This window comes from Lissotriton helveticus (genome assembly GCF_964261635.1).
Source record: "Lissotriton helveticus chromosome 1_1 unlocalized genomic scaffold, aLisHel1.1 SUPER_1_unloc_13, whole genome shotgun sequence".
Taxonomy (NCBI): Eukaryota; Metazoa; Chordata; class Amphibia; order Caudata; family Salamandridae; genus Lissotriton; species Lissotriton helveticus.
The window spans coordinates 4194174-4338352 of record NW_027611652.1 but is presented as its reverse complement, the minus strand read 5'-3'; the positions used below and the strand labels follow the sequence as shown (position 1 = coordinate 4338352).

General features: G+C 45.5%; 1 protein-coding gene across 1 annotated transcript; it reads left to right on the top strand.

The window, feature by feature from the left end:
* Window positions 1–33621: 33621 nt before the first annotated feature.
* Window positions 33622–97676, top strand: LOC144805528 (uncharacterized). The gene is made up of 2 exons (XM_078672064.1): window positions 33622–35951; window positions 93429–97676. The coding sequence occupies exons 1-2, from the start codon at window positions 34339–34341 to the stop codon at window positions 95167–95169; spliced, it is 3354 nt and encodes a 1117-aa protein (XP_078528190.1). The 5' UTR covers window positions 33622–34338; the 3' UTR covers window positions 95170–97676.
* Window positions 97677–144179: the final 46503 nt, after the last annotated feature.

The following is a 144179-nucleotide window of genomic DNA, read 5'->3' as shown; positions in this document are numbered from 1 at the left end:
TGGCACAAATTTCCCACCACCCAGCGTACTACTCAGTTTCCTGATAAAAATGATACTTCAATTGCGTGGGCGCCCAAAACAGAGAACCTAAAAACTTATAAAATGAAACACTGAGGGGGACCAAAGAGGGTCCAAAAGGGCAGTTTTTTTTATATAAGTTATTAGGCTGACTCTGCTTTGGGCACCCACACAAGTGAGGGAACCATTTTTATCAGGAGACTGAGGAGACAATGGGTGGTGGGAAATGTGTGCCGGGCAGTGATCTCACAAACTTGGCACACAGAAATGTGAGGAAAATGTGACCTTTTAGCTAAATTTGAGCTGTGCGGCGGATTCTGGATAAGAAAACTTTGGGAGATCCATGCAAGCCACACATCCCTGGATTCCTCCAGGTGTCTAGTTTTCAGAAATGTCTATGTTTAGTAGGTTTCCATTGATGACTGCAAGCCAGGACCAAAAACGCAGGTGCTCCCAATCTATCACAAAACAACCTATTTTTGCGAAGGGAGTTTTTTTCCAAGCACTCACACATTTCCTACCACCCAAAGTTCTCCCAGCTCTCCTGATAAAAATGCTACCTCACTTGTGTGGGAAGGCTAAGGGCCTGCGACAGGGAGGGTCCCAAAACACATTGTGAAGACATCAAAATTATTTATCACAAAATTACCTTGTTTTGCAATGTGGGCAAGTGCATTTTTGGTCCCTGGCTCAGTGGCCATCTAGGTGAACCTACCAAACTCAGACATTTCTGAAAACTAGACACCCGGGGAGTCCAAGGATGTGTGGTTTGCATGGGTTCCACAATGTTGTCTTACCCAGAATCCCCTGCAAATCTCAAATTTAGTTCAACAATTACATTTTTCTCACAGTTCTGTGTGGGCACACCATGCTGGCACAAATTTCCTACCACCCGGCATTCCTCTCGGTCTCCCAATAAAAATGATGCTTCACTTGTTTGGGTGGCCAAGGGTCTGCGACTGGGAAAGGCTAAAAACGTAGAGACTGAGGAAATAGCACAGCAAGCTCTAAGCACCCTATTTTTTTGAATTTTTTTTAGGCGATTCTGCATTGGACACCCAAACAAGTGAGGTGTCATTTTTATTTTTTAAGGGGCACTCTGGGTGGTAGGAAATTTGTGCCGGCATGGTGACCTCATAAAAGAAATGTGAAGATAATATAATTTTGATTAGCAAAATTTGAGGTTTGTAGGGGATTCTTGGTAAGAAAACATTGGGAAATCCACGCAAGCCACACCTCCCTGGACTCTCCCAGGTGTCTATTTTTTAGAAATGTCTGGGTTTGGTAGGTTTCTCTAGATGGCTGCCAAGCCTGTGACCAAAAGCACAGGTGACTCCCTCGCAAAACCATATCTTTTTGTGATCAATAATTTTGAAGTCTCCACAGTACGTTTTGGGCAATTTCCTGTTGCTATGTTTCCCTTCGTGCCGGCTGAACTAGGGTCTAAAATCCACAGGTAGGCACGTTGCGAAAGAAGGGTCTGTTTGCCTTGCAAAAAATTATGTGACCACATTTCTTTTATTTTGGACCGTTTCCTGTTGCGGGCTCTAAACCTACCCACAGAAGTGGGTACCAATTTTATCGAGACACTTGGTGGAATGCAGGGAGGTTTGAAGTTTGTGGCTCCCCACAGATTCCAGAACTTTCCATCACAGAAATGTGAGGGAAATGTTTTTTTTTTTACAAAGTTTGAGGTTTGCAAGGGATTCTGGGTAACAGAACCTGGCGATAGCCTCACAAGTGCCTCCATCCTGGATTCCCCTGGGTGTCTAGTTTTAAAAAAATATCCATGTTGCATTTTGACCCATTTCCTGTCACAGGCTTTAGGCCTACTCACACAAGTGAGGTACCGTTTTTATCAGTAGACTTAGGGGAACCCAGAATAGTAGAACAAGTGTTATTAGCAGCTGTTTTTCTAGGAATTTCTGCCTTCGAAAATATAACACAGTGGGTAAAAAAAGACATTTTGAAAAATGCCCCTTAATTCACATGCTGGCATTGCTACCCACAAATTCAGAGATGTGCAAATAACCACTGCTTCTAAACTCCTTATCTTGTTCCCAATATGAGAAATATCTACGTTTCTTTGATACCTATTTTTCTCTTATTATATTTTACCAAATGAATTGCTGTATACCCGGTACCCAATGAATAACCATTGCAAGGTGCAGCTCAGTTATTGGCTATGGGTATCTCGGGTTCTTAGTGGACCTTCAAGCCTGATATATCCCCTTATATATATATATATATATATATATATATATATACATGCACCAACTCACAAAACAATCCCGATATATCTCTGCAACCAGAAGGGTCCTGCAAACATAACGGTATATTGCTTTAAAAAATCTAGCATAGTTAGAAGAAGTTACAGGTGAAAATGTAGGCACAAATGACTGTTGTTTTGAACTCAAATTCAATATTTTTTTTAATTCAACTGTTACTTTCTATAGGAAAACCTTGAAGGATCTACACAATTTGACCCCTTGCTAACATCAGAATTATGTCTTTTTTCATAAATCTATTGCTTTCCGGGATCCATTATTGGTTTTACACCCATTCCTACCACTAACTGGAAGGAGGTTGAAAGCACCAAAAATAGGAAAATAGCTTATTTCCTAGTAAAATGCCAAAACCTTGTAGAAAATGTTGGTTTTCTGACAAATGTCTGCCTGTCCCTGAAAGCTGGGAAGATGGTGATTTTAACCAAAAAAGGGAGTGGCACAGAGGGACAAAAGGCCTGGCAGCGAGGGGGCTAAGGTAAAGGGTGATCACAGGGCAAGGAGGATGGTGAGGACTATGAAACAGGCCAATCCTAATAGCAGACAGTGCGTCAATAAAACAATACATTATAAGGAAGTAGGATGTAAGGAGGAGGCTGCCGGGAACACTTAAGTGCAGATCAACATAATGTCTAATCCAGGCAATCTGCCGATGCGGCTTCTGGCCCCACTGTCCACAGGGGAACAGAGATCACATGAACAGGAGGATATACATCATACTTGGGTACAATTGTACATGCACCAACTCACACAGGCTGCAGTGGCATGCCTGTAGTCAGAGTTAGGAGGGACCCTTATGGGTGGCATAACACATGGTGCAGCCTATGGGGGTCCCCTGGAGTACCTAGGCCCTAGGTACCTAGTACCATATACTATGGACGTACAAGGGTACCCCAGCAGCCAATTAGGAATGCACCAAGGTTCTCACCCATAGCCAATATAGGGAGGAAGCCCAGTGACTGGGGTCCTGATTAGCAGGATCTCAGTCAGACTCATCAGAAAAACAGTATGACACCAGGAAAAAGTGGGGGTAACCATGAAAGCAGATCCTACTTTTCCACCACCCCCCCACCCCATCTCCCCACTCCTCTAGAGAGTAGCATGTGTAGTGTTTTGTCCTCTGCTCATGCACAGTGCAGGGGAGTATTCAGCCACCTCTTAGTGTCCGGCACAGAGGCCGCTTTCCAAGACATTGCTATTGTCACTTGAAAACTATGTATGCAAGGTCTATGAACCTGTGTAAGTGTTTGCCCCCTCTTTGCTTTAGGGTGAAGACCTAGCAGGCAGGATTCAGGAGTAGGTGGTCGTGTATGGTCTGTGAGTTCCGCTATGGTGGCTGTAACCTCAAGCCATGACACCTGTAGTGGTGGGCACTCCCACACCATATGTTAGAAGCCAGCGTCAGCCAGTTTACAGCACGGAGACTCTGGTGTCGAATCAGGAAACACGCTCTTGATACGGTGGGGGGAGAGTTAACTGTAATGTGTGTAGTTAAATTGAGTGAATTGGAATCGAGGGTTCCAGGACACTTGGCTAACATGTTGTAGCGCCTGTATGCATGACTTGAGCGGTTGCGGGAGCACAGCGTTCATCTAGCCAATGCAGTCCGCCGTGTGCAGCTGGTGAAAGGGTGATGGTCGGCATTTAAAACACCTTCCTGTTGCTCTGTTCTTCAAACAATCGTTAAAGATTGGCTGAGGTGGAGTGCTCGGTGCTGTGTTATTGGAAGCCAGCATCCTACTTTCCACTACTATATCTCTGAATATTACTGAGCTATAAATGTTTTATTTCTGTCCGATCTTGGCCTGCACCCGCTCTACATGTCATAGAGGGAAAGCTGCTGAGGAATTAGCACACATGCTGCTAGTTTCAGGCTCTTCGATCACAATGCAGTAACAATCCACTATCCAGCCGCCTCACCTATCACTCGTTGACTCTGTGCCTGCCTTGGACCTGATAGGGAGCTCTGTTTCTTTTTGGTTAGGTTTGTGCTGTACAAATACCACATGCATAGCACCTTTTTCAAAGGAAGAACACTTTGGTGACAGCAAACGTTGCTGCTGTAGAACGCAGTTGAGATAGTAAAGAACCTTGGTGGCATGCTGCACATGTTGGATCATTTGGCGGTGCATTTCACACTGTGCAATACTTTGATTTTACATTGTTGAGCTGTGCCTATGGCATTTTGTGTGTATTTGAAAATCAATGATAAGCACCTGGCCCTTTGTAAAAGCTGTGTAGGGGCTGTGTCATTGCCAGGCATGTGTGAGAGTCGCAAAGGGCACTTTATCTTTATCTTATGTGCAGGCTGAACGGGAGGGGAGGTGGGGTTGGGGTAATTTATAAAGATACCTTGAAGACGGGGACTATTGATATTGATGTGGTTACTGGACTGGAACTATTCGTCATGACCATTAAAAATGATTCTGGTCTTATTTCGATGGGGATTATCTGTTACAGACCCCCCGGGGCTTTTAGTGTTCAGCAGCAGCAATCACTGTTGGACACCCTCACTAATATGGCAGCCACGCATCAAAGATTAGTAATTTTGGGTGATTTTAATTTGTGGTTAAATGGCTCTCTCGACTCTGGTTTGTATAATGTACTTCGCTCATGTGAAGGTCTTGGCCTCTTGCAGCAGGTCTCCAAGGCCACTCATAAAGCTGGGCATCTTCTTGATTTCATTTTCTCCGAAGCCCGTCTTCTGCACCGTGGCGAAATTCTGCCTATGGAATGGACGGATCACTTTCTGATTAAATTCTTTGTTAACTTTAATACCCTTAATACTCAGGTATCTCACTCCACAATAGAATATATCAGTAGAGATTGGAAGGCTCTCACAGGGATGAGGGGTTCTGATATTGTGTTCAAGGTCAGGGATTGTTTCTCATTAGACAAGCCAGTTGAGGAGAATTATGCCTCTCTGTGTCTGAGATCACCTCGGCCTTGGACTCTTGTGCCCCCCTGAAAAAACATAGAAGTAGGGGCAGGGCCTCGTGGTTTAACGATACTTTGAAAGACCTGTAATTAGCGTGCAAACAGGCTGAGAGGAGATGGAGGAGAGGCTACAAGGAGATGGACAAGCTCCTGTGGAAACTCGAAATTATGGATTATAAGAAGGAGATCAGAAGGTCTAAGGCTGACTATTTCTCTTCCTTAATCTGCAATGCCTCTAACAGCTCTAGAAACATTTTTCACATCCTGAGCAGTCTTACTAGCCCTGACTATTCTAAGAATGTGATACCCCCCTCTCAAGAACTCTGTGAGAACCTGGCCAGGTTCTTCCAGGAGAAAATCCAACTGATCATTGATGATCTGGAGGGTGGCCGTCAGGCAGCAGGGAGTGTAGTCTCTGAGGCTACGAGCGTTGACGCTCCTGTGGTGAGTGACTCTGAAGGTGTGGATATTAGCACCGCTTGTCAGGCCGCTAAATATCTATCTGAGTTTGTGCTTCTGGCGGCGGAGGATTTCAGTAGGGTGGCACGGGGTATTTCCTCCGGTTCTCCCTTGGACCCAGTATCACACAAGATTTGGAAGGAGTTTGAGGAAGAACTGTTTCCAACTCTCCGCTTGATCTGTAATCAGTCTTTAGCCAGTGGTGTGGTCCCTCCCCAATGGAAGCAAGCTCTGGTGACACCTCTGCTGAAGAAGTCTTCTCTTGATCCAGAGTGTTGTAAGAACTATAGGCCTATTTCCTTGTTGCCGTTCCCGGCCAAGATTGTGGAACGTGTGGTCAGTAACACTCTTTCTAGGCACCTGTAGCAACATAACTTGCTGGAGGAGGTGCAGTTCGGATTTCGGCCAGTCCACGGTACCGAGACGGCCTTGGTGACCGTTATGGATGACCTTCAGAGGTGGGCAGACAGGGGTCAGGCAGCAGTGCTGATCCTGCTCAACCTGTCTGTCGCCTTTGATACGGTCAACCATGAGATCCTGCTAAGAAGATTGAGCGAGGTTGGGGTGAGGGGCTGTGCCTTACGATGGTTTCGGTCTTTTCTACAGGATAGACAGCAGGTGGTGTCCCTCCCTCCTTTTCAATCTGCCTTCTCCAACGTGTCGCATGGTGTGCCACAGGGTTCAGCAATTAGCCCTATTTTATTTAATATTTATTTGAAACCCCTGATTGCGGTCATCAAAGCAAACAATATTGACATCGTAAACTATGCTGACGACACGCCGCTGATTCTCTCCTTTGAGGGAGAGGACTTGACGTCAGTGGTTGTGTTTCACAACTGTCTGCGGGACTCAGCCCGTTGGCTTAAGGACAATTCATTACAATGTAATGCAGGGAAGACTGAGGTGATTTCCTGCTCAGTGAGCAGGATTCCTCATGTCCTTCCTTGCAATTTTTGGCCCTCTGGTAATTCAACCGCAGTTCGGCCTGTATAATCGGTCCGTAACCTGGGCATTATGTTTGACAGCAAACTTACTATGGAAGCTCAGGTTACAAAAACGACAGCTTGCTGTTTTGTGATCATTAGATCCCTGCGGAAAATCTTCCCTTTGCTACCTTCTCAGGCGCGTGCGCTAGTGGTAAGGTGAACGATTCTCAGTAGGTTAGACTACTGTAATGCCCTATTGCTTGACTCCCCGAAGTTCCTTTTCGACAGACTATAGAGGATCCAGTCAGCAGCAGCCAAGCTAGTTCTAGGGCTGCCTAGAAGGTCCTCTACACCTGCAGCCTTGGAAGAACTGCACTGGCTTCCTCTGAGACAATGAGTTTATTTATTTTATTTTTAGAGTTGGTGAATTCTGGCTTCAAATCGTAGCCAGTTTAGAGATTTAAGGTCAGGGGAGATGTGGGCCCTTCTCTTTAAGCCAGTGATGAGTCTTGCTGCCGCATTAGTAGATGCTCTTAGGGGAGCTCTAGTAGCTGTGGGGAGACCGCCTAGCGAGACACTTCCGTAGTCTAGCCGAGAGAGACATAGAGCTTGAACCAGTTCTATTTCAATCTCTCTGCCTTGTCATTAAAGCCCTTATTAGGATGGGTCCTGCGCTCATGCCCAAAACAATGTGATCGGTATATCCCTACAAGAAGGCTCCGCTCCTCATCAGCGAGACTGATGAAGGTACCGAGGTTTAGGAAAGTCAGGTCGGGGGGTAGATCCTTTGGGGTGACAGCGGCCAAACTGTGGAACGAGCTCCCGAGGGAGATCAGACAAATTAGGGAGCTCTTCCCTTTTAGAAGAAGTTTGAAAACCTGGCTGTTCCCCAAGACTTAGTTGTCTGGACATGTATCCGACACACCTGTACTCTGAGTTGCTTAGCGCCAGGATGCCTGCAAGGTGACAGTGCGCTTTATAAGCTGAATAAATAAAAATAAATAATAAACAGTGTGTGCTGTTCTGGGGCATTCTCCCTCTTGTGGAAAGAATGAGCGCACCTCAGTATTGTTCCATTAAATGTGGCCACAGCGGTTTGTACAGGTGATGTTGAAAAGCTTGAGTAGGACGAGAGACCCATGAAAGGTCATGGGAATGACATGGTTGTAAAATCTTGTTCGCAGGTTTTGTGCTGGAAAAGGAATGTTGAAAGCAGGTCTATGCATGTGAGGTGCAGGTGAATACATTTAAGAACAGGCCCTTCCTTGTATGGAGGGCAGCAGAGGTGCAGGGTATATGGACAGAGCAGTTTGACTTAAGAGATGTTTTAACCCCTTCGCTGCTAGGCCTTTTCCCCTCCTGTGCTAAGCCTTTTTTTGGCGTTTTGGAGTAGTGCGCGCTTAGGCCCTTGTAACTTTTTGACCACATAAGGGATCCGCGCCAAATTTGCGTCCTTTTCTTCCAACATCATGGGGATTCTAAAGGCACCCAGGGTTTGTGGATTCCCTTGGAGGGGTCCCAGAAATTAACCAAAATATAGTGATTTTTTTGTTTTTTTCAGAAAAATTGGAAAAACGGGCTGGAAATGAAAGCCTCTGGGTTTTTCCCTGAAAATGGTATCACAAAAGGGTTTGTGGGGCTGAAATCTCCATTTTCTCAGCTTTCAGGGAATGACAGACTTTTGTCAGAGAACCGAAATTTTTCACTCAGTTTTGGCATTTTTCTGGGACATAGCCTATTTTTGCTATTTTTAGAGCTTTCCACCTCCTTCCAGTTAATGGTAGAAATGAGTTTGAAAGCAATAATGGATCCTGGAAAGCTTTACATTTTCGAAAAGTAGACAAAATTCTGAATTCAGAAAGGGGTCATTTGTCTAAATCCATGAAGGTTTCGTTATAGAAACTAACAGTTAGATATTGGAATATTTGAAATTTTGTTGAAAAAACAGCCTTTTGTCTCAACGTTTTCACCTATAACTTTTTCTAATTTTGACAGCTCTTGGAAAGCAATATACCGTTACATTTGTTAGACCTTCCTGGTTGTGGGGATATATAGGACTTGTAGTTTCACCAAGAACCCGACGAACCCAGATCCAAAAACTGAGCAGCAACTTGCAATGGTATTTTTTCATTTACTGGGTATAGTGCACTTTGTCTTGGAAAATGTATACATGGAATAATCTGTATGAAAGACACCTATGTATTTCTGAATTCGGTACAAATTATAGAGTTCAGAAACAGTATATAATTGTACATTTTCAAAGTTGGGAATACTCATACTAGCATGAGAATTATTGGTCATTTTTCATAAAGATTTTTTTTTTACACAATGTCTTTCATTGAAAGGGAGAAATGCATGAAAGCTCAATTGGTAATAACAGTTGATTTACAAATCTGAATTACCCCAAGTGTCCCGATAAAAACGGAACCTCACTTGTGTGGGTCGGCCTTGTGCCTGCGACAGGAAACGGCGCAAAATGCAACGTGGTCACACCAAAATTTAGCAGTTACAAATTGACCCTTTTTTGGCAAAGTGCCTACCTGTAGTTTTAGCACCCTAGCTCTGCCGGCACCTAGGGAAACCTAGCAAACCTATACATTTTTGAAAAGTAGACACCCAGGGGAATTCAGGATGGGGTGACTCGACTGCCTACCACCAGGTTTTGTTACCCAGAATCCCTTGCAAAGCTAAGATTTTGACAAAATAAACACATTTTCCTCACATTTCTGTGGTGGAAAGTTCTGGAATCTGCATGGATCAACAAATTTCCACCCACCCAGCGTTCCCCCAGGTCTCCCGATAAAAACAGTACCTCACTTGTGTGGGTCGGCCTTGTGCCTACGACAGGAAACGGCACAAAATGCAACGTGGTCGCACCTCAATTTCCCAGTGAAATTTTACGTTCTTTGGACAAAGAGACTACCTTTTGTTTTTGAGCCGTAGCTCTGCCAGCACCTAGGAAACCTAGAAAACCTATACATTTTTGAAAACTAGACACCCAGGGGAATTCAGGATGGGGTGACTCGTCTGCCTACCCCCAGGTTTTGTTACCCAGAATCCCTTGCAAACATAAAAATTTGACCAAAAAAACACATTTTCCTCACATTTCTGTGGTGGAAAGTTCTGAATCTGCGTGGATCAACAAATTTCCACCCACCCAGCGTGCCCCCAGGTCTACCGAAAAAAATGGTACCTCACTTGCGTGGGTAGGCATAGTGGCTGCGACATGAAACAGCGCAAAACGCAGCATGGTCGAACCTCAATTTCCCAGTGAAATTTTACGTTCTTTGGACAAAGAGACTACCTTTTGTTTGTGAGCCGTAGCTCTGCCAGCACCTAGGAAACCTAGCAAACCTATACATTTTTGAAAACTAGACACCCAGGGGAATTCAGGATGGGGTGACTCGTCTGCCTACCCCCAGGTTTTGTTACCCAGAATCCCTTGCAAACATAAAAATTTGACCAAAAAAACACATTTTCCTCACATTTCTGTGGTGGAAAGTTCTGAATCTGCGTGGATCAACAAATTTTCACCCACCCAGCGTGCCCCCAGGTCTCCCGAAAAAAATGGTACCTCACTTGTGTGGGTAGGCATAGTGGCTGCGACATGAAACAGCGCAAAACGCAGCATGGTCGCACCTCAATTTCCCAGTGAAATTTAGCACGATTCGGACAAAAAGACTACCTTTTGTTTTTGCGCCGTAGCTCTGCCAGCACCTAGGGAAACCTAGCAAACCTATACATTTTTAAAAACTAGACACCCAGGGGAATTCAGGATGGGGTGACTCGTCTGCCTACCCCCAGGTTTTGTTACCCAGAATCCCTTGAAAACATAAAAATCTGACCAAAAAAACACATTTTCGTCACATTTCTGTGGTGGAAAGTTCTGGAATCTGCGTGGATCAACAAATTTCCACTCACCCAGCGTGCCCCCAGGTCTCCCGAAAAAAATGGTACCTCACTTGCGTGGGTAGGCATAGTGGCTGCGACATGAAACAGCGCAAAACGCAGCATGGTCGTACCTCAATTTCCCAGTGAAATTTAGCACGATTCGGACAAAAAGACTACCTTTTGTTTTTGCGCCGTAGCTCTGCCAGCACCTAGGGAAACCTAGCAAACCTATACATTTTTTAAAACTAGACACCCAGGGGAATTCAGGATGGGGTGACTCGTCTGCCTACCCCCAGGTTTTGTTACCCAGAATCCCTTGAAAACATAAAAATTTGACCAAAAAAACACATTTTCCTCACATTTCTGTGGTGGAAAGTTCTGGAATCTGCGTGGATCAACAAATTTCCACTCACCCAGCATGCCCCCAGGTCTCCCGAAAAAAATGGTACCTCACTTGCGTGGGTAGGCATAGTGGCTGCGACATGAAACAGCGCAAAACGCAGCATGGTCGCACCTCAATTTCCCAGTGAAATTTAGCACGATTCGGACAAAAAGACTACTTTTTGTTTTTGCGCCGTAGCTCTGCCAGCACCTAGGGAAACCTAGCAAACCTATACATTTTTTAAAACTAGACACCCAGGGGAATTCAGGATGGGGTGACTCGTCTGCCTACCCCCAGGTTTTGTTACCCAGAATCCCTTGAAAACATAAAAATTTGACCAAAAAAACACATTTTCCTCACATTTCTGTGGTGGAAAGTTCTGGAATCTGCGTGGATCAAAAAATTTCCACTCACCCAGCGTGCCCCCAGGTCTCCCCAAAAAAATGGTACCTCACTTGCGTGGGTAGGCATAGTGGCTGCGACATGAAACAGCGCAAAACGCAGCATGGTCGCACCTCAATTTCCCAGTGAAATTTAGCACGATTCGGACAAAAAGACTACCTTTTGTTTTTGCGCCGTAGCTCTGCCAGCACCTAGGGAAACCTAGCAAACCTATACATTTTTGAAAACTAGACACCCAGGGGAATTCAGGATGGGGTGACTCGTCTGCCTACCCCCAGGTTTTGTTACCCAGAATCCCTTGAAAACATAAAAATTTGACCAAAAAAACACATTTTCCTCACATTTCTGTGGTGGAAAGTTCTGGAATCTGCGTGGATCAACAAATTTCTACTCAACCAGCGTGCCCCCAGGTCTACCGAAAAAAATGGTACCTCACTTGCGTGGGTAGGCATAGTGGCTGCGACATGAAACATCGCAAAACGCAGCATGGTCGCACCTCAATTTCCCAGTGAAATTTAGCACGATTCGGACAAAAAGACTACCTTTTGTTTTTGCGCCATAGCTCTGCCAGCACCTAGGGAAACCTAGCAAACCTATACATTTTTGAAAACTAGACACCCAGGGAAATTCAGGATGGGGTGACTCGTCTGCCTACCCCCAGGTTTTGTTACCAGAATCCCTTGAAAACATAAACATTTGACCAAAAAAACACATTTTCCTCATATTTCTGTGGTGGAAAGTTCTGGAATCTGCGTGGATCAACAAATTTCCACTCACCCAGCGTGCCCCCAGGTCTCCTGAAAAAAATGGTACCTCACTTGCGTGGGTAGGCATAGTGGCTGCGACATGAAACAGCGCAAAACGCAGCATGGTCGCACCTCAATTTCCCAGTGAAATTTAGCACGATTCGGACAAAAAGACTACCTTTTGTTTTTGCGCCGTAGCTCTGCCAGCACCTAGGGAAACCTAGCAAACCTATACATGTTTGAAAACTAGACACCCAGGGGAATTCAGGATGGGGTGGACTCGTCTGCCTACCCCCAGGTTTTGTTACCCAGAATCCCTTGAAAACATAAAAATTTGACCAAAAAAACACATTTTCCTCACATTTCTGTGGTGGAAAGTTCTGGAATCTGCGTGGATCAACAAATTTCCACTCACCCAGCGTGCCCCCAGGTCTCCCGAAAAAAATGGTACCTCACTTGCGTGGGTAGGCATAGTGGCTGCGACATGAAACAGCGCGAAACGCAGCATGGTCGCACCTCAATTTCCCAGTGAAATTTAGCACGATTCGGACAAAAAGACTACCTTTTGTTTTTGCGCCGTAGCTCTGCCAGCACCTAGGGAAACCTAGCAAACCTATACATTTTTGAAAACTAGACACCCAGGGAAATTCAGGATGGGGTGACTCGTCTGCCTACCCCCAGGTTTTGTTACCCAGAATCCCTTGAAAACATAAAAATTTGACCAAAAAAACACATTTTCCTCACATTTCTGTGGTGGAAAGTTCTGGAATCTGCGTGGATCAACAAATTTCCACTCACCCAGCGTGCCCCCAGGTCTCCCGAAAAAAATGGTACATCACTTGCGTGGGTAGGCATAGTGGCTGCGACATGAAACAGCGCAAAACGCAGCATGGTCGTACCTCAATTTCCCAGTGAAATTTAGCACGATTCGGACAAAAAGACTACCTTTTGTTTTTGCGCCGTAGCTCTGCCAGCACCTAGGGAAACCTAGCAAACCTATACATTTTTAAAAACTAGACACCCAGGGGAATTCAGGATGGGGTGACTCGTCTGCCTATCCCCAGGTTTTGTTACCCAGAATCCCTTGAAAACATAAAAATCTGACCAAAAAAACACATTTTCCTCACATTTCTGTGGTGGAAAGTTCTGGAATCTGCGTGGATCAACAAATTTCCACTCACCCAGCGTGCCCCCAGGTCTCCCGAAAAAAATGGTACCTCACTTGCGTGGGTAGGCATAGTGGCTGCGACATGAAACAGCGCAAAACGCAGCATGGTCGTACCTCAATTTCCCAGTGAAATTTAGCACGATTCGGACAAAAAGACTACCTTTTGTTTTTGCGCCGTAGCTCTGCCAGCACCTAGGGAAACCTAGCAAACCTATACATTTTTTAAAACTAGACACCCAGGGGAATTCAGGATGGGGTGACTCGTCTGCCTACCCCCAGGTTTTGTTACCCAGAATCCCTTGAAAACATAAAAATTTGACCAAAAAAACACATTTTCCTCACATTTCTGTGGTGGAAAGTTCTGGAATCTGCGTGGATCAACAAATTTCCACTCACCCAGCATGCCCCCAGGTCTCCCGAAAAAAATGGTACCTCACTTGCGTGGGTAGGCATAGTGGCTGCGACATGAAACAGCGCAAAACGCAGCATGGTCGCACCTCAATTTCCCAGTGAAATTTAGCACGATTCGGACAAAAAGACTACTTTTTGTTTTTGCGCCGTAGCTCTGCCAGCACCTAGGGAAACCTAGCAAACCTATACATTTTTTAAAACTAGACACCCAGGGGAATTCAGGATGGGGTGACTCGTCTGCCTACCCCCAGGTTTTGTTACCCAGAATCCCTTGAAAACATAAATATTTGACCGAAAAAACACATTTTCCTCACATTTCTGTGGTGGAAAGTTCTGGAATCTGCGTGGATCAACAAATTTCCACTCACCCAGCGTGCCCCTAGGTCTCCCGAAAACAATGGTACCTCACTTGCGTGGGTAGGCATAGTGGCTGCGACATGAAACAGCGCAAAACGCAGCATGGTCGCACCTCAATTTCCCAGCGAAATTTAGCACGATTCGGACAAAAAGACTACCTTTTGTTTTTGCGCCGTAGCTCTTCCAGCACCTAGGGAAACCTAGCAAACCTATACATTTTTTAAAACTAGACACCCAGGGAAATTCAGGATGGGGTGACTCGTCTGCCTACCCCCAGGTTTTGTTACCCAGAATCCCTTGAAAACATAAAAATTTGACCAAAAAAACACATTTTCCTCACATTTCTGTGGTGTAAAGTTCTGGAATCTGCGTGGATCAACAGATTTCCACTCACCCAGCGTGCCCCCAGGTCTCCCGAAAAAAATGGTACCTCACTTGCGTGGGTAGGCATAGTGGCTGCGACATGAAACAGCGCAAAACGCAGCATGGTCGCACCTCAATTTCCCAGTGAAATTTAGCACGATTCGGACAAAAAGACTACCTTTTGTTTTTGCGCCGTAGCTCTGCCAGCACCTAGGGAAACCTAGCAAACCTATACATTTTTGAAAACTAGACACCCAGGGAAATTCAGGATGGGGTGACTCGTCTGCCTACCCCCAGGTTTTGTTACCCAGAATCCCTTGAAAACATAAAAATGTGACCAAAAAAACACATTTTCCTCACATTTCTGTGGTGGAAAGTTCTGGAATCTGCGTGGATCAACAAATTTCCACTCACCCAGCGTGCCCCCAGGTCTCCCGAAAAAAATGGTACCTCACTTGCGTGAGTAGGCATAGTGGCTGCGACATGAAACAGCGCAAAACGCAGCATGGTCGCACCTCAATTTCCCAGTGAAATTTAGCACGATTCGGACAAAAAGACTACCTTTTGTTTTTGCGCCGTAGCTCTGCCAGCACCTAGGGAAACCTAGCAAAACTATACATTCTTGAAAACTAGACACCCAGGGGAATTCAGGATGGGGTGACTCGTCTGCCTACCCCCAGGTTTTGTTACCCAGAATCCCTTGAAAACATAAATATTTGACCAAAAAAACACATTTTCCTCACATTTCTGTGGTGGAAAGTTCTGGAATCTGCGTGGATCAACAAATTTCCACTCACCCAGCGTGCCCCCAGGTCTCCCGAAAAAAATGGTACCTCACTTGCGTGGGTAGGCATAGTGGCTGCGACATGAAACATCGCAAAACGCAGCATGGTCGCACCTCAATTTCCCAGTGAAATTTAGCACGATTCGGACAAAAAGACTACCTTTTGTTTTTGCGCCGTAGCTCTGCCAGCACCTAGGGAAACCTAGCAAACCTATACATTTTTGAAAACTAGACACCCAGGGAAATTCAGGATGGGGTGACTCGTCTGCCTACCCCCAGGTTTTGTTACCCAGAATCCCTTGAAAACATAAAAATTTGACCAAAAAAACACATTTTCCTCACATTTCTGTGGTGGAAAGTTCTGGAATCTGCGTGGATCAACAAATTTCCACTCACCCAGCGTGCCCCCAGGTCTCCCGAAAAAAATGGTACCTCACTTGCGTGGGTAGGCATAGTGGCTGCGACATGAAACAGCGCAAAACGCAGCATGGTCGCACCTCAATTTCCCAGTGAAATTTAGCACGATTCGGACAAAAAGACTACCTTTTGTTTTTGCGCCGTAGCTCTGCCAGCACCTAGGGAAACCTAGCAAACCTATACATTTTTGAAAACTAGACACCCAGGGGAATTCAGGATGGGGTGACTCGTCTGCCTACCCCCAGGTTTTGTTACCCAGAATCCCTTGAAAACATAAAAATTTGACCAAAAAAACACATTTTCCTCACATTTCTGTGGTGGAAAGTTCTGGAATCTGCGTGGATCAACAAATTTCCACTCACCCACCGTGCCCCCAGGTCTCCCGAAAAAAATGGTACATCACTTGCGTGGGTAGGCATAGTGGCTGCGACATGAAACAGCGCAAAACGCAGCATGGTCGCACCTCAATTTCCCAGTGAAATTTAGCACGATTCGGACAAAAAGACTACCTTTTGTTTTTGCGCCGTAGCTCTGCCAGCACCTAGGGAAACCTAGCAAACCTATACATTTTTTAAAACTAGACACCCAGGGGAATTCAGGATGGGGTGACTCGTCTGCCTACCCCCAGGTTTTGTTACCCAGAATCCCTTGAAAACATAAAAATTCGACCAAAAAAACACATTTTCCTCACATTTCTGTGGTGGAAAGTTCTGGAATCTGTGTGGATCAACAAATTTCCACTCACCCAGTGTGCCCCCAGGTCTCCCGAAAAAAATGGTACCTCACTTGCGTGGGTAGGCATAGTGGCTGCGACATGAAACAGCGCAAAACGCAGCATGGTCGCACCTCAATTTCCCAGTGAAATTTAGCACGATTCGGACAAAAAGACTACCTTTTGTTTTTGCGCCGTAGCTCTGCCAGCACCTAGGGAAACATAGCAAACCTATACATGTTTGAAAACTAGACACCCAGGGGAATTCAGGATGGGGTGACTCGTCTGCCTACCCCCAGGTTTTGTTACCCAGAATCCCTTGAAAACATAAAAATGTGACCAAAAAAACACATTTTCCTCACATTTCTGTGGTGGAAAGTTCTGGAATCTGCGTGGATCAACAAATTTCCACTCACCCAGCGTGCCCCCAGGTCTCCTGAAAAAAATGGTACCTCACTTGCGTGGGTAGGAATAGTGGCTGCGACATGAAACAGCGCAAAACGCAGTATGGTCGCACCTCAATTTCCCAGTGAAATTTAGCACGATTCGGACAAAAAGACTACCTTTTGTTTTTGCGCCGTAGCTCTGCCAGCACCTAGGGAAACCTAGCAAACCTATACATTTTTGAAAACTAGACACCCAGGGAAATTCAGGATGGGGTGACTCGTCTGCCTACCCCCAGGTTTTGTTACCCAGAATCCCTTGAAAACATAAAAATTTGACCAAAAACACATTTTCCTCACATTTCTGTGGTGGAAAGTTCTGGAATCTGCGTGGATCAACAAATTTCCACTCACCCAGCGTGCCCCCAGGTCTCCCGAAAAAAATGGTACCTCACTTGCGTGGGTAGGCATAGTGGCTGCGACATGAAACAGCGCAAAACGCAGCATGGTCGCACCTCAATTTCCCAGTGAAATTTAGCACGATTCGGACAAAAAGACTACCTTTTGTTTTTGCGCCGTAGCTCTGCCAGCACCTAGGGAAACCTAGCAAACCTATACATGTTTGAAAACTAGACACCCAGGGGAATTCAGGATGGGGTGGACTCGTCTGCCTACCCCCAGGTTTTGTTACCCAGAATCCCTTGAAAACATAAAAATTTGACCAAAAAAACACATTTTCCTCACATTTCTGTGGTGGAAAGTTCTGGAATCTGCGTGGATCAACAAATTTCCACTCACCCACCGTGACCCCAGGTCTCCCGAAAAAAATGGTACATCACTTGCGTGGGTAGGCATAGTGGCTGCGACATGAAACAGCGCAAAACGCAGCATGGTCGCACCTCAATTTCCCAGTGAAATTTAGCACGATTCGGACAAAAAGACTAACTTTTGTTTTTGCGCCGTAGCTCTGCCAGCACCTAGGGAAACCTAGCAAACCTATACATTTTTTAAAACTAGACACCCAGGGGAATTCAGGATGGGGTGACTCGTCTGCCTACCCCCAGGTTTTGTTACCCAGAATCCCTTGAAAACATAAAAATTTGACCAAAAAAACACATTTTCCTCACATTTCTGTGGTGGAAAGTTCTGGAATCTGTGTGGATCAACAAATTTCCACTCACCCAGCGTGCCCCCAGGTCTCCCGAAAAAAATGGTACCTCACTTGCGTGGGTAGGCATAGTGGCTGCGACATGAAACAGCGCAAAACGCAGCATGGTCGCACCTCAATTTCCCAGTGAAATTTAGCACGATTCGGACAAAAAGACTACCTTTTGTTTTTGCGCCGTAGCTCTGCCAGCACCTAGGGAAACATAGCAAACCTATACATGTTTGAAAACTAGACACCCAGGGGAATTCAGGATGGGGTGACTCGTCTGCCTACCCCCAGGTTTTGTTACCCAGAATCCCTTGAAAACATAAAAATTTGACCAAAAAAACACATTTTCCTCACATTTCTGTGGTGGAAAGTTCTGGAATCTGCGTGGATCAACAAATTTCCACTCACCCAGCGTGCCCCCAGGTCTCCTGAAAAAAATGGTACCTCACTTGCGTGGGTAGGAATAGTGGCTGCGACATGAAACAGCGCAAAACGCAGTATGGTCGCACCTCAATTTCCCAGTGAAATTTAGCACGATTCGGACAAAAAGACTACCTTTTGTTTTTGCGCCGTAGCTCTGCCAGCACCTAGGGAAACCTAGCAAACCTATACATTTTTGAAAACTAGACACCCAGGGGAATTCAGGATGGGGTGACTCGTCTGCCTACCCCCAGGTTTTGTTACCCAGAATCCCTTGAAAACATAAAAATGTGACCAAAAAAACACATTTTCCTCACATTTCTGTGGTGGAAAGTTCTGGAATCTGCGTGGATCAACAAATTTCCACTCACCCAGCGTGCCCCCAGGTCTCCCGAAAAAAATGGTACCTCACTTGCGTGGGTAGGCATAGTGGCTGCGACATGAAACAGCGCAAAACGCAGCATGGTCGCACCTCAATTTCCCAGTGAAATTTAGCACGATTCGGACAAAAAGACTACCTTTTGTTTTTGCGCCGTAGCTCTGCCAGCACCTAGGGAAACCTAGCAAACCTATACATGTTTGAAAACTAGACACCCAGGGGAATTCAGGATGGGGTGGACTCGTCTGCCTACCCCCAGGTTTTGTTACCCAGAATCCCTTGAAAACATAAAAATTTGACCAAAAAAACACATTTTCCTCACATTTCTGTGGTGGAAAGTTCTGGAATCTGCGTGGATCAACAAATTTCCACTCACCCAGCGTGCCCCCAGGTCTCCCGAAGAAAATGGTACCTCACTTGCGTGGGTAGGCATAGTGGCTGCGACATGAAACAGCGCAAAACGCAGCATGGTCGCACCTCAATTTCCCAGTGAAATTTAGCACGATTCGGACAAAAAGACTACCTTTTGTTTTTGCGCCGTAGCTCTGCCAGCACCTAGGGAAACCTAGCAAACCTATACATTTTTGAAAACTAGACACCCAGGGGAATTCAGGATGGGGTGACTCGTCTGCCTACCCCCAGGTTTTGTTACCCAGAATCCCTTGAAAACATAAAAATTTGACCAAAAAAACACATTTTCCTCACATTTCTGTGGTGGAAAGTTCTGGAATCTGCGTGGATCAACAAATTTCCACTCACCCAGCGTGCTCCCAGGTCTCCCGAAAAAAATGGTACATCACTTGCGTGGGTAGGCATAGTGGCTGCGACATGAAACAGCGCAAAACGCAGCATGGTCGCACCTCAATTTCCCAGTGAAATTTAGCACGATTCGGACAAAAAGACTACCTTTTGTTTTTGCGCCGTAGCTCTGCTAGCACCTAGGGAAACCTAGCAAACCTATACATTTTTTAAAACTAGACACCCAGGGGAATTCAGGATGGGGTGACTCGTCTGCCTACCCCCAGGTTTTGTTACCCAGAATCCCTTGAAAACATAAAAATTTGACCAAAAAAAAACATTTTTCTCACATTTCTGTGGTGGAAAGTTCTGGAATCTGCGTGGATCAACAAATTTCCACTCACCCAGCGTGCCCCCAGGTCTCCCGAAAAAAATGGTACCTCAATTGCGTGGGTAGGCATAGTGGCTGCGACATGAAACAGCGCAAAACGCAGCATGGTCGCACCTCAATTTCCCAGTGAAATTTAGCACGATTTGGACAAAAAGACTACCTTTTGTTTTTGCGCCGTAGCTCTGCCAGCACCTAGGGAAACCTAGCAAAGCTATACATTTTTGAAAACTAGACACCCAGGGGAATTCAGGATGGGGTGACTCGTCTGCCTACCCCCAGGTTTTGTTACCCAGAATCCCTTGAAAACATAAAAATTTGACCAAAAAAACACATTTTCCTCACATTTCTGTGGTGGAAAGTTCTGGAATCTGCGTGGATCAACAAATTTCCACTCACCCAGCGTGCCCCCAGGTCTCCCGAAAAAAATGGTACCTCACTTGCGTGGGTAGGCATAGTGGCTGCGACATGAAACAGCGCAAAATGCAGCATGGTCGCACCTCAATTTCCCAGTGAAATTTAGCACGATTCGGACAAAAAGACTACCTTTTGTTTTTGCGCCGTAGCTCTGCCAGCACCTAGGGAAACCTAGCAAAACTATACATTTTTGAAAACTAGACACCCAGGGGAATTCAGGATGGGGTGACTCGTCTGCCTACCCCCAGGTTTTGTTACCCAGAATCCCTTGAAAACATAAATATTTGACCAAAAAAACACATTTTCCTCACATTTCTGTGGTGGAAAGTTCTGGAATCTGCGTGGATCAACAAATTTCCACTCACCCAGCGTGCCCCCAGGTCTCCCGAAAAAAATGGTACCTCACTTGCGTGGGTAGGCATAGTGGCTGCGACATGAAACATCGCAAAACGCAGCATGGTCGCACCTCAATTTCCCAGTGAAATTTAGCACGATTCGGACAAAAAGACTACCTTTTGTTTTTGCGCCGTAGCTCTGCCAGCACCTAGGGAAACCTAGCAAACCTATACATTTTTGAAAACTAGACACCCAGGGAAATTCAGGATGGGGTGACTCGTCTGCCTACCCCCAGGTTTTGTTACCCAGAATCCCTTGAAAACATAAAAATTTGACCAAAAAAACACATTTTCCTCACATTTCTGTGGTGGAAAGTTCTGGAATCTGCGTGGATCAACAAATTTCCACTCACCCAGCGTGCCCCCAGGTCTCCCGAAAAAAATGGTACCTCACTTGCGTGGGTAGGCATAGTGGCTGCGACATGAAACAGCGCAAAACGCAGCATGGTCGCACCTCAATTTCCCAGTGAAATTTAGCACGATTCGGACAAAAAGACTACCTTTTGTTTTTGCGCCGTAGCTCTGCCAGCACCTAGGGAAACCTAGCAAACCTATACATGTTTGAAAACTAGACACCCAGGGGAATTCAGGATGGGGTGGACTCGTCTGCCTACCCCCAGGTTTTGTTACCCAGAATCCCTTGAAAACATAAAAATTTGACCAAAAAAACACATTTTCCTCACATTTCTGTGGTGGAAAGTTCTGGAATCTGCGTGGATCAACAAATTTCCACTCACCCAGCGTGCCCCCAGGTCTCCCGAAAAAAATGGTACCTCACTTGCGTGGGTAGGCATAGTGGCTGCGACATGAAACAGCGCAAAACGCAGCATGGTCGCACCTCAATTTCCCAGTGAAATTTAGCACGATTCGGACAAAAAGACTACCTTTTGTTTTTGCGCCGTAGCTCTGCCAGCACCTAGGGAAACCTAGCAAACCTATACATTTTTGAAAACTAGACACCCAGGGGAATTCAGGATGGGGTGACTCGTCTGCCTACCCCCAGGTTTTGTTACCCAGAATCCCTTGAAAACATAAAAATTTGACCAAAAAAACACATTTTCCTCACATTTCTGTGGTGGAAAGTTCTGGAATCTGCGTGGATCAACAAATTTCCACTCACCCACCGTGCCCCCAGGTCTCCCGAAAAAAATGGTACATCACTTGCGTGGGTAGGCATAGTGGCTGCGACATGAAACAGCGCAAAACGCAGCATGGTCGCACCTCAATTTCCCAGTGAAATTTAGCACGATTCGGACAAAAAGACTACCTTTTGTTTTTGCGCCGTAGCTCTGCCAGCACCTAGGGAAACCTAGCAAACCTATACATTTTTTAAAACTAGACACCCAGGGGAATTCAGGATGGGGTGACTCGTCTGCCTACCCCCAGGTTTTGTTACCCAGAATCCCTTGAAAACATAAAAATTCGACCAAAAAAACACATTTTCCTCACATTTCTGTGGTGGAAAGTTCTGGAATCTGTGTGGATCAACAAATTTCCACTCACCCAGCGTGCCCCCAGGTCTCCCGAAAAAAATGGTACCTCACTTGCGTGGGTAGGCATAGTGGCTGCGACATGAAACAGCGCAAAACGCAGCATGGTCGCACCTCAATTTCCCAGTGAAATTTAGCACGATTCGGACAAAAAGACTACCTTTTGTTTTTGCGCCGTAGCTCTGCCAGCACCTAGGGAAACATAGCAAACCTATACATGTTTGAAAACTAGACACCCAGGGGAATTCAGGATGGGGTGACTCGTCTGCCTACCCCCAGGTTTTGTTACCCAGAATCCCTTGAAAACATAAAAATGTGACCAAAAAAACACATTTTCCTCACATTTCTGTGGTGGAAAGTTCTGGAATCTGCGTGGATCAACAAATTTCCACTCACCCAGCGTGCCCCCAGGTCTCCTGAAAAAAATGGTACCTCACTTGCGTGGGTAGGAATAGTGGCTGCGACATGAAACAGCGCAAAACGCAGTATGGTCGCACCTCAATTTCCCAGTGAAATTTAGCACGATTCGGACAAAAAGACTACCTTTTGTTTTTGCGCCGTAGCTCTGCCAGCACCTAGGGAAACCTAGCAAACCTATACATTTTTGAAAACTAGACACCCAGGGGAATTCAGGATGGGGTGACTCGTCTGCCTACCCCCAGGTTTTGTTACCCAGAATCCCTTGAAAACATAAAAATTTGACCAAAAACACATTTTCCTCACATTTCTGTGGTGGAAAGTTCTGGAATCTGCGTGGATCAACAAATTTCCACTCACCCAGCGTGCCCCCAGGTCTCCCGAAAAAAATGGTACCTCACTTGCGTGGGTAGGCATAGTGGCTGCGACATGAAACAGCGCAAAACGCAGCATGGTCGCACCTCAATTTCCCAGTGAAATTTAGCACGATTCGGACAAAAAGACTACCTTTTGTTTTTGCGCCGTAGCTCTGCCAGCACCTAGGGAAACCTAGCAAACCTATACATGTTTGAAAACTAGACACCCAGGGGAATTCAGGATGGGGTGGACTCGTCTGCCTACCCCCAGGTTTTGTTACCCAGAATCCCTTGAAAACATAAAAATTTGACCAAAAAAACACATTTTCCTCACATTTCTGTGGTGGAAAGTTCTGGAATCTGCGTGGATCAACAAATTTCCACTCACCCACCGTGACCCCAGGTCTCCCGAAAAAAATGGTACATCACTTGCGTGGGTAGGCATAGTGGCTGCGACATGAAACAGCGCAAAACGCAGCATGGTCGCACCTCAATTTCCCAGTGAAATTTAGCACGATTCGGACAAAAAGACTAACTTTTGTTTTTGCGCCGTAGCTCTGCCAGCACCTAGGGAAACCTAGCAAACCTATACATTTTTTAAAACTAGACACCCAGGGGAATTCAGGATGGGGTGACTCGTCTGCCTACCCCCAGGTTTTGTTACCCAGAATCCCTTGAAAACATAAAAATTTGACCAAAAAAACACATTTTCCTCACATTTCTGTGGTGGAAAGTTCTGGAATCTGTGTGGATCAACAAATTTCCACTCACCCAGCGTGCCCCCAGGTCTCCCGAAAAAAATGGTACCTCACTTGCGTGGGTAGGCATAGTGGCTGCGACATGAAACAGCGCAAAACGCAGCATGGTCGCACCTCAATTTCCCAGTGAAATTTAGCACGATTCGGACAAAAAGACTACCTTTTGTTTTTGCGCCGTAGCTCTGCCAGCACCTAGGGAAACATAGCAAACCTATACATGTTTGAAAACTAGACACCCAGGGGAATTCAGGATGGGGTGACTCGTCTGCCTACCCCCAGGTTTTGTTACCCAGAATCCCTTGAAAACATAAAAATTTGACCAAAAAAACACATTTTCCTCACATTTCTGTGGTGGAAAGTTCTGGAATCTGCGTGGATCAACAAATTTCCACTCACCCAGCGTGCCCCCAGGTCTCCTGAAAAAAATGGTACCTCACTTGCGTGGGTAGGAATAGTGGCTGCGACATGAAACAGCGCAAAACGCAGTATGGTCGCACCTCAATTTCCCAGTGAAATTTAGCACGATTCGGACAAAAAGACTACCTTTTGTTTTTGCGCCGTAGCTCTGCCAGCACCTAGGGAAACCTAGCAAACCTATACATTTTTGAAAACTAGACACCCAGGGGAATTCAGGATGGGGTGACTCGTCTGCCTACCCCCAGGTTTTGTTACCCAGAATCCCTTGAAAACATAAAAATGTGACCAAAAAAACACATTTTCCTCACATTTCTGTGGTGGAAAGTTCTGGAATCTGCGTGGATCAACAAATTTCCACTCACCCAGCGTGCCCCCAGGTCTCCCGAAAAAAATGGTACCTCACTTGCGTGGGTAGGCATAGTGGCTGCGACATGAAACAGCGCAAAACGCAGCATGGTCGCACCTCAATTTCCCAGTGAAATTTAGCACGATTCGGACAAAAAGACTACCTTTTGTTTTTGCGCCGTAGCTCTGCCAGCACCTAGGGAAACCTAGCAAACCTATACATGTTTGAAAACTAGACACCCAGGGGAATTCAGGATGGGGTGGACTCGTCTGCCTACCCCCAGGTTTTGTTACCCAGAATCCCTTGAAAACATAAAAATTTGACCAAAAAAACACATTTTCCTCACATTTCTGTGGTGGAAAGTTCTGGAATCTGCGTGGATCAACAAATTTCCACTCACCCAGCGTGCCCCCAGGTCTCCCGAAGAAAATGGTACCTCACTTGCGTGGGTAGGCATAGTGGCTGCGACATGAAACAGCGCAAAACGCAGCATGGTCGCACCTCAATTTCCCAGTGAAATTTAGCACGATTCGGACAAAAAGACTACCTTTTGTTTTTGCGCCGTAGCTCTGCCAGCACCTAGGGAAACCTAGCAAACCTATACATTTTTGAAAACTAGACACCCAGGGGAATTCAGGATGGGGTGACTCGTCTGCCTACCCCCAGGTTTTGTTACCCAGAATCCCTTGAAAACATAAAAATTTGACCAAAAAAACACATTTTCCTCACATTTCTGTGGTGGAAAGTTCTGGAATCTGCGTGGATCAACAAATTTCCACTCACCCAGCGTGCTCCCAGGTCTCCCGAAAAAAATGGTACATCACTTGCGTGGGTAGGCATAGTGGCTGCGACATGAAACAGCGCAAAACGCAGCATGGTCGCACCTCAATTTCCCAGTGAAATTTAGCACGATTCGGACAAAAAGACTACCTTTTGTTTTTGCGCCGTAGCTCTGCTAGCACCTAGGGAAACCTAGCAAACCTATACATTTTTTAAAACTAGACACCCAGGGGAATTCAGGATGGGGTGACTCGTCTGCCTACCCCCAGGTTTTGTTACCCAGAATCCCTTGAAAACATAAAAATTTGACCAAAAAAAAACATTTTCCTCACATTTCTGTGGTGGAAAGTTCTGGAATCTGCGTGGATCAACAAATTTCCACCCACCCAGCGTGCCCCCAGGTCTCCCGAAAAAAACGGTACCTCACTTGCGTGGGTAGACATAGTGGCTGCAACAGGAAACGGTTCAAATCGTACGGTGGTGAATTTACATTACCTTATTGCAAAACTACCTTGATTTTGGGGGGGGGGCATCTGAATTTGTGGCCCGGGGCTCGGTGGTATTCTTTGCAAAGTAGCAAACCCAAACAGTTCTGAAAACTAGACACCCCGGGGAGTCCAGGGAGGTATGGCATGCATGGGTCCCCCAATGTTTTCCTACCCAGAACTCTCTGCAAACCTTAAAATTAGGTAAAAATTGCACTTTTCCAAACTTTTTGCCGTGGGATCGCCGTGCCGGCAAAAAAGTCGTACCACCCTGCGTTCCCCTTGTTCTCCCGAGTAAAAAGATACCTCACTTGTGTGGGTGCCCCAAAGCAGAACACCCCAAAAAGTTTTTACTCATATTTACGTTTTACAAATTAAGCACCCCAGCCTAAGTCCCTTGCCTTTGGCCCACCCACACAAGTGAGGTATCATTTTACTCGGGAGAACAAGGGAAACGCTGGGTGGTAGGACATTTGTTCCGGCAGCGAGATCCCACCCAAAAAAGTATGGAAAAGTGGGTTTTTTGACCAAAATTTCAGGTTTGCAGGGGTTTCTGGGTAGGAAAACATTGGGGGACCCACGCATGCCATACCACCCTGGACTCCCCCGGGTGTCTAGTTCTCAGAACTGTTTGGGTTTGGTAGTTTCCAAAGATGCCTGCCAAGCCCCGGGCCAAAAGCTCAGGTGACCCCCTCAAAAAATAAGATTATTTGGCTAAAGGTAATGTTTTCATCTCCACAGTATGAATTGGGCCTTTTCCTAAAGCAGCCGCTATGCCTACCCACGCAAGTGAGGTACCATTTTTATCGGTGACCTTGGGGAACGCTGGGTGGGAGGTAATTTGTGTGAGCCCAGTGATGCCACGCTTTCCCACACTAAAACGTGTGAAAAAACTGATTTTTTCCATGCAAAAAATGAGGTTTGCAAGGGATTCTGGGTAAAGGAACGTTGGAGGATCCATGCAAGCCATACCTCCTTGGAAGCCCCCGGGTGTCTTCTTTTCAGAAATGTGTGGGATTGGTAGGTTTCCCTAGATGGCTGTCTCGCACGGGGCCAAAAACCCAGGTAACCCCTCTTGCAAAAGCTGGCGGACTTAAGATTTTCACCATTGTTACATTCACCAGCTTTTGCAAGAGGGGTTACCTGGGTTTCTGGCCCCGTGCGAGACAGCCATCTATGGAAACCTACCAAACTCACACATTTCTGAAAAGTAGACACCCGGGGGCTTCCAAGGAGGTATGGCTTGCGTGGATCCGCCAACGTTCCTTTACCCAGAATCCCTTGCAAACCTCAATTTTAGCAGAAAAAAATCCATTTTTTCACACGTTGTAGTCTGGGAAAGCGTGGCATCACTGGGCTCACACAAATTACCTCCCACCCAGCGTTCCCAGGTCTCCCGATAAAAACGGTACCTCACTTGCGTGGGTAGCCATAGTGGCTGCAACAGGAAACGGTTCAAATCTAACGGTGGTGAATATAAAATACCCTGAAGCAATATAACTTTGATTTTTTGGGGGGGAGGCACCTGAGTTTTTGGCCCGGGGTGGGTGGTATTCTTTGGAAAGTAGCAAACCCAAACAGTTCTGAAAACTAGACACCCGGGAGAGTACAGGGAGGTATGGCATGTGTGGGTCCACCAATGTTTTCCTACCCAGAACTCCTTGCAAACCTTAAAAATAGGTAAAAATAGCACTTTTCCAAACATTTTGGCGTGGGATCGCCGTGCCGGCAAAAAAGTCCTACCACCCTGCGTTCCCCTTGTTCTCCCGAGTAAAAGGATACCACACCTTAACAGAGTTACTCAAAAGTCAAACATTCAAGCACGGCTATCTATTTCTCAAAGACACACACATACAGGTTGGATTTGGCACGAGGGCGAGTGATGGTTCAGTACATAAAATTTTATTAACAAGATATTTCAAAAAAATGAAATGCTCTGTCAATAAATAAATGCATAAAAACTGAACCAGTGACTCGCAACTCGTGAGCTGTAAAGCCACGACAAGGCACCAACCGTTTTACAGGCCATTCACGCACCTTTCATACCTGATACAAACCAGACCATTGACACCATCCGAATGGAAAAGCAACACATAACAACAATCACAATAAGGGGCAAGGTACACCCTACTGCAGAAAGAGAAAAAAAACAATTATTACTGCACACCCATCTAATCCGCAAGCACACACACATACTGGTTGGATTTGGCACGAGGGTGAGTGATGATTCAGTACATACAATTGTATACGCAAGTAATTTCACAAAAATGAAATACACTGTGTATAATTGAAAGTATGATAAACTGAACCACTGACTCACAGCTCGTGAGCTGTAAAGCCACGTCAAGGCACCAACCGCTTTACAGGCCATTCATACACCTTTCGTACGCGTGACACATACAAAACATTCACACCGCCAGCCGCGGACCCATCACATTCTAACACTCACACCAGCAAACAGCGCCATTCAAGGGCCCATCACTTTCACACGCCGACATTTCGGACACTGCAACTACACAAAATGATGGACTGTGTGGAGTGTCACTCAACTAGCAGTGTGTGTAGTGACAAACAGAAAGTAACTACTCACACACCGCCTGCCGAGCGCCAGTCCACCCACACCACCATCCAAGCACCAGTCCATGAACACCGCCAGCCAAGCACCACTCCGTGCACAGACAGCCAAGTACCACTCCATGCATACCACCAGCCAAGCGCCCCTCCACACACACCACCAGCCAAGCGCCACTCCACAAACACAACACCAGCCAAGCACCACTCCGTGCACAGACAGCCAAGTACCACTCCACGCACACCGTCCAGCCAAGCGCCACTCCACACACACCCCTAGCAAAGCACCACTCCACACACACCGCCAGCCAAGCACCACTCCGTGCACAGACAGCCAAGTACCACTCCATGCACACCACCAGCCAAGCGCCCCCCCACACACACCACCAGCCAAGTGCCACTCCACAAACACAACACCAGCCAAGCACCACTCCGTGCACAGACAGCCAAGTACCACTCCACGCACACCGTCCAGCCAAGCGCCACTCCACACACACCGCCAGCCAAGCACCACTCCACACACACCGCCAGCCAAGCACCACTCCGTGCACAGACAGCCAAGTACCACTCCATGCACACCACCAGCCAAGCGCCCCTCCACACACACCACCAGTCAAGCACCACTCCACGAACACCACCAGCCAAAGACAAATCCAAACACAACACCAGGCAAGCGGAAGAGCACGCACACCGCCAACCAAACACCAGACCACGCACACCGCCAGTCAAGCACCAGTCCGCAGACGCCGCCAGACAAGCATCAGTCCACAGACACCGGCAGTCAAGCGCCAAACCATGCACACAGTCAGACAATGGACACTACACGTAAACCAACATCATACATTAGTTTTTTTTTAAAATAAAAGAGAAACAAAAACAAATTGCAAATTAAAACAAATCTACTAACTCGACAACTAAATCTAAAAAGACTACACAAATACAAACTTTGAAACTGAACAATAACTATTACAGAATAAAGACCAACCAGTTCTCTTTACCACTCATTGATACTCCCAAAAATTCTTTTGCGTGTGGTACAATCTAAAACAAGCAGGTACACACAGCCCGGGGTTTGAAGGGCAGTCGGGGCAGTACATGCGAACCTCCTTCCGCAAACCTCTTCGCCAACAGACTCTACATCTCCGACTGGGAAAGTCTTTTGAGGTTGTAGGAGGAATTGTATCAGGAAAGTGGCGATCTTTCAATCTGGCAACATCCTCCACCACTCCAACTCTAGGAACACTTGCCTGTTCCACTAAAACAAGGCTGCCTATTACAGACTCCTGAAACTTTACAAAAGTCAACTTTGACTGGGGACAAGATTTCTGGAACACAATAAAAGCATTAAAGGTTGCCAAGTGGAAAAGATGGATAGCCAACTTCTTGTACCAAATGTAAGCCTTACGAAGAGCAGCATACGGTTCCAACCTCTGATCAACTCTGTCAACACCACCCATGTACTTATTGTAGTCCAGTATGCACACAGGTTTGCGCACTTCTGCAACCTGACCCCAAACATTCCGCGGTTCAGTGCTTTCATCATGTATTGTACTCAACATGTAGACATCTCTCCTGTCTGTAAACTTCACAGCTAGAAGCTCCTCACAACGCAAAGCACTGCACTGTCCCCGAGCAAGCTTTCGACAAACAAGTTCTTTTGGGAAACCTTTACGGTTTGAGCGGATTGTGCCACAAGCAACAGTGTCCACTTTGGCCAATTCCCTAAACAACCGCACACCAGTGTAGAAGTTATCGACATACAAATGATGGCCTTTGTTAAAAAATCCACGACCAAGTTCCCACACAATTTTCTCAGTCACTCCAAAAGTCGACGGACAACCAGGGGGGTTAATCCTGGATTCCTTACCAGTGTACACCCTGAAATTAGAGACATATCCAGTCTCACTGTCACACAGCATATACAGTTTGATTCCATAGCGTGCCCTCTTACTAGGAATGTATTGCCGAAATACCAAGCGGCCCTTGAACAACAGCAAAGACTCATCCACTGCAATTACTTTCCCAGGATAAAAGATCTCAGAAAATCGATCAACCAAATGATCAAGGACAGGCCGAATCTTGAAAAGACGGTCACAATCAGGGTGATCTCGTGGCAAAGCAAGACTATTGTCAACAAAATGCATCATCCGCAGCAGAAGCAAATACCTATCACGACTCATGACTGCCGGAAATATAGCTGTTGCCATCAAGGGACTAGTAGACCAATATGAAGCCATTGATGGTTTCCTAAGCAAGCCCATCAAAAAAGTTAACCCAAAAACTTTTTCATCTCCTCCAAATTTGTGGGAGTCCACCGGGTAGCTCTAGCGTGGGGCTTAAGGCTGGCACTGTTCACCCTCAAAAAATTTTCAGCATACAAATTAGTCTGCTCTACAATCTCTGCCAAAAACACATCATCCATAAACAACTTGAAAAAATCAATAGGCAAAAAGTTTTCAGTGTTCACCCTACACCCTGGAACACCAGTAAATTCAGGCAATGCCGGCTGCACCATGCCTGGTGCAACCCAGAGGTCAGAACTTTCATCGTCAAGTCTTGCAGCCGCAGGCCGCTGCCCAGCTAACCCTTGTCTCACACCACCAACTGGAAGTCTAGCAGCCCCAGGCTGCAGCCCAGATGTCTCTTGCCGCACAATTGGCACATCACTGTCCTCCGCAACCACAGGCACAAGCATGTCCTCCAAAACCGTAAACACAGCAATGTCCTCCCCAATCACAGGCACATCATCCACACCAAAAGTAGCTTCATCAGCACTCAAAGTGTCTTCATCATCAGATGAAGCCATGCGTAGAGAAAACTCACTACCTGAATCTTCAACCCCCACCTCTGGCTCAGAATCAGAGTCAGACTCTGGACCATGGTCAGAGGAAGAATCAAAAAGCATTCCAACAACTTGCTGAGCAGTAATCCGGCGGCTAGCCATTATCCTTACAAATAAAGGAGTCTGCACAAACAACTCAACAACCCCAACACTGCGCAAAGTAAGATAAAAATGTAAGACTTTTTCACCAAAAAATAGATTTAGAAAAAATATACAATTCACTTACAAGACACAACTACACTCACCAGCACCTACTCTGCAAAGACACAGCAAATAGGCAACGATATCCCACTAGAAAGAAGAAAAAAAAACTTACATCTACAGAAGGACACATCAAAAACAAATGCAAAACATGTTTTACAATCACAACAAACAGCAACAACACATACTCGTATTACTACACACTTTGCAAAATAAACAATTACATTACAATTGAACAAAAATAAGGTCTCTCACCAAACACATGCAACTACAGAAACAGCAGCACAACAGAACCACCAGTAACAGAACCGCACACTGCAACAATCTAAAGAGAAAAAAAAACAAAACACATTAGAAGAAACAAAAACAACACACATTACAACATGCTATGTCACATGGGAATGTCACAAATGGGGTGTCTGTCCCCAAGGGGGGAAGATTATAAATCATTATAAACGTGGGCCCCCTGGAGCAGAAAAGTCTAAAAAAATGTTAGGGCCACTAGGAAGCGACCCTTCCCCAAGGGGTCGCTTCCTTTTCAAATAAAAAACAATCCCTGGTGTCTAGTGGGCTTTTCTGCTCCCCCTGGGTGCAGATCGGCCAAAAAAACGGCCGATCTGCCCCAGGGGGGGCAGAAAAGTCTGAAAAATATTTTATCCCCCTAAGGAAGCGACCCTTGCCCAAGGGGTCGCTTCCTTTATAAATAAAAAACTATCCCTGGTGTCTAGTGGGCTTTTCTGCCCCCCCTGGGTGCAGATCGGCCAAACAAAACGGCCAATCTGCCCCAGGGGGGGCAGAAAAGTCTAAAACATGATTTGGCCCCCTAAGGAAGCGACCCTTGCCCAAGGGGTCGCTTCCTGCACAAAAAAAAACAAACACAAGCAATCCCTGGTGTCTAGTGGGCTTTTCTGCCCCCCCTGGGTGCAGATCGGCCAAAAAAAACGGCCGATCTGCCCCAGGGGGGGCAGAAAAGTCAGAAACATTATTTGGCCCCAAGAGGAAGCGACCCTTGCCCAAGGGGTCGCTTCCTCGACAAATAAATATGCCCCAAAACAATCCCTGGTGTCTAGTGGGCTTTTCTGCCCCCCCTGGGTGCAGATCGGCCAAAAAAAACGGCCGATCTGCCCCAGGGGGGGCAGAAAAGTCTAAAAACATATATGCCAGCCACAGGAAGCGACCCTTGCCCAAGGGGTCGCTTCCTACATCGAAATTGCCGCAACAACACAATCCCTGGTGTCTAGTGGGGCATTCCTGGTGCACGATCGCGACGCTGTGCGCGATCGTGCACCAGGAATGCCGTGCATTGGGACATCAGGGGAGAGGAAACACAGTTTCCTCCCCCCCGATGCCTCAAGGCACCGAAAAACGCCCGCCCCACCGCAGCACCAAACACCCACCTTGTTTCTGGACGCGCTGGAAGCAAATGGCTTCCAGCGCGTCCAGCGCTTCCTGATGACCTCGGCGCGCGCTGTGCGCGCTGATGTCACCAGGAAGCGTGGGGGGGCCAGGGGGTGGCAGCGGAAAGTCTTCCGCTGCCACCCCTGCAAAAAAAAAAAAAATCGCCGCACAGGGGGGGGGAGCGCCAGCGCTCTCCCCCAGGGCTGTACTGATGACGGAGCGGCTCCGTCATCAGCACAGCCCAACCGATGCTGATGACGGAACCGCTCCGTCATCAGCATCGAAGGGGTTAAGAGAGTGTTTGGGGTGCTTGGCATGGTCCAGGGGTGAAAGGGCGATAACAGGCTTGGCTTTGGCGCACCATCTGTGCTCTTGCTACGCTGATGCACCACAGCGTTCTACTAGTAGGCCGCCAGGCTAGTGTGCTATCTCGAGCTCTAAAGTTAGAGGTGAGACAACTAAACAACAGAGCAGCCCAGCTCAATCTGCTAGTCCATCCGTGGAACTCCCTCCCCAGTAGATAATACTGACAAATATTTGAGAGAAGTAAAACCACAAAGTAAGTTACAATCATTAAACTGCTGCTCTACTGCATATTGTGGGTGTAGTGGATGAAGCCAGGCACCTCTGCGAGCAGCAATATTTGATTTATGGCACAACATCCTGATGTCCACCCTGCTGTCTCAAGTCTTCCTGATCCATCTCACATCTCTTACTCAAAGAGCTGTTCTTGTTTTAACAAAACCTTGACCATATGCATCTACCTAAACCTGTAACTAGTGTATGAGTGCTATGCGAGCGCCCTTTTTTTTTTACTAACTTACTCATAAACACCTTTGCTGAAATAAGTAAATGTGAAAGTCAAAGCAACTTTTATGTAAATTTCTGTGTATGGTTAAATACGCCTTCATAAGTTTCAGAAATCGTAATCAAGAGATATTTATACAATCAATTAAAAATTGTGTATGCACATTCCGTTATGTTTCCCTTTAAGTAATTTTAAATCTCTTTACATCCAACAGAAAACAATCTTTGATTGTACGAAATGTTTCAAAATGAGGAAGATAACACTGTAAATCTGCAAAGACGAAGTCCGAAATATTGAGTTCGAGTATTCAGGAACACATAAGTGCCATCAGAGACAGCCGACCCCGAACATAAACTGAGACATCCTGAAAGAAGAGACAAGGGACACGAGAAATTCAGTGATTCTACGAGTCTCAGCTGTGCACCTCCATGCCTCAAAACAAAGAAATAACCTCTAGAAAATTAAGACAACACTGATAAACCTCCTCTTGTGTAAACATGTCCAATAACAGCTTTGATCATGAGGTTGGTATGAGGTGGTTACAGCAGTGCTTTGCTTCCTTAAATAATACCAGGCCACCATTCAGTGCTAGAGGTGTATTGCAAACTGTTTCCGACCAATCCACAGCAACCATTGAAAAGCACAACGGAGTGGAGTCAGACAAGTGAAGGTTAAAAGAAATAGTGGTTCAGCTGTCTAAAATACAGAGCACTGTTCCACTGTGCACCGGCCAGAAGGACAATGAATCTTTACCCGCAAGCATGCAGAACCATTATCCAGTCTAAAGACACAATCGCCCTCAAAGAAGCCTTACACACGTTATGTGATTGGAAAGTAGTTGGTGACCATTGCACTTTATTCTTTAATCAGAAAACAAACGTGCAAAATACGACTCCTACAGGGAATGCAAGAATAACACAAGTGCTTTATCAGTCATGTTGGCCCTTCAGGATGTACAGTCAATGGATGTAAACAAGTATATACCAGAGCAAGAGACGCTAACCAAGAGAGAAGTCTCAGACACATGCAGTGAGAGCTTTAGTTTGTCATCAATATTAAAACCCCATCAGCAAGCACACACAGGGAAAAAACTATTCAAATGCACTGAATGTGTAAAGAGCTTTATTCAGTTATCAGGCCTAAAAAGACATCAACGAACACACCCAGGGGAAAAACCATATCATTGCACTGAATGTATGAAGAGGTTTAATCAATTATCACACCTAAAACAGCATCAGCGAATACACACTGGGGAAAAACCATTCCAGTGCAGTGAATGTGGAAGAAGTTTTAGTGATTCATCAGCATTAAGGAGACATCTGCGAACACACACAGGGGGAAAACCATTCCAGTGCAGTGAATGTGAGAAGAGGTTTAATCAATTATCACACCTAAAACAGCATCAGCGAATACACACTGGGGAAAAACCATTTCAGTGCAGTGAATGTGGAAGAAGTTTTAGTGATTCATCAGCATTAAGGAGACATCTGCGAACACACACAGGGGGAAAACCATTCCAGTGCAGTGAATGTGAGAAGAGGTTTAATCAATTATCACACCTAAAACAGCATCAGCGAATACACACTGGGGAAAAACCATTTCAGTGCAGTGAATGTGGAAGAAGTTTTAGTGATTCATCAGCATTAAGGAGACATCTGCGAACACACACAGGGGAAAAACCATTCCAGTGCAGTGAATGTGAGAAGAGGTTTATTCAATTATCAGACCTAAAACAGCATCAGAGAACACACACTGGGGAAAAACCATACCAGTGCAGTGAATGTGAGAAGAGGTTTATTCAATTATCAGACCTAAAACAGCATCAGAGAACACACACTGGGGAAAAACCATTCCAGTGCAGTGAATGTGGAAGAAGTTTTAGTGTTTCATCAGCATTAAGGAAACATCTGCGAAGACACACAGGGGAAAAACCATTCCAGTGCAGTGAGTGTGGAAGAAGTTTTAGTGATTCATCAGCATTAAGGCAACATCTGCGAACACACACAGGGGAAAAACCATTCCAGTGCAGTGAATGTGGAAGATGTTTTAGTGAATCTTCAACATTAAGGATTCATCAGCAAACACACACAGGGGACAAACCATTCAAGTGCAGTGAATGTTTGAAGAGCTTTAGTCGATTATCAGACCTAAAATACCATCTGAGAACACACACAGGAGAAAAACCATATAATTGCACTGAATGTGTGAAGAGGTTTAATCAATTATCACAGCTAAAACAGCATCAGCGAACACACACAGGGGAAAAACCATTCCAGTGCCGTGAATGTGAAAGAAGTTTTAGTAATTCATCAACATTAAGGATTCATCCGAGAACACACACAGGGGAAAAACCATTCAAGTGCAGTGAATGTGAAAGTAGTTTTAGTCAATCTTCAACATTAAGGATTCATCACCGAACACACACAGGGGAAAAACCATTTAAGTGCAGTGAATGTTTGAAGAGCTTTAGTCAATCATCACACCTAAAACAGCATCAGAGAACACACACAGGAGAAAAACCATTCAAGTGCAGTGAATGTGAGAAGAGGTTTATTCGATTGTCAGACCTAAAACAGCATCAGAATACACACACTGGGGAAAACCCATTCAAGTGCAATGGATGTAGGAAGAGCTTTATATATTTATCAAGCCTAAAACGGCACCAGAGAACTCACACTGGAGAAAAACCATGCCAGTGCAGTGAATCTGAAAGTAGTTTTAGTGAATCTTCAACATTAAGGATTCATCCGCGAACACACACAGGAAAAAACATTCAAGTGCAGTGAATGTATGAAGAGCTTTAGTCGATTATCAGACCGAAATCACCATCAAAGAACACACACAGGAGAAAAACCATATAATTGCAGAGAATGTTTGAAGAGGTTTAGTCGATTATCACAAATAAAACAGCATCAGAGGACACACACTAGGGAAAAACCATATCATTGCCATGAATGTAAAAGTAGCTTTAGTGAATCATTAACATTAAGAAAATATAAACGAATACACACTGTAAAAACCATTCAAGTGCAAGGAATGTGACAATGGATATATACACATGTGAGCAAGGGCTTGCGTAGCCCGAAACGCGTAATGCACTTTTTCCAGCTGTATCTGCCAAAATAAAGAAAACCTGTACCTGATCCTGTGGTCCGTCTCCTGTGTGAACGCCTCGCTGGTCCGTGTGGATTGGAAGTGGCGTGGAGGAGTTTTCGTGTGTGTATATATATATATATATCCACTCGATCCTCCCGCTGAACGAAGGGACGACAAGCCACACCAGCCAGGTACGATTTAGAATTTCTTTATTGGGCACAAAAACAGACGCGTTTCGAGCACACGGGCTTTTGGTCACATGACCACCACGGACATTTTGCAAGCAATATAGTGAGCAAAATAATAACAAGGGAAGAGAGACTCTGTGTTTAACGCCACACAGAGTTCCCAAATGCGCCATTACAAAAATAAATTAATGTAAAAGGAACATTGTGTTTAACAGTGTAGGGCACATTTCCAAGGTGTGTGGTATAAAGCAGAAAATTACATTAATGTTTACATTTGAAGACAATGAAGGGTATAGTACCCCAATTCCATACTGCGTTCAAAGGAACTTAAAGAACATGGAGGAGACAATGTCCGACTGGTGAAGGAAACGATTCATAAGTGACAGACAGTAGATGCTGAGTAGTAGAACAAAAAGAATTATTAAGTGAAAAAGAATAGTAAGAGATAAGAAAGGAGGGAGAGAGAGCTCTAATCCGGTCAGGTATAGTACCCATGACGAACCCGTCTTGCATGCTATTTAGCTAGCCACTACTCCCATATCCTTATATATCCTAATTCCTTTCTACGGTCAGTAGTCTGAGAGTGTCACATTTGAAAGCAGAGACTAAAGAGACTAGTGGTTGTAAACTCTACGGCCTTCGAAAATAATGTACTCTTTACCTACAGAGTATCACCCCTTCTACTCGTTTTACCGATGGGAAATCAATATTCAAATGTGGTATCTATATTAAGATTCGATATAGATCCGTGCTCATATCTCTAGTGTATAGAGTTTTGTGGATTGAGTTGTGCTCGTAACAATATCTTCTATCCGTGATATACATTTGTGCTCCATTCACAGCCAAGTTTCTAAAAAAGATAAAGATAAGAAAAAAAAGGGGGGGTTTTATTACTATTCATAAATATTTCAGGTCAAAAAATGCATGAGAAAACACACACAGGAATCATTCAAATGCAGTGAATGTAGAAGTAGATGTTATGTATATATAAGTACTGACCAGCAAACACACACGTGAAAAGCCATGTCATTGCAGTAAATGTGTGAAGATCTTTTGTCAACTTTCAAAGCTACAAAGACGTCAGCCTCTCTTCAGAAGAGTGCATGATCAATAATTACGGTTGCAGAGCTACAACTGTGTGACAGCCAGGCCAAGCACACTTCAGAAGAGTGCAGGATCAATAATGAAGTCCACAGAGCTACAACTGTGTGACAAGCAGAGCGAGTACACTTCAGAAGAGTGCAGGATCAGTAACGAAGGTAACAGAGCAGCAGCTGTGTGATAGCCAGGCCGAGCACTTCACTTCAGAAGAGTGCAGGATCAATTATGAAGGTCACGGAGCTGCAGCTGTGTGATAGCCAGGCCGAGCACACTTCAGAAGTGTGCAGGATCAATAATGAAGGTCACAGATCTGCCGCTGTTTGATAGGCAGGCCTAGTACTTCACCCCAGAAGAGTGCAGGATCATTAATAACGGTGACAGAGCTGCAGCTGTGTGATAGCCAGGCTGAGCACACTTCAGAAGAGTTCAAGATCAATAATGAAGGTCTCAGAGCAGCAGCTGTGTGATAGCCAGGCCGAGCACTTCACTTCAGAAGAGTGCAGGATCAATTATGAAGGTCACGGAGCTGCAGCTGTGTGATAGCCAGGCCGAGCACACTTCAGAAGTGTGCAGGATCAATAATGAAGGTCACAGATCTGCCGCTGTTTGATAGGCAGGCCTAGTACTTCACCCCAGAAGAGTGCAGGATCATTAATAACGGTGACAGAGCTGCAGCTGTGTGATAGCCAGGCTGAGCACACTTCAGAAGAGTGCAGTATCAATAATGAAGGTCTCAGAGCTGCAGCTGTGAGATAGCCAGGCTGAGCACACGGTGTCTGTTCACCAGATACAGAATATTAATGAAAGTCTCCAACCTGCATGCTGTGTGATAGACAGGGTGAGCACGCGGCTTCTCTTCAGGAGTGTGAGGAATCATTTATAAAAGTCAATGATAGTTGACACTGACTGTGTGATAGTTGAGCAAAAGAACCATTTTACATTCTTGTACGACGATTTTTTGATGGCTAATGGAGCTCGATTTTGACATGATTGTTCCACAAAAGAAATGAAAAAAAAGATTGATTGTATAAAAATAATATAAAGGTAGAACCAATCACGATGCTATAAAATGTACACAATAATGAGTAAGTTTTACATATTAAAAAGAAAGGCATGTGTTTAAGATATGTAATAGAATAAAAAAATGATTTGGATTTTGTCATTTTACTGCTGATTGTAAAGAAATGATATTGCGCCCCTAAACTCAAGATAATTTGTGTTGTCAGCATGGAGTCTAGCAGAGGTGGCATTAGAAGGGGGCCCTGTCTCGACAGTGTGACTGCTGTCAGCATGGAGTTTGGCATAGGTGGCATTAGAAGGGGGTCCTGTCTCGACAGTGTGACTGCTGTCAGCAGAGAGTCTGGCAGAGGTGGCATTACAAAGGGGCCCTGTTTCGACAGTGTGACTGCTGTCAGCAGGGAGTCTGGCAGAGGTGGCATTAGAAGGGGTCCTGTCTCGACAGCGTGACTGCTGTCAGCAGGGAGTCTGGCAGAGGTGCCATTAGAAAGGGGTTCTGTCTCAACAGTGTGACTGCTCTCAGAATGGCTCTGCTTTCGGTGTTCACATGACTGACAAGGTTTCTTTGAGATGGGACTAGCTCTTGTGTGTTAATAGAGAGATAAGTGCTACTTGTGATACAAAAACCTGGGCTTCACTTCTTTTAATTCAGTCATTTTTGTCCAACCAATGTATCATTTCTTAGAAAAGTTAAAAATATGTCTGTGGCTTGGCACTCCCCTTGTTAACAATTCATAAAAATGTCATAAAATGTTCAGTACTTGTAAGTATTCTGCTACAAGAGGGATGTAGACATAGATTTGTCATATTCCAAAGAGACTTTTTTTAAGGGTCTTATTTAGTGCAACTTTATATACTGGGTGTTAGATTGTGTTATATCTAGACCACCGTATCTGTGATGGACGTGGAATAAAGGAGCCAAAGTACAAAGAGTTTCTCAGAAAGCTGTGAGCACCTTGTAAGGGTGAACAGTTATAAAGCTATGGTTATTTAAGGGTTGGCTTTTTGTCGAAATCTTTATGCCACAATCATATCCAGAATGTCGGTCTTCCTGTGTCCAGGACTAACCGAGTGTTTCAAGCTTTTTTCATAGTATGGAAGGAAGGCTGTTCCTCAAAGCCCCTATAAGAACATACGGTGCTAAAGTTCGAGCAAAAGCAATCTATGGAACCCTCCGCTGGTGTTACTGAGCAGCACCTGCTTGAACTGTTGTCGTATTTAACTTGTAAAAGAGAATTCTGTGGGTTCCTCTGGGGAATAATCATTCCATAGTCCTACGGAAGCTTAACTTTAAATGTATAATTGACTAAAATGGAACTGAAAGCCCTCCTGGACTGGGCCAAGATAGGGATAAGTAGTCTCTACTGATGATTGTCTTTGTTACCAGATGAGCTCGAGTGTGGATGATTGGCACAAGGATCGCTGTCATCACACAGTTTATCCAGCTCAAATCTGTGTAAGGAATTGTGTTAAAATGTCCTCATTTTGTGCACATATTCACTCCAGTACTTCTAAAGCCAGGACACCATATCTAAATATTCATACAATTGAATATAATTACTAGTGAGGCCGAGTCATTTAGAAATTTTAGAGAACCAAAACATTTGACACAAAAAATTGTGATATGAAAATTGTTGTATTTGGTTCTTTTGATTGCGTAAACCTTTTTCTGCATCTGGTTCTCTTTAAAACAGGTGCTAGCTGATATACCTATAAAGCTGGTTTGAGATACAGCATAGCATAGTAGGTCAATATCTGGTAGACTAGGACTGGGTCACTGTCAGAACTTGGAAATGAAACCTTTAGTTACTGTTAAATGCTAGAAAGAGCATAGCACATCTACAGCGCCAGAGTTCCGTCCACCATGGCACTTTTGGTATGGAACTAATGATATTCAAGTAAAAAAAGATGACTTCCTCTTGACTTGGCTACCTGTCCTGTTTGACATGGTTGGTGTTCACCGAGAACTGGTTTCTCAATCTAGGTGGAGGGCACTGGGGATGCTCAAACTAATTTAAAATGTAGTTTGGTTGATGAACAAGACAGCTGTCCCTAGCTTTTACTGCAGTGTACAGAATAAAAAGGTCATACATTTCTGAAACACCTAGTTACTGACTCCAGAGGGGCGGATAAAATTATATCAAAGCGGCAATTTGCCAACAGTTATGTATTGAGATACATGTTCACTGTATTAAAGCCCTTAAATGGCTTGTAATGGCTGGTATCAGTCCGGAGCTCCAACATTCCAATGTTTGTCTTCATGTTTTTTCTCTTTTTAATTTAGAATATTCTACACTTAGTGGGTGGAATCTTCTAATTGCCTTATAGCCCTTCTGCCTCTGGATATACCGGTCGTTAAAGGCCCTGAACTCGTTACAGGCCCAAGACGCAGGCCCTCGTCAGCAGGCCATAAGGCTATATTAAAGCCTGCCTGACCAGAATAGTATGTTTGCCAATCACGTATTTGATTGCATTCTTAAAACAGTACTTAACTGCAATGTTTAAATAAGTCTAGACATATTTAAACATTGTCAATTGAATAGAATAATTGTGAAAAATTCTGAGGGGTGCCCGACGATCGCTGTGGGGTTGGGGGCGTGGCATTAAAAGGTTTTAAGACCACTGGTCTAGGGTGTTCCTCATCGGAGATGTGTGAGGGGCCTGATGTAACACTGTTGATTAGTGAAATCTTAAAGGGAAGGACACAGAGACTCAAAGCCGATGCATTGTATTGTTCTGTGGAAGGGGGGGATAGGTGTGGCGCCGCGGCCAGGGCGACTGACGCTGGAATCTGGGGATCACGGTTCGATCCCCGGCTCCGGCGGCAGGTTAGCCCAGCACCATGTGACTCTGGGCAATAGCTCGCTTAATCTTCCCGACGGCCCCCAGCGCCTAGAGACCCTTACGGGTGATTGTGCGCTTTACAAATGTGGACTTTACTTACTTCAATGTCGAACCTGTTTATCACCACTTAATCATCCTCACAATCGAAATAAGTGACTGGATCAGGCCCCCTCCAACCATGTCCAGATGGGCTGCTGGCTGAGTATATTCAGCACAGGTTTGGAAATCAAGGTTTGAGATGTAAAACATGAAAGTAATAGATACATGTACGCTTTACAAAGGAACGATGATGGTGATGCCAAGCCCTGTGTGCCACTGTTAGTACTGCCAGCAAGAGTGTGTACATTTATCTGCTAACAGCGCCGCTCCGTGGGAAAGGTCAGCCGTCCCTCATCATACCTGCAAACCCAACCTATTCTAGACCCTCTCCAGCAGCACCTGTAGGCGGCTGGCCAGTGAACAGTAAACTCTCTCTCATAAACCCACCTTTAGCAGACATGGGGTGAGCACTTCAGGCAAAAACAACAAAACTAGGGCTGCTGATCGACCCAATCACAGGACCAGAGTGTTTGGTCCTAGAGATCCACGAGGACTAGTTTGATCCAGTGTGGGGCTGAAACGTTACTGGTTCCTTACAGAAATGCGGAGTATTGACAGGGGACAGGCAGCCCTTGTTCTGGAAGAGCATGGGCATCCAGTGCTTATGACCGGGGGTTGCTCAGCCCCTTAAATAATTAGATAGTACATAAACCACTAGGACAGCGGCTGATATCAATCTCTTAAAGAGGGAAGAGTTCCTTAAACCGCTGCAGTTTGAACTGACCCTAGGAATCCACCCAAACTTCAGGCATCTTGGCCTCCACTGGTTCTTTAGGTCGGGCACCGCCAGAACCTTCTTTAGGCTTACTTCAGGAAGTAGTGGGTTTGAAACTCTGTGACTTGGATTACAGTCCGTCTTTGTGTCAGTAGCCCTAAAGTTGTAGGGTGCTTCATAGAGTTAGCATTAGAGTTGGAATAGGATTGTCCCCTGCAATTTTTTCGGAGCTTCATTAAGCTGCACTCGACCCGAAGGTATCGGGGATCATAGTGCTTTATATGAGCCCCAGTTGGGTTACAGATGAACACATTCATTTTGTTAGGCACGGGGATATTGAATGATTTGTCCAGAATCACAGGATGTCTCACGTGACGGATCAGAGTGCCCTGCCTGAATGTAGCTAAACCAGAACCCCTAAATGTGCGCTGCCAGCTCTGCTCAGTTTGACTTCTAATTATTATAGCATCGCTCCAGCATTTGACAGCTCAGGAAGCCATAAAAATGTGTGACTGCATTTCAGTACGATGATGCGGACCACCACATTGAAATGTGTTAGTCAAACCCCTGATTCGTGGTACTTGTCAGGCCTACTCCCCTCAACGCAGGCACCCTTGCACTATGGCTCAAGGCTGCCTGCATTGGCGCTAGGCAGCTAAATTCAGCACCAGCACAGGGAGAAATGCATGGCTGCACCGTATTCTTGTAAATACGGTGTAGTCCTGCATTTCAGAAGTGGAGAGCGTGGCGTTAAGCCGAGGAGGCCAACGCCGTGCTCCACCACTTCCTTGTAAATATGCCTCTTAATGTCAACAGCCTGACCTATTTTATCAAGAGGCAGAAAATCCTCTCATTTCAGAAGATGCACCGCCTTGGTGTAGCATTGCTCCAGGAAACACACCTGCACCTATTGAACATGATAAACTCAGAAGGGATTGGATGAGTACATGCTAGCAGGATCCAGACTACCCTTACACACCCATCTACTCCTTTGGAACATAGGATGAGTGGGTTGGACATCTGTTTTCACAAATCCCTGGGGGTTTGCACACTGCGGACATGGTGGGACCCCCTGGACAGATATATTTTTGCCAAGGTTCAGTTTCTCAATGAGTCTTTGTGTGTGGGCTCTATCTATGCCCCGGCGGATGACCAAACTACTGCTCTCCTTTGGACAGCCAGGGTATTCATGAGGGGGGTGCTGAAATATGGCACCTTGACAAGTCCAGAAACCAAATGACCAGGCAGCCCCGAGACCGGTTCATCCTCTCTGACATTATTGATGATCATGCCTTGATGGGTCCATGGTGGTTGACGCACCTGAGGGACGCGGACTATACTTTCACCTCCTGCGTCCATTGTAAACGTTTACGCCTTGATCCTCCCAAACAGTACCTCTGATCATGATCTTCTGCAACTCGACCATAATCTTCGACTGTTGCAAACCCCTCAGGTCCTTTGGTGTATGTATACAGCATGGTATAAAGCCCCTGAAGACAAGCACAGACTGTGCCACTATCTGAGCCAGTACTTGGAGGAGAACGCTGGGTCCATCTCCTCTGCACAGGTGCTGTGAGAGGGCAGGAAGGCCGATGAACGATTTGGCTGCCTATAAGTGCCACTGTGAGGCATAACAGTGTTGGTTGACTGACCTTGAGTTTCACCTGGCTCAAACTTATGACACAATCCTGAACCCTGCTCTTCTCAAGGAGCTGCTTAGGGCCAAGTATGATCTGAACTCCGATTACACAGTGGAGGACCAGAGGGATACGCTCTGTTGATGATATAGTAAGGGACGGTGAGTTGGCCCTCTTTGCTACTCTCATGTGTGATTGTGGTCTGCCACAGTCGCATCACTGACAGTACCGACAGCGCCTGCAGAGACTGTGACACATGCTGGGTGCACCCCCTTATGATCTTGAGACTGACCCAATGTTGCATGATATCCTGATGTGGAAAGGATTCAAGGACACTATGGTGGGATTGTATGTTACCACTATGGACAGCCTTTTTTCGAACACCACTGCCCACACTTTATGCTGTGTGTTGGAGCAGAGGCTGTGCCTCTCACTGTCTGAGCAGGACGGACACGACCTTTGGAAAGACCATGGCAGTTTCCTCCAGGAGGTCAGGTTGAAATTCAGTTATTTCAAGTTCCTACACCACTGGCACTGGACGCCGGAGGGGATCTATAAAGCAAATACGGCAGACGATTCCAAGTGCTGGAGGTGCTGATGGTGTGGCGCACTCGCCTGTGACATTTTACATTTCCTGCGGACTGAACAGTGCTTTGTGCTACTGGGGCTCCGTTTGGGATACCTTGATGACCAACCTAGGGGTGGCACCGCAATTGATGGCCCGTCTGACCTTGCTTCACAAAATGTCAGCATTCCAGGAATTAACACCCCATGGTAAGAGTACGCTGGCTACGGCCTTCATAGTGGGTATTGGCTTTTTGGGGGCGACCGTAGGGCTTGGCACCATGACATTTTTTTTCCTGTTCCCATGTCCCTTCCCCTCGTGTTCTCCCTCATCCTCCTTCCCTGATCATCTGGGGGATTTTCTGAGCCACATCACCTCTATCTAGAGGGGTTATTTCATTTATTGTTTTTCCTGTTTTCAATGTCTTCTCACAAGTTCTAATTTACACAATATCTTGGACTCTGCTGAATCGATAAACTTCCATCCCTGTGATATGCTCATTGTATATGAAAAATCAATAGAGAATTGAGGTATTTAAAAAAGACACAGGGAGTGGTGTCACTTAACATTTGACTTTCACAATTCCAAAGGAGGAGACATTATTGAATTTATAGACATGATCAGCACACATGTAAAGTGATAATATTGACAGAGGGTCTGCTCTGTGCCGAATAGTCATGTGTGAAGTTCTAGTTAATCCCCATAGTTTTGAAGCATGGGCCAGGTTTGTGTGAGACTTCAGCACGACCTCCAAATGTGTTAGTGTCACTTGTGATGAGTGACGCTTGAAGGCTCTGATATATGCATGTCCAAATTAATGTTGCTGTCGAGACATTCAAGACTGCTTGCATGACAATGCTACAAAGAGTTGACTCACTCACTAATCATGGTGTATTGATGACGAGTGTACTGTGATATAGGGGCCTTTGTGAAGGAGTAGAATATTTTTGAGTAAAGAAAGGTCCCTCCCCTGTTCTTCAGGCCGGTAACACCCACTCATTTTTATGATACAATGCAAACTGTGTGAGAAATTTCTGGTTCATACTTGGTTGCCCTATCTTAGGAATTAATTGTTTCAAAGATAAATTGCTTTATTTTTTGTCAGTGAATCTTTGTTGAGAGAGGATGGTGGTTACTGTAAACAAAACTACAAAGCCTGGAAGAGGCCGCTAGCTTAATATTTTAGGAGACAGTTGTGCTCTTAAACCAGAAACCCAAAACCTTATTAGAACCTACAATTCAGTCTTGTTCGAGGATATAAAACCGAATTAAATATAAGGAATAAGCCACAGACACAGGAAGATTATAAATAAGCTGTTCCTTTAATTGTCGCTTTGACACATGACCTATGCCGCATTGTCACTGATATGGTGTTTAAAACTCCATGGTATTTACCTCTGTTTACTTTGCTATCTAGCATGTTGTGGATTTGAAAAACTGCAAATAAATTGTTTCAAAGAATAAATAAGCTGTCCAGTTTAATTGGAAAACTCACTGATATTCTGATATATTCTTTGAAATACAGATATATTCATTAAATTACAGACTGCCACTTCCAGTTGTCACCTTTCTGTAAATACTCTTAAGTCCTTTACGTCAGTGTTTGGAAGATGCAATCTGAAGAGAAGCTATAATCTTTGATTTCAGAACCGTACCGCGAATAACTTCGAAGCGGAGTTCTGGGGCTGGATGGGCTGTGGTACTCTTATAAAAAACAAATCGATCCTTTTACTTGCACTGTGCGCTGATTACTATCGCGCGGTGTTCTTTTTAACTACCTGTTTGTTGCACGGCGCGTTGACTACTATCGCGCTGTGTTTTGTTTTAACTACCTGTTTGTTTATTTTAATTACTTGCTTGTGTTGCGTGCTAGTGCGGGCTTCTGTTCTGCCCTAGTGCTATTCGTGGAATCATTACGCTGATTGAAAGCGCTAGCAGCGCTGACTGCGGAGTGCTTTAGCATTTGCGGATAGGTTTGTGCCGTCTGCCTCTCTGACCTTTTATTTCCCACTAATACTTTTCAGTTTCTGTACCTGAGGCGGAAAGCCAGGTGCATTTTCTCCGCTTTTCTTTTTGCTTTGTTTCTGGTCTTTCCCTGCTTGTGCTGTGTGGCAACAGCACAGTGGGGGTGGACCTGTCTTTTCTCCCATTCTTACCGCAGTCCGGCATTCGAGGTGCCGCTGGGTATTGTGGGATAGAGCAGTGGCCATCTTGGGAGGACTTTAGCACGCCGGTCGGTGGACCAGCGGTGTGGCTCTTCTTCCACTCCCCCTGCACGGCTATAAGTTTAGAGGCGTTTCTCTCCGCGCAGCGGACGTGCTTGGCGGACGCGCCCATCCCGCGCCAAAGGAGCGCCTAAGGTAAGCCCGTCTGCGCCCGTCAGCGTCCCGGATGCGGACAGGTGCGGACGTGGCTCTGTCTGCGGCTGTCTTCTTCTTTTCCACTACTATGCGTTGCTATACCTCTGCGGAGCTCCTCTCCTTGCGGGAGGAGGTTACTACTTGCCGCTGCATTTTTCCGGGTAAGCGGGTTCTGAGAAAGGGTTGTCCTGGTTGCGGATGGCGTCTTGCCGGCTCCCGTGTCCTATCCCCCGCAACTCTGCCCAACTACAACCATTGCTCTCTGCTAAATACCAGGTCTCTTAGTAGGCATTCGCTGGATATTTACAATTTGCTGACGGAGTATAAGCCGTTATGCCTTTTTCTAACTGAGACCTGGCTGGGGGAAAGCTCGGGCCCTGACTTAATGACTGCCATTCCTACTGACTATGTCATCGTCAGAAAGGATAGGGTCACAGGCAGAGGCGGTGGGGTCACTCTGGTAGTCGACAAGCGCTTTTCCTGCGCCATTCTCCCTACTGAAAACATTTCAGGATGTGAATCCTTGGGTTTTAACCTCTCCCTTTCTACTCATCAAGCTTGTGTTGGGCTCTTAATATACAGGCCACCGGGACCCACAGGCCTCTTTTTTGAGGAACTGCAGGCTGTTCTCTCGGTATTATGTTTAAAATCAGAACACTGTATACTGCTGGGAGATTTTAATTTGCACATGGATGGAGTGATACTGATGTGAATAAAATGTGGGACTTTACAGCTCCTTTTGGGCTACTACCCCATATTTCTGCTCCCTTGCACAATAACGGGCACACTCTCGATCAAGTCTTTTCTACAAATTCGATCAACACATCCCCTCCGATTCCTGTCCTATGGTCTGATCATTATTTAATAAATTTTTTCATCCCCCCTGTCATATCCACCTCTTCAAGGCCGTTGGAAGGCTCTAGAAGGACTGCTCGGGCATTTCATCGGGTGTCCTCTGAAATGTTGGTATCTGCACTCTCTGTACACCCTTGTCTATTGTCAGGTATTCTAGAGGAGGATCTGGATGTGTTACATAGGTGGCATGTCGACAGATTTGAGGAGCTGGCTCCCGAGGTTATTTCCAGCAAAACTAATAGGCGCGCCTCTGCCCCGTGGTTTACTCCCTCTCTCTGTGAGTTGCGCAGAGAGTGCAAAAAAGTTGAAAGGGCTTGGCGTCATCGGTATGACCCCTGTGACAAATATAAATATAGGGAATCCACTAGGCTTTATCACCGCCATATCATGGCTGAGAAAAAATCCTATTATGACAAAAGGATAGAGGATGCGGCGAATACGAGTATGGAAATATTCCGCATTGTGAAAGATTTCATCTCTCCCACCGCGATCTTGCCGTCTCACTCCCACACTGAAACCTGGACCTGTCATTTTGCACTCTTTTTTGCCACCAAAATTAAAACCATTCAAGACACTTTTTATCCCCTTAGTTCACTACCTACACCTACGGTGGGTCTTCTTAAATCTCCATCTTTGATATTGGAAGGCCCCTCCTTGTTTGACTTTCCACCTATGTCTCTTTCTGCTTCACTAGACTCTCTTGTCAAGCTCAAGTCCGGCTCTCCGCAGGATCCTTGCCCCGCAAAGTGTCTGGGTAGTGTAGCCCCCGCCATAAATTCTTTGCTCAACCCGGTGCTCAATATGTCTTTGAGCACGGGAGTGGTCCCCCGGGCTTGGAAACATGCCCTGATCTTGCCGCTCATTAAGAAGCCCAATCTGGACCCATTAGTTCATGCTAACTACAGGCCGATTTCCCTTCTCCCAGCCTTGGCCAAGGTAGTGGAGAAGCATGTGCATACCTCCCTTTCTAACTTCATCGAGAGTAATAATATTCTTCACGATACTCAGTCGGGTTTTCGGACCAACATGAGTACGGAGACTGCTCTTCTTGAGGTTACTGATGCCATTAGGCAGGTATTAGACACTGGAGGAAAGGCCATTTTAGTTATGCTGGATTTGTCGGCAGCTTTCGACACCGTTCCCCATGACGGTCTCCTTTTAAGACTCGGGGAGATCGGAGTACGTGGAACGGTGTTGAAATGGTTTGAGTCATTTCTGGCCGGCCGCCGACAAACGGTCTGGGCGCCACCTTTCTCCGCCATTATGCCGCCGCTGGAGGTGGGGGTGCCTCAGGGCTCTATTCTCAGCACCACCCTTTTTAATATCTATAGGGCCCCTCTGGCGGCGGTGGCGGAATCGTTCGGTGCCCAGATCGTATCCTACGCTGATGATACCCATCTTCTCTTTACATGCTCGAAGAGCTCTGACTTTGATGGTACACAGATCAGAAGCTGTCTGGGGGCGGTCTTCGACTGGTTTAGGCGGCACAGCCTTAAGTGTAATTCCGATAAATCGGAGTTGCTATTTGTCCGCCTGATCCTAGATGGAAGGCCTGGTGGCCTCTGGACATGTACCCTCCGGCAGATGTCTCTTCCAAAGCAAAACATTTGGGATTTCAGATAGATGATGGTCTTTCTTTTGGGCCTCAGATCCGGGAGCTTTCAGGGAAATGTTTTGGCATCCTTAAAATGTTAAGGAAATTCCTCCCTATCCTGTCCCTTGACCATAGAAAGACTACTGTGCAGGCATTGATTGGCTCACGCCTAGATTATGCTAATGTGCTCTACTTGGGATTGCCAAAATTTCTGGTGTCACGCCTCCAGATGGTGCAAAACTCCGCCGCAAGGGCCATTCATGGCCTTCAGCGAAGGGTGAGCGCATCAGAGTTGCTTAAAAAAAACTCCACTGGCTATCTGTTGAAAGAAGGATCACTTTTAAGGCTCTCACCCTTGCTTTTAAAGCGCTTCACCAGATTGGGGCCAGATATATAGGGAGGCGTCTGACATTCTATGTCCCTTCTAGAAGTCTGAGATCGTCATCCTTGGCTATGGCTTCTGTTCCTTCCATCAGGCGGGCGAGAATTGGAGGACGCTCCTTTCGATGCTTGGCACCGCGATGTTGGAACTCTCTGCCTGTCTCGCTTAGGAAAATCAGCAATTTGTTGGTTTTCAGGAAGGAGCTGAAGACATGGCTTTTCACCCAGTAAATCCTTCTGTTTCTTGCCCTGCATTTTGACCTGGTCTCTTTTTCGGGTTTGTGTCAAAGCGCCGGGACACTCCCCGGAGTAGCCGTGCGCTATAAAAGACCCGTTTTAACATAACATAACATAACATATAATACTTTTTTACAGCAGCAAAGTGTAAGGCCCTGTACTTGAACTGTCTGACCCTTAAAAACATTCACATCTGTGACATCTGAAATCCCAGGTCTTTACAGACACCAATGCTTGTTTCCCTGCTGGAGCCTGGAGGCGGCGGTTCTGTCAGCGGCCACCAGAGGGCGCTCCTCGCCTGCTGATGAAACCCACAGAGCTGCACATGGGATGAAAGAGAGAAGGGTTTCCTCTTCCGGGTCAGCGGCGGCAGAGACAGCACCAGCAGCGTTGGTAACATCACTTCCTGTCTCTCCTCGTGTTCAGCCTGCTGCAGAGGAGGAAGGAGCCCTGTCTTTCTGTGCAGTTACCTCCATCTTCAGACCCTCACAGACCCCATATCTGCCCCCCCTCAGATCCCAGATCTGCCCCTGCCCCCCCTCACCCCAGATCTGCCCCCCCAGGAGGAGGAGAGAGCCTGGACAGGCTTCTGCTCAGGTAGGAGCTGCCAACTCACTTGGATGCAATTTATTAATACATGGATCTTCCTCCTGCTGAGCCTGAGTGGGGTGCAGAGGAGGTGAAGCCTGTCCAGGGGTGCGGGGGGGATTGAGGCCTGTCCAGGGGTACAGAGGAGGTGAGGCTTGTCCAGGGGTATAGAGCAGGTGAGGCCTGTCCCGGGGTATAGAGCAGGTGAGGCCTGCCCAGGGGTATAGAGGAGGTGAGGCCTGTCCCGGGGTATAGAGCAGTGAGGCCTGTCCAGGGGTGCAGAGGAGCTGAGGCCTGTCCAGGGGTGCAGAGGAGGTGAGGCCTGTCCAGGGGAGCAGAGGAGGAGAGGCCTGTCCAGGGGTGCAGAGGAGGAGAGGCCTGTCCAGGGGTACAGAGGATGGGAGGCCTGTCCAGGGGTATAGAGGAGGTGATGCCTGTCCAGGGGAGCAGAGGGGGTGAGACCTGTCCAGGGGTGCAGAGGAGGAGAGGCCTGTCCAGGGGTGCAGAGGAGGTGAAGCCTGTCCAGGGGTGCAGAGGAGTAGAGGCCTTCCAGAGGGGTACAGAGGAGGAGGTGAGGCTTGTCCAAAGGGTGCAGGGGAGGTGAGGCCTGTCCAGGGGGTGCAGAGGAGAGGCCTGTCCAGGGGTGCAGAGAAGGTGAGGCCTGTCCCAGGGCGTGCAGAGGAGGTGAGGCCTGTCCCAGGGCATGCAGAGGAGGTGAGGCCTGTCCCGGGGTGCAGAGGAGGGGAGGCCTGTCCCGGGGAGCGGAGGAGGTGAGGCCTGTCCAGGGGTGCAGAGGAGGAGAGGCCTGTCCAGGGGTGCAGAGGAGGTGAGGCCTGTCCAGGGGAGCAGAGGAGGAGAGGCCTGTCCAGGGGAGCAGAGGAGGAGAGGCCTGTCCAGGGGTACAGAGGATGGGAGGCCTGTCCAGGGGTATAGAGGAGGTGATGCCTGTCCAGGGGAGCAGAGGGGGTGAGACCTGTCCAGGGGTGCAGAGGAGGAGAGGCCTGTCCAGGGGTGCAGAGGAGGTGAAGCCTGTCCAGGGGTGCAAATGAGTAGAGACCTTCCAGGGGGGTACAGAGGAGGTGAGGCTTGTCCAAAGGGTGCAAAGGAGGTGAGGCCTGTCCAGGGGGTGCAGGGGAGGTGAGGCCTGTCCAGGGGGTGCAGAGGAGAGGCCTGTCCAGGGGTGCAGAGAAGGTGAGGCCTGTCCCAGGGCGTGCAGAGGAGGTGAGGCCTGTCCCAGGGCTTGCAGAGGAGGTGAGGCCTGTCCCGGGGTGCAGAGGAGGTGAGGCCTGTCCTGAGGGGTGCAGAGGAGATGCCTGTACAGGGGAGCAGAGGTGGCGAGTCCTGTCCGGGGTGCAGAGGAGGTGAGGCCTTTCCCTGGGTGCAGAGGAGGTGATGCCTCCCCAGGGGGAGGGGAGGAGGTGAGGCCTTTCCATGTGTGCAAAGGTGATTTGGCCTGCGAAGCAGGTGCAGAAGAGTTGAGGCCTGTTCCGTGGGGGTGCAGAGGAGGTGTGGCCTGTCCAGGGGTACAGAGGAAGTGATGCCTGTCATGAGGGGTGCAGAGGAGATGCCTGTCCAGGGGGAGCAGAAGAGGTGATGCCTGCCCTGAGGGGTGCAGAGGAGAGGCCTGTCCAGGGGTGCAGAGAAGATGAGGCCTGTCCCGGGGTGTGCAGATGAGGTGAGGCCTGTCCAGGGGTGAAGAGGAGGTGAGGCCTGTCCAGGGGTGCAGAGGAGGTGAGGTCTGTCCAGGGGTGCAGAGGAGGTGAGGCCTGTCCAGGGGTGCAGAGAAAGAGTGGCCTGTCCAGGGGTGCAGAGGAGGCGACACCTGTCCAGGGGTGCAGAGGAGGTGAGACCTGTCCAGGGGTATAGAGGAGGTGAGGCCTGTCCAGGAGAGCAGAGGAGGTGAGGCCTGTCCAGGGGTGCAGTGGAGGAGAGGCCTGTCTAGGGGTGCAGAGGAGGTGAGGCCTATCCAGGGGTGCAGAGTAGGAGAGGCCTGTCCAGGGGTGCAGAGGAGGTGAGGCCTGTCCTGTCCATGGGGTTAGGTGCAGGTGAGGCCTGTCCAGGAGTGTAGAAGAGGTGAGCCCGTCCAGAGGTGCAGAGGAGGAGAGGCCTGTCCAGGGGTGCAGAGGAGGAGAGGTCTGTTCAGGGGTGCAGGGGAGGTGAAGCCTGTCCTGGGGTGCAGAGGAGGTGAGGCCTGTCCTGAGGGGTGCAGGGGAGATGCCTGTCTAGGGGGAGCAGAGGAGACGAGGCCTGTCCGGGGTGCAGAGGAGGTGAAGCATGTCCTGTTAAATCTGGTAGTAAATATTTGGCACATTCCGAGATGCAAGTAACGCTGAATGGCCAGTCCCACATGAAATACTGGCTGCGCATGGATTTTGCACCGCGTGGGACGGGATCGTCCACTCGTAAAATCGATATATAGCAAGGATTTTGACTTCAGCGTGTAATTATAGCTCCCGGGAATTCTGTGCTACATGTACACGCGTGCAGTGGGTGGTGACAGGGCTTGTGAACAGATATTACACCCATTGAATAATTTGTTAAAAACTTAAGTGCCAGGGATCTCGTCAGGAGGCATGTTAAGTACAGCACATACCAACATTATGATTAAAACAAGAAGCGCGAGCAACAAGCCTTGGAGTTGTGCGTGCACACGTGCAAAAAAAACACGCGAGTGGTGCGCACGTAAGAAGGAGAGGCCAGGGCGCTGAAAGCTGGTGGCTGCGCGCGTGAACGCAATCGCTAGGCCGTGTGGCAGCACTTTTAAAAGCCCTAACAAAATGTATCGCGGAGTAGCGCATGCGCTGGCTCAGGCGAGACCTAAAAGGGGAAAGCTAACTAATGGCAAGCGGGGAGAAATTATCCCGCAATAGGCTGAGTATCCCCAAGGACATAGATTATTAGATGTCTTGGAGAGACAGCGCATGCACGCTGCCTAGGCGAGACCTAAAAATCACCAACTGAAACAAATGAAAATGATGAGACACCAACAATCAGCCTAATTATTCTAGTGAAAAAACATCACATTTCATTTTTAGGTCGAGCCTAGAACAGCGCATGCGCTGTTTGCTCGACTTATAGTAAAGGGCATCTCGAAAGTGCTACCCAGGATTTCATGGCTGGCCACAAACTTGAGTGCACGTGCGCGTGCACACGCAGAACAGCCATCTGTCTCCTCCGTCACGGGTCATTAAATTGCTTTCCTCTCTGCCTCTGTCCGATCACTTTAACTTTCGCTTTCGTGGCTTGGCTTGTTTATACTGGTGGGGTGATGCAAAGCTCCTTATTTGTGTCCTTTGAAAAGCTTGCAATGTCCTTGTTTCCCTTCCCTTGGCAAAGTTTGTTTACATTTTGAAATAACTGTTATTTTATTGCGAAATAATTTCCCCCTCAGCCAAACTTTCGTCCCCTTTTCCCCTCTTTTTTGTAAGGAAAAATAGCTGCCAGGTCCAGCCTCTGTCCCTTGTTGCTAGTGCCAAAGTGAGGTGGCCAATCGTGTCAATCGTGCCACATCCACCAATTGTGCCGCGTCTACCACCACCACGTCCACCACCACCACATCCACCACCACGTCCACCACCACCACCACCACTGTAAACCAGAACCACCATGTCCACCTCCACCCCACATCTACCACTAGCATGTCCACCACCACCACATCCACCACCACCACGTTCACCACCACGTCCACCAACACTACCACGTCCACCACCACATCCACCACCACGTCCACCACCACATCCACCACCACCACCATGTCCACCACCACCACCTCCACCACCACCCCCACCAGGTCCACCACTAGCATGTCCACCACCACCACCACAACATCCACCACCACCACCATGTCCACCACCACGTCGACTGCCACCACCACATCCACCAACACCACATCCACTACCACTACCACCACCACCACTACCACCACAAATTCTACCACCACCACATCCACCACCACCACATCCACCACCACCACGTCCACCAGCACCCCCACCACCACCATGTCCACCACATCCACCACCATGTCCACCACCATCACCACGTCCACCACCACCACCATGTCCATCACCACCATGTCCACGTCCACCATGTCCACCACCGCGTCCACCACCGCGTCCACCACCACCACCCTCCACCACCACCACCACCACGTCCACCACCCCCACATCCACCACATCCACCACGTCCACCACCGCATTCACCACCACCGCATCCACCACCACCGCATCCAACACCACCGCGTCCATCACCACCACGTCCACCACCACCACAATGTCTACCACATCCACCACCACGTCCACCACCACCATGTCCACCACCTCCTCCACCACCACCACATCCTCCTCTACCACATCCACCACCACTACGTCAACCACCACCATTTCCACCACATCCACCACCATCACCACCACCACCACGTCCACCACCACATCTACCACCACTACGTCCACCACCACCATGTCCACCACCACCACGTCCACCACCCCCACCCTCCACCACCACCATGTCCACCACCCCCACACCCACCACCACCACCACTACCAAGTTCACCACCGCCATGTCCACCACGTCCACCACCACCACGTCCACCATCACGTTTACCAACACCACGTCCACCACCACCACATCCATGTCCTCCACCACTACATCCACCACTACCATGTCCACCACCAACACCACCACATCCACCACTATATCCACCACCACCACATCTACCACCACCACCACGTCCACCACCACGTCCACCACCACCATGTCCGCCACCACCACATCCACCACCACGTCCGCCACCACCACATCCACCACCACGTCCACCACCACATCCACCACTACCACGTCCACCACCACCCCGTCCACCACCACCACCATGTCCACCACCACCACGTCCACCACCACATCCACCACCACCTTCAAATCCACCACCACCATGTCCACCACCACCACCATGTGCACCCCCACCACATCCACCACGTTCACCACCACCATGTCCACCAACACCACACCCACCTCCACCACCACCAAGTCACCACCACCACACCCACCACCACCACATCCACCACCACTACGTCCACCACCATCTCATCCCCTACCACCACCACGTCCACCACCACATCCACCACCACCATGTCCACTACTGCCATATCCACCACCACCACGTCCACCACCATCACGTCCACCACTACCACGTCCACCACCACCATGTCCACCACCACCACCACGTCCACCACCACTATGTCCACCACCACTGCTTCCACCACGTCCAACACCACCGCGTCCACCTACACCATCACATCTACCACCACCACATACACCACCACCATGTCCACCAAATCCACCAACACCATGTCCACCACTACCACCATGTCCACCACCACCACGTCCACCACCACCATGTCCACCACAACCACATCCACTAACAACATCACGTCCACCACCACATCCACCACAACATCCACCACCCCCACCACCACCATATCCACCACCACCACGTCCACCACCACCACCATGTCCACCACCACCATGTACACCACCACCATCACCATGTCCACCACCACTGCATCCACCACCACCATGTCCACCACCATAATTTCCTATGCAATGAATAACGTTAACAGATTTTTCAGTGGCGCGTCTGCAGAAAAATCCTCTTCCTGTTGGAAATTAAGAGAAACTTAACCCCTCACCCAAACAATACATTTACGAAAAAAATGGACTGAATGAGAGCCGTGGCCTGCGGCCTTAGTGCTCCAGTAATATTACACCTGGCGGGCAAGAAACCAAGCACGTAGAAGTCCTGCACGCACGGCCGCGGCGCCGCAGATGCACACACCACGGCGGCCATCTGTGGGTTATGCCCCGGTAGCTTGCGTCGTTTAATGTAACAGGCGATTGGCTTTGAATAGATCCCACGGGCTTCCCAGGGACGGGATACACTTACAGGGACAGATTTAATCTTCCATGAAAAATCCGTGGGATGCCAGTGAAGCATGGGACAAAAAGGCGCAAGCGATTTATAGTCGCTGCCAAAGCTACCACTGGACATGACTTCTCCAAACAGTATCTGTCCATCTTCACCTTTGACCCAGTAATGCACAGCAGAACCGGAGTCCTCAAGGACACCTGTGGCAATCACACCACACACACAGGTATCTGGGGTGGGGTGGGAAGGGGGAATTCCATAAATCTAATGCCATTTGAATATAATTAAATTGGGGACATTACTATAAGGACAATAGTACTTCAAAGGAGTAAGCAGGCACTGAGGCATTTATGCCACACACATGTTTATTTGTTGACAGGAAAATACACTATGCAAAATGTTTCAGTAACAGATAGCTTTTGGTTAAACCTGGACAGAATCATTCAAATTCAAACTTTGTTGACAACGAATTAGAAATGTATGGTTGTGTGTACAGCGCCCTTGGTCATAAGGGCCCACACAAATGCTTCAAATTTAAGTTTTCTAATGTTACTAAAAAGACCATGAGACGGAAGATAACAATCATTTGCAAAGTAACACGTCGCGCATTTACACAAGTTTAAGCTATTGGGATTGTAAATGACAAAGCATTTTATTTATGTTTTGAAAACCAAAACATAAATAAAAGGCATTGTCATTTACAATGCCAATAGCTCAAACTTGCGTAAATGCGAGGCAAATTGCTTTGCAAATGCTTGTTCCAGTTTGTTTTGTGTCCAAACACCCATTTGGTAGCAAGTAGCAGGTATACCCCAACTGCCTGGTATTTAGTGAATATCAAATGAATCGCTAGTGGGCTGCCAACTATCAGAGTCGCACTGAGATAAAGAATATTTACCGGCACCAAAATAAAAATGCTCACCATTAGTGAATTAAACATAAGCTAACTGTAATACACGCTATCATGCAAAAGGAAATTAATAATAGACTACTGCGTAGAATATCTGTGCAATGCAGTAAAAAAAAAAGTACATAGATATGCAAGTCAGATTCAGAGAGGACTATATTCATTCTATATCATGCATTACAATATTTTAGCTTTCTCCCACTGGAAACTTGCTCTGCCCAATAAAAGTTAATGTTAACATGTTTCTCCACGTTTCATTAAAACTCTCCCACATTGTTGTACCAAAATCCATTTAAGCCTTCTTTATTTATGTACATGAGAGCATACACTGCTCATGTGCGTGCTTATAATATGTGAATCATGGTTCATTACCATTAAAGAGAGGCATAATAGATTTGCAATGTCCCTCTCTGTGACATTACTGCACACTGCCTATGCTAATTTGCAAACCCTGCCTCTCTAAACCCTATTTTTTGTTTTGTTTAGGGCTCGTACCCCCTGTACTTTTCATTTTTGTACTTGCGGTTTGCTGTTTTCAGTATCTGTATGGACTTAAATATACAAAAGTGATGTTATTACAATCCTTAAAATAGCAAATGTTTCACAAATTGTGGCTTACGTGAGAATGGAGGGACAGGAGACTGATTAGTTAAGTGGTGAATAAATACACCAGCCTCGTCACACTCACACTTCCTTGAAGACTTGACAAGCCTGTCTGCTCAACTGCGACCCCTTTTTGAAGAACATGGAAATACACATGTAGCTGGGTTGGTCGCCGGGATGATCTAGATCAGTGATACTCAAAGTACGGCCCGGGGGGCGCATAAGGCCCTTCAGGTCTTTATTTGCGGACCCCTGGGCCGCAGCAGCACTGGGCTGCTGTTTACTCGAGTCAGAACTAACATTAACAAGAAACGTACATATACAGCAAACACTTATTTAAAGGTGAATTGCAGTTAGGAAAATGAAGTAACTAGGCCTTTAACTTTAGGAACACCTTCATTCTTAAAGGCAGCCACTAGATATCCATGCTTTGTTTCCCTACCCCGACTTTACACCCGGCTGGCATCAGTGCGGCCCTCGGTCACACCATAGGCCAAACTTTGCGGCCCCCGGGAAAATGTTTGTGAGTACTCGTGATCTAGATCAACAAAAGGCGGGAGTAGTTAGACTCAAGGACGAAACAGAAGCTTGCATCTCTAAAAGGCTCAAACAGGAACCAATGAAAACAAGCATTGGCATAGCCAATAGGTTGCGCCTTTGGGACCTTATAAGTGTTTAGCCATGCAACAGTTGATGTTGTTGCACCAAGGATATTGTACTGGATAACTAAACCCTTATAAGGTCCCAGAGGCGAGACCTACTGGCGATGCCAATGCTTGTTTACCTGATGGGCATTGGCTGACCGCTGCCTGGTCACTGAGGCCCTAGTGAGGTTGAGACATATTTGGGGGAGTTTTAGCCTTATCAGATGATGCTGTGCAGGCCCAGGCCCAGGTGCAATGAGGCGCAGTCGGTGCTGCCTGGTCACTGAGGCCCTAGTGAGGTTGAGTCATATTTGGGGGAGTTTTAGCCTCATCAGATGATGCTGTGCACGCCCAGCCTAGGTGCAATGAGGCGCAGTCGGTGCTGCCTGGTCACTGAGGCCCTAGTGAGGTTGAGACATATTTGGGGGAGTTTTAGCCTTATCAGATGATGCTGTGCAGGCCCAGGCCCAGGTGCAATGAGGCGCAGTCGGTGCTGCCTGGTCACTGAGGCCCTAGTGAGGTTGAGACATATTTGGGGGAGTTTTATCCTCATCAGATGATGCTGTGCAGGCCCAGGCCCAGGTGCAATGAGGCGCAGGAAGTAGTATCTTCGCCCCGCAGACGCGCAGCTGAGACGCCTTGTTTTTTTCGTGCGCGTTGGTGGCTCGTGCAGCGTCGTGAGCGCCCGCGTCACTCCGGGGCACACCGGCCCCACTCCTCACAGCCGCCCCCACCTCTCCCCCGGTCCCTGCAGCCTCCCCTGAGCGGTGTACAAGGAGAGGTGAGGCACTCTAATCCCAGTATCCAAGCTCCATTGGGACTGTCGTCTTTGTGCGTGATGGAGACAGTGTCTGTTTTCCGCGCATGCGCAGTGGCACGGCGCGCGTGACTGACTATTTTAAGCCTGGCTGCAGGAATCCCCGTTTCTCAGCTGCATTAGTACGTCACTCTTGAGCGCATGCGCAGTTGTTCCTTGTATGCTCTAAAGTTACCATATTATAGGATGAGCCCACCATAGGCTCTGTCCCAGTGCTGGGCTGCATATGAACTGCTGAATTAGAAGAGGCAGACTGGGCCTTTTGATGAGTACCCTGTGCCAGTTCCTCAATCTTTAATAACCGTGATTCGATGTTACCATATTATAGGATGAGCCCACCATAGGCTCTGTCCCAGTGCTGGGCTGCATATGAACTGCTGAATTAGAAGAGGCAGACTGGGCCTTTTGATGAGTACCCTGTGCCAGCTCCTCAATCTTTAATGACCGTGATTCGATGCTGGAGATTTTTAAATAATAAATGGGTTCCAAAGCAGATACCAGGACAGACTTCAGTTTATCCCAGAAAGTGTTGTCCTGTCTTACATTTGTGGTATTAGCGATTTCTCTTAGTTTAGTTGGACTGCCCAATTCACATGCACCCCCTGCCAGTTTCCTTTTCTTCCCCTTCGAGTAGGTGGCATTCTTATTCTGCTTGGGGGTATTTTTCTTGTGGCCCTAGCAGAGGTAGTGGGGAGTTCCGGATTGTGTATATGATGACGCTTGAAATTGACCTTTTGACCCCTCGTTGTAACAGTGTGTCTAATCGGGCTATATTCTGGGGATATTAGGGAGACAGAATTCTCAGGAGCATCTGTTAAGGTTAGTGGAGGGGGGCAGGTAATCAATTCAGATGCTAATGGGGACGCATTAATAGCGCCTATATTCGAAGCCATGAGATTAGGAGTCAGGGAGAGTCTGCTCTGAGGGCGTGACGGTTCTAGTGACAGCCTACGTTCGGTAAGTTGAATTTCTCGAACAAGGACAGACTCACCAAAAATGCATCAAGCGCCCCCACCACGGTCTTTCCCTTATCTTTATTCATGCTGAATATAATTACTTGCTGGAGCCCCGGCCCTGTACAGCAAGGTAGCAGATTCTGAGTGGCACACGCCCCCTAAGTTGAACTACTGTAGGTATTGAAGTGACAAGCCACCAGAATATCCAAGCATCCAAAGAGTAATCGTATAAGAGTGAAGGTAGCTATACTTTGTCAGAGGACCTAATGCACAATAATTAAGGTGGTTTTATAGGTACAATAAAAATTACCCACTAGATGCAATAATTGGGTCAATGGTATAACATAATACTGTGTTAACAGAGTCCCCCTGAAATTCAAAATCAAGATTAATCATCCAGCTTACTTTAAGACCAGAAACAAGGGGGCATATTATCAAGGGGGTTTATCTCCGCTTTTTTGGCTTTAAAAGCCAAGAAAGCGGAGATAAAATTATCTCCCTATTACCTAGCTGTCGCTAACACCAGTTAGCGACCGCTAGTAGGAGATAGCGACCATCTTGGGCCCCACTTTGCATGTCAGTGATATTTATCACTAATGACATGCAAAGTGGGCGTGCCAAGATGTTAGCGACTGGAAACAGTCGCTAACATCGCTATCTCCTATTACCAACTTTTGGAGATATTCGCGCTAAGCGCGAATATCTCCAAAAACTAACACCTGCCCCTGAGCAGTTCTTAGCCATGTTATCCAATGGGAGGTGGATAACATGGCTAAGAGCATTAGCTCGGTAATGCATGAATATCGCTGACTTTTCAGCAATATTCATGCATTGCGGCCGTTTTTTATCGCATTTGCGATAAACCTTGATAATAGCAAGGTTTATCTGCGATAATTTCTGACGATGCTTAGCGGTAAAAAATTTGTTGCTAAGCATCGTTAGCGATAAATATCGCTTAACGTTGGTAATATGCCCCAAGATGTTAGGGGGATTGCCCAGCCCTGCCGATGCCTGCCGCTGACGGGCGCGGTCGGGCCCACCCTTGAGCCCGGGCTTCTCCCGCGCACGTCCCGAGCCGCGGGAGGGCCGTACCGATTTTAAGAGCATCCGGTGCCCTCATGCAGGGTCACTAGCTCTGCGCCCCACCGGGCCTTCTGGGAAATGGAGTCCTCAAGGGCCGCGCTGGTGCAAGCGGCGATGGGATTCCAGCGAAGAAAATCTGATTGTGGCCGTTCCCCTCACGGCAGGTCAAGACAACAGATAAAAATGCAGCAGGTAACAAGCAGTGGATAGAATTCAACTCAAACATAAAATATATTATTTGCATCTTAATTCTTTCAACTCACTTTGTTTTCTGTGTACCCTGTTGGCTACAATCACCTGCTGCTTACCCCGCCTCTGTGCACGCAGGAATCTGATGTCTTATCCCCCTTCTGTCCAGAAAAAAACACTCCCCCTTGTATTCTACACTCAGGATGCCTGGTCTGTTCTGCCCAAGTTACTCTCTTACCTTGGTTTATTGTTTACACAGATCGGGAGTAGCAGAGATTAAGGCATTCTCGCAAATAGACTGCATCTTTGCCCAGTAAGCTAAAGACCCATCTAGCACTGTAGCATAGAGCACCGCCATACTTTCAGGTCATGTGACAGAGCTCTAATGGAAAAACTAGAGCGTTAACCTACATTTAAGTCAAATAAAGCATGAGGTTGGAAGTCCTTTTGTTGCATAAGGCAGCTTTCAATTCCTTGACTTTTTTAAGAAGCAGCTTGAATTTTTGGGTGAATATATATAAAGAGTGGCGTGCGATGCAGGTGGTGGTGGGGTGAGGGCACTGCACGGTCACAAAAGTTACATATAAAGAGAGGCATGCACTGGAGGTGCTGGCAGGGGGAGGGCACTGCATGGTCCACGAAAGGTAAATATAAAGTGTGGTGTGCCGTGGGAGGACAAAGGGCCACCGAAGACAGGAGCTGGCTATGTAGTGTACGAAAGGGCAACAGAAGAAAAAGAGTTCTGCCAAATAACATATATGCTGCTTGCTAATTTTCAATTTCACTTTTGTGAAAGTACTATATGCTCTTTAGCATATAGAGATACTTATTTTATCATAAATGGCACTGGCAGGATGCCATTTGCAATTATTTCAAGATGCAGACAAGTACACAGTGCCATCAGCTACGCTACGCTACGCTACGCTACGCAGTACTACGTGTGCTACGTGTAGTTCAAAGTATACTACATGAAGCTACTTGTAGTGCTGCTACGCAAACTATGCCATGGGTAGGTCATATAGCGCCTAGTTATAACACCCGCCCTATCTAGGAACTGTTTTATAAACTATAGAAGGTCTCTTAGGCTTGTTTGGGGGACCCCATTACCTCTCAGCTCAGCAAGAGGGAATCACATCAGGATCAGCAAAAGCTCTCTGCATCACTGGAAACGGAAAATCTTCCAAGTATGTGAAATCATGGGTACAGTGCAATAATAAAGGCATCAGAATTTCAGTTAGCTCGCAGCTGCCCAGTGTTGTGTCTAAAAACGTGAGCTGATCAGTTCGAATAACAGCTACCTTGTTATGATAACCTTGAAGGCTTGGGCACTCACTGTGCCCTCTAGGGTCACGATGTAAGTCAAGGGATGTCGAAAACCAGCATTTCTCGTGTGAAAACATTCGCGCAGCCTAACTTACAAAAATAGCTATATGCAGTGTTGTGTGTAAAAGCAGCAAAAGGCAAAATGTTGTTTAAACTTCTAACAAGCCACGGTAACAGGTGTTCAAACAAGGCCTAGCCCACACTACAAGGATTTGTTGGAGTACAGTGTCGTAGTGTGGAGTGAAGGATCACAGTGTCGTAAAGTGGAGTGGGGGCGTAGAGTGCCGTAGAGAGGATTTATTGGAGTACAGTGTCATAGTGTGGAGTGAAGGATCACAGTGCCGTAGAGTGGAGTGGGGTAGTAGAGTGCCATAGAGAGGATTTGTTGGAGCACAGTGTCATAGTGTAGAGTGAAGGATCATAGGTTCGTAGAGTAGAGTGCCATAGAGAGGATTTGTTGGATCACAGTGTCGTAGTGTGGAGTGAAGGATCACAATGTCGTAGAGTGGATTGGGGGAGTAGAGTGCCTTAGAGAGGATTTGTTGAAGTACAGTGTCGTAGAGTGGAGTGGGGGAGTAGAGTGCTGTAGAGAGGATTTGTTGGAGTACAGTGTCATAGAGTGGAGTGAAGGATCACAGTGTCACAGAGTGGAATGGGGGAGTAGAGTTCCCTATAGAGGATATGTTGGAATACAGTGTGGTAGTGTGAAGCGTAAGATCACAGTGTCGTTGAGTGGAGTCGGGCAGTAGAGTGCCATAGAGAGGATTTGTTGGAGTACAGTGTCATACAGTGGAGAGAAGGATCACAGTGTCGTAGAGTGGAGTGGGCGAGTAGAGTGCCGTAGAGAGGATTTGTTGGAGTACAGTGTTGTAGAGTGTTAGAATCGGGGGTCTCTGGTTGGCACAGGTATGCACTTGTGACAAGCAGGGACCCTCTCCTCTACTCAGGGCAAGGGGACTACTCCGTACGGATAACCCCTGCTCACCCTCTAGGTTGCGTGGCACGAGCAGACAAGGCTAATCCCCAGATTTAAATTGGCAATAGTTCTTAAGTGTTCGTTGGTCAACAAGGTACGTTGAGGGTCGAGGCGCGCTGCGCGCTGGTGAGGCGACCCGTTGATGAAATGTCGGACGACAGGGAAAACAAACGTTGCGGACCCTGGATCCGATGTGAACTCTGGGTCAAGTTCAAGTGTACCTTGCGTTGAGCATCCGAGGCGTTGCAGACGCTACCACTGGTAAGGGCGTAACCGGGAGGAGGCCGACGGTTCTCCGAATATATATCCGGCTCGGAGCCCCTCGAGGTGCGAGGCGGGTGAGCGGGACGGTGTGGAGGGTTGCGGCGATCCGGGGTCTTGAGCAGCTCAAGGGGGCAAGGCGCCGTTCAGGCCTGCGGGCGTACTACTTTTTAGCACGCAGGATCGTACCTGTGGATCTGTGTGGGGCGTCGCATTCTTAAGTAGACAGGTGCAGCACCGGGCCTCCAGGAGGGAAGGCCTTCTTGAGGTGCGGCACGGTCTTGGTATGCAGGAGGGCAAAGCGAGACAGTCGTGTACGTATCGACGTACGGACTGTCCAAGGCTATCGGATGCGCTCCGTGCAGATTCGGGCTGGAGAAGATGAGAGGCGCACGACGTACTCCGTAGCAGGCGCGGTGACAGGAGTGCGGGCGGCCCGGCACTGAAGTGGAGAGCGACTCAAGCTTGAGCGGGGCTCTCTACGGCAGGGCGACCAGGCTCCGATCTGTCACGACCTTAGGAGGGGCGAATGCACCCGAGTCACAACTCTGGCGAGGGAATAGAACTTTAGGCCCAACAGCAAACGGGCACAGGCAGAATTGAACCCACTGGTCCTGGGGTTCAGTTCAGGGGGCAAGCTCGAGATCAAGCCCTTGGAGATCGTTTCAGGCACAAGTCTTCAAAGTCCACTCTGGTCTTTTCCTCTCCGTTCTCAGCAAGGCACCACTGCAGGCCAGTCCCCAAGGTCAGGGACAGGTTTCCTTCCTTCAGCTTTCTCTTGGTCCTTCTAGTCAGGCAGAGGTTTGTCGTGGTCAAAACAGGATCTGATTTGTTAGGAGCGGGGATCCTACTTTTATACACAGTTTCTTATGTCTTTGCAGGCCAGGGGGCAGAGCCTGGTTCAGCCCGGTTTTGGAGTACTCTGTTGACAGGAGGCTGCCGTCTTCTTTCAGGTTGCAGGGCAGGAACATCAGACGCTCCGCAGGAGGTGGAGCCAGCATTGTGGTGGTGGTGCACAACCCTATTCAGAGTTAAGGACTACTCCGCCCGCCCATCCTGGTGTAAGCACTCTATTCACCACCTGGTAGCCCAGACTGTCCCCTGGAATCCACCCAGAGCTGTCACTCACTCAACCCACTCAGAACCTCAATAGGAACCAAGAGGGAAATACAGACAGGGTCGCCCTCCACTCAAAAGTTATAGAACAATCAAAAAGACCCTATCTGGGGGCGTCAACAAGAATCAGTAGGAAGAAAGAACAGCCATTTCGTACTGGTAACTACTCCAAAGCCAACCCCAATTTGTGGGGGTACTTACACTGATCTGCGCCCAACTTTTCTAAAAACCAACTTTCCTTGGCAGAAACACAGAACACCCTAAAGTGTGACCCACCTGGGTCTAGCACGTCACTACACCCTCAGGGTGTGGAAACACATTCTCATCAGAAAAAATGTGTGAGAAACAAGTGACACCTCACGGAAACACCACCGTCGGGGTAACTGGTATGTAATTTCCAGACAAGCCCCTGTCTCATCATCGGTAGTCACTTGATTCCCAAAGAAAAAGAAGAAAGTGTCCAAACACAAACAACACAAATATGTGACACAACGTGGAAAGCAGAGACAGTCTGCTAGTGACAACCATAAAACATAAAAAGTGCGTAAAAACACAGCAACCAGTTTCCATGGACGAGTCAACACGCTCCGACTGAGCGTGCACGAAAGCTATTGGCTATAGGGAAGGTGTGTGCTCACGTTGGGAGTTCCATACATCTTGTCCATCCCCTAGGCAACCGGTATGATCAACCAGGTGGTCTAAGGTAAACAAAAGAACGAGTGTCCAAAGTGGAGTGGCAGCATATAGTGCAGCCCTGATGAAACTGCCTTAACAGTATGTGGCAGTGAAACATGTCGGCACTGGCACTAGGTAATGGTATGCATGACTAGCTACCAGTCTTTTTATTGATACAGCACCCAAACTTTGTCCCTATGAATAAAGTTGGTTAAGAGAACTGGTTGCTGTGTTTTTACGCACTTTTTATGTTTTATGTTTGTCACTAGCAGACTGTCTCTGCTTTCCACGTTGTGTCACATATTTGTGTTGTTTGTGTTTGGACACTTTCTTCTTTTTCTTTGGGAATCAAGTGACTACCGATGATGAGACAGGGGCTTGTCTGGAAATTACATACCAGTTACCCCGACGGTGGTGTTTCCGTGAGGTGTCACTTGTTTCTCACACATTTTTTCTGATGAGAATGTGTTTCCACACCCTGAGGGTGTAGTGACGTGCTAGACCCAGGTGGGTCACACTTTTGGGTGTTCTGTGTTTCTGCCAAGGAAAGTTGGTTTTTAGAAAAGTTGGGCGCAGATCAGTGTAAGTACCCCCACAAATTGGGGTTGGCTTTGGAGTAGTTACCAGTACGAAATGGCTGTTCTTTCTTCCTACTGATTCTTGTTGACTCACACAACCCAGACAGTAGATACACATCCTGGCAGAGGCGGGCTGAAATAGTTAGACGAGCAAAGGCTAACTTTGTAAAAGTAGCATTTGCAAACCCAGGATATTAAAACAAACCTTGCTAAAGGAAGTATTTTATTATTCTGAGTTCAAGCATACTAAACTTGACGTGCCACCGTGTTCCCTGAGCCTGTCGGGACTAGAGCGTGTAATAGTTCCAGCAGCTCATTCTGGCCTATGAGAACAGGTAGCCCTTCAATAGTGAAGAACGAAAAGGACGGTAATTCACTATTAGGACATGCCACACACATCCGGGCTTGTCCTACCTTATACTTACAATGCACCCTGCCCGTGGGCCTACCATAGGGGTGACTGATATGAAGTTAAGGGAAGGTTAAGGGACGGGCAAGTGTGTGCACTTGCGCCGTCAGCGTGACAGTACCAAACTGTACGCAGGTTCTGCAATGGCAGACCCTAGACACATTTTACGAGGCCGCTTCTGTGGGTGGTGCAACCAGCGCTGCAAGCCCTCTAGCAGCATTTGTAGTTACAAGACCTGGCAAGCGTAGTGCACGTGACTGGGGAAAGACAGTAACCCAAATAAGCCAATCATGGAAGTCAATTACGGATACACTTTACATTGCGAGCACTTGCACTGCGGCACGGATTGGCCGTGGCGCAGTGCCCTGAGCAGCTAACACCAGCAAAACATCTGAGGCACATCAGCAAAAAGTGGAAGGGAGACTCACGCCAAGGTGCCAGGTCTAACATAGAGTGTAGTGGGGGAGTAGAGTGCCATAGAGAGGATATGGTGAAGTACAGTGTCATAGTGTGTAGTGAAGGATCACAGTGTCAGAGTGGAGTGGGGGCATAGAGTGCCGTCGAGAGGATTTATTGGAGTACAGTATCATAGTGTGGAGTAAAGGATCACAGTGTTGTAGAGTGGAGTGGGGGAGTAGAGTGCCGACGAGAGGATTTGTTGGAGTACAGTGCCGTAGACTGGAATGAAGGAACAAAGTGTCGTAGAGTGGAGTGGGGAGGAGAGTGCCGTAGAGAGGATTTGTTGGAGTACAGTGTCATGGTGTGGAGGGAATCAATCAATCAATCAGAGTAATACAATACAAAAGCACAGGTGCACCACATTAGCAGACTACAGCCCTGGATCAAATCCTTGATATAATGATAACAGGAAATAGCGTCCAATGTTTTTGATCTTTTTTTCAAATTTATTTTATAATTCCGATATGTAAGAAAGAACAGCCGACGCGTTTCTTCCCTGATTGGACTTCTTCATGGCAAGGTAAACAAGCATTTACAATGCAATGGTTTCGCCTTTGGAAAAGTTAGAGCCATTGGCATTGTAGATGACAACATTTGTATTTATGTGTTGGTTTTGAAAACAGATAAATAAATGGCATTGTCATTTACATTGCCATTAGCTTAATCTCTCGCAAATGTGATTCTTTACCATGTCTTTCATGCATACATTCACTTGGTACCTGCACATTTTTTCAAGTGTGTTCTTTCATTTAGCTTTTTTAATTAATGGTAATTTTAGAACGTCTAACCCGATAAGGGCTGAGAAACTAAACAAAACCCTGGTGAGGCCTTATTATGTGTATAGCTGGTTTTGGACGCCTCATCTCCAGACAAATAAAGACAGATTGGAAATGGTCCATAGAAGGCGTGGCATGATGATGCCTGCTTTAGAGGAAGAGGCGGCTGAACATGTAAATATGTGCAGACTGGGGGTCAAGGCGCAGAATTTGAAGGAGATATTCACATTCACAACGGGAATGAACAGTTTAAGAAACAAACATCCTTTAAGCGAGAGTATTCTGTGATATCACTTCATTGCAAAGATTCAATTAAAAGAAAGCATTTCGAACTGAAGATAATTCCTGCCCCCCCCCCCTTCTCTGCCCTGATGGCAGTGCCATTAGTGAACTAAGAGGCAAGTCATTTATCATGTGGACCCTATAGGCGACCTAGATTCCACTTACAGATGAAGCAGCATTATAGGCTGGGAAACCAATACAGGCGAGGTTTTTGTACAGTGGCATCCTTGGCTCCTGTATTTGAAGGTGCTCTCATAATCGATAAAGAACAAAAAAAGGAGTCTCGGTTAAATAAAGCACTTGCAGAATCACACGTGTCAAGAAGGGAAGCCAGGACTGATCCCTGATTTTCCAGTTACACCCTCTTAACATTCTGCCTCTAGTGGTATCTCTTTCTGACATCAAAGGCCAATGCCGTGTCCTTAATTATTGGAGGATTTGATTTGAGCGTTGATGACAGGATGAATCCACTTTTTTGGGGGGGCGGTTTTACATAGCGCCAACCTTGTCCACAGACATAAGAGCACCTCCGATTAGCACAGGCTATGTTACACTTTTTTTCCCGCAGAGAGCAATATTAGGATTCACAGGATGCTCAGCCGAGGCCTGGATTCAAACTTAGCTCCCCATGTTACATGTTCGGCAGCTGCAGCCACTAGGCCAAATCGTCATTATGCTTAGGGACAGACACACTTGACATTATAATAAAATATTAATCTCTCTTACATACAGGGGCTGAACCAAGTCATAAACTAGCCCCCTAATCATGATTTCCCTTAAGCATATGTGTAGCGATTACAATCAGAGTGCCTAGATTTCCCTCTGGTGCACTGGCATCTAGGTGCTAAGCGCGGGACACTTCCCAGGCAAACTACAACAACAAACTACTACATTTTCTGCCCTGGGTCACACAGGATGCCCTGAGCCCAAGCAGGAAAAACAGAACAGGGTGGCTGGACAGGATTATTCGTGAAACAATTCCCCAGACACACAGTCAATCTGTACCGTGTGACCACTGGATTTAATTTTCCAAACAAGTTTATTTTTCTTTTTTACATTTATCAGCAATTATTTGAAACACAAGCACAAACAAAACCACTGTCAATTCAAAAGGTTCATATATACAGTATCTACAAATGCACACATTTACAAATTTACAACAAAGAATCAAACAAAAGATTGGTTAGACACACCAAAAGACAATCACAAATGTATAATAATTCAAATAAATTGCAATTATATACAGTGCAGAGATTAATCCATAAGCGAACAAACGGGAACCAGTCCTAGAGATTGAAAAAACCAAGTGACAGGCGGGGTTGAGATCAAAAACAAGCCTGCCTGTCAACGAAAGCCTGTGGTGTAATGTTAAATAGGGTTGCAAGGCTAGGATACAGAGTGGTGGTATGATTTACATCCTAGCGGCACCCTTTGTTGTAGCCACAGGGTGGTATTGTCGACGCGTTTCGAACCTAAGTATTCAAGGTTCTCTTCAGGACAGGGACTGGGAAACAGATTCTGCACGCGGGCACAAAGGTTGCCGTGGCGTAGGTATGTCGTGTTCACACCTGCAATAGGCGCAGAGCAGGACTTAAGGCGTGGTGTCAGGCTTCAGAAGCTTGCAGGTATCAGGGCGGCTCACATTATTTTGCGCGTGTAGGTCTGGCTATGCAGACCACAGGGAGGGAAGCGGCCGGTCACTGGCCTCAGTTCAGGCCGGCAGTTAAAGTTGGCCCGTTTTCTGAATGAAGTAATCAAGCCACAGAAGGTCCGTGTTGCTCACTCTCTCCCAGGAACAAGCTGTCTGTAGGTCCTGTCAACGAAAGCCTGTGGTGTAATGTTAAATAGGGTTGCAAGGCTAGGATACAGAGTGGTGGTATGATTTACATCCTAGCGGCACCCTTTGTTGTAGCCACAGGGTGGTATTGTCGACGCGTTTCGAACCTAAGTATTCAAGGTTCTCTTCAGGACAGGGACTGGGAAACAGATTCTGCACGCGGGCACAAAGGTTGCCGTGGCGTAGGTATGTCGTGTTCACACCTGCAATAGGCGCAGAGCAGGACTTAAGGCGTGGTGTCAGGCTTCAGAAGCTTGCAGGTATCAGGGCGGCTCACATTATTTTGCGCGTGTAGGTCTGGCTATGCAGACCACAGGGAGGGAAGCGGCCGGTCACTGGCCTCAGTTAAAGTTAGCCCGTTTTCTGAATGAAGTAATCAAGCCACAGAAGGTCCGTGTTGCTCACTCTCTCCCAGGAACAAGCAGGGCGGCTCCTTTCCCATGGCCCTCCAAGCGATTGAAAGTCTGTACCGTGCTGTACTACTTATGTACTGGTGTACAGGAAACAAGTCCTCTTCTGAGGCTCAAATTCGGATCTGAGATTGTGCATTAGGTCACGATGGTCACATATTGCCAATCTTGAGCTCCCAGTGTGACCAGTTACTCTCACATGGTATTCTGTCTGACTGGAGTGTACTCCCCGAGCCAGGTGCTCTCTCCAGAGAACCATTTACTATCTCATATCTGCACCATGCTGCCCTACAGGCAACCCCCAAACCAACCTCAGCCCGGGTGTGAGACGAGACTCTCCCAGGCTGCAGTCTCCGATTGGAGGTTGATACTGCTGCAGTATTGGTGTGACATACACCAGAGTCAGGTGTGAGCAGAATGTCTTGCGGGCATCTTTGCCTGATCAGAAGTCGGCACTGTGCTGGAATAGAATATTGCTCACACCAGAGCCAGACATGAGCAGGTCCTCTCTGGCAGCTGTGTCTGAGGCTGGCACCATTGTGTGGTATGTGTATTAGACAAAGTGGAGCCTGGTTAAGCAGTTCCTTCATCATGCTCCTTGGCTGGTCTGACATTATCTGCTGCATAAACTGCAGATTTAGGCAGATCCTTTTCATACCTGGCTGCCAAAACATGGAACTCACTCCCCGCTTACCTTCGCCTCACCCAGAATCACCTAGCGTTCAGAAAGCAGCTTAAAACGTGGATATTTGACAAATAATCCTCCTCCCCTTCCTAAGCGCCTTGAAACCCTCTGGGTATGTAGTGCGCTATACAAATTTTATGACTTGACTTGACTTGACAGATTTCAGCACAAAAAAACATGTTTCTAGATCAAAAGTTAGTAAAAATGTGGTACCTTGTGGTGCAACACAGAGGAGGGCCCTTCCTAAAGGGTGACTGGTCTCTTTTCTGTTGCTTATTTCTGTAATTGGGTGTCAAAGTGTTGCTAATGAGTTGAAACCTGTGGCCAGAAAGTGTTAACATTTGTAAAAATACCAAAATAAGGAAGCAATACTAACCCAAAATGTGCCACATTACACCACATAATTTGCCTATATACACACACACACACATACTTATATAGATATATACGTACAGAAAGTCACCTTTAAACATTTTAAGCCAATATGGCAATTCATACATAAAAATATACCCACACATTTGCTTAACATGTTTAAATGTGACTGTGTACGCGTGCACATATATATTGATAAATGTATGTTTAACACGCGCATATATAGAAAAGTCCCATTTAAACATTTTACGTCGATATACCACACGCTCCCTTTGCACGAGCAGGTCGTATCTGGAAGCGCAGCACGCGTGACGGCATGAGGTAGCATTCCCAGCATTCATACTCCCATTACCTGAGCCTCGCCGCGTACACGTCCTCTTCCCGCAGACGCCGAGCGCGGTCTGAGCTTGCAGCTGCCCCGGGACTGCCCTTTTGGAGGCAGGTTCACGTGAGTCAGCGGCTCATGGTGACAAGGAAGTGACACCGAGTGAGTCCTCCCCTGCACGAGGTCACGTGGCTGGCCAGAGACCTCCCAGAGAGCACCTCAAAACAGGATGTGCAGACCCTAGGGTATTCGGTGTTGTAATAAGCACCTCAAATTCAAGAAGTGACAAACACAAGGTGTATAGCGGGTCGAAGCACAGGAGGCAGTCACCATCTGAAAGCATGTCACATGTCACTGACCGCAGACCCAAACCCGTCTTTAAATAAATACAAAAATACAGCGAGCACTTCAAAGAGGATAACACGAGGCCTTCACTATTTGAGTTGACTCCAGCACCTCCGATAGGAAGCACAGGAGGTAGTGCCACGAAGAGCGAATAAGCCACAACTTATTTATATTAAAAACAAATTAAACAAGTCAGGTCCCGGGCCGGCAGCCAATCACAGCGCGGCCCGGGAAATGACGTCACAGGGGTGTCCCGGGCCGGCAGCCAATGACAGCGCGGCCCGGGACAAAGGGGCGGGACTTAAAAAAAGTCCCAGAAACGCCCCTGAATCGCGTTTTCGCCAGAAAGCGTGATTGACAGCCTCTGTCTCCCAATGGCTAGCCTCCATTTATGGAGCTAGCCAATGAGAGACAGAGGCTGAACCAAAGTCGATATGTAGGATCATGAGGTTTCGCCATGGGCGGGGCAACTAGTTGCCAACGCCCAGGGCGAAACCTAAAAATGAATTCCTGGTTGAATTGGCAGCTCGTATGGGAGTGGATGACGTAGTACTAGATGCTAATCTGCACCTTGACGTCCTTAAGTCATAAAGATGTATTTGCTCATATACGCGTGATCCCTCAGTATCGTGTATTCATCGAAAATTTATAGAAGAGTCAGCACATGATCAGGATACAGCGAGGAATGTGGGATAGGCACCTAAAAGAGGTTATAGGCAGTCCCAGACAGTCCCAATGCTTGAGAATTCATAAGGTGGTAGCACGCACTTAATAATCCGTAGTATACCTCTTAGTCCTAAAACGTCAATTTACTGCAGCACCAGCCTGCTTCATATAAGAGTATCCCTCTCCTGTAATGGCCGACTCAAAGCGGAAAATTAACCGGTCCTGAACAGTCATTTTTTACCTTGCCCTGAAGAAGTCCCACCAGGGACGAAACGCGTTGGCTGTTCTTTCTTACATATCGGAATTATAAAATAAATAAAAAAAAGATCAAAAACATTGGACGCTATTTCCTGTTATCATTATATCAAGGATTTGATCCAGTGCTGTAGTCTGCATATGTGGTGCGCCTGTGCTTTTGTATTGTATTACGTTGAGTTCTGCATGGAACTGGCACTGTGATGGTGGGTGCTCATCAGTGTGCACACAAGTCCCTATTTGTAATTTAAAGGGATATTTACTGTTTTGGTCATTTTGGTTAGGTGCATTTGTAATGAAGGTTCCACTGTCAGTCTTGTTCTAAACAATCAATCAGAGTACTTGTAATGCGCGCTACTTACCCGTGAGGGTCTCAAGGCGCTGAGGGGGGGGGTGCCGCTACTGCTGAAAGAGCCTGGTCTTGAGGAGTCTTCTGAAGGCGAGTAGGTCTTGGGTCTGCCGTAGGTGGGTAGGGAGGGTGTTCCAGGTCTTGGCGAGGTAGGAGAAGGATCTGCCGCCGGAGGTCATTCGTTGGATGCGGGGGACATCGGCGAGGACGAGGCTGGCGGAGCTGGTGGGTGGGGGTGTAGAAGCTGAGTCTGCTGTTCAGGTAGGCTGGTCGGGCGTTGTGGAGTGCTTTGTGTACATGGGTGAGGAGCTTTATGGTGATCCTCTTATCGACAGGGAGCGAGTGTAGGTCTCTCAGGTGATGTGGCTGCGGCGGGGGACGTTGACGATCAGTCGGGAGGAGGTGTTTTGGATGCATTGTAGTCGTCATAGGTGTTTGGCTGGGATTCCTACGTAGAGTGTCACCGTTCATCTTGTTTCGGTAGGGATCCACTTGTAGATCCTGCGGAGCATGCGGCGGGTGTTGTAGCAGGAGTAGGAGACGGCGTTGACCTGCTTAGACATGGAGAGGGTGGATTCGAGGATGAATCCTAGGTTGCGTGCATGATCGGTGGGTGTCGGTGCTGTTCTCAGTGTGGTCGGCTACCAGGAGTTGTCCCAGGCTGAGGGGTGGGTCCGAGGATGAGGACCTCCGTCTTGTCCGAGTTCAGCTTCAGACGGCTGCTCCTCATCCAGTCGGCGACGGCCTTCATTCCCTCGTGGAGGTTGGTTTTGACGGCGTGTGGATGCTTGGTGAGGGAGAGGATGAGCGGGGTGTCGTCAGCGTAGGAGATGATGTTGAGGTCATGATGGCGGGCCACATGCGCAAGGGGGGCCATGTAGATTTTGAACAGCGTCGGGCTGAGGGATGAGCCCTGGGGGACGCCGCAGATGATGTCGGTGGCTTCGGATCGGAAGGGTGGGAGGCAGACGCTCTGGGTTCTGCCAGAGAGGAAGGACGTGGTCCAGTCAAGGGCTTTCTCTTGGATTCTGGCTTCTAGGAGGCGTGTCTTTAGAGTGGGATGGCAGACCGTGTCGAAGGCGGCTGACAGGTCCAGGAGGATGAGGTCTGATGTTTCGCCGTTGTCTAGTTGGCGCCTGATGTCGTCTGTGGCGGCGATGAGGGCTGTCTCGGTCCTGTGGATTTATCTGAATCCGGACTGGGATGGGTCCAAGATGTTATTGTCTTCGAGGTGGCGGGCCAATTGCATGTTGACGATTTTCTCGATGACCTTCGCTGGAAATGGGAGCAGGGAGATGGGCCTGAAGTTCTTGAGGTCCTTGGTGTCCGCCTTGGGCTACTTGAGGAGGGTGTTTATTTCGGCGTGCTTCCAGCTTTCCGGGAATGTCTCTGTTTTGAAGGAGATGTTGATGACCTTCCGTAGTTGGGGTGAGATGGCTGCATCTGCTTTGTTGAATATGTGGTGTGGGCACGGGTCTGACGGAGATCCTGAGTGGATGGAGGTCATGACCTTGCGTGTCTTGTCGTCGTTGGCGTTGGACCAGGAGGTCAGGCGGTTGGCGCTGGTGGTGTTCACAGAAGAGGTGGAGTCTGGCGTAGTCGGGGCGGCCGTGGTGTTGAAGCTGTTGTGGATGTCAGCGATCTTGCGGAGGAAGAAGATGGCTAGTGAGTCGCACAGTTCTTGTGAGGGCGGGATGTCGTTGGTGTTGGCGCTGGGGTTGAGAGTTCCTTTATGATGCTGAAGAGCTCTTTGCTGTCATGTGCGTGTGTATCCAGGCGGTAATGTAGGAGGATCTCTTGGCTAATCTGATGAGGTGGTGATGTCTGCGGGTGGCGTCCTTGTGGGCTGCGTGGTTGTCCGGTGTGCGTTTGTGGAGCCATATCTTCTCCAGTTTCCGGAATGTGCGTTTTGAGGTCTGGAGTTCGTCGGTGAACCAGGTGGCTCTCTTGCTGGTGTGGCTGTTGCAGGGTCTCTTGAGCGGAGCGATGGTGATGGCGCAGTTGTCGATCCACTGTCTGAGGTTGCAGGCTGCGGCGTGTGGGTTGGTGGGGTTGGTGGGTGGGTTCTGGGCGAGTGTGGTGATCAGCTGGTCTTCGGTGACTTTGCTCCAGCAGCGGCGAGGCTGCTGTTGGGTGCGGTGGTGCGTGGTGGGTTTCTTGAAGGTGAAATGGATGCAGCGGTGGTCGGTCCAGTGGAGTTCGGTGGTGTGGTCGAAGACGACATGGGTGCCTGTGGAGAAGACTAGATCCAGAGTGTGGCCGGCGGCGTGGGTGGGAGCGGTGACGAGTTGTCTGAGGCCAAGGTTCGCGATCAGGGTGGCGGAGTTCGCATCGTTGTTGTTCTCGAGGTGGAAGTTCAGGTCCCCGAGGAGGATGTAGTCCGTGGAGGCGAGGGTTTGTGTGCTGGCGAGGTCGGCGATGGAGTCTCTGAACTGAGCCCGGGGTCCGGGGGGTCTGTAGATGAGTGTTCCTCTGAGGGTGGTGTTGGGGTCGGTGTGGATCCGGAAGTGCAGATGTTCTGCGGTGTTGAGGGTGTCGTCTGCGTGAGTGGCGACCTTGAGGGTGGACTTGTGAACGATGGCTATTCCTCCTCCGATTTAGTTAGCGCGATCCCTGCGGGTGATTTTGCAGCCGTCCGGGATGGCTATGGCGATGTCGGGCGCCGAGGAGTCGTTCCACCAGGTCTCGGTCAAGAAGGCAACGTCTGGGGTGGAGGAGTCGAGCAGGTCCCAGAGCTCGACGGTGTGTTTGCGTGCAGAGCGGGTGTTTAGGAGTATGCAGCAGAGGTGGTTGGGTCCGGTCCTTGGTGGTTTGGTGGCTCTGTTGCAGGTGAAGCTGCAGGTGCGGCAGGAGAAAGGTCCGTGGGTTCATTTCAGGGTAGCCTGGAAGCAGCTGCAATCTCAGCCGGCGTTGAGTGCGTGGAGTGCGTTGAGGGTGCTGGCGTCATATCAGAGTCTGGCATTGTGGCGTTTGCGGGGGCCAGGGGTTCTGGCGCTGGGCGCGGTCCACAGTGAAGGATCACAGTGTCGTGGAGTGGGGTAGTAGAGTGCCGTAGAGAGGGTTTGTTGGAGTGCAGTGTCATTGTGTGGAGTGAAATATAACAGTGTCTTAGAGTGGAGTGGGGGAGTGGAGTGCCGTAGAGTGGATTTGTTGCAGTACAGTGTCCTGGAGTTTAGTGAAGGATCACAGTGTCGTAGAGTGGAGTGAGGGAGTAGAGAGCCGTAGAGAGTAATTGTTGGAGTACAGTGTTGTAGTGTGGAGTGATGGATCACAGTGTCTTGGAGTGTAGTTGGGGAGTAGGGTGCTGAAGAGAGGATTGGTGGAGCACAGTGTCCTAGTGTGTAGTGAAGGATCACAGTGTCGTAGAGTGGAGTGGGGCATAGAGTGCCATAGAGAGGATTTATTGGAGTACAGTGTCATAGTGTGGAGGGAAGGATCACAGTGTCGTAGAGTGGAGTGGGAGAGTAGAGTGCCGTAAAGAGGGTTTGTTGGAGTGCAGTATCATTGTGTGGACTAAAATATAACAGTGTCTTGGAGTGGAGTTGGGGAGTGGAGTATCGTAGAGAGGATTTGTTGGAGTACAGTGTCCTAGAGTTTAGTGAAGAATCACAGTGTTGTAGAGTGGAGTAGGGGAGTAAGGTGCTGTAAAGAGGATTTGTTGGAGTACAGTGTCTTAGAGTGGAGTGAAGGATCATAGTGTCGTAGAGTGGGGTGGGGGAGTAGAGTGCCCTAGTGAGGATATGTTGGAATACAGTGTCGTAGTATGAAGAGGTTGATCACAGTGTCATAGGGTGGAGTCGGGCAGTAGAGTGCCATAGAGAGGATTTGTTGGAGTACAGTGTCATATAGTGGAGAGAAGGATCACAGTGTCGTAGAGTGGAGTGGAAGAGTAGAGTGCCGTAGAGCGGATTTGTTGGAGTACAGTGTTGTAGAGTGGAGTGGAGTGGGGGAGTAGAGTGCCGTATAGAGGATTTGTTGGAGAACAGTGTCGTAGTGAAGGATCACAGTGTCGTAGAGTGGAGTGGGGGCGTAGAGTGCCGTCGAGAGGATTTTTTGGAGTACAGTGTCATAGTGTGGAGTAAAGGATCACTGTGTTGTAGAGTGGAGTGTGGGAGTAGAGTGCCATAGAGAGGATTTGTTGGAGCACAGTGTCGTAGAGTGGAATGAAGGAACAAAGTGTCGTAGAGTGGAGTAGAGCGGATTTGTTGGAAAACAGTGTCGTATAGTGGAGTGGGGGAGTAGAGTGCCGTAGAGAGGGTTTGTTGGAGTGCAGTGTCATTGTGTTGAGTGAAATATAAGAGTGTCTTAGAGTGGAGTGCCGTAGAGAAGATTTGTTGGAGTACAGTGTCATATAGTGGAGAGAAGGATCACAGTGTCGTGGAGTGGGGCATAGAGTGCCGTCGAGAGGATTTATTGGAGTACAGTGTGATAGAGTAGAGTAAAGGTTCACAGTGTTGTAGAGTAGAGTAGGGTAGTAGAGTGCCATAGAGAGGATTTGTTGGAGCACAGTGTCATAGTGTGCAGTGAAGGATTATAGCGTCGTAGAGTGGAGTGGGGGAGTAGAGTGCCAACTAGAGGATTTGTTGGAGTACATTGCCGTAGACTGGAATGAAGGAACAAAGTGTCGTAGAGTGGAGTAGAGAGGATTTGTTGGAGTACAGTGTCATAGAGTGGAGTGGGGAAGTAGAGTGCCTTAGAGAGGATTTGTTGGAGTACAGTGTCATAGTGTGGATGGAAGGATCACAGTGTCGTAGAGTGGAGTGGGAGAGTAGAGCGCCGTAGAGAGGGTTTGTTGGAGTACAGTCTCGTAGACTGGAGCGAAGGATTACAGTGTCGTAGAGTGGAGTGGCAGAGTAGAGTGCTGTAGAGAGGATTTGTTGGAGTGCAGTGCCATAGAGTGGAGTGAAGGATCACAGTGTCGTAGAGTGGAGTGGGGGAAAGGAGCGGCGTAGAGAGGATTTGTTGGAGTAGAGTGTTGTACATGGAGTTAAGGATCATAGTTCCCAGATTGGAATGGGGGAGTGGGGGCCAAAGAGAGGATATGTTGGAGTGCAGTGTCATAGTGTGTAGTGAAGGATCACAGTGTCGTAGAGTGGAGAGGGGCGTAGAGTGCCATAGAGAGGATTTATTGGAGTACAGTTATATAGTGTGGATTGAATTATCACAGTGTCGTAGAGTGGAGTGGGGGAGTAGAGTGCCGTAGAGAGGATTTGTTGGAGTACAGTGTCTTAGAGTGAAGTGAAGGGTCACAGTGTCATAAAGTGGAGTGAAGAAGTACAGTGCCGTAGAGATGAATTGTTGGAGATCAGTGTCATAGTGTGGAGGGAAGGAACACAGTGTCGTAGAGTGTAGTGGGAGAGTAGAGTGCTGTAGAGCGGATTTGTTGGAGGACAATGTCATCGTGTGGAGGGAAGGATCACAGTGTCGTGGAGTGGGAGAGTAGAGTACCATAAAGAGGATTTGTTGGAGAAAAGTGTCATAGTGTGGAGCGAAGGATCACAGTGTTGTAGTGTGGAGTGGGGGAGTAGAGTGCCGACGAGAGGAATTGTTGCAGTACAGTGTCGTAGAGTAGAGTGAATGATCACAGTGTCGTAGAGTGCAGTGTGGGAGTAGAGTGCCTTAGGGAGGATTTGGTGGAGTACAGTGTCATAGATCGGAGCGAAGGATCACAGTGTCATAGAGTAGAGTGAGGGAGTAGAGTGCCGTAGAGAGGATTTGTTGGAGTACAGTGTTGTACAGTGGAGTGAAGGATCACAATGTTGTGCCGTAGAGAGGATTTGTTGGAGTACAGTGTTGTAGAGTGGAGTGAAGGATCACAGTGCCGTAGAGTGGGGTAGTAGAGTGCCATCGAGAGGATTTGTTGGAGAAAAGTGTCATACTGTGGAGCGAAGGATCACAGTGTGGTAGTGTGGAGTAGGGGAGTAGAGTGCAGACAAGAGGATTTGTTGGAGTACAGTGTCTTAGAGTGGAGTGAAGGATCACAGTGTCGTAGAGTGGAGTGGGGGAGTAGAGTGCCATAGAGAGTATTTGTTGGAGTACAGTGTCGTAGAGTGGATTTGTTGGAGTACAGTGTCGTAGAGTGGAGTGAAGGAACACAGTGTCGTAGAGTGGAGTGGGGGAGTAGAGTGCCGTAGAGAAGAATTGTTGGAGTACAGTGTCCTAGAGTGGAGTGAAGGATCAAAGTGTTGTAGAGTGGAGTGGAGAAGTCGAGTGCCGTAGAGAGGATTTGTTGGAGTACAGTGTCGTAGTGTGGAGTGAAGGATCACAATGTCTTAGAGTAGAGTGAGGGAGTAGAGTGCCGTAGGGAGGATTTGGTGGAGTACAGTATCATAATGTGTAGTGAAAGATCACTGTGTCGCAGAGTGGAGTGGGGGCGTAAAGTTCCATAGAGAGGATTTATTGGCGTACAGTGTCATGGTGTGGAGCGAAGGATCACAGTGCCGTAGAGTGGAGTGGGGTAGTAGAGTGGCATAGAGAGGATTTGTTGGAGTACAGTGTCATAGATCGGAGCGAAGGATCAGTGTTGTAGAGTGGAAAGGGGGAGTGAGGGAGTAGAGTGCAGTAGAGAGGATTTGTTGGAGTACAGTGTCCTGGAGTTTAGTGAAGGATCACAGTGTCGTAGAGTGGAGTGAGGGAGTAGAGAGCCGTAGAGAGTAATTGTTGGAGTACAGTGTTGTAGTGTGGAGTGATGGATCACAGTGTCTTGGAGTGTAGTTGGGGAGTAGGGTGCTGAAGAGAGGATTGGTGGAGTACAGTGTCCTAGTGTGTAGTGAAGGATCACAGTGTCGTAGAGTGGAGTGGGGCATAGAGTGCCATAGAGAGGATTTATTGGAGTACAGTGTCATAGTGTGGAGTGAAGGATCACAGCGTCGTAGAGTCGAGTGAAGGAGTAGAGTGCTGTAGAGAGGATTTGTTGGAGTACAGTGTCATAGTGTGGAGGGAAGGATCACAGTGTCTTAGAGTGGAGTGGGAGAGTAGAGTGCCGTAAAGAGGGTTTGTTGGAGTGCAGTATCATTGTGTGGAGTAAAATATAACAGTGTCTTGGAGTGGAGTTGGGGAGTGGAGTATCGTAGAGAGGATTTGTTGGAGTACAGTGTCCTAGAGTTTAGTGAAGAATCACAGTGTTGTAGAGTGGAGTAGGGGAGTAAGGTGCTGTAAAGAGGATTTGTTGGAGTACAGTGTCTTAGAGTGGAGTGAAGGATCATAGTGTCGTAGAGTGGGGTGGGGGAGTAGAGTGCCCTAGTGAGGATATGTTGGAATACAGTGTCGTAGTATGAAGAGGTTGATCACAGTGTCATAGGGTGGAGTCGGGCAGTAGAGTGCCATAGAGAGGATTTGTTGGAGTACAGTGTCATATAGTGGAGAGAAGGATCACAGTGTCGTAGAGTGGAGTGGAAGAGTAGAGTGCCGTAGAGCGGATTTGTTGGAGTACAGTGTTGTAGAGTGGAGTGGAGTGGGGGAGTAGAGTGCCGTATAGAGGATTTGTTGGAGAACAGTGTCGTAGTGAAGGATCACAGTGTCGTAGAGTGGAGTGGGGGCGTAGAGTGCCGTCGAGAGGATTTTTTGGAGTACAGTGTCATAGTGTGGAGTAAAGGATCACTGTGTTGTAGAGTGGAGTGGGGGAGTAGAGTGCCATAGAGAGGATTTGTTGGAGCACAGTGTCGTAGAGTGGAATGAAGGAACAAAGTGTCGTAGAGTGGAGTAGAGCGGATTTGTTGGAAAACAGTGTCGTATAGTGGAGTGGGGGAGTAGAGTGCCGTAGAGAGGGTTTGTTGGAGTGCAGTGTCATTGTGTTGAGTGAAATATAAGAGTGTCTTAGAGTGGAGTGCCGTAGAGAAGATTTGTTGGAGTACAGTGTCATATAGTGGAGAGAAGGATCACAGTGTCGTGGAGTGGGGCATAGAGTGCCGTCGAGAGGATTTATTGGAGTACAGTGTCATAGTGTAGAGTAAAGGTTCACAGTGTTGTAGAGTAGAGTAGGGTAGTAGAGTGCCATAGAGAGGATTTGATGGAGCACAGTGTCATAGTGTGCAGTGAAGGATTATAGCGTCGTAGAGTGGAGTGGGGGAGTAGAGTGCCAACTAGAGGATTTGTTGGAGTACATTGCCGTAGACTTGAATGAAGGAACAAAGTGTCGTAGAGTGGAGTAGAGAGGATTTGTTGGAGTACAGTGTCATAGAGTGGAGTGGGGAAGTAGAGTGCCTTAGAGAGGATTTGTTGGAGTACAGTGTCATAGTGTGGATGGAAGGATCACAGTGTCGTAGAGTGGAGTGGGAGAGTAGAGCGCCGTAGAGAGGGTTTGTTGGAGTACAGTCTCGTAGACTGGAGCGAAGGATTACAGTGTCGTAGAGTGGAGTGGCAGAGTAGAGTGCTGTAGAGAGGATTTGTTGGAGTGCAGTGCCATAGAGTGGAGTGAAGGATCACAGTGTCGTAGAGTGGAGTGGGGGAAAGGAGCGGCGTAGAGAGGATTTGTTGGAGTAGAGTGTTGTACATGGAGTTAAGGATCATAGTTCCCAGATTGGAATGGGGAAGTGGGGGCCAAAGAGAGGATATGTTGGAGTGCAGTGTCATAGTGTGTAGTGAAGGATCACAGTGTCGTAGAGTGGAGAGGGGCGTAGAGTGCCATAGAGAGGATTTATTGGAGTACAGTTATATAGTGTGGATTGAATTATCACAGTGTCGTAGAGTGGAGTGGGGGAGTAGAGTGCCGTAGAGAGGATTTGTTGGAGTACAGTGTCTTAGAGTGAAGTGAAGGGTCACAGTGTCATAAAGTGGAGTGAAGAAGTACAGTGCCGTAGAGATGAATTGTTGGAGATCAGTGTCATAGTGTGGAGGGAAGGAACACAGTGTCGTAGAGTGTAGTGGGAGAGTAGAGTGCTGTAGAGCGGATTTGTTGGAGGACAATGTCATCGTGTGGAGGGAAGGATCACAGTGTCGTGGAGTGGGAGAGTAGAGTACCATAAAGAGGATTTGTTGGAGAAAAGTGTCATACTGTGGAACGAAGGATCACAGTGTGGTAGTGTGGAGTGGGGGAGTAGAGTGCAGACAAGAGGATTTGTTGGAGTACAGTGTCGTAGAGTGGATTTGTTGGAGTACAGTGTCGTAGAGTGGAGTGAAGGAACACAGTGTCGTAGAGTGGAGTGGGGGAGTAGAGTGCTGTAGAGAAGAATTGTTGGAGTACAGTGTCCTAGAGTGGAGTGAAGGATCAAAGTGTTGTAGAGTGGAGTGGAGAAGTAGAGTGCCGTAGAGAGGATTTGTTGGAGTACAGTGTCGTAGTGTGGAGTGAAGGATCACAATGTCTTAGAGTAGAGTGAGGGAGTAGAGTGCCGTAGGGAGGATTTGGTGGAGTACAGTATCATAATGTGTAGTGAAATATCACTGTGTCGCAGAGTGGAGTGGGGGCGTAAAGTTCCGTAGAGAGGATTTATTGACGTACAGTGTCATGGTGTGGAGCGAAGGATCACAGTGCCGTAGAGTGGAGTGGGGTAGTAGAGTGGCATAGAGAGGATTTGTTGGAGTACAGTGTCATAGATCGGAGCGAAGGATCAGTGTTGTAGAGTGGAAAGGGGGAGTGAGGGAGTAGAGTGCCGACGAGAGGATTTGTTGGAGTACAGTGTCGTACAGTGGAGTGAAGGATCACAGTGTCATAGTGTTGAGTCGGGCAGTAGAGTGCCGTAGAGAGGATTTGTTGGAGTACCGGGTCATAGTGTGGAGTGAGGGATCACAGTATCGTATAGTGGAGCGAAGGATCACAGTGTCGCAGAGTGGAATTGGCAAGTAGAGTGCTGTATAGAGGATATGTTGGAGTATGATGTCGTAGAGTGGAGTGAAGGAACACAGTGTCGTAGAGTGGAGTGGGGGAGTAGAGTGCCGTAGAGAGGATATGTTGGAGTACAGTGTCGTAGAGTAAAGAGAAGGATCACAGTGTCGTAGAGTGGAGTGAGGGAGTAGAGTGCCGTAGAGAGGATTTGTTGGAGTATAGTGTTATAGTGTAGAGTGAAGGATTATAGCGTTGTAGAGTGGAGTGGGGGAGTAGAGTGCCGTAAAGCGGATTTGTTGGAGTACAGTGTTGTAGAGTGGAGCGAAGGATCACAGTGTGGTAGAGTGGAGTGGGGGAGTAAAGAGCCATAGAGTATTTGTTGGAGTACAGTGTCGTAGAGTGGAGTGAAGGTTCACAGTGTCTTAGAGTACAGTGGGGGAGTAGAGCGCTTTAGGGTGGATTTGGTGGAGTACAGTGTCATAGTGTGTAGTGGAAGATCACAGTGTCGCAGAGTGGAGTGGGGTCGTAAAGTACCGTAAAGAGAATTTATTGGAGTACAGTGTCATAGTGTGGAGTGAAGGATCACAGTGCCGTAGAGTGGAGTGGAGAAGTAGAGTGCCGTAGAGAGGATTTGTTGGAGTACAGTGTCCTAGAGTGGAGTGAAGGAACAGAGTGTTGCAGAGTGGAGTGGGGGCATAAATTGCCGTAGAGAGGATTTATTGGAGTACAGTGTCATAGTGTAGAGTGAAGGATCACAGTACCATAGAGTGGAGTGGGGTAGTAGATTGCCATCAAGAGGATTTGTTGGAGCAAACTGTCATAGTGTGGAGTGAAGGATCATTGCATCGTGGAGTGAGGGAGTAGAGTGCCGTAGAGAGGATTTGTTGGTGTACAGTGTCTTAGTGTGAAGTGAAGGATCACAGTGTTGTAGAGTGGAGTGGGGGAGTAGAGTGCCTTAGGGAGGATTTGTTGGGGTACAGTGTCGTAGAGTGGAGCGAAGGATCACAGTGTCGGAGAGTGGAGTTGGGGAGTAGAGTGCCTTAGGGAGGATTTGGTAGAGTACAGTGTCGTAGAGTGGATTTATTGGAGTACAGTGTCGTAGTGTGGAGCGAAGGATCACAGTGTCTTAGAGTGCAGTGGGGGAGTAGAGCGCCTTAGGGAGGATTTAGTGGAGTACAGTGTCACAGTGTGTAGTGAAAGATCACAGTGTCGCAGAGTGGAGTGGGGGCGTAAAGTGCCGTAGATAGAATTTGTTGGATTACAGTGTCATAGTGTGTAATGAAGGATCACAGTGCCATAGTGTGGAGTGGGGTAGTAGAGTGCCGTAGAGAGGATTTGTTGGAGTACAGTGTCGTAGATTGGAGCGAAGGATCACAGTGTCGTAGAGTGAGGGAGTAGAGTGCCGTAGAGAGTATTTATTGGAGTACAGTGTCATAGTGTGGAGTGAAGGATCACAGTTTAGTAGAGTGGAGTGTGGGAGTAGAGTGCCATAGAGAGGATTTGTTGGAGCAGTGTCTTTCATTTTTAAATTTCTTATTGTTCTCACGAGGGGACAAGTCATCAGCACATACAAAACATATATGTAACAAATCATAAAATTCAATATGAGAGCATTTACACAGCCGATTAACCAATCAACATTTCGCATCGCTAAATGTTCATGAATTGCACCCCAAATTAACATACCAAGTCTCTGTTTCTTTGCCCCCTTTAAAGCATACAAACTCCACTCCAACTCGTAAAGATTATATAATTTTGCTCTCCAAAATTCAAATGCGGGAGGTTCCTCTTGTAACCAATCAGAGACGATACAAAGACGTGCGGCAGTCATAGCCACAAATAACAAATACCTATATTTGTATACAACAGTTGCCTTCTTCACGTTATCCCCTATTCCGAGTAGCATAAGTGCTGGAGAAATCTTCACAGTAGTCTTTGTAATCATAGTGAGAACATTTTCAATATGAGTCAACAATGGGTGCAGTTTAGTACAGCTAAAAAATATATGAATACTATCAGCATTATCATTTTTACAATGGAACCATTTCCCATCATATTGTGAGCCCCACTTCTTCATCCGCACTGGAGTGTAATATAATCTAAACACAGTCTTAAAAAACTGAGCCTTCAAGTTAGCCGATAAGAACGCTTCCCTGAACATCACCATTGCATCTTCTATACTTAGACCAGGTTCCCCCAGCTGATGCTGCCAATACACGTTGAACTTCTGTAAGTCATCAGGTCTATGATCCATTAATATATTATACAGAAGTCCAATTTTTTTCCGTGTACGAATAGCCTCTACTATAGGAACAGTATCAGGTAGAATATGCCTTCGATTTACAAAATCCCTTACTTGCAGATATTTAAAGAAGGATGATTTAGTTAATTGATATTTTGATGTCAAGCTCTCATAAGTTGCAATCGACCCATCTGATTCAAACATCCCCAATTTGCGTTACCCCCCTTTGCATCCATTCTTTAGCAACCCGGTCCCAAAAGATAGAGGGTAGTATTTTCTCTGCATCGAACAGTGTGTAATGTGTCAGTTTCCCTAAATTTATCATTCTGGAGACCTTCCTCCAAACTGCATAGGCGGATTCCAGAACCTTATATCGTGTTCTCTTATAATAATTGCCTTCAAGTTCTTTAAATAAGCTGCGTCTAGCGTGAGTTCCTAGCAATAAATAAAATATGGATGGTGCCTCTGCCATATCCTCTACCGATTCCCCGGTTAGTAACAGTCGCAATCTTTGTAAAAAGCATACATAGAAATATAGCAAGAAATCGGGGATAGCCCGACCACCTCTCTCGAGTCTCATTGCCCGACGGGATTTTCCCGGAGCCCAAAGAAATCTTGCACATACAGATTGCAACTGTTGAATGTAATGTAGTGGAATCTCTAGAGGTATAGAACTTTTGATAAAATACTCATTTTAATGATGTTCCCTCTGCCAATAATTGTTAATTGCAAGCGTCCCCATCTGTCTAACGAATGCTTGATATGTTGAAGTGTGCTCACCCAATTGGTTTCAACAATATCTTTCATAGAAGTCTTGATTATGATACCAAGGTACGTTACTTCAGATACAACTCTAGGGTCGCTAGTTTGAATATTACCGGTACATAAAACTTGTGTCTTTGCAGAGTTTAATTTGTATCCTGATAATAAACCAAGTTCAAGGGCCAACCGCTCAATCTCTATTAGCGCCTCGTCTGGATTAACCGTAGCCACCGCAACATGGTCTGCATAAGCAAATACTGTGTGTGATATGTTTTGCGCTATAAATGGTGTAATTGATGGGGTGTTGGATAGTCTATTTAATAAAGGATTAATAAATAGGGCAAGCAATAATGGCGAACACGGGCATCCTTGCCGAGTCCCTCTTGTGATTTTTCCCATTGCTGCAATTCTAGCATTAGGGGCAGAGTATAACACTTAAACTGCAGTCAGAAATGTATCTCCAAAACCTGATCTTCGCATTACCTCCCACAAATAGTGCCATTCTACGCGATCAAACGCTTTCTCAGCGTCGAGTAATATTAAAGTCAATGCACGGTTTTCTGCCTGAGCGATATCAAAAAGAGTTATAACTTTATTTATATGTGTCACTGTACCTCTATTAGGAATAAATCCATGTTGGTTTAAGGAGACTAGCGGGGTGATAACTTTGGAGATGCGGTTAGCTATAACTTTTGAGTACAATTTGCTGTCACAGTTGAGTAAAGAAATCGGCTTTTACTGAAAACCACAATGGTAGCATCAGTCCATGACAATGGTGCTTTACCATTTTGTGCCATTCTAAAAGTATCCAGCGTAATATATTTTAGTTGCTCAAAAAATAATTTGTAGACTTCACCAGGAATGTAATCTGGTCCTGCAGCCTTACCATTCGCCAGACTTTCTACCGCCAATTCTAACTCTTCCAGAGAAAAAGGTCTTTCCAACCACTCCTTATCATTATCACTTAGTTGTATAAAATCCCCCAAATCAAATCTTGAATCTACTCTGTTAACTATTTGTTGCGTGTATAATTCCGTATAGAATTGCTGAAAAATATCTAGAATTTTATCTGGATCTTGTTGAACAATACCATATTGATCCTGCAGTTTAGAAATAGATCTTGATGTTGATTGCATCTTTAACCGTATAGCGAGGGATCTACTAATTGCCTCACCATATTCATGCAATTGTCTCTTATGTACCAAATACTTTCTTGCATTTTCCTTACTCCAGATCCCAGAAATCTTAGCCCGACTTCTAGCTACCTTATCCTCCGCTTCTCTTATATCCCTTTGACTATCAGTTTTTTGTAATTCTTTTATTAGATTCTCCTCCACATTTTTTAAAGCAGTATGCAGATCTTGCATTTCCGCCCTTAACTTTTTCTGACGATAATAACCAAAACTCATCACCTCCCCTCTGAAGCAAGCTTTAAATGTATCCCATACTATGTCTATACTGGCAGAGCACAAATTCACGTTAATAAATTCCTTTATCCATTTTGACATAACCGTCTGAAACTCTTCATCTAGACAAAGTTTTCTAGCAAAAGTAAAAGTTCTCCCCTCAAAGGCAATCTTCAAGTCAGGTATACTTAAGACAATTGGTGCATGGTCAGATGTAACTTTAGGAAATAATTCAACCTGAGCGTCCGTTAATATCGATAAGGGAGCAAAAAAATAATCTAAACGTGCCATTTTCCTATGTGGAAACGAGTAATAAGTATAGCCTGGTAATTCGGGATTCATGTTACTCCAAGTATCTACTAAGCCATGACCTGTTATCAAATTACGTAAAGCCTTGAACACACGGGGTTTACGTCCCTTATAATTATGGAGCACAGTGTCATAGTGTAGAGTGAAGGATTATAGCGTTGCAGAGTAGAGTGGGGGAGTAGAGTGCTGTGGAGAGGATTTGTTGGAGTACAGTGTTGTAGAGTGGAGCGAAGGATCACAGTGTCGTAGAGTAGAGTGGGGTGTAGAGTGCTGATGAGAGGATTTGTTGGAGTACAGTGTTGTAGAGTGGAGTGAAGTATCACAGTGTCGTAGAGTGGAGTGGGGAGTAGAGTGCTGTAGAGAGGATTTGTTGAAGTACAGTGTCGTAGATTGAAGTGTAGGATCACAGTGTCGTAGAGTGGAGTGGGGGAGTAGAGTACCATAGAGGATTTGTTGGAGTACAGTGTCATAGTGTGGACTGAAGGATCACAGTGTCGTAGAGTGGAGTGGGATTGGAGTGGGAGAGTAGAGTGCCGTAGAGAAGATTTGTTGGAGTACAGTGTCATTGTGTGGAGTGAAGGATCACAGTGTTGTAGAGCGGAGTGGGGGAGTAGAGTGCCGTAGAGAGGATTTGTTGGAGTATAGTGTAGTAGGGTTGGCATCGCTTAACGTTGCGGCCAAACTGTTATCAGGAACTAAAAGAAATAACTACATCTTTCCGTCCTTGAAAGTTCTGAACTGGCTGCCCTACGAGGCAAGAATGCACCTAAAGATAGCTTGCATGACCCATAATGCCCTGCATAATAATACCTCCAGTTACTTCGCTCTAAAGTTTGAGCGATCGGGAGGATTCAGACAACTGCGAAGTGCGAGTTCACTACTGAAACCACAATCCTTCCATAAAAAAAGAACTGGTTGCAGAGCATTCTCAGGGATTGCACCGAAGGTTTGAAACTCCCTACCTCCAGTGGTACGTGGAATCTCTTCCTTTACCTCCTTCAAAAAAGAAGTAAAAATGCTTCTAATGAACAAATTCACATCCTAAGACTTTAATTCTATGTTGACCTCTAGTCACCTATGTGATCCATGTATTATATTATTGCCTACATGTTTTATATTGAAGGCGAATACCAAATGTGTGTTTACTTCTTCAACCACCTACTGTTTAATAAATGTGTTTTGTGAAACATTCTGATTCCCTCATGGATCATTCTTTGTTGACTACTAGTCACCTTTGCTATCCATACACTACTATCTACCTCTTTTGTACTGAATGGGGATTACGGAATGTATGTTTACTACCTCAACCATCTACTGTTTAATAACTAATAAGGTGACGGTGTTAGTATCGAGTCAGGGTATTTCAGTGGTTGCTGCTCTAGGGGTGTGATGAGGGTTCAGGCTATTATGAAGTAAAATGTTGGTTGAAACAAGCTGCAAGGGTAATGGTAAATGAATGCTGTTGGGTAATCTGATGAAGGTGGATAGGGAGGAAGGGAAGGGGGTGGAGCAATACAAGTAGTGGGGAGAGGATACAGAACGAGGTACCCGTGGGATGACTAAAGGGCTAGGATGAGCTTGGGTCAGGGAGGAAACATATTCATCACATAGAGTTTGATGAGTGAGGAAAAAGTCATCAAGTAATTCTAGGCTGCGTTCAGATGCTTGGAGGAGGATAATCCCATTGTTATAAAGGGAGATGGTTGCCTCTGCTCGGCAAACAATAGAGGGAGTTACCGAGAGTCTGAGACCTTGGGGAGTTTTCGTGGATTCAGTGATCCGGAGCAGAGAGCAAAGGGCTTTCCTTCATTGTGCTGGTCTTTTAGTGTAGAAGATAAGGTCACTTATGTTAGCTCCTTTATTTGTGCAGACATAGGGGGTGGAAATAAGGGTTTCTGGGAGACATTTGAGAAGCCTGTGTTTTCAGTTCTTGAATACGCTTTCAGATAGTTTATGGGGGAATATGATAGTGTAGTTTGGAGTCTAGTGATCTTTGAGAAAGGGAATCGATGGCTAAGGGCTCCAAATTTCCAGAGTGGAAAGAGGTGAGGGACCGGAGTACTACATGCTCACGTGGGGGGAAGCTGAGGGGAGTGGAGGAGAAGGGGGGATGGTCAGATGAAGGAAGGAAGGGATGGTCAGATGAAGGAAGGAAGGGATGGAGCAAATCATGGGGTGGCTGGAGGAAAGTTCCATGACCACGTTCTACAAAGACTGCCCATTAAACAGCTGCATCATGACAGAAGACGTCCAGAGAGAAGAAGATACTCTTTCTGTTTTGGGCTTCCCAGCGTTATATGCATGCGATTACTAAGTGGAAATCGGCAAATCCTGAAGAGAGGGCCCAGCTGTGAATATAACAACGGGAAGTTGAAATACATTAGGTTAAACTAGATTTTGCAATTAGGAAGCTAGAATCCAGATTAGAGGGATAGTGGGTATAGGATGAACAGTGGCCTAGGACGCACTTAAAAATTCGATAGACCGAGCCAGTCTGGAATTCTAAGTAGAATTAGTAAACAACATCATTCTAAGATGGCCGCCACTGTGGAAATACTTAGAAGCTATAGAACATGATAGTCCTTCTTTCAAGAAGGACATGCTAAGTCCTATGTCAATATCTAGATTCCTAGAGTCTTAGAGGCACCACCATTTTAGATTGGGCAGGGACCTTATATGGGGAAAGGGTCGATACATGATGCAGGGCCTACAAGGAAAAACCAAAGGAAATGATGGACGGAGCGTTGACAATACAAGCATCACCCCCAGTCAACTGATCTGCAAGGCCCAGATAGAGCCCCTTTACGCCACAAGCGCCCCAAACACAATCAGCGCACAACAGGCTCCTGTAATCAGGCCTTGAGATAAAAGCGAGGGGAATCCTCCCGAAAAATTGAGTTAGCAGTGAATTAAACCAGTCACCTCCATGAACAATAAGATTTGATGTATGGTACAACATCCTGATGTCCACCTTGATGTCTTGAGTCTTCCTGATCCATCTCTTACTCCAAGATCTGTTCTTGTTTTAACAAAACCTTGACCATATGCATCTACCTAAAGCTGTAACTATTATATGTGTGCTATGTGAGCGCCCTTTTTTTGCTAAGTTACTCTATGAACACCTTTGCTGAAATAAATAAGATGTGGCATGTTTAACCCGTTGACTGTGGCACGAATTTCGCCGCGGTGCGGGTGATTTATGACTGGGCGTGGTCAGGACAGCCCCCTGCCGTCCTCCGCACACTACCATTGTCGGGCGGCCGGGGGCTGTCCAACGCCTGCAAAGGTTTAAAAGAACTTAGGAGCTCGCTAAGTACGCAGAAGGGCTGGATGAACTATTACTACTGGACACAGGTAAAAAAATAGGATGGCTAAATAAACTGAAAGAATTGGCTTTCAACTTGGGTCTAAGAGAGGCATGGGAGTCGCAATTACCACCACCCAAAGATGTTATAAAAAAACTATACTGGGACTGGGTACAGAGTAACGCTACGAGGCTTACGAATGTGGGCTCACTTACTGACCAATTTTTGTCAATTAAGTGTGTGCGAAAATTGGAACCCTTTCTCGATTTAATAACTAAACCAATGGATCGTGCACTGTACCTAAAATTGCGATATGGGACGCTCCCGGTTCATGACTTTACGGCGAGATGGTCGAATACAGATGCCCGCTCGCGTGCATGCCCCGGCTGTGCGGCTCCTAAGGAATCGGTGGCTCACTTGTTTTTTGCCTGCCCAGCCTACAAAGGGGCGCGGAAATTCTGGTTGAAACCCGTCTGTAGGGAACTAGGGCTGAGGTGCCATAGCCAGGCACTACGTGTCCTCTCTACAGATTCTTCATCGGCCAGTATGATCTGTGGGGTGGCTAAATTTTTGGGAAGTTCTTGGATGACACGTTCCCGCTTACTGAAACAACACTCCGGAGGTTCCATAAGCTGAGGACATAATTAATGCTAGTAAATTGACGAATGTGGTGTTCATGTTTTTATTGTAATTTACAAAATTTTATCGGTATTTTGAAATGTTTTGTATATGTACTCTTTTATGGTGATAATATTGCCGAATAAAGATATTCAAAGATAAAAGAACTTTTATGCAAATATCTCTGTATGGTTGAATGAGTCTTAAATATGTCTTCATAAGTTTCAACAATAGTGATAAATGAGATGCTTTTACAATCAATTAAAAATTGTATATGCACATTCAGGTATTTTCCATATAAGTAATTTAAATCTCTTTACATCCTACAGAAAACAATCTTTGATTGCACAAAATGTTTAAGAATAATGAAGATAGTACTGTAACTCTGCAAAAGCAAAGCCCGAAACATGGAGTTCAAGTATTCAGGAAAACCTAAGTGCCGACAAAGGCAGTCGAACCTGAACATAAACGGACACATCTTGGGAAGTACCGTCATGGGCAATTCGTTGGTTCTACCATTCTCAGTTGTGCACCTCCGTGCCTGAAGATGAAAAAATGACCTCTAGAAAAGAAAGGCAACACTGATCAATCACTTCTAATGTAACCATGTCCAATACCAGCTCTGATCATGAGGTGGTTACAGCAGTACTCTGCTTCCTAAAGTGATATCAGGCCACTATTCAATGCTGGGGGTGTATTGTAAACTCTTTCAGGTCATTCCACAACAACCAGCGAAAAGCACAGTTAACTGAAAGTTAAAAGAAATGAGGGTTCTGCTATATAAAACCAAGAGTACTGTCCCAGTGTGCACTGACCAGAAGGAAGATGGATCTTTACCCGCAAGCTTGCCGAACCATTATCCAGTCTAAAGACACAATCACCCATAAAGCAGCCTTACACACGTTATGAGTGTGGTGAGTATTTGGTGACCTTTTCATTTTAGTGTTTAATCGGAAAGCAAACGAGCAAAATACCACACGCATACAGGGAGTGTGAGAATAACACAAGTGCTTTACCAGTCATGTTGGCCCTTCAGAAAGCACAGTCAAGAGATGTACAAAAATACATACCCGACTCAGAGACACTAACTAAGAAAGAAAAAGCATACACTTGCAGTGAATGTGGAAGTAGTTTTTCCGAATCATCTAAACTCATGAGTCATCAGCGAACACACACAGGGGAAAAGCCATTCAAGTGCAATGAATGTGGGAAAAGCTTTTGTCAATTATCAACCCTAAAACGCCATCAGAAAACACACACTGGGGGAAAACCATTCAAGTGCAATGAATGTGGGAAGAGCTTTTGTCAATTATCAACCCTGAAAGAGCATCACAAAACACACACTGGGGAAAAACCATTCAAGTGCAATGAATGTGGGAAGAGCTTTTGTCAATTATCAACCCTGAAAGAGCATCACAAAACACCCACTGGTGAAAAACCATTCAAATGCAATGAATGTGGGAAGAGCTTTTGTCAATTATCAAAACTAAAACGGCATCAGCGAGCACACACTGGGGAAAAACCATTCAAGTGCAGTGAATGTCTGAAGCGCTTTAATCAATTAGCAACCTTAAAACGGCATGAGCGAACCCACACAGGGGAAAAATCATTCAAGTGCAGTGAATATGGAAGTAGTTTTAGTGAATCTTCAACATTAAGGATTCATCAGCTAACACACACTGGAGAAAAAACATTTCAGTGCAGTGATTGTGTGAAGAGATTTTGTAGCTTATCAGTCCTACATACACATCAGCGAGCACACACTGCGGAAAAACCATACCATTGCAGTGAATGTGGAAGTAGTTTTAGTCAATCTTCAACATTAAGGATTCATCAGCGAACACACACTGGAGAAAAACCATTCCAGTGCAGTGAATGTGTGAAAAGCTTTAGTCTTTTATCAAACCTAAAGCAGCATCAGAAAACACACACTGGGGAAAAACCATTAAAGTGCAATGAATGTGTGAAGAGCTTTAGTCGATTATCGCACCTAAAACAGCATCAGAGAACACACACTGGGGAAAAACCATTCAAGTGCAATGAATGTGGGAAGAGCTTTATATGTTTATCAAGCCTAAAACAGCACCAGAGAACACACACTGGAGAAAAAACATTCAAGTGCAGTGAATGTCTGAAGAGCTTTTGTCATTTATCAACCCTAAAAGAGCATCACAAAACACACACTGGGGAAAAACCATACCTTTGCAGTGAATGTAGAAGTAGTTTTAGTCAATCTTCAACATTAAGGATTCATCAGCGAACACACACTGGAGAAAAACCATTCCAGTGCAGTGAATGTGTGAAAAGCTTTAGTCTATTATCAAACCTAAAACAGCATCAGAAAACACACACTGGGGAAAAACCATTTAAGTGCAATGAATGTGTGAAGAGCTTTAGTCTATTATCAAACCTAAAACAGCATCAGAGAACACACACTGGGGAAAAACCATTCAAGTGCAGTGAATGTGTGAAGAGCTTTATATGTTTATCAGACCTAAAACGGCATCAGAAAACACACACTGGGGAAAAACCATTCAAGTGCAATGAATGTGTGAAGAGCTTTAGTCGATTATCAACCCTAAAACTGCATCAGAGAACACACACTGGGGAAAAACCATTCAAGTGCAATGAATGTGGGAAGAGCTTTATATGTTTATCAGACCTAAAACGGCACCAGAGAACACACACTGGGGAAAAACCATTCAAGTGCAGTGAATGTGGAAGTAGTTTTAGTCAATCTTCAACATTAAGGATTCATCAGCGAAGACACACAGGAGAAAAACCATATCATGGCAGTGAACGTGCAAAAAGCTTTTGTCAATCTTCAAACCTAAAAAAACATCAGCGAGCACTCCACCATCACCATCAATGAACGTGTCTATTCTCTGCTATTGTTTATTTCCCTACAGCTAGGAAAAACATGAAATATCAGGACACCCATTGGGAGACTAGCACAAAGTGGACTAAAAGTAAAGAAACATTGTTGGTTTTTATTCTGTGAGAGAGTTATAAAAAAAGAAATCCAAGCATACCTGACCATGCTACCTGTAAAATCAACACCCTGAACAATGTTTGGATTAAAAAGGGTATTTTCAGCTAATTTTAGAGATTAGTAATAAAACATATAAACCCAACACACTCAAAACTATTTAACAAGCACAAAATGAAGATTCTTCAGAACTGGCTGTGGTTTTGGTCATTTTATGCATCATTAATAGTTATGTGACAGCGGCCAGAGAACTGTGTAGAAAACTAGAAGTGAAAGCAGGAGAATGTGAGCGGCAGCTCTCTGGGTTAACCCTTGCAGTGCATGACATTTACCTCTGAAGCTCTGATGTGGAACAACTGATGATCAATGTCCGAATTTCCGTGTACGAGCCGTACTAATCAGCACATTACACAACCTCGCATTTCATTAGCAACAAAAAAGTTAAAATCTCAAAGAAACTTGGCTCTACGCCTGGCTAGGAAAAACCCAGGAAACACAAGCTAATTTAACAACTACAAGCAAGCACGAAAAACCTTCAAATCATCTATATACAAGGACAAACAAATCACATCGGATCAGTTCTGGCTGAAGCTGGTTCAAGCAAGCAAGAACTCCAACACAAAGTTATTCTGGTCTCTAGTTAACAGGGTCCTTTAGGTAAAAGTGGGCATGGTAGCGCAAATATAACCTCAGAAGAATGGACTCATGTTGTACCTAAACAATTCTGCGACCACTCAAACATGGACGGTCATTCTAGCCCCCCATCAACTAATTTAGAGTTATTACCTTTTGAAGCTCAACGCATTGATAAGACAGAGCCTAACAACTTAGCTAATCATGTCCTGGAAGCAAAACCATTTGACGGAATGGAGCAAAGCGAAGACCCCTTGACGGAGACCTTGACAACACCAGAAGTGTTAAGAAAGAACATTGCCCGTACAATCAGGAAAGCAAGGTCAGAAGGAGCTCCTGGGGCTAATGGTCTTCCTCAGGCCCTGTTTAAATCATACGTAGGTTTGTGGTCGGACCTCTTGGCCTCCCTGTTTTCATACTGTAGGCTAAACCACAACATACCAGAGTCCTGGAAAGGCGCTATTATCCACCCAATCTATAAAAGTGGAAAGAGAAATGACTTCCGAATGATAGCTCTCCTCGACATTGAATCTAAATACTTTGCCAGTATTTTGCTGGAAGAGTTGGCTTCTAAGCGATGTCAGTTAACCGCGGCTCTTACGCTGCGTGACATTGCGCGCATGCGCATTGCTGCTTTAACGAAAATCAGGCTTTCTTGCTTTGTGAAATCTTTATTAATACGCTGCGCGCTGTGTGGAAATGGCATGTTTACTGTTCTTTTAGTGTCCAATGTTGATACATGTAGGGCTGGCCTGCCACCATGATATAAATACATATCATTGCCTCATTTCAATATAAAGATTCAGGTTTTCATAATAAATAACAGAACTTTGTTCGTTGCGTCCATGCATTACAAATAACAAGTAAATTCGACCCTGTCATTAAGGCTGTGTGGCTTGAGGGAATTTAAATGGTAAATCCAATGGTTTTCGTCAAAGCAGCAATGAACATGCGCACAATGTCACGCAGCGTAAGAGCCGCGGTTAACTGACATCGCTTAGACGCCAACAGGAAGAAACAGCAAGGGGCGTTTGGGAGCAGAAACACACTGAACGAAGGTGAGCGAACACGCGAGCAGCTGGATAAGATTAATGCGGTCAGTTAGAACGTATGGGGAAGCTTTGCAATATAAACGTAGGCATGAACAGCAGCGCTATTAATTAACGCAGTAAGACAGTTAAGAGGCATTGAAGATGGGCTAACGTTTATAGTAATCGCAGTATACCATCCTCAAATAAACAAAATCACAACGAGTTGGGGAAACATACACTACAGACCTCGTATTCAATAAAATACATGCCACCAGTAACCATGCACAACGGGGCTGAATACGAACACGAAAGACAGAAACACATAGTCGAAAAGCGTGCGCTGAGCACACATGTTAATCTCCCGCACGAAGACAGCTTCCAGAGCGCTGCAGAGCAATAGAGAACTGAGACTCAGACATGGACAGCTGAAGACACGGCGCGTAATATATGAGCGATCAGCACACTAGTGAAACCACAGAGTATATCACCAGTAAGCATTTAATGTAATTGAAACATGGGCACTTCTTGATATTAAGGAGTACAACATATTATGTTTATTTTTTAGAACATTTCCCTGATGAAGGCGACCAATTGCCGAAATGCAATGGAATGATGGGAATATTCATGATGCATAGCAGGAATGTTGTGTTAAGATAACACCAAATTATATGTGATTTGAACAGAAAAAGAGGAAGAATTTGAAGTAAATGAGCACTTTACAGTGAATATCGAGTGGAAGTTCATTCATTGAAATACTAACTGGATATTACAGCAACAATCCAGTGCCTTGGGAGACAGTCGTGTGAACCATAGGACTGCTACCTACTAGATTTATGATTACACTCCAGGCGGGGAGTGATTCCCAAGAGCACGGGCATAATTAGAAAACTTCAGGAAGCTAACAGAGGCAGTACACGACCAAAACCAAAGCCTAATAGCCGTATAACCTTTCTGCCTCAGGATATACCGGTTGGTAAAGGTCCTGAACCTATGTTTTAGCCCCGAGATGCAGGCCCTTTGCAGCAGGCTATTAAGCTATAGTAAGGCCAACCTGACTAGAACAGTACATTGGGAAATCATGCATTTGATTGCATGTTTAAAACAGAACTTAACTGCAAAGCTTAAATAAGTCTAGACATATTTAAACATTGCCAATTGAATAGAATTGTAGTGTAGTTCCTATATTCCCAATAGGCTCTGCGCATTGGAGTAACATAAACGATAGTGTAGACGTAGGACTGAGGTCGACTAGGTCTCTATTGAATAGGTTAGACTTAATTATGAATGTCAGCTAGCTCAGAGGTCACTAGAAACTTTCTCGAATTCACAAGAAGGGATTAGTTTCTGACCGCATAAACATAACAACTTTGCTCCCCAATAACAAGGAGGATATCTCCAGAGTCGCGGAAACAATAGATAGCTATTTTACTCAGTCACTTGTGCATGCTTAGTTTCACCAGAAGTGCAGAGAAACAGAGAGACAGGCATTTTCAATAAAATAGGTTATTTATTGAACAGTCTTCTTTCTCATGCAAGAGTAGTGAATTGCTACAATCGCAATACTTGTCATAAAGTAAAGAGCGTTTAGTAAAAAGCGTATTATAAAATAATACTGTAAAAGCATGGTATGGTTTCTAAGCCATACGGTGTTTAAAATGGATAAAATACATACAACGATAAAATAATGACTAAACGTATTCAACTGGTGCTTCTAAGATACGCCTACCCTGGTGTACCTAACCTAAGCCTAGTACGGGGGAAGAAGTAAGGGAGGAGCAGCTTAAAGTTAAAATAGTTTCTGCCAAGAATCTAAACCAAGAATTCTCTAAGGGTCTAATCAGCTCCGTACCTTGTTTAGAATGTAGGAGATCTTGTATCTCTATCTCAGGACTCGATCTCCCAGCAACCCGCAAGGGTAGCTGGGAAACACTGGAGCTGGATTTCTCGGCAAGAGAAAAGACAGCGTCTCTCTCAGTGCGTCAGCGGGAGGGTCGGTTTCCTTCGGCACTTGCTACAGCAGGGCGTGGGGCAAGTAGATAGTCGATCTGCACCAAACCACCGTATATTTTGCTAGGGCAGATGCTGGTATATTAATTCCTGGAAGGTGCAGAGTTTGACGTAAGGTTGGATATAAGACGTCACTAAGAACTCGCAGTTCTTTCAGAACTCCAGGAGTTCTAGGACAAATCAATACAGAAGCAGGGGGAAGTCCCGGGCTGCTGGAGGCTTGGTTTCTCTAAGAACACGTTGAGCTTTCTAGGAGTCTGTGGAAGTAGACTTGCCGTATTTGGACTGCATTGGCTATGTCTTAATATGGGTATGATTATTATGCCTATATAAGGATATGATTTGATATAACTATATAAGGGCCTAAATCGGGAATATTAGTCTAGGGTCCTAGATTCGTCCACAACACCCACTCCACGTCTAATGTCCATCATTAATAAACACTAAGCATTTTAAACATATCTATGCATGTGTTTTCCATCCCACCCCAAAATAAATGAACTGCATTTGAAATGGTATGTACACGAAAAACATGAGTGTTGTACTGTACGTTTTCTAAGCAGTGGTATCATTCAAAATAATGCATATATTGTATCTTAAATGATTCACAAAATTGTACATTTATGAAATGGCTCTAAATACAGAAGAGAAGGTTGAGACCATTTCATCACATATTTATACAAGACTGTACATGTGCTAGAGGCTAAGTGAAAATATTGTCTCTAAGTTTTCAAAATAGAAATCTTGTTCTCTAAGAATAGTTCTACTTTAAGCAGAGTATCATGTGCCAAAAAGGTAAATATTTTGGGAACAGGGAAAAATAATCTCCGTGTGTTTAAAAAAGAAAAAAAATTCAAAAGCAGGTTTGGAAGTTCTGTTTATCCAAATTGACGGCCAAATTTAGAGTTCAGGGAACGCTGTGTGCTCTTGTTCTAAAAGTTATTCTCGTTGTTAGGGGAGAACATTACCTCAGATAGGCTGTTAAAGAATTCCTCTACAACAGTAGGTGAAAGTTCGGCCATGTCTGAAAAAGAAGAAATAGTGCATATATGCAATGCATTGCCGTCATCGTTGTCTAGATCAGCAATGGTAACTGAAGGTTGTACCTGTGTGCCACTTTAATCTGGTACCTCACTGCCAGCTTGTTGCTGTGAGGTCTCAACGAATGCTGTCATCAGAATAGGTAGCCGCTGGGAACAACCCGTTGCATGAGCCGTTACCGAACCAAGCAAAGTATTGACGTCCTTTGGTACTGCTGATGGGAGTGTGAGACAGACGTCTAACACGCATTCTTCTCCGCAGAGCAGGCATCGTAGAACAGGTAAGATGCAATCTTGCCAGATTGGTCTGAATGAAAGGAACCAGGTGGTATTCAGATCTCTCAGCCGAGCTAATCCGAGTACTTTGGAAATTCTATCTCTGTACCGCATCGCAAGGAGCATTTCTTCCAGTGTAGCCTGACTTTTGCCTGTGACTGGACTTGCCATATCAGAGCAGAAGGAACAAAAATAGGATTCCTGCTACGCCTCCCAAGATGAGAGGCAGGCCGCCGAACACAGAGTGCACGAAATTCGGGAAGATGCTCAGGACTGCTTCAAAGGGTGATAATAGTCCCGAAAATATTGTCTTCAATACATGTGCGATGCCGCTGGTATCAGACATGTTTAAAATTTGGCTAAGCATTTCTACAAAATGCACGGGGCAATTAGTTGATAATAATGCATCTATCTCTGCAGAAGCTACTTGTAGGTCATACATTTCTTTAGACGAGGTCAAAGGCACAGTCTTTTGCAAAAGAATGGATTTCATTCTGCTTAAAGTATCAATTCGAATAGAAGAGATATTCAATTAAGGCCATATCGTTGCCTCCTTGTCTGGCTTAATGTTTGGATACAATACTTGCATTCAACAAGTGACCCTGGATGTAACACTGATGAGGTAGGCTTTTCCTGGCCCCATGCCACAGCAGCTGTGGTCACTTAACATAACGTAACTACCATTGGAAAGTTGTCTGAAAAGGGGCTTTATCTGTAAGGCTGGGGTGCCGTGCAGGTGGCAAGAAAGGTCATTAGATGAACCTTCGCAGGCTCCATGTAAGTTAATTTCTTGACACAGGAGTGTACCGCTCAGTGAGTTTTCACAATTTCTCCCACTAAGAAATACCTCTTTATTTACCCCATTTCTGCATTTATGTGTATAAGGTAAGCTCCAGGTTGACTTGATGTACCCATTACCCAACCTATCATACAGGCCTGCTGGTATATGCTTCAAGCAATATTGAAACTGAAATGTTGTAATTGGTATTGTTATTGTTCCATGTATTATCCACTCAATAACAGGTTTCTCGGAAACTGTCAGTGGTAATCTCTCGAGTTTTTCAATGCTCAGCACCTTATAGTCTGCTCCTCTCTGTGCCAAAGAGATTTGTTTATCTGTTAAGTTAAAGATAGAAAATAATGACGTTGTGTTAATCAGGCGCCAGGGCACATATCCTGAACGGAGATTTTGCAACGTCCAGCCTAATTGTACAATAGAACGTAATTGGGACTGGCCATGTTGTAATATTAGCATATCCTGTTCTATTATATCTATTGCAGATGATACAATGCTGTCAAATGAATAAATTCTGGAGGACAGAGTCATTAACCCATTGTCTACTACAGATAGGGATTTTTCCAAATTAATACGGTCAAGTTCTCGTATTTTCTCAGCAGTTTCAATTTGCGTTATTTTCCAACCCTCGTTGTAAGCAGCATATATACCGGCGTATATGAAACGTTTCTGACTCTGTTTGCGAGGTCCCAATAAGAAATCTCGCAAGTCAGCACCTTCTTTAAGTAAGGTCAAGTGTTGCTTAATTTCAGGAAGTGTGGATTTCTGTAGCCATTCGAGGCATAGTTTTCCTGCACTGTATGTGGTGACTATCCCTGGATGTTGTCTCTGGGAATAGCTTGGGTCTGGCCTGTTTTGTTTGAACCCCTGTGTTTTGTTCAGGAATCTATCTTGACAGTTATTAGTGTCTGTGGGACAGATCAATCATTTTTTCCAATCAGGATTTGTTCTGTTTTGGTTTAAAATATGGGATACGTCTATCTCCTCATATGTAGTGCTATTACTATCAGATATGGGCTTTGGTATAGACTGTTTATTTAAATCTTTTATCTTGGCTAGACCAAGACAGGTTGTTTGTTGAATGGTGTCATTCAGTAATATTATTTGTTCTGGGATCATGCAGGCTCTGAATAATGATTCTACCCCCTGCACTTGCCAATCTTTTGAACCCCAGATTGTTTTTGTTTCGATGTTTTCTTTCCAGAATTCAAAACCAAATGTAGATAACTGTTCATAAAATTTTGCAGAATATATCTCTTTTGTATTGGTCAACATATTTTTCATTCCTGTTTTATTCACAATTTTAAATGTTTCTGGATCTGTGTTGTTAAACCCTGAGAAGTATGGGAATTTCTCAATTTTTTTTTTAGAGCTGCCTTCTGGCGGTGTTGGACAATGTTCCCATTGATTATAAGTAAAAACATTTCTAGGATTTGCAGATTTATGCAGATAGTGATGACCATAATGATTAAAACAGTACATTTGTTCATAATTTGAAGAACCTTCTAAATAATCATGTTCTGTAAATTTGGCTGACATTTCTGAATCTGACATCCTATTATTAATAGAATTTCCAAAGCTTTATTTCGATATAAAAATATCATAAAAGCACGACACAAGTAAAATACAGTACATATTTTTTAAGAACCAATAATAAATAGTTAAAAGACAGGAATAAAAGAGACATTAAACCATTTGACAGCTTTGATCGTGATTTAAAAACCTAACAGCCTTGCAAAATTTTTATCTTAACTCTTTGAGTCTAACCAGTGTAGTGCTAGGATCTGTCTGAAGGATTCTTAGGGCAAAGGCATGACTCCTAGTCTCGAGCTGCCGACAGACGGGTTTTAACAATTTAGATCTTAGTTTATTGTAGGCACTACTCACAAAAAAGAGGTGCGGAATGGTTTCGAGTGCATCATTACAAGACGGGCAGATGGCGGATGTTTGATTGGGAGGATTTCACTTGGAGGTACGTTCCCGTACCGGTAAAGTTCCCAATCTAAACTGAATGTATAAAGCCCTGTCTTTGGATTTTCTAATAAAATCCATATAAGGTTCAAAGGATTGTACTGACTTATGGAGACGGAACTCGTCTGTGAGTCTACCCAAGTTTGCAGCTCTAGATTCTTGGGCATTGACCCAAGACCAATAGGCTCGCTTTATTATTAATAGTTTCAAAGTCCCAATCATCAGAGAAAGTACTTGGTGAGACAAAGTCACTTAAAGAAACTTTAAATTGATGTGGATACTTCAGAAGTTCAACAGGGCCATAAATGTCATAATCAGTCTCGTCCCATGCTACACCACCAGGTATAGGAATGGCTGTGAAGTTCACTGATGACAGTTCTCGTTTTTTCAATGTGAGACGATTTGTGAGGCTTTAGAACCAAGTTGACGTTCTGACTTGCTGTGTCCATTGTACTGTATTTTCCATCAATCATATTACCCAAGCACAAAACTAAGATGAGCCAGACCAGCAGGAAAAGTACACCTAACACAATCCACAATTCAATCCATGGTGAAATCAGATATGTTTCTCCAAGTTGATGAAAGAGTTCTGTTTTTTTTCTTTGAAAGTTTTGTTTGCTTGTTGTTCTTCATGTTCATTAGGATCCTCAGAAAAGTCATCGAAATTGATGAAGTATCCAGATGCATTTCTGTCAATTGTTGGAATTGCTTCAGGATTTTCATTAATATTTCTATTGGGATTTTCCTTTGGCATATTTGTATAGTCAGAGGCTACATCATTGTAGACAGGTGTTTCCTGACGAACTTTTGCAATTTGGGTTTCAAGAGGCACAAGTTCCATGGCTTTGTTGCATAGTCCTTCTTTTCTCACTGCAGGTTTATCAAAAGTGATTAGTCTCTCTGTTTGAACCTCTTGAATTGTAGTTAGGTTTGGTCTTCTGCTATATCTTGGGAGTCCACTGGGCCTACTACTTATTATTGACCACATGATTGTGGTTTTACCAGGTCGATTGATACAACTCTGTTCTCCTTTTTACCAGCAAGGGGCGGTAGTACAACTGATCTTGTTCCTTGAATTGCCAAGACAGGTACTTCTTTCCTGTAAGAAGGCCCAAATTCCTTCTTCACCACAATTCTTTTCTATGACCAGATCCCCAATCTTTGGAATCCAGACAGGTCTTGCTGGGACAGGTGGTTTTTCTTCAGTGGTCGTTGGATTTTGCTTTGTGTTACTTAGACTTCTTCTTGTTTCATTTAAGTCCTGTAAAACAGCCAAACGATCTTTGATATCAAAGCTTTTTGTTCCACCACTGAAGTGTGACTATCGAGGTCTTTGATCAACAATCTAGTACCAAATAGAAGTTCATACGGAGTGATTCCACACAGAGAATGTCTTGGCAGATTATTAAGACTACTTTGGACACTTGTTAGATGTTTGACCCAGCCATCACCCGAACCTAATACCCTCGCTGTTATAGATTGCTTTATGTCACGGTTTTTTCTCTCCACTACCGCATTACCCTCAGGATGGAAGGGGCTAGAGTACCGCAATACAATGCCCAAACTGGCCATGGCCTCCTTGTGAGCTCGAGAGCTAAACGCAGGACCGTGGTCAGAATGTAGCATGCCAATTGCGTATGTGCCGATAAAGACTCGCAGATCTTTAATAACAGTTCTGGCGTCAGCCGAGCGCTGGGGCCACATCCAAATTAATCTTGTCTTAATATTTATGGGACCGCTTTTGTCCGTGTGGACGCCGGCGTGTAGATAGTCTTATGCTGTCTAATATTGGTGTCTGGGCTGGTCTTACTCTGCTTGAGTCCGATATCTGGTCCGGTTCACAAATGCGATCTCTATTGCAGTCCTGACAATCTAATGCAAAGTTATAAACATGCACGCTCATCCCCGGCCATCAGTACTTTGATTGCTAGCACGAAGCGGATAGCGGTCTAGTCTTCCACAAGGAGGGGCTACTTAGGCAGCGAGGAGCTGCCGGCTGACCGCGGCTAGGGAGGACAGTGGCAGTGTCTCCCCGATCCGCTTGACGCCAGCTAGTTATCACAAGCTTAACTAAAATCGGACCAAGCATTTTATGTTTTGAATTTTGGATATTGATGTTTTAAATATTGCACAACCTGAATAGTTTTAAAACAAATTTGTATCGCCGTTTGTAAAACAATCTCTCACGCTGCTGGGTGCCACTGGGGTGATTGAAACTTACTCATACTCAAGGAAGTCTGCGCTCGATGGTGTAGCCTGCCCGCCCCGGTCCGACTCGGCAATTAGCGCCGTAGAGCGGAGGACGGACAGGTAAGAGCCAGACACTCACTCCACTTCCGCTAGCACGAAGCGGGTAGCGGTCTAGTCTTCCACAAAGATGGGCTACTTAGCCCTCTCGTCGCTCTGAGCGCGCAGCGGTCGCGCGCAGGGGAGCGCCTGAGGACGCGCCTGAGACAAGCCAGAGAGAAGCCCGTCTGCGCCCGTCCGCGACTGGACGGGGCCAGGGGCCATGTCATTACCAACTGCTGTCCCAGGCTGTCCTGCTCCTACTCGGGTAAACTATACTGCACGAGACCTATTAGGTTTACGTATACCCTCTCTGCTGGGATGTTCAGGTGAGATAGAAAATCCTCCAGAGGGCCCTTTCTCTTGTAAAAATTGTCATTTCCAGGCATCATGGGATCAAAAATTGGATGATTTACAGCATGTGTCCATTAGAGAGTTGGTGCCCAACATGACATTAGGCTGCAAGAACTTATTGTGTAACATTTGTTCGCTACCCAAACACTACTCTGAAGTTTGGGAGCTAATTTCTTCACGAAAGCCAGACCTATGTTTCCTCACTGAAACTTGGTTAAAACCACACTCTGTTCCAGCAATTACATTAGGGATCCCGGATGGCTATAGGATATTAAGATTGGACCGCCCAGTTAAAACGGGGGGAGGTATAGCCATTGTTTATAAAAGCCACCTTTCTATCTCAATTCTAGAAGAATGTAGTACTTCTGATTTAGAATTGATGATTTTTAAGATCAATATGTCAAATAAAATAGGTCGTAAGGGAGCTTTAGTCTATCGCCCCCCTGGTCCCTGTGCAAATTTCTCCATTACTTTGTTGGAAACTCTGGCCGCACATATAGATCCTAGAAGTGAATTCCTACTCCTTGGGTATTTCAATGTCCATAGTGAGTCAAAGGAGTGTGGTGATGCACAGTCATTATTGACAGATCTTGCTTTACTTGGTCTTACACAGAAAAACATAGGCCCAACACATCAGGCAGGGCATACCCAGGATCTTATTTTTTCAAATACTTCAAACATCAACTGCTTCACTCCTACCCAGGTAAAATGGACAGACCATTTTATCGTGGAATTTAATACACTAAATCTAGGTAAAGTTCTCCCTCGATCTGTAGCATTGCCCAATACAAGGAGACAATGGCACAAGGTAACCTCTGAAGCTTTTCAAGAGAAATTTGTTGAGCCTTCCCTTAATCCTACAGAGGGAGTTGATGTGGCATTGGCTAAATACGATCACGCCATTCGTACAGTGGTAGATACTATTGCCCCTGTGAGAGTGTTTCATCCATGTCCTGCATATAAACAGGAATTGTGGTTTTCGGAACGTCTACGCTCCTTAAAACAGGCCGCCAGAAAGCTGGAAAAGGTCTGGAGAACATCACACAGAGTGGATGACAGAAAAGATTACTGGTCAGCTCTTACTTTCTATCATAAGGCTATTCAGACCGCTCGTAAGAACCACATTGCGTCCCTTCTTTCAGCCGCAGGTAATGCTCCCAGGGCACTATACCAGATTCTTCAATCCTTTGTGAAACCAGTAGCATGTGAGAGTGTTGAACTTTCCTCACAACAGCTATGCAATGAAATATCGCAATTTTTCACAACGAAGATAAATAAAATCTATGATACCATCGTCAATACCAACCGGCTTTCTATGGGAGAAACACCATCCCCATTAGCTGAAGAAGAAACATGCTCAGCCACTCTCAGTGCATTCCCTCCTATTTCGTTGGATGAGGTGCAATGCCTGGTGAGTCAAACCAAGAGTGGTAGCCCTTTGGACTCTATTCCAGCTAAAATGATGCCGGTGGTGATTAAGACACTGGACACAGGGATTCAGCGCCTGTGAATCTATCACTGACTGAAGGCCGAGTGCCCATGGCATGGAAAAGGGCATTGGTAAGACCTATCAGGAAGAATACGACAATCCCTTATACGGATCTGTCTAATCTTAGACCGATATCCCTACTTCCATTCATGGGAAAACTCACTGAAAGACATGTATACAAGCATCTTGCGAGCTATATCGAACAGGCCGGCAGTCTAGACCATTCGCAATTTGGCTTTAGGCCGAAGCATAGTACTGAGTCGGCACTACTATCAGTAACGGAAAATCTACACATGTACCAGGACAGGGGTCATGCAGTAGTCCTGGTGCTGTTAGATCTGTCGGCAGCGTTCGACACTATATCCCATGAGATTCTGCTCGAACGACTTGCTAAAATCGGTCTTGTGAGTACAGCACTGGCCTGGTTAAGAAGTTTCCTATCTAACCGAACTCAATCGGTTAGTATGGGTACATTCCGTTCGGTGGAAACTGAGATTACTAAGGGCGTGCCACAGGGCTCCTGTTTGAGCCCAACTCTTTTTAACATCTATGTGGCCCCCCTAGCTAAAATCTTGAGAGAGTTCGGTTTCATCCCGGTATCATACGCGGATGATACCCAGCTCCTGTTTCCTTTTAAAACCCTTACCGACGAAGTGAAAACTTCCTTTTGCAGTGGCATGAAGGCGGTAGCAAATTGGATGACCTCTAATTGCCTACAGTGCAACGTAGGTAAAACGGAGGTTGTACTTTTCGGGGAAGCAAAGGTTTTATGGACACCGGACTGGTGGCCGCAAGATCTTGGCCCGGTCCCAGACCCTAAATTGGTTGTGAAGAATCTAGGAGTGCATTTGGATCGTGAACTATCTTTTAACCACTTGGCTGCTATGACATGAACTCCATTTTCAATGTAATTTCCATTGAAATGAATGGGCACTCCATGACGAGTTACCCTTGTCATTAGCATCCAAGTGGTTAAGCAGCACTGTAACATCACGGTGGGTTCCTGCTTCCATGTTATCGGACTGTTGCGAAAGGTCTTTCCCCTGTTATCGGACTTCACCAAGAAAACCTTGGTGCAAGCTCTGATACTTAGTCATTTTGACTATTGTAATGGCCTTTTGCTGTCAGCCAATGATGGAGTACTAGCCAAACTGCAGATGATCCAAAATACTGCTGCCAGGCTGGTATTAAATGTCCCCCCCAGAACACCATCTAAACCTCTCTTGGATAAATTGCATTCGCTCTCAGTCCGCAACAGGGTAAAATTTAAGACCTGTTGTTTAATACATAAGAGCTTAAACGGACTAGGGCCATCTCATTGGAGAGATAAATTCATTCCATATAACCCAGTTCGGTCCCTTAGGTCCAGCATCCAGCTTTTCCTGAGAGTGCCTGCTGTGAGAAAGGCCAGACAGGGTGGCAAAGCATTATCTCTAGTTGGTCCTATTTTATGGAATAAGCTTCCCCTTGAACTGAGGCAATGTTCTGAACATCTAAGCTTCAGAAAGAAGCTTAAAACCTTCCTTTTTCAGAAGTAACTTGCTATCCATTGACCGCTTGATCATGCTTCTGGTGTTATGGGCGCAGAGATACTCCGGTAGGAGTGATTCAAGCGCGTTATAAACCCACAAATAAATAAATTGTAATTCTATTAGAGATTTTAAGATCTCTTGGTGCCTCAGACCCATTCCCATGTGTGCTTCTTGAATAAAGTAAGCCCTTCGGTTCATGTTTGGAATTACTCTGTCCCCCACTCCAGGGATTCGAGCAAAAGGAACGGAGTTCGCATCAATTATGTATGTATTATCGAGTGGATACTTTAGAGGTAATGCTGCAAAGTTGCCCTTTAATGAGGCTTTTACCGCCAGTATAGTTTCTCCATCTATTTGTTTTTTAGAACGCTTTTTTGTAGCTACCGAAGCCGGTTGAACAGCTGCCGTTGTGGCTTTGTCAGCCAATGAATTCCCTGCAACGTGAACGCCATCACGTCGAAGACTCTGTGTATGTATCACGTGAGTCTTTCATAGTTTGTTCTGTAAGAGAACTACTTGTTCCCATAGCTTTTTATGCTTTATTGTGACACCTGTCTCATCTTTGTAACCGTCTTCAATCCAGGTCTGTAAGCAATCATTGTAAGACTGGACACAGTAATGCGAATCGCACACTATGAGTGTGGGGAATTCGCGATCGGCATTTTCAAGCACCATCTTTAAAGCTTGTAGTTCAGCTCGCTGAGCTGTACAGTTTCTGAGTGATTGAGTTTTAGTGACCATTGAATTTACCAATGCGTCAGCGACCTTTGACAATCGTGCATGCCGCATTGTATACTTGTTTTTCCACAATCCAGTGTTGTGCAGATCCATCTGTGTAGATTACTTAGATGTACTGTTCGAGAGGCAGAATTTCGATCGACAGAGGACATTCATGTTCGTATTCTAGATGTTCTAGTTTTTTCATTTTGGGATCAAATGTGTGTACCATGTCTGTTGCAGCAAGAGAATTAACCCTTTGGATCTAATGCCATAGCATTTGGAATGCTCGGTCGTGTTACTGCTTCAAGGGCTGATACTGCTGTTAAAACAGATATGCTCTTCCCTTGGGCTAGGGCTCTTTCTTTTGCTAAGCAGTTTGAACCACAGTCAGACTTTTTTCAGTAGAACTGAATTTCATGTCAGGTTGTGTGTACAAGTGTGATTTATAAGCTATTGGTACCGTGTCTCCCTCATTAGAGGTCAGGTACATAAATCCGCATCTTCCTGGGATGACTCTGATTACAAGGTTGCGTTCGTTCACGCGTGTTTGCAGCTTTGTTTTAGTTAACATGTCTGTTTGTACTGAATGTAAAATTTCAGTGTGTGTTTGAGTCCAATTAGTTAGTTTGAAATCAGGTTTATTTAATTTGTAGAAATGTGAAACTCTTTTTTCGTAATTTGGAACGTAACTTCAGAAATTCAGGAAACCTAGAATTGATTGTAAGTTTTTCAGCGTTTTTGGAGCTTGGAGCATTGCACACTTCTCTAAGAAGTTGTCTGCTAGGCTTTTGCCTGCACTTGATAACTCATATCCCAGAAATAGGACAATGAGGTGGGCAATTCTTGATTTTTTAAAGTTGAATTTATACCCTTCAAATGCGAACCCAAGTATAATGGTGTTCACTCTTTTTAAGTGTAGGTCCAAGTCATCGTCTGTAAGATAGATGTCATTGACATAAGATAGTGCCTCATCATCATACATTTGTAGTAACTCTGTTAGCCTGGCTGAAAATAATCCTGGGCTATTCTTGAATCCCTGGGGGAGACGACAGAATTGCCCTGAGCCCCCATACTGGAGAAAGCGGTCAAATACCTGGTTTCTGGTGCAATGTTTTGACAGAAGAAACCATTTGAAATATCTAATGTCGTTTTATATTTTTTGCGCACAATGTTATTAATCAATGCTGCACTGTGTGAATTTTGTACTGCAAATGTTTTGCAACAAGAGTTTAGGTGTCTGTAGTCCAATACTAGACGATATGAATCGTCTGGTTTGGAGACAGGAAACAAAGGATTGTTCATTTGTGAGGTGCATGTTTCAATCACCCCCTGGTATTCAAGTTGATCTAAGATCTCCCTGACTTGTTTTTTTAGCTTCCTGCTTTACAGGATACTGCCTTTGTGCAGTTGGTTGATTTTTTAACTGGATTTTATGGTGAGGAGAGTCTTCATCCCATCCTACATGATTTTTATATAGTGCTGGAGCCTGTGCCACAGCCCATTTCCTAGCATAAGTGTTTATTTTATGAATTGCAACAAGTTTTGAGAAGGCAGGCCTAATCATTTCTTCGCCATGTGGGCAATCCCTAACAAACTCTGGTGGCCAGTCTTTTTCAGCTAGAAGGATATCATAGCCTTCAGATAGATTTTCCCAAAAGAGAGTTCTTATTTTCCTAGTTATGTCCCCTTCTATACGCAGTGTTATTTCATATAATTTATGGGGTGTACTGACTCTGGTGTCTGCAGTTTCCACTTGAATGTATTCATTCGTGTCCACTGTCTCCAGAAGTTATTCATCAGGATCTTGCAAGCTATGGTCACTTCTGCTGCACAGTCTAGCATTGTAAGGGCCCATTCTTCGTTCTTGAGTTGTGTCCTCAGGATCCTCGGTATGTTTTATTTTTATACTGACTACCTTCATTTTGGAAAACTGTGATTTTTTATTTTGTTGAGCAGGTTCCTTGTCTTTGGACTTGACGCGCTCTTCTTTGTGTTCTGACCGTCTTCTTCTTTCCAATTTCTGTGAGGAAGTCTGAAAAGATCGAGAGGGACGTGTATCATTGTCTTGATATCTGTCAGGTTTTCTCGTTGGGGAGACCTACCCCCCGTTCCGGAGATCTTTCTCTCCTTTTCGGAGATCTCCCTCTGGATTGAAACTGTTTTTCTCTGGGAGTGGTCTGTTTATTACCCTCCCACTTCTTTTTTGGAGTTGTGAGATTATTTTTAATGAAAGATTTTTCAGGATTTTCAGGTAGTTGTGGTTTCAGTGGTTTCCCACCCAAACTATCTCTACCTAATTCTTCATAGCACTTTTCAATTATTCTGGCAAGTTCAAAAGGCTGGTCTGCTAATTCTGTTTCTTTTAATTTTTGGCGGATCGCCACAGATGCTGCTTCTCCTCTTATGTTGGCTAGAAGTATAGCGGAGACTTGCTTAAAGTCTTTCAGTAATTTCATACCTAAATTTAAAGCAGGTTCTGGACCGTATTCATTTTGAATCTGTCTCAGAACGTCTAGACCAGTGGTTCCCAAACTTTTGACTCCTGAGGACCCCCATTGAGTCACCACTGGAAGCCGGGGACCCCCAAGCAATTTGTATGAGTTAAATTTCAAACATTAAAACAGTCATTCGAAAAAAATACACACATGTGCACACAAAACAAATACTCAAAGTACTAAGGATTTTGGGGCCAGTTGGACAACCATTTCATTTAGCGCCTCGCAATTGGCGACACATTGCGAGTGTCAAATTGCGAGTCGCTAAATGAAATGTACAACAGTGTGTTTAACACTGTTTGGGATTCCCAATGGGGTCGCAAATTGCGAGGTTCATTAATATTAATGAGCCTGTCGCAATTTGCGAGCCCATTCGGAATGCAAGCCCTCCCAGCGATGGTGGCCTGCTGGGCTCTGCAGGCCACCATGTCTCGGACTGCTTTTAAATAAAGCAGTTTTTTAAAAAAAAATGCAGCCTGTTTACCATACATAAAAAATTTTTTTTATAAAAATGAAACGTTTTCGTTTCATTTTCTAAGGGCAGTCAGAGGTCCCTGGGACCACTGCCTGCCCTTAAAAATAATTTTGCATGCATTTGGAAAGGGGAATGGGTCCCCTGGGGAACCCTTCCCATTTGCGAATGCATTACCATCTACTTGAAGTAGGTGGTAATTGTGACTGTTTTGCGACCGCAAAACATTTGAACATGGTTTTGAGACTCGCTATTTGGAAGGGAATGCTCCTTCCAAATAGCAAGTTGCAAAACCTATTTAGAGAGTTGCAAACAAATTGCGACTCGCTAAATAGGCTATGTACATGGCCCAATAGGTTTTTGCATGTGCAAACTGGTTCGCGAACCCGTTCGCGCATATAAAAACAGATCGTACATCTGGCCCTTAGTATTTTATATTGAAGTACTAGCCCCTCTATCACATGTATTTCATTTGTTTTATAGCATCTCTCATACCATTGTAGGATGTCAGAGCACTTTACATCACACACATATAGAGACATTGAATCATACATGTAAATCAGTGTGTATATAAAATGTTTAAAGAGTGCTTGGTCTGGAAAAGCACAAACTCAGGATTCAGAACATAAGTGGCTAGCATTGACTTTAACATTAAAAATGTATTTACACCCAAATATATCTTTTTAGCAGCATCGGGATAATAATTAACTGGGACAAAATATAAGTTACTAACTTGTACCATGCAGCTTGCAAGCAGCTCTTTGATGACAGTTTATAGGTCCCTCTGCTAGATTACGATTGTCACTTATGAAGTGCACAGTAACAAAAGAAACTCTGTGACAAAAGCAGTAACCACGAACCTAGGCACATAAAATACTGCTTTTTAAGATGCATGTTACATGTTCTTTGCAGTAGGCACATTAACCCTCTGTGCTACATTAGTTAAATCAGAGCTGCCACTGCACAAAACTCTCCTCGCTCTCCAGCAGGTACATTAATCACTGGCATTCTCTTGACACTTTTATGTTGCTGGAAAGCTGCTAATTATACAAGAAATGTTTTTGTGCTTTTAAATCTGTTGCCTACGGACCCCCAAGGAATGTGTCACGGACCCCTGGGGGTCCGCGGACCACAGTTTGGGAAACACTGGTCTAGACTGTTCCCCAAGTGTCACAATCCTCCACATGTGGTGTGATTCCCATTGGTAAACAGATTGTCAGAGTTCTGTGTTTTTCATGAGGTGTACTATCAGGGAATACTGCCTCTATTTGAGTAATCTTTTGAGCTAACCAGAACGGAATTTGTTCCTGTTTTGCGGGTAGTTTGCCAATTACTGATTGTATAGTCTGTGGTGTAATTTTGTTTGTGTTCCCCTGATTAGGGGTGTGCTGAGGAATTTTTATTGCTGGTTAGACTGTTAAAGTCCGCATGACATATTGGACTAATTGTCTATGTATTTTGATTAATTGCTTTAACTGAATCAATAGTTCACCGTCTGACATTCTCTCGATGTCAGGATGTGGTGTATAACCAGCTAATACCGGCCATGTTGCTCCTGGTCTACCTAGTGGAACTAGCCTGGTGATTTCATTGTGATGTTTTAGGGCGCCATTAAAAGGACTGATGCTCCTGGTAAGTGAGTGGAATTTCAATGTCCTTGAAAGGAACATATTCCGTTGGAGGGTCCTCTGTTTTGTAGTAGTGGAACTCCCTCGTTATTGCATTTGCTGCTGGAAGAGTTATCCATGAATAGAATACCTCTGTCTGCCGATATTCGCGTGCCTCTATCACAAAGATAACTGTACCACCTCTCGATGTTACTCCGTTATTTATAAGTTTATAAGTTACACTCTTCCTTACATTACCCGGGATGATTGTAGCATCCGGGTTGTCTCTTTGGAGAGCTGTGTCGACTAACAACAGTTGAGTTGCCAGAGCGTCTATCCCTTTCGTCGTCACTTTCCGTCATTTTGTTGGCAGAAAATTTGCAGGGCAAGTTTCAAGGAAACCAAGATTAGATGCACAATATTTTGGAACACTGTATCCTTCAACGTTGAACAAACCAAAAACTAATACATAGGATTCTCATCCTACTTAGTTCTGGTGGATATTAACCTTTCACCCACTCCAGACGTCTATTGGAGTTTTTACGGAGAAAGGGGTTTGTGTGAAAAGGACGACTGAGTTACTCTAGTATCTAGCGTTAAATTATCGCCTTACCAAACGTTGGGTGCCATGTAGTGTAGTTCCTATATTCCCAATAGGCTCTGCGCATTGGAATAACATAAACGATAGTGTAGACGTAGGACTGAGGTCGACTAGGTCTCTATTGAATATGTTAGACTTAATTATGAATGCCAGCTTGCACAGAGGTCACTAGAAACTTTCTCGAATTCACAAGAAGGGATTAGTTTCTGACAACCGCATAAACATCACAACTTTGCTCCCCAATAACAAGGAGGATATCTCCAGAGTCGCGGAAACAATAGATAGCTGTTTTACTCAGGCACTTGTGCATGCTTAGTTTCACCAGAAGTGCAGAGAAACAAAGAGACGGGCGTGTTCAATAAAAGCGGTTATTTATTGAGCAGTCTTCTTTCTCATGCAAGAGAAGTGAATTGCTACAATGGCAATACTTGTCATAAAGTAAAGAGCGTTTAGTAAAAAGAGTATTATAAAATAATACTGTAAAAGCATGTTATGGTTCCTAAGCCATACGGTGTTTAACATGGATAAAATACATACAACGATAAAATAATGACTAAACGTACTCAACTGGTGCTTCTAAGATACGCCTACCCCGGTGTACCTAACCTAAGCCTAGTACGGGGAAAGAAGTAAGGTAGGAGCAGCTTAAAGTTAAAATAGTTTCTGGCAAGAATCTAAACCAAGAATTCTCTAAGGGTCTAATCAGCTCCGTACCTTTTTTAGAATGTAGGAGGTCTTGTATCTCTCTCTCAGGACTCGATCTCCCAGCAACACGCAAGGGTAGCCGGGAAACACTGGAGCTGGATTTCTTGGCAAGAGAAAAGACAGCGTCTCTCTCAGTGCGTCAGTGGGAGGGTCGGCTTCCTTCGGCACTTGCTACAGCAGGGCATCGGGCAAGTAGATAGTCGATCTGCTCCAAACCACCGTGTGTTTTGCTAGGGCAGATGCTGGTATATTTACACCTGGAAGGTTCCGAGTTTGAGGTAAGGTTGGACATAAGACGTCACTAAGAACTCGCAGTTCTTTCAGGACTCCAGGAGTTCTAGGACAAATCAATACAGAAGCAGGGGGAAGTTCCCGGCTGCTGGAGGCTTGGTTTCTCTAAGCCTCAAAAAAACGGAGGATCCCCTTATGACAGATGTCAGGGAGGGGGAATTGAACTTGTAGAAAGAAAGTCCCTGTTTAGCGTAGCAGACTGTAATTGCTGGGTGGTTCCTCCGTGCAAAGAGAAAGCTCTGGGGCTTAAAATATAAGCTTTTAAATGTGTGACAACCATCAGAACAAAGTCCACGACAAGACAACGACTTGAAGCAATTGATAAGCTTTATTTTAGTCAAAATACAGATACGTCAAATATTTTTAATGTCCTGATGAAGGTGTAAAGACTGAATAGCACCGAAACGCCGCGTCGACTTCTTTGGAAACTTTGACTGTATTTGATTTATTGTGACACCTTTTTTAAGGTGTTTTTTTAGTTGGTTTTTAATTCTGTTTTAGATTGTAACCCAGTTGGGAGGCTTAAATAAATTTCGAAATTAATTTTATTTCGTTGTATGTGCCCATTACTTAATTATAGTGCATTTCTGTTGCTTGCTTACATTAGATTGTTGTTCAGATCACCTCTACAATCGTGCAGAGACCCCCTAGGTATAGCTTTCCCCAGCAATTACAGTCTGCTACGCTAAACAGGGACTTTATTTCTATTGGTTTCTCTAAGAGCACGTTGTGCTTTCTAGGAGTCTGTCGAAGTAGCCTTGCTGTATTTGGACTGCATTGGCTATGTCTTAATATGGGTATGATTATTATGCCTATATAAGGATATGATTTGATATATCTATATAAGAGCATGAATCGGTAATATTAGACTAGGGTCCTAGATTCGTCCACAACAGAATAATTGTGAAAAAATCTAAGGGGCGCCCTATGATTGCTGGAGGAAGGGGAGGTGCGGTATAAAAAAGGTTTTAAGACCACTGGTCTAGGGTGTTCCTCATCGTAGAGGTGTGAGGGGCCTGATGTAACACTGTTGGTTGGTCAAATCTTAAAGGGGAGGGCACAGAGACTCAAAGCCGATGGATTTCAATGTTGAACCTGTTCATCACCACTTAATCATCCTCACTGATCGCAATAAGTGACTAGATCAGGCCCCGTCCTACTATGTCCTGATGCGCTGCCAGCTGGGTATATTCAGCACAGATATGTAAATCAAGGTTTGTGATGTAAAACATTATAGTAATGGAAACATGTAAACTTTACAAAGGCATGGTGAGAGCAATGCCAAGTCTTGATCAACACGGTTAGTACTACTAGCAAGAGTGTGTACATTTATCTGCTAACAGTGCCCCTCCATGGAAAAGGTCAGCCATAACGTGACTCTCTCCCTGTCAAACCCAACCTATTCTAGACTCTCTCCAGCAGGACCTGCAGACGGCTGGCGAGTGAACACTAAGCACTCTCTCACAAACCCAACCTATTCTAGACTCTACAGCAGGACCTGCAGACGGCTGGCGAGTGAACACTGAGCACTCTCTCACAAACCTAACCTATTCTAGACTCTCTCCAGCAGGACCTGCAGATGGCTGGCGAGTGAACACTAAGCACTCTCTCACAAACCCAACCTATTCTTAATTCTCTCTAGCAGGACCTGCAAACGGCTGGCGAGTGAACACTAAGCACTCTCTCAATTCTAAACTCTCTTCAGCAGGACCTGCAGACGGCTGGTGAGTGTACACTAAGCACTCTATCGCAAACCCAACCTATTCTAGACTCTCTCCAGCAGGACCTGCAGACGACTGGCGAGTGAACACTAAGCACTCTCTCAAAAACCCAACCTATTCTAAACTCTCTCCAGCAGGACCTGCAGACGACTGGCGAGTGAACACTAAGCACTCTCTCACAAACACAAACCTATTGTAGGCTCTCCAGCAGGACCTGCAGATGGCTGGCGAGTGAACACTAAGCACTCTCTCACAAACCCAAACCTATTGTAGACTCTCCAGCATGACCTGCAGGCGGCTGGCGAGTGAACACTAAGCACTCTCCCATAAACCTAAACCTATTGTAGACTCTCTCCAGCATGACCTGCAGGCGGCTGGCGAGTGAACACTAAGCACTCTCTCACAAACCCAAACCTATTGTAGACTCTCTCCAGCATGACCTGCAGGCGGCTGGCGAGTGAACACTAAGCACTCTCTCATAAACCTACACCTATTGTAGACTCTCTCCAGCATGACCTGCAGACCGCTGGCAAGTGAACACTAAGCACACTCTCACAAACCCAACCTATTCTAGACTCTCTCCAGCAGGAACCTGCAGATGCCTGGTGAGTGAACACTAAGCACTCTCTCACAAACCCAACCTATTCTAGACTCTACAGCAGTACCTGTAGAAGACTTGTAAGCGAACAACAGACACTCCCTCTGTCAACTCCACCTTGTTCCAACCCTTTTCAACAACACCTGGAGAAGACAGGTGGGTGAACACTTCAGGCAAATGCAACAAAACTAGGGCTGCTGATTGACCCCGATCACAGACCCAAAGTGGCTGATCCACAAAGGCTGGTTCGATTCCATGTGTGGGCAGAAACGTCACCGGTTTTTGCCCAGAAATGCTTAGTGTTCATAGGAGACTGGCAGCCCTTGTTCTGGAAGAGCATGTGTGTTGAGTGTTATGACCCTTGGCCCTCTTACAATAATTTATTGACCGTACACGTATCACTAGTACAGAGGCTGGTGTCAAACTCTTGAAGGGGAAAGAGTCACGTTCCCTAAACCACTGCAGTTAGAGCTGATGCTAGGAAACCAACCAACCTTCAAGCAACTTGGTTTCCGCTGGTTCTTTTGGTATGGCACCGCCATATTTTGTACATTGTGGTTTTATTTAAATATTTTATCAATCAAAAATAAAATGTATAAAATATTTTATACAATTTACATCAAAATATTAGCACCCAAAAATAAACCTTCCAAAGTTTAGAACGTGTTACAATTCAAATTATATTTTTGAAAGAAATATTTGTTTCTATAATTGTTTTATTAAAATGTATTTGTAACCAGCATTCTTAAATTATTTCCCACTCTTACCCCCTATAAACCCAACATCCTGCTCCTAATTTTTTACATAAAATTCAAAAATGTAAACAAAATTTGAATACATATTTTTAAATTACTCCCCACCCTTATCCCCCATTAACCAAACATCCTGCTCCTAACATTTTACATAAATTTGTAACTGGCAATGTTATATGGCCATGAGTTAACCATTCTGTGGATGGTGACTCTGCCACAGTGAAAGGTAATTGGTCTAATTTCTCAATGTGCAGCATTGTATATTTTGCATCTCTTTGTGCCTTTCTCATTTGTCTCTCTGATAGATTATATGCGGAGAATAGAGGCGTACTGTTAATATATTGCCAGGGCACATGACCAGAGCGCAAAGATTGTAGCGTCAGCTTAATAATAGAATGGATCGTAACTGTCCGTGTTGTAAGATGGACAAATCCTGTTCCATTTTATCTATAGGAGAAGATACAATGCTGCCCAGTGAATAAATCCTGGATGTCGGTGTGGTCATTCCATGGTCAACCACAGCTAAAGCTTTTCCTAAGTTAACTCTGTCAATTTCATGCAATCGCTCTACAGCTTCTTGTTGAAAGATTTTCCAAATTTCATTATAGATTGCATATAATAAGCGTTTCTGACCTGGCCTTCGGGGACGTGGATGTATTACTGGACCCGTTAAAGGCCTACGTAGTGCAGTGTCCTCAGCATATCCCCATGTTGATGTCGGCATTCTTAGAGCAACTACGGGATGCTTCAGCTCTAGTTGGATTGGATACCGGCTCTACTACAGGCACACAGGCTTTGGATGTTTCGAATGCTTCCCTAGCATTGGCTGTGGGAACTGAAGAAAATCATCTTTGCTTAATCGACCGGATCTGTGAGGTGTTACAGGGACCATTGTCTGCGACCGCAAGCAGCAGTGATATTAGTTAAACAGTCGGTGGTCAGTAATAAGCGAAGATGGTGCTCTAATGTCTATCACAAGTACAAATCACTTAAAGCAGGTAATCTGGCATGGTGCATAAGGTAGGGAAAAAACCACCAAATCCCCATGTTTGTGGCCAACAGACCACTAATGCCATATATACAAATCCTCTGCACATGTTCAAAAGTAAGTCCATAAAGTTACATTAAATATCACAATGATGCTTGTCTTTATATTTTTAGATGTCTTTATTTCAAGATTTTTAAGCCTTCTTAGCCAACACGTTTTTTTGTCGCTTGTACGACTAGATTGCCTCCGCCTCAATCTCAAACTTCAACTAGCTCCCCCCATCCAAGATCGAACAAAACACGACACCTAAATGAGCTACCACCCACCCTGGCGAGCTTGAAACATAGACAGAAAGAAACAAATAATAGGTATCAAATCCAGAGACCCAGTGAACCCCCAACCAACCATGCATCACCGTCACAAAGATCCAGAGAAGCTGATACTGAATATCAAACGCAGAGACCCTTCGAACCCCCACCCACCCATGTGATCCTAACACAAAGACCCAGAAAAACTGACCTAGAACATATAAATCAGTGACCTAGAAGAACCAAAGCAGTCATGTCCTCTAAGGAGGCGACGGAGCTATCCCTAACCTACAACACTCCCCTCACAGATACCCCGACAGCCAAGATTCAAGTGATCACCGGTTTCGGAAGAGACCACCACTCCTCGAATTCTCCAAGACCTCCGGCCCTCCTCACTCCCATTCCCAGAACCTCCCCCACAAAGAAGCACACCAAAGGGGAACGCACTACCAAATGCATGCTCATAAATTTTAGATCAGCAGTCAAACATGCAACAGAACTTGCGGAAACCATCCTCTCGCATGACATAGACATTGCATTTATAACTGAGACTTGGCTAAACAAATTCTCCACACCAATCCTAGACATGTTGGTGCCCCCAGGCTTCACTATCATCAACAAGGACAGAAATGACAAGGACAAAAATTACCAAAGAGGCGGAGGCATAGCAATCATACATAAGAATATTATTGCCATCTCAGAAAAGGACTCCTTCAAGTACAGCTCCATCGAATGTCTCACCGCCAACATCAAGGTTAATGACAATAGAACAATTCTCAGCCATCTCCTATACCATCCCCCAGGCAACACGTCCACTTTCGGGGAACACCTGTCAGATATGATTGCCCACTGCTCACTCGGCGATGCAAATAACCTAATTCTCGGTGACCTCAACGTACACTGGAATGAGGCAAACAATCCACTAATTCTGACCCTCAACAATCTTCTTCTGGACAACAATTTGACTCAATTCTGCTCAGAATCAATTCTGCTCAGAAGAAACGCACAAGAATTGGGCAACCTTGGATGCCATTATTGCTCCAAATGACACAGTGACGATTGACCACGTCATCCCATAGACTGGTCCGACCATCACAACATCCTATTTCACATCAACCAAAAAACTCTTCTTCAGCCCCCCTTGCTAGACCCCCCCAAATGGTCCAGAAATCTAACTCAGATTCCTTTAACAGACCTAGATACAAAGATACGTGCACTCCTCCCTAGCTTCTCTGATCACCTTTCAACAACAGAACTTACCTCGCACTAAACCTCAAAGATGACATCCATCCTCGATTAAATAGCTCCTCTAAAATTAAAAAAAGCAGGAGTACTCCATCCAGATCTTGGTTTAACTCCGACATTAACTCAGAAAGGAGACAACTAAGAGCTACAGAGACACTATGGAGACACAACCCCTCGGTCACAAACTGCGAACAACTCAAAGAAGCTTGTGGGAAGTACAAAAAACACATTGAGAACGAAAAATCCTAATTCTTTTGCACTGCACTAGATAACGTAAAAAACAGGCCTAGAGCACTCTTTAGCATCATTAAACAACAAACCTCCAAGCCTGCTACCTCCGCAATGCAAGCTTCCAAAGAATTATGTGATAACTTTGCAATCTTCTTTGAGGAAAAAATCAACAAGATCAAACTTTCACTTGAGATCAACATCAATAACCTCAGCAAGATCCCCCAGCCCGAGATCAAGGACGCCCCATACAAACCTCCTTCAAAATCGTGGACATGTATCAGCCCTATACATGAAGACGAGATAGTCAACCTGATCTCCACATCTAAGCCTACCTCACACGCTCTAGATCCTCTGCCGCCTCAATTGACCAAAAAGCTTTAACTCTCCCTTGCCCCGCTGTGGTGCAAGATCATTAACAGTTCACTGCAATCCGGCATCATCCCGGAATGCCGCAAACAGGGGCAAGTCACGCCACTGCTAATAAAACAGACCTAGACAAAAAAGATCTGAACAACTACAGACCAGTCTCAAACCTACCTGTTCTAGCCAAAACCCTAGAAAGATGTGTGCTCTTGCAACTTACCCAACACCTGGATAGCATCAACCTACTCGACACCAACCAATCGGGCTTTAGAAAGGGATGTAGCACCGAAACCGTGATCCTCAACGTCACTGATGACATGCACAAAGCATTGGATGTGGACAAATGCTGCCTTCTCATCCTCCTAGATTTATCAGCAGCTTTTGACACGGTTGAACAAATCCTCCTCATTAAGGCTCTTCAAGAAAGGGCAGGTCTAGATGAGGTGGTCTTTCAATGGTTCTCCTCCTTCATCCACAAAGAATAAAAATCAAAAACTGCTCGTCTGACCTACATCAAGTTAGCAAAGGAGTCCCCCAAGGATCAGTGCTCTCCCCACAACTTTTTAACATTCACATGGAACCACTCACAACCTTACTCAGAAAAGCTAACATCGCCTTTCGCCTTTATGCCGATGACACACAGATCTACCTGGAAACCACATCCATTGACGACATTCAGAGACTTAATGACACGCTCAGAGAAGCCCAACACTGGCTATCAAGGAACCACCTAAAACTAAATCAAGACAAGACTGAAATACTCCTCATCTCAAACGAAGAAGAGAACCCTCAAATTACAGAATGGTTAGCTGCAATCGATACACTCGACGGAAACATCACCCTGGCGGATTCTGTAAAATTATTAGGCATCACTTTAGACCCGAAACTGAACATGACCAAACACATTAAGGTCTCGGCAAAGAGTGCCTTCCTGAACTTAAAGCTATAGAACAAAATAAAATCTTTCATCCCAGCCAAGGTCCTTAAACAAGTTACCCAATCACTGGTATTATCCAGATTAGACTATGGGATCGTGACACTGTCAGGCTCAGCAAAGGCGCACCTGGCACCCCTTAAAACAACACTAAACGCAGCAGCTAGAATGGTCACATGAGTGAAGAAATTTGACCATATCTCACCCGCACTCAGAGAACTAAAATGGCTCCCAGTTGAAATGCATGCCAGTTTAAGAACAGCCTGCCTCACCCACAAAGCCCTTCACACAGGCAAACCCGAATACTTGGCCTCTAAACTAAAAAAAGCCGGACAAACCAGGTCCCTCCGGAGCTCAAACAAACTTCTACTCATTTTCTATTTTTTTTTAAAACAAATTTTTATTGGTGTTTTTCATAAACAGACATTAATATTATTACAGTTATCAGGCAGTCCTTCCCCCCTGGTCTGTCCACAATTCTCAAAAGCAATATGCGACATTCGGTTACAATCATCGAATCATTTCTGCGTTAAAACAGCCGGAGCTTGTACGTCCGTTTTCGGAAAACAGTCTGAAACAGGCCGCTCATGGGCATATATCCCGTCTCACATAACCACTTAACTAATGTTCCCCCCTTGCCCCCTCCTCCCAGCCCGTTCCCGGTGTGTCCTCCTGCCACTCCGTTCCACATACATCTTATGCGTTGAGTCTCAGCCAGTGCATACATTGTGCGTTACAGATCGTTGCCTACTGTTCAGGCCGCAACCTCCGGGTCTAGGTGTTCTACCAGTATCTGATCCAGTTCCTCCCATGCTCTGGCAGCGTCGAGCGCTTTATCATTGTTCTGTCGCCTTGCTTGCCGCAAGCGGACCGATCCTTCGCTACCAGCCCATTTCAGATAGTCTGCTTTCCATTTTCTGATACTAGGCCCCTCCCTTGCCTTCCAGGACATCGGAATTTCCCTCTTCGCCAGCACTAAGCAAATATCTAGAAATTTACTAGTCTTTTTCGTTTTGGGTGTGTGGGGGAACCAGTGCAGCACACAAACAGCCGTATCAAATTCCAAGTTACGCTCCGTGACCATATTTAACAGTTCTCCCACCTCCGTCCAGAAGCCCCCCAGTTTCACGCAACTCCACAACATATGCTCCAGGTCAGCACCCACCTCCGCACATCTAGGGCACATCGCGTTACTATTGCTGTCAAGTCTAGAATCTTGCCCAGAGTCAAATATGCTCTATGTACTATGAAGAAATGCACCAGCTGGAACCGTGCATTTCTGGACCCCTTCCAAGCTCTACGCAATATCTGCCCCCACGTTGCTTCTGGTACGGGCTTCCCTACACTCTCCTCCCATTTCAGGCGCAGCGCATCCAGTGGTGTCAGCCCTTCCAGCAGCATTCTTGAAAACAAACACGTAACTGCCTTAAATGTACCACTCGCCATCACCACATACCGACACGCCATTGTTGTTTTTGGTTCCAGCAGCCCTTCCTTAAGAGCAGGGCTTGGTCTTGGTTCCAGTCTTTTCTGGAGGACAGATCCTTCCGGGTGCTTGATGGCGAGTCTACATCTGCCAGCAGACCTCTGAAATGCGGAGTCCCCCAAGGCTCCTCTCTGAGCCCTGCACTTTTTAACCTGTACATGAGGCCACTGGCCGCTGTTGTCCGCCCATTTGGGATCAAGATCATTTCCTATGCGGACGACACGCAGTTGGTGGTCTCCCTGACACAAGAAGCCAATCCACCTGGACAGGGCGGGCTTAGAGAGTGTCTGGAGGCAGTGAAGACCTGGATGTCCCTGTCTTCCTTAAAACTGAATGGAGACAAGACCGAACTTATGGTCTTAGGCCATACGGATCTTAGCTTCCCCGCTTCCCTGTGGCCATCCAGTCTGGGTCCCCCACCCACCCCTAAAAACAGCATTAAGAGTCTTGGAATTTGGCTGGACAGATCTCTATCCTTTAATGTACAAGCAACAAAACTGTCGGCCACTTGCTTTGGCATCATGAGGATGCTGAAGAAAAACCTCCCCCTCCTCCCCATGGAAGCCAAACAAATAGCCGTACAAGGTCTGATCCAGTCACGCCTTGATTTCAACAATGTACTATATCTTGGCGCTCCTGATTCCACTCTTAGAAGGCTTCAGATAGTCCAGAATTGCGCAGCTCGCATTCTACTCGACCTCCCCCGCAGACAGTCAGTAAGGACCGGACTGGCAACCCTTCATTGGCTGCCGGTGCGCCAGAGAGTAATGTTTAAAGCTATGTGCATAGCACACCAGTCATTCTGGAACACCGGTCCCAGGATTACCCGGGACCTAATTACTCACTATATGCCTACTAGAAGCCTGCGCTCTAGTCAGACCTTCCTTGCATCGGCCCCCAGAATTAAAAGGTCTAGATCAGGAGGTAGGACATTTTCTCACAATGCTGCCAGGGCCTGGAATGCCCTCCCGCTGCACCTAAGAGCCAACCCCAACCTCACGACCTTCCGTAAACAGCTGAAAACCTTCCTATTTCATCCAGTCTAATTAATCCCCTTCTCTCCTTTCTGAGCCACTGGTCGGATTTGCGGTACTCCCAGCGCTTGGACGCCTCCGGGCAGCAATTCGCGCTATATAAATGCACATCCTATCCTATCCTATCCTTCCTTCCAATGTTTCTGTATCGCTCGCACCAGGGCCGCATGTACCAAAAAGCCCCCCCCCGAGGGAGATCAAACCTACTCCAGCAGAGAAGAGAGTCACAATGCAGAAAGCACCACCTGACAAGCTACTGTATGGTGTTCAACAGAGGAGAGAGTCAGAGCCCCGAAAGCATCACCCGAGAAGCTTCAGTAGGGTGTTCCAGCAGAGGAGAGAGTCACAGTGCAGAAAGCACCGCCTGACAAGCTGCAGTATGGTGTTCCAGCAGAGGAGAGAGCCACAGTCCAGAAAGCACCACCTGGCAAGCTGCAGTATGGTGTTCCAGCAGAGGACAGAGTCACAGTGCAGAAAGCACCGCCTGACAAGCTGCAGTATGGTGTTCAGCAGAGGAGAGAGTCACAGCCCCGAAAGCACCACCTGACAAGCTGCAGTATGGTGTCCAGCAGAGGAGAGAGCCACAGTCCAGAAAACACCACCTGACCAGCTGCAGTATGGTGTTCCAGCAGAGGAGAGAGTCACAGTCCAGAAGCACCTCCTGACAAGATGCAGTATGGTGTTCCAGCAGAGGAGAGAGCCACAATCCAGAAAGAACCGCCTGACAAGCTGCAGTATGGTGTTCCAGCAGAGAAGAGTCACAGTCCAGAAAGCACCACCTGACAAGCTGCTATATCGTGTTTCAGCAGAGGAGAGAGTCACAGTCCAGAAAGTACCGCCTGACAAGCTGCTGTATGGTGTTCAGCAGAGGAGAGAGTCACAGCCCCGAAAGCCCCACCCGAAAAGCTGCAGTATGGTGTTCCAGCAGAGGAGAGATTCACAGTCCAGAAAGCACCACCTGGCAAGCTGCAGAATGGTGTTCCAGCAGAGGAGAGAGTCACAGTCCAGAAAGCACCACCTGGCAAGCTGCAGAATGGTGTTCCAGCAGAGGAGAGAGTCACAGCCCCGAAAGCCCCACCCGAGAAGCTGCAGTATGGTGTTCCAGCAGAGGAGAGATTCACAGTCCAGAAAGCACCACCTGGCAAGCTGCAGAATGGTGTTCCAGCAGAGGAGAGAGTCACAGTGCAGAAAGCAACACCTGGCAAGCTTGAAGCAGAGTCTATTTTTTACCCTTGGCCAATTCTGCCCACCCTTGAGGCATGAGTACCTGATAAGCCCCCACCAGCTAGCATAAAAGGAATCTGTTAAATTGACCAAATTGTCCTGGCTGTTCTTTTTCTATGAATAGGCCTCAAAGTGTCTCTCTCATACAAATCTTCTCAGTGAGGCTCAGCTCCCCCGGAGCCCCCACTCCCTCGATCTGCACTTCTTCTCTTACACCCACGAAGATACTGCAAGAAAAACAATACCGCAAGAATAGAAAAAAAATAATAGGGAACTTCCCAAGCTAAAAGAGACTTCACGCAATACCTGATGGTCGGGGCCACGTGCCATCTGTCATCTTTCATATTATTGTATCTGTTGCTAGCTTTAATGTAACTAAGACATGCAACCAATAACTTCCTAAATGCTCCTCTTTCTTTTAAAAGTTTCCCTGAAGTGACGCAAATCCAGGTCAATAGATGTTCAATTTCATTATGATTCATGGTCAAACATCCTACGACCTTTTGAGAAACCTTTTGTAGCGTGGGTGGCACTTCTGTTTTCTTAAATATTTTCCAGACGTGACCAAAATGTGTCATGTCCTATAGGTTAAAGACACCTGATAATGTCGTCACTCTGTGGTCAATGGTTAATCATTGAAAGACTATAAAGATCTGCTCCTCAGTCCATTCAGGGGACTACCTCGCTGCAGTGACCCCTTGGGTCACTGACGCCTGTGTGGTCTCCTTCAGCCCTCTATCTAAGCATCTTTGGCTGAAGCTCTAATTGTTTCTGGCACTTTAAAATTGTCTTTTTCTCTCTCCTCTGCGTCGCCCTTATTCTAAAACATTATTGCAATTGCAAAGCAATAACGTTGTTCCTCCTAACTTAACATGTGCATTACTCGCATTGCAGTCAAGTGTAGTTTGCATTTTGAATAGATTTAAAACATTTTTGCATTGCCTGAGTTTCTCCTTCACTCCAGAAATGTGTGTTTCATTCGCTAATTAATTTCAATTGTGCCTTTTTAATAATCCTGGCCCCTCGCATTCTGGGTCTCTTTAAAATGTTTAGCCTGCATGAATTTTCTCTTCAGAAAGGCTTGTTTCAAGTTCTCTCTATTTTCAAAGAATGTATTCTGTGTCTTTCTGAGTCTCTAGCTGATTTAAATGTGATTTTTAATGGATCCTCACTCCAGCTTGCCTTATAGTTCTCATCAGAAAGGCTTGAATCTAGGCACTATGATTTCATAACAATTGTACTCCATGTCTTTGGAGCTCTAGCAGTTTTCCATTATGCATTTTTAAGAGTTACTTATTCCAGCTTGCCTCGCAGCATTTTAGAAGCGATTGCTATTTAGCATGTACTCCTGGCAGAGTGAAGCCAGGATTTCTTAAGAGTGTTCACTTGCAAGGCGTTTTATTGAAATACATGTGTTTTGTGTAATAAAAGTGCCACTCCAACATGAGTTTTGTCATCTCATATCTGTGTTCCTTGTCTCTCAGTGAAGTGGTGTGCTGGTGGCTTGTGACTCACCTGTTGTCGTGACCACACCCAAAAGGGGCTTGAAGTTCCCTCTTTCAGCTGGCGACCACGGCTCCATCCTGCGAAGATATTTCTTGCCTGTGGTGGGTCTGGAGTACCACTAAGGAGTGTCCCAGGGAGTCCTGTCTCCTCTACTGACCATAGGGTAAGACAGGGATATTTTTGTTTTTCCTTGAATTGCCCTTGGTGTATGATTGGAGGCGGGGTCTCTGGGGCCTCTCTGCTGGCTCCTGACCTGCTGTAGCAGTATGTCTGGCCAGGATTAGCACCCTCTCTCTTTCTATCTCGTTGTGTGGTCACGATTTGTCAGTCACTTCTCAGATGCCGGTATCAGCTTTTCGTGTCAGTTAGAACTTACAGTGTTCATTTCTATTGTGTACATCTTGTGGCTTCGGGTGCCGTGGTTTTCTTGTTTGCCCAGCCGGTTTCAGTCCGGAAGGGATGGTTCTACGTTCAAAGTTCTAGGTTCTGACAGTTCTAGATTTATATGCCCTCAGCACTTATGGTGCATGGGGTCAGAGTTAGATTCTCTAACAGTTCTAGATTCATATGCCCTCAGCACTTGTGGTGCATGGGGTCAGAGTTAGATTCTCTGACAGTTCTAGATTTATATGCCCTCAGCACTTGTGGTGCATGGGGTCAGAGTTAGATTCTCTGACCGTTCTAGATTCATATGCCCTCAGCACTTGTGGTGCATGGGGTCGGAGTTACATTCTCTGACAGTTCTAGATTTATATGCCCTCAGGACTTGTGGTGCATGGGGTCAGAGTTAGATTCTCTGACAGTTCTAGATTCATATGCCCTCAGCACTTGTGGTGCATGGGGTCGGAGTTACATTCTCTGGCAGTTCTAGATTTATATGCCCTCAGCATGTCAGTTGGTAGTGCATGGGGTCAGAGTTCACATTCTCTGACACTTCCACATTAATAATTCCCCTGCCCTCCGGGTCGGTTCCCAGAGAGGGGCTTTCTTTCTCCCCAAGGTTCTATCATTTTGTATGTGTCTACAGCGCTCCTGACTTGTGTTTTACGGCTTGTAGTTTGACTTCCTATTAAATATTGAGTACTGCATTCTTCTGCCTTGCATTGTGCCTTGCATTACATTGCCTATTGTTTTAGAAATTGCATTGCATAGTGTTTTTTTTGTTTGGTTTTTTTTGTACTGCCTTCTGTATCTCTGTATCTGGTTTATGTTGCATATTGCCTTTTTCCCTTGCATTCCGTCACCTCTGTTCATTCGTCATCTTCCTCTTTCCTTCTCACCGTCTCTCTCGCGCATACGTTCTCTACGCCTCTGTCCTGCCTGTGCCTCCCCCCACAGGCCTGCCATCTCGCTCTCCTCTGTGAAGGCTGTCTTCACTTTCTTCACGTCCTTCACTCTTCTTCTTTATTTACCTCACAATTAATGCTTGCAAGGTTTGGGTGTGGTTATCTATTTTTTTTTCAGTTCCACTTTTTGGCCTGCTTTACTGATGGGCTTTGTCAGCTGCTACCTTGTCATCTCGTTCCACGAAGGCACAGAAGGAGGAAGTCCCTTGTAGTATTTTCAGATTCCCCCCTCCTTTCTCGCCCATTTTCGCGCACCATGGTGCTCCACCGTGTTTAGTGAGATTTAATATCTAGGTCCTTTTTACTGTACTTTCAGTTTTTATGATGCATCTTTCTTTGATTTGTCTTTGGAAAGTATTGTCATGGTTGATATTTGTTTTTGTTCCATGTCATCTGTCCGTTGCCTTGCTCTGTGCAATAATTGTGCTTTGAAGTTGCTTCTCTGTGCTTCTAGTGACATAGCGCCTCAGTCCTAATTGAACCACCTCCCACAGCCGCCCAGTGTACTTCTCGCCCTTCCCTTTCCCATTGCTGTCTGGGTTGTATCTCCATTTCCTTATTGCAGCCCTGCTAGGTAGGTAGCTAGCCGTCTAAGGACACGCACTGACCTTGTATCTCCTTGCCTCTGAAATAACAAGTGTTTTTTGTCTATCATTAGCCACTGCAACTGATAGCCAAAAGGGGGGACAAGTATTCAAGTATTCCTCCTAGCCCCTTGACGTCCTCATCACATCCTCTATATCTTTGATGTCCAACACCACCCCACGTATTATCAATTGCTCTATCCCTCTGGTGCATGACGTCCCTATCTAAGTCCATAATACCACTTTTAACACAGTAACGAACCTTGATTCCGAGCGCCGGGAGAGACTAGCTACCGCTTGGGGCCTTCTGGGGTTCATCTTCACTCCCAACACTCAGATTCACATCTCTACAATTTCCATGACTGACGTATTTGCCGTCACACATACATTATTCTGCCCATCATCTCCAGACACCATTTGCCCTGCCCTACTTTGGCCTGGCAACTCTGACAACTCGTCTAGCTCTGACACTCTATCCACGTCCCACTCCACTCATTCGATCCATTCCGGTCTCTCAGACGGCTCAAACCCCATTGTCATCACTGATGGGGAAGACTCATCAGATTCATCAGGTTCTACGCAGTCTGTTGTAAGTCCACCCATTCGTCACCACCAAGACAAAAAGTCCCATGCAGACGCTTCAGGCAGTGTTTGAGAAACGAACACTAGATCAATTCCTCAACTTTCCCAACGTCTAAGGTAGAGATACATAGGCAGGGCACACCCACCCTCCGTGCAAGCAAATAGCATTTCTCCTAGCTCACAGGGAACAACATACATACTAGTGTCCCTATGAATAGGATACTGAGTTCTACTGTATATAAAATACCTACTGACTTTCACATATATTTTATCTTAAAAATTGAAAGTTGGGAAAGACTGCTAATTCTATCAAGCTTTTGAACAAAATACCCACTTCAGTCTAAGATTGCCTATGCCAGTTGTGGCGGCCAGTTCCATTACCCTGGTTGCGCCCCTGCACAGGATCAAGAATTACAAGACGGTATATACCTCTGTGCCATTAAGGGTATAGGAGAGGGACCTATACCAGATCTCAACTACAGCCATCAAGAAAGAAGAGCATAGGCAGAGTGTGGTTCACACCAAAGACCCCCATTAAAAAGATTATCTTGCGTTTATACATTTAACGGGGGGGGGTGTTAACACGGAATGCTTCTAGGTAGGTAATAAATAGCAGCTAAAGCTTCAATGCCTCTAGCACCAAGGAAATAATATGAGGAATAAGCCTCCCAATTCTGCATGATTTATAACTCAAAAATAAGCTTTACACATATTGGCAAATTCAATCATTTCTTTCTTCAAAGATCACCTTACGCATTTAAAAAAAAAACAACAAAAAAAACCACATCTTTGTGTGTGTCTCCAGTGCTCGTGTCTCCTGTTGTGCATAGCAACTGCCTGCTCCTTGGTCCCCTGTAGCAGTCGGTCTTGCCACGAGCACCCTCTCTGTGTCTGTGTGTGGTCACTGCTCTCGCCTTTACTTCAGATAGGTACAGTGTCAATTTTCGTTAAAGATGTCTTGTGGTTACATGTTGTTGTGGGTTTAAATATTATAGGTTTCCCGGTTTGAGTCCGGGGTGATATTCTCGGTTTTGGCTTTGAGCCCAGGTTTGAGGTCCTGGCGTTTGTGACTGCATTTGGTTGTTCTCGATTAGAGTCTGCAAAGATGTTCACAGTTTGAGTCTGTGACTCGGGTTCAAATGCAGTTTTGTGGTTGGTCACAGTTTGAGTCTGTGACCCTGTTTCGATTGCTGTTTGTTGTTGGTCACAGTTTGAGTCTGTGCACTACGTTTCACTCCGGTTTGTGGTTTTTGTGTACGGAGATGTTCACGGTGTGAGTCCATGAACATGGTCCAAGTGTTGTTTGTGGGTCTATTTCTTTTTTAATGGGTTGTAACGTTTTTGGAATACTGATTGATTGACTGTCTAGACTTAAGTCTTGTTTGCAATTGCACAACTTCCCTTATCTCTCTTCTGTTGCATTTTACAGTTTGCCTGTTGCGCATTTACGTTCATTTTGGCTTGTATGTGTATTTTATTATTAGCCTTTTTTTTATATTGTGATTGCGGTTTCCTGATCAGGGTCTCTTTTCAATGCGTGCATTCTTTTCATGCCCTTTTCTCTGCTCTCATTGTTTCATGGCCATTCCTACTGCATCCCTCTCTTCTCTTTACAACTTCATTCTGCGTTGATTGGGTGTAGTATTCCTTGCTTCCATGAAAGTTTTTTATCTGTAAAAGTCATCTCTTTCCCTGTCGAGTCATCTTTTTTTAAACAGTGCAGTGCGCAGTCAAATAGGGGAGGTGTTTCACGTCGCTGCCTACTTGCTCTCTGCAACTTCCACCACCTTTCTATCTATACTTCTTTAACATCTTTTGCTACAAATGCGTGTTTATGGGACTGTGTCCAGCAACTCACGTTTTTTTTTAGTTTTGATTGATTATTTGGTATGAATTGTTTTTTTTTCAACATTTAATTATGCAAGGAATCGGAGGCTTCTTATCGCTTTGAGATTAACAGTGTCTTTCTTTTATTTTTTTTTATATTTTTATTAAAAGTTTTTTCCCCCTCTTTTTTACATACATACAGGACACGGCAATATTTACATAGAACATAACATATCATATATCAATAGAGATGAGGGGTAAAGTAAGGAAATGATAGTTAATATAAAATATAAAGAGAAATGCAAAGAAAGAGAAAAGAGAAATTACAATCAAAAATAGGATAAATAAACAAGCAAGTACACTGATAAATAAAATCCAGACAAGATTACAATCTTTTCCCCCCCGATTGGACCAGATTCAGCGTACCTGAATGTATCTTAAACAGTAATAAGCATCTTAGCGAGATATATATTATTCAAGCAACATTCAAGCATTTCAAACCATGCTCCCTTCTTTCCAGCGAGTAATGGGGGCCCAAATATATTTGCCAGTTTTCCTTCCCTTTTTCCCTTTTCTTGCATATATCTCAATTTCCAAATTATATATTGATAGTAATTTAGCAAGCCATTGGTGGAATGATGGTGGTAGAGGATCCAGCCATGCAGATGCAATGCAGAGCCTCATGACTGCCATAGCTAAGAATAAACAGGATTCCTATCTATCCTGATGTTGTACCTCCTCCTCCTTTATCCCCAAGAGAATTATTGGGGGAGTAAGAAAAATATTTATTCCTAATTCCTGGTTCAAGAACCCCTGTATGTTCTTTATAAGTGGCTGCAAGTGAGGACATGTTGCAAATACGTGTATTAGATCCGCCTCTGAATTTCCACATCTAAAACAGTTAGTTCCTGCTGTGCCCCCCCATTGGGCTATCTTTGCAGGCGTATGGTACAGGTGGTATAGTGTTTTGTAATGTTGCGCCTGGAGAGGTGCTGAGCATAGCAGTGTACCCCCCATTTCCAAAGATATGTAAAAACTTTCCTCCCTGACTTCCAAGCTATCTTTCCATTTATTTGCCCATTTTTCGATATCATCCTCTTTTGAGTTTAATAACTCAGCATAAAATCTCTTTATAGTGCATTCCTCGCCAGCTTCGATCACTTCCATGATTGCATTTTTACAAAATCCTGACGCACCACCTTTTTTGTTATACAAAAAACTCCTTATTTGTAAGTACTTAAAAAATTGTCTTTTATCTATTGCGTACTTAGCTTGTAGTTCGGAAAACTGGCAAATCCCCTGCTGTCCCATCAGGTCACCTATCCTGCTAATTCCTTTTCTTTCCCACTCTATAAATATGGTATCAGAGACTACTTCCACAGGTAGGTTTGGATTTCCTCTCAATCTAGTGTAAAAATTATATCGCCCCAGCCCGAATCTTTTAGTAAAGGCTTTCCAAACAGTGTAAGCCGCTAGGAGCGTTCTAAATCATGTCCTTTTGTAATAGCTGGTTTCAGTATATTTTAGAAAAACATTTTCTGCTTCTAAACCCAACAGTAAACCATAAATTGCTAATGATCCCAACTCGTTCCCTCCATCGGATTCCCCGCCCCCCGCTAAACCACTCATATTTTGCATGGCTGCTGCCCAATAGTAAAATTTTAAGTCTGGCAGTGCCCACCCACCCCCTCTCCCGTGGAAGTGTCATAAATCTAAGTGCTCTCCTGGTTTTCCCCTTTGCCCAAATAAATCTGTTAATCATGTCTTCTATCTTCTCAAACAATTTAGCCTCAAATAGTAAAGGTATTGCTCTAAAAAAATAAAGGAACTTAGGTAAGACCAGCATCTTTACTACATTTGTTCATCCCACTATTGATAAATGTAAATTATCTAGTCTGTCTAGATCTCTCCGTACTTTATTGATTAGGGGTGTTAAATTCTTTTCCACTAAATGGTCTAAATCAGCTGAGATAGACACTCCCAAATATGTGCCTGCCTGGACAACACGGGTATCTGTACACGTGGTGTTATGGTTTTTAATTATCTGGGTCTTGTTAGTGTTGAGTTTATAACCCGATATTTCACCAAACTTTAAAGCTTCTATTTCCACTTGGGCAATAGCCTCCGTTGGTGTTGGTGTGATTATTGCGACGTCGTCAGCATACGCCAATATTTTACAATAACCAGTTCGAGTAGGCAGTGCTTTAATTATATCACAGGTCTCTATTCTCCGAATTAGCGGGTCCATATACATTGCGAAAAGCAATGGGGAGCAGGGGCAGCCTTGTCTCGTACCTCTCCTAATCTGGAATTGTGCTGTAATCCCCGCATTCACACGCACAGAGGCCACAGGATCTACGTATAACCCCTGGATTGCTTTTATATATTTTTTTTTTACTCCTGATCTTTCAAGAATATGCCACAGATAGTCCCAGGAGACCCGATCAAATGCCTTTTCCGCATCTAGTAGCATAATCGCCATTGGGTCCTCTGAGACTGCTGTAGCATCAAATAAGGTTATTGCCTTACGTATATGATGCGTGGTGCCCCTTCCAGGTATAAAACCATGTTGGTTATTACTTACTACTCTATCTATTATTTTAGCGTATCTTGTTGCCAGTATTTTGGAGAAAAATGTTGTATCCGTGTTCATCAAAGTAATGGGCCTATATGACCCCGGTTCTTCCGGAGGCTTCCCTTTTTTTAAAATTATCACTATTTCAGCTCCCCCCCATGACCTAGGTATTGAATCTCCAATTTGTGCCTGTTGCAGTGTCCTGATCATGTCAGCTTCTAATGTGTCCCAGAATACTTTATAAAACTCTATTGGAATCTGGTCTGGGCCTGCAGCTTTTCCGGAGGGGAGATTAAAAATAGCGTTTTTAATTTCTTCCCCCTCAAAAACTTCCTCTAAAGTGTCTGCATCTTCATCCGAGAATCTAGTCACTGGGATTTCCTGTAAATAATCTCTAATTTTAGTAATATCTCCCCTTATTGATTCCTCATATAACTTCTCATAAAAGTTTCTAAACACTTCCCTTATTTCCCCTGGCTCTGTATGGATCCTACCAGAAGTGTCCCTAATCTCCCTTACGGTTCCTAAAGCCTCTAGCTGCCTTGTTCGAACAGCTAAAGTTCTACCCACTGTTTCACTACATTCGTGACATTTTTCTCTTTTTGCAGTATATAATTTTGCAGCCTTTCTAGCAATTTCTCCCTCTGCGTCCCCTTTCGCTTTTACAAGTTCCAAGATTGCATTATCTACTGGGATACCACCTATTATACATTCCTCTAGTTTCTCTTCAGCCTTAAGCACTGCCTTTGCGAGTTCCATATCTCTCAACTGCTCCTGTTTTCTCTTATAAGAATTAAAGCTCAAGGTTTCTCCCCGGACCCCCGCTTTAAAAGCATCCCATACTACCCCTACAGTAGAACTATCTCTGTTAATCTCAAAGAACTCTTTGATCCATACTTTCATGTAATCCACGTATTTTTCTTCCTGCAGTAGCCCTCTTTCGAAAGTCCACTGTCTTTGCTTATGAGTATTTGCCGGTTTTGGTAGTGATCACTTAGGATCCGTGGGAGTCTTTCTATTGTTGATTGTGATATGAGTGCATTTGATATGAAAAAATAATCCAATCTTACACAAATTTTATGTGGGGCCGAATAATATGTATAACCCTTATTTCCCCAAAAAAATTTTCCCCAAACATCAGATAAAGTATTATTTACCACTAATCCCTGCAAGGCTTGGCAAACGCGCTTCTTTCTACCAGAGTATTTACCAAACGAGCCTAAGCCTAAACCATCAGCACCATTAATATTCAAATCCCCTGCCATAATAATTCTAGGTGCCCAAGTAGCTAGCTCCACATCTAAAAATTGAAGAATCTCCGGGTCATCCTCAGTTGATCCATATACAGTTACCAACGTAGTCCATTCCCCATCTATCATACATTCAACCATTGCCCACCTCCCCCATTGATCTAGTGCTTTTTTTCTTAAGAGCAAGTTTTTATTTCTAGATAGTATAGCTACTCCCCTCTTTTTGACACCCTGCTGTGAACTTACTAATACCTGATAGCCCAATTGTTTTAAATAGAATTCTTGTGAAGTCATGACGTGTGTCTCTTGTAAAAAAATAAAATCCACATTCATCTGTCTTAATAACATTGAAATTTTTAACCTTTTCTGAGTATCATTTAGCCCACACACGTTCCACGTTACATATCTAGTCCCCATAGATAATTCATTTTTTTGTTACCGTACAAATTCACATTATACATATTATACAATTTATTTCCTTTTACCGTATATCCCATTTCCTCACATTTGTCCCCCTCACCAAATAAATTTTTCCTTTCTTTCATCCCTAAGTCTTTTCTCTTATCCACCTTTTCCTCCATCTCTACCTCTGCTTCTGTACATGATTCTTTTATTCGCTGCCATACCGTGCCCTGTGTGCCCACCCCCCCCCCCGTGACCCCTACCCTCTCCCCCACCCCTACTGGCAAACAGGTCAGGGATGACCTGTGTCTGACAGCCAATCTCCCCAGGAAGCCTCTCCCCTGCCACTCTCCCATAACCTTAATACCCGTTAGTTAAACCTATTTGTCGGAATTATTTATCCATACTGCTCCCTCCCTCGATCACTTATTATAAGTTCTCCATTTTACTTTTTATTTTTTTGCGTCACATGAGCAGTTTGCTTGATAGCTGCAGCCCTCTCATTTTGTGCTTTCCCATCTCTTTGTGCCTTCCCCTCTTTTAAGTAAGTCAGATATTCCTGTGCCACTATTTCCGAAAAGAAGACCCTAAATTGGCCGTTACAGCCAACCTTGAGTCGACATGGAAACATCAGATATACCTCGCATCCTGCATTCTGAAAGGGTGTAATTAGTTGCCTCATTCGCCACCTTCTCTCCACAGTAGTGTGGCAAAAATCTGGGCGGGCAAAAAATGTCACGTCCTTATAAGAGCGCTTAGCTGTTGGCTTTGCCTTACTGATCACCTCCTCTCTCAATAAAAAAATGCCCACATATACTAGAATGGCCCTTGATCTGGTACTTGCATTATTTATTTTTTGCGTCAAGGGGAACCTGTGTGCGCGCTGTACTTCCTTATCCCAATCCCATTTATCCATTTCTGGGAAGGCTCCTTTCAACAATTCCACAGTAAAAGCACGTACATCTGCCCCCTCCTTCCCTTCCTCGACCCCGAGCAGTCTAATGTTATTGCGTCTCTGTCTATTCTCGAAATCTTCGAGCTTCCACAACACATCTGATGAAATTTTCTCTTGCTCGTCTCTGTGCTCCTGTAGTTTTACGACATCATCCTCTACTTTGCCAGTCCTCTCCTCTACCTCCTCCAGTCTACCAGCCATTTCCGCATACATTTTGTCAACCTTGCGTAAAGACCCTTGTATTTTTTTATTTGCTTGCTTGGCTCTTTGGCTCTCCCGTCGAGCCTCCCCCTGTATCTGCTTTAGGGTTGAAAACAAGAGATCAAAGCTCGCTGCATAGTCTTTCTCCGGCCTCTGGGCCTGTGCTTGTGATTCATCAACGCCGCCCACTGCCCCCTCCTGATACAGGTGCGAGGTGGCTACATGATCCCAGTCCAGTTTTTTAGCCACTCCTACTTGTAGCACACTCCCACGTTTCTTTGCTCTTCTATGAATCCTTCCCTTGATTCTACTTGACTTACTCACTAGGTTTCGCTTTAAGACAGTGTTATGTTCTGATTCTGACTCAGTGTCTAACCCTGAGATATCTGTCTGTGATATCTCAGATCCGCTTTCCGTAGTTGTTGACGTGCCGCCAAGATCCGCAGAAAGGTTATGACTTGATTCTGATTCCTCGGCCTCTTCCTCATTATCATCCCTATCGTCATCATTCCCAGTGAAAAAACAATCATCACTGGGTGAGCCAGTGGTTGCAAGTATATGCTCAATCCTACTGTTTCTATTCCCCTTATCCCCGTCCGCAATTCCTGCTTGAGAGTCATCTAGGTCCCCCTCTGGGACTATGTTGTTTTTAGCTTTGCCCGTATTATCCACCAAGACATCACAAACTTTTTTAACTGCGTTGCTTATGGTAGAAATGTCTATTGACCTATTATCGAGAGTTATCTGTGTCAGTTCAGATATAGAAGTGTTCCCCACCCCTTGCTCCTTACCCGCTTGGGCACTTGTATTTTCACACAGCTCGTTTTCACCCATTGTGTCACCAATATCACCAGGCATTATATTTATCTTCGGCAATACTTGAGATTGAATGTCAGACATTGCTGCTGTTGATGTCAATATCACGGCCGCTGGAGGGATTTCCTCTGCAATCACAGTTACATGCGGCTCTATTTCACCCACTTCTCCTCTTATATCGCCAGGTATTGTGCTTGTATTCATTAGTGCAGCCGTCTGTCTCGGGTCCATTACTGCCTCCATAGGCCCCGTGGTCTTACTTTTGGTTTGTTCTTCTCTCTCGACTCCGTCCAGTAGATCCAGTGCTGGCTCCTTGCCAACCATCGGGTCGCTGTTGATTCCCACCGCGTTGCTTCCTTCAGCCGTCTGAGATATCGCGGCTGCTTCCCCGAACCGCTCCTCGCTCCTTGGCTCATTGACGTCATCCTCCAAACTCCTCGCAGCCTCTGAGCGTTCAGCCTCAGTTACATCCTGCAATCCAGACTGCTGCTCTGTAACACCCGCTGACCCGCTACAGCCATTCAGTCCTGCAGCGCTCATGCTCACCAGAGCTTCTCCAGCGCTCTCAGCTCTCCGCGCCGGGAATGACTCGAACAGAGTCGGCTGCCGCAGGATAGTTTCTCTCGATGGTTCAGAGCCAGCATCAGTACACTTCGTAAGTCCTTTTCTAGTCGGTTCTTTCTTTTTCCTCTTATCCGCCTCTTTGGCTTGTTTTCTCCTTTCCGCGGCAGCTAGTTTCTCTTCTTCTCGAGCCTTAGCAGCTTCCCTCCGCTGATGGGCTCTATGTCGCGCCTTCCCCCTTATGCTTGATGGTATCTCAGCATCACTTGCTCGCAGGTCATCCTCCTCGCTTCCAACCATATCCTTGCCTGCCTTCAGTACCTTTGGAGCCATTAGTTGCCTCCCAATACTCCAGCTATTTTGAAATCGATGTAGCACTTCTTCGACTGCTGCTCCAACCGTCTGCCAAAAGGTATATGGCTCTCTCGTGTAGTTAGTGGCAAATTGTAAAGTGGGCCACTCGATGACTTCAACCCAGATGAGTAAATCCTTGAGCATCATAAAAACAAAAGTAATTTTTGCTCGTGTTTTTTTAGAGCTTGGACTACAGCTTGATTAATTTAAGTTTCTTTGCTCAACTGCATACTGCAATCTTGTAGCGTATTCCGAAATCGGTATCCTATTAATCAGGTCCGACTTTTCCTCCTCGGGAGAGTGACTGGGTGCTGCTGCCTCCTACGGCCTGTCGGCGGCCATCTTGCCTCGCCTGTCGGCGGCCATCTTGGTGGGTTTCTACTGCGTGCTTTCTACAAGGGGAGCTACTTTCCTTCATCACGTCACTTTGTGGTTTCCTCTCTCGGGCCTGGCATCGTCCGACGCCTTTCGATTTCTCTCTCCACATTGTAGAAAGTGCCCTCCGCTCTTCTCCTTTTTCAGCGGCTACCTCTCCTACCCTCGGTTTACATGTAGCGTCTCTCTACCTCTCTTGCCTGGCTTATGGGCCTTTCTCAGCTCTTTCGCTCACAGTGACACCACAGGCTTTCACTCCTGTGTAGCGAGATTTTATATATGGGTTTACATCTCTCTTATGCACTGCAGTGAGAAGTGATCAGCAGGAACATCCGGGTACGTGCCAAGCACACCCACTGTAACTTAGTATATACTGTGTCTGGCTACCAAGTAGCTGCCTTCAAGGCTCTTAATTATGTCTTTTGAGCACGGTTTTAACTAGGCTCCCCTGTTTTAGCTCATTACACCCTGATTGAAGTTCATTCTGTTCCTTGACTGCCGCTCCCCACGCTTCTCACCTAAACATTTCTGGCGTGCTTGACCACGTGATAAAGGATCCACCCACTTGAATATTGAGTCAAGCGGTAGGAAGAGGGGGAGGAAGGATTTTACAGGCATTAATTGACCACATCACACAGCAACCTTTTTTACGTTTTCTGGTTGCTATTACACCCTAGACTTGGCCCAGCAGCAAATGATAGGCCAGCCACGCAAAAGAAAAAATGACATCATAATTTGAGGTCAAGGACTGCCATCCCTTACCGCCCAAAGACCAATGTTAGACGATCTAATACAGGGTAAAATGGAGCTATTCCCTTTGATATTTTTGTATCCTCATTCTATTCAACCATGCCCCACAAACATCTATATTATTGACAACAATAGAACAATGAACAAAGATTGTAAAAAAAAAATGAGTAAAGTCCCTTGCTGGTAACATACAAAATATCTTCTTCCTTATTGAAAATAGATATTTACAAAATAATGTTCTATGGCCCACAATGTTAAAAGACAGAACATGCCATCAATATAAGTAATATAGTTTCCTGGCAGAAAAGAAAATACTTTCACTTTCAAATGCATATGAATATCTCTCTATTTAAATGACCAATTATAAATTCATAAAAGCATTTTTCATTATAGACCTGATGAATATCTATTGGCATCCATATTTCAATGTACAAAATGCAAAGGTCTACCTGGTCAGGTAGATTAACAATAGTAAGACTACACAAAATACTGCAGCCCTAAAATACTAAGTACAGAATAATTTACTCCTACCTCCGTCTGAATTTAGCAGCAGCCAATGCCGGCATAATAGCCTGAATGCAATCACCAGAGCACACACAGTTGATGTTTGCTATTACAAAATGAGGTTTTGAAATTGTGGACGGCGTTTACACAACGTGCATGACATACAGAGAACCCGAGCCTGTGTTTGACTTGATAGTCGCGGGTTCATATGCAACTACATTTACTGAGCTATGCAAGGTAGATGAAAGGAGTACCATTGAGTTGAAGGAACAATAAGGATCTGGTATCTAGCGCCATATTACCATTCTGAGTGAAAGTGTGCTTTACAAAAAAAAAAAAAGGACATGTGATATTAAATATTCTGGTCAGCATAGCGTACAATTAAACACAACACATGTTTTTAGAAGCTATGAGGTAAGAAAAGAGTTAATAGGCTTTCTCTGGGGCTGCCGTTGGAAGTAGCACTCTTGCTGACCACAGATTCTGGGCATTGAGCCAGGCAGGAAAGACACTTCCTGTGGTTGGCAGCGAACATGAGATTGAAAAAAAAAAAGTAAAATTTGTACGTTTAGAAATATGTTTGTGTCTGTGGAAGTGAACAAGATAAATAAGTTGCCTAGGATCACACAATTTGGTAACGGGGGAAGCAAAGATTGAATACAGTGTTTTAGGTTTCATGTTGTGCAGTTTAGTGGTGGAATATGTATGTGTCTGTGTGTGTGAGTACTGAACAGAAGCAACGCTAATGACTGGCAACATCTTTGGGGACATTAATTACTGTCCAGGATTATGACACATTAGAGGCCATCCTAATTAAGGGTTATAGTAAGTACAGCTGTGTAAGAGGTGGTAAGGAATAAGTTGTGGGATATGCACAACTGTGTGCAGCCTTCAAAATATGAGACAACCAGAGATCAGTAGGAATAGACATATGCCCCAGCGCTAGGAAAACACAAAAGAATAAATAATATCTGCAGATATAAAGTAGCGTTAACCATGACCTTTATGTTTAATAAAATGTTGTCTCTCTCTCTCTCTCTCTCTCTTTCTCTCTCTCTTGGCAAGTTTCACTGTGAGTGATTTCATTCTGTTCTTTCACAGGGAGCATATCGACACCTAGTTGTTTTTTTCAGTGCCAATGTGTGATTTTTGAGACCAAATTTTTTTTTGCTTTTGCCAATGTTTGTTATAATGGCGAGGGCCTAGCATCTCCCACACCAATGAGGTTTCACAAAAATATTGCCAAAACAAGTTGTGCATTGACAAAGCCAAAAGGCTCACCAACAATTTCAGACCTACTGCTTTACCAATGCTTGTTTATTTTTATGTTGCAAAGAATTGGTACCTACCTTATTCCAGTAGTTTAGTGAAATGTTTTAGCATTTTGTTTTGTGAACATTTTATTTTGAAAGCAAAGAATTATCAGTCTTGCTTTGAAGCTTCTGCAAATATTTGCATCTAATTGGAGAACATCCTGTGAGCAATATGCATAGCGTCACATTGCTAAATATTGAAAATAAGTGTACACATTTTTATACTCTAACCACTATCAGAGGTGCAGTCTGCGCTTAAAACATATACTTAGAGCGCTCACCCTAATAATAAAGCCTTTGCATTAATAAAAAAAGAAAAATACAAGTTGGAACAGCATTAACACATGGACACAAATATTACCTTTATTGCAGACAATTCCTTTCCCTGATACATAATGTGGTACTGTAAAGTAGCAGCCAAAGGTTTTGTACTGTAGGGGCTTTGGCCTACTTGTCTCAAGGACAAAATACACATAAATACACATGAAAAATTGTTGCCCTTGACCTCCAAAAATAAATAAATCGTTAAATGTATATGTGTGTGTGTATGTATATATATATATATATATATATATATATATATATATATATATATTTATATATATATATATATATATATATATAGCAACGCTCCAAATTCCCTTACTGCGGCAAAGGAATGGACGGCACTCCACAACTCGATATCCAGGATTCAATTTTTATTTCATAATCAAATAAACAGGACGCGTTTCGGCATCACGCCTTCGTCTGCTGTTACTCAAACACAGTTCATCAAAGTTTAAATAAAGTTACTTCGTTGATGTCAATCAGTTGTTACATAAACACAAAAGAGAGACTACAATTATCTAATCAACATGGCGGCCATTTTGAAGTGGTAAATATAAAACCAACATTAGTGACCATGTTATGCAAACAGACGTTATTAAGCCCTGGATGGGCTGGCAAATCAAATTAAACAAGAAATATGTACATAATTAATCACTGGTAATCCTGTTAGGAATAATAAATGATCAGCAACAAGGAAAACACATAAGGGGAATTCTAGTTACAGTTCTACATCCAAATTAGCCAAGATGACTGGCCAATTCTTCCCCTGTATTTAGTCCAAATGGAAACTTAGTTCGAAGGTCTATGATAAACCTGGACTCAAGTTTCCTCATTTGTGCCTCTCTGTTCCCTCCACGATCTTTGGGGGGGATTTGATCCAGACAATGGAATTTGAGGAGATTACGGTCACTCTTATGTTTGATTGCAAAGTGTCTTGCTACAGGGTAATTAGGGTCGTTGTATTCAATTGCCCTAGCATGTTCTAGGATTCACTTTTTGACTGGATGAATTGAACTCCCAATGTAATACAATTTACAGGGACATTCAAGTCGATATACACAGTACGAGCTTGTACAAGTGAGAAATTTGGTAATTTTCCTCACTATTCCTGTGTCAGGAATTTCATATGAAGTGATTTTTCCACTTGACTGACAGGCCTTACAGTTTTGGCAAGGGAAAAACCCTGTGAGATTACCCAGTCGTGGTGATCTTGGGATGGCGTCAAAGTGACTGTGTATTAGAGTGTCTTTCAGGGATCTATTTCTCCTGTATGTAATTTTAGGATGGGATGATAATTGTTTGCCAACTACACTGTCTGTTTTAAGAATGTTCCAATGGCGGCTAATGATATTATGAATCAATGAGGAGTCATTGGAAAAAGTCGCAATGAAGCGTGGAGTTATGTCTTCACCAACTTTACTCTCACTAGAGTGCTTAAACAGACTTGATCTTGGAATTAGACGCACTCTGTCATA

Coding starts and splice junctions, on each gene's coding strand:
- LOC144805528 (XM_078672064.1), top strand. CDS start 34,339: ATGTTGGCCCTTCAGGATGTACAGTCAATGGATGTAAACAAGTATATA. Junction 35,952..93,428: donor TGCAGTGAATGTGAGAAGAG/GTTTATTCGATT, acceptor ATGTGGAAGTAG/TTTTTCCGAATCATCTAAAC.